The 144,179-nt window shown below is 35.3% G+C and overlaps 1 protein-coding gene and 1 long non-coding RNA gene across 4 annotated transcripts; both read right to left on the bottom strand.

Annotated features, from left to right (window-relative positions):
* Positions 1 to 51,248: 51,248 nt before the first annotated feature.
* LOC143641051 (A-kinase anchor protein 9-like) lies at positions 51,249 to 101,624 on the bottom strand. 2 transcript variants are annotated; one of them, XM_077108485.1, is made up of 24 exons: positions 101,575 to 101,624; positions 101,009 to 101,053; positions 96,718 to 96,915; positions 89,948 to 92,308; positions 82,417 to 82,627; positions 80,548 to 80,710; positions 70,384 to 70,483; positions 69,289 to 69,381; positions 68,177 to 68,533; positions 66,301 to 66,504; positions 63,885 to 64,007; positions 63,678 to 63,786; positions 62,603 to 62,658; positions 62,424 to 62,514; positions 62,114 to 62,252; positions 57,456 to 57,557; positions 56,597 to 56,657; positions 56,447 to 56,482; positions 56,303 to 56,370; positions 56,092 to 56,192; positions 55,771 to 55,908; positions 54,749 to 54,825; positions 52,979 to 53,141; positions 51,249 to 51,964 (listed from the first exon to the last, which is right to left on the bottom strand). In XM_077108485.1, the coding sequence occupies exons 1-24, from the start codon at positions 101,605 to 101,607 to the stop codon at positions 51,651 to 51,653; spliced, it is 5,343 nt and encodes a 1,780-aa protein (XP_076964600.1). In that variant the 5' UTR covers positions 101,608 to 101,624; the 3' UTR covers positions 51,249 to 51,650. The 2 variants fall into 2 exon arrangements, with proteins under 2 accessions (XP_076964600.1, XP_076964601.1); XM_077108486.1 differs by lacking the exons at positions 51,249 to 51,964; positions 52,979 to 53,141; positions 54,749 to 54,825; ... (2 more) ...; positions 56,597 to 56,657; positions 57,456 to 57,557 and having other exon boundaries at positions 56,117 to 56,192.
* A 117-nt stretch (positions 101,625 to 101,741) lies between these two features.
* Positions 101,742 to 123,686, bottom strand: LOC143641052 (uncharacterized). 2 transcript variants are annotated; one of them, XR_013155220.1, is made up of 4 exons: positions 123,386 to 123,686; positions 120,670 to 120,803; positions 115,063 to 115,115; positions 101,742 to 101,820 (listed from the first exon to the last, which is right to left on the bottom strand). It is a non-coding gene; the product is annotated as an uncharacterized LOC143641052 (long non-coding RNA). The 2 variants fall into 2 exon arrangements; XR_013155221.1 differs by lacking the exon at positions 101,742 to 101,820 and adding an exon at positions 114,552 to 114,615.
* Positions 123,687 to 144,179: the final 20,493 nt, after the last annotated feature.

Below are 144,179 nucleotides of genomic sequence, written 5' to 3'. Positions count from 1 at the left end.
AAATAGTTTATTTCATTTTTTATTGCTTTTTGCTTTCCTCAATAGAAAAGCTTTAATAATAACAATTTTATAATACTTCTTTTTGTTAATTACCTGCATGCTACAAATAGCATGAGCAGAGTTCTTACTCCTGCTACTATTCATATTGTTTAATCAGTTTCTTAGCCATCATTTTCTCCAATAGTAGGTACTGGCATTTTCTGAAAAATGCCTTTTTTTTCATATGGCTTTCCTTATTTTTCTTTATAAGATTTCCTGAAATTATCTTCACAACTGCATAAATTTGAAGTTATTGACACCTTCAATTACTGCTTCTCTATAGAATCTTAAATCAAAAATTTTCTCTGTTTGTAGGAAGGTATCTACTACGTTCAAAGCAAACTCTGCTTAATATATTCTCCATTCTGGTTTCTTTATACTAAGAAGAACAAAATGTTCAGCTTAAATCTTTCCCTAGAAATTGTCTTTTTAAAATCCACTTAGAGCTACACATGTCAACATATATTTTTACAAGAGGAAGCTCAACATACATTTTAAATTTGTTTGCTTTGATGAACTTAAGCAAATTTGTAGACTGCACAGATTGACATCTCAATTTTAGCACATTTGTGTACAAAATATAGTTTGTTGTTGTTGTTGTGGTACTAGGGATGGAAGCTGTGGCCTCCTGTGTGCTAGCATTCATCCTACCACTAAGCCACATCCCCAGCCCCAAATATAGTTTTTTCCTATTAGAAGCAGCAGTTCCATCAAAAGATTCTCCCCACAAGTTCAAGTATCCCAAAGTACAAGTATACATTTCAAAATTAGTTTTTTGTATAAAGTTTATGCTCTTTTCATAGAGTACATTGATTTTCTCTTTTTTGGCAGAGATAAATTTCAATTTATTTGTAAGCTCGGTTTTCAGTCATTATAAGACTTTAAAGCTGCTGAAGGTGAATAATCTGATTTTAGAGTGCCAATGATTTTAAATGAAATGCATGAAAATGTAGAGGCTTTGTGTTAGTCCTCCAGTTTAACTAGTAGATCCATGGGTTTACTCACAACAGAGTGCTTTCAGGAGCCTTCCCAGCAGGCTTTCCCACTGGGCCACAGTGTACAAAAGCATTCAGCATACTTGCTTCCTGCTCCGCTGTAGGCAAAACCATCTCTATTTCACATGTTCCAGACAAACCTCACAAGATTTTCCACATGTACCAGTGGGTCTCAGAAGTAGCAGCCCAGTGGGGCTCATGTGTGTGGAGAGTGGCAGCAGCAGTCCACAGCACGCTAGGCGCTAGGCTGACACCCAGAGTCACACAGCATGTGACTGTGACACACAGTGTCAGTGGCCTTCCAAGCTTCTCTGATTAGGACCAAGCCCAGGACTGCTTGGAGGTGCAAATGTACCACCTCCCATATCAAGCCATGTGTACTTACTTATTTTCAGATAGCACCTTGCACAGTATTCTAGTTACTTTGAATCTGCAAAGGTTCAGGAAAAAAGTTCTCACTGGCCATCTTTCAGATTTCCCCACAAATTTAAATTCTGTCCTCTCACACACTATTAAACATGGCAGACGCTGGAACTAAGACAAGGAAGGTCTATCAAACTCGTCCCAGATGATTTTAATGCTAATATTAATAAGAGCCTTATCTACACAAACATGTGCATTCTGTTAGTTATGTTGATTGGTCTTGAGAGAGACCTAGACCATGAAAAGATTTGATTGGCATGATAAGTGTATTGATAGGGATAGCCAGCTGTGTTGCTCTCTTATATACTCTTTTAAAAGAACCCTTATTTAAATTTCACATTTTAAAAAAAATAGGTGCCAGCTTTATTCAGTGCTGTTCTTGAAATCATGTCTTAAAATAGTCTTTACTTATAAAATGTGAAAGAAAAAAGCCTCTCCTTCAAAAAATTAAAAGAACCTCCAAATATGATTCATTTTGCAGAATTACCAGCTAAGCAAGATGAAGACTTGCTAGCGATGATTATCAAGTAGCTGATTACAACGCTTTACCTGTGTTCCTTAGACACCTAAGCTAGTGCAAAAACTCAGTCAAACCCCAAAATTACATCTATAGTACACATGATAACATGAATTCACATTCTTGTCCATTCCTTGTATACAGCAAGGAATTTTAAAAAGGAAATTAGAATCCTAATGTATGTCTATTCACTGGATTCTCAGAACTGATTTTCCCACCTCTTCTACTACAGGTTTCTGTGTAGCTTAAATGACCTCTTAATGCCAGCCGTCTCCCTCAGCCTGTCATCAGGTGCCTCATACTGATAAATGTCACACATGAGTATTCTCTGAACTATATTTGAAGTATCTGAGACTATCAGAAACGGACTTAGTAACAAGTTGCTTTCCTGACTCCCGTGTCATGTGGTCATATATAATAATAACAATAATTGCATATAATTATACTACTTTGAATCTAATGGTAAATGTCATTTGTTAAGGTGACATTCATAATTTTTATTATGTCCACTATGCATTCTCTGATGAGATTTCTGTGAATCAGATAAATTACTCACTTGTTGTGCATAATTTATTATTAACTTGACAAGTTCCCAAGAAAATAAAAAGGATTATTTCTTGTCCTCAGTCTCTGCTCTTCTAAAACCATACCTCCTTCTTTCCTTTTCCCAAGTCTCCATAACTTGTTCAACAGGCATGCCTTAGCACTGTTGACCTTGGGAAGGTCGATCAGATTCATTTGGAAATTATTAAAATGTTCTGGAAAACGCAAAAATAAATTGGAAGGCAGCGTCTGTGGGGTGAGACATTTTCCTAAGGTCACAGAGGCTCCTGGGAGACCATGTTTTCCATCCCACAAAGGTGGCAGGGTACTGTCACATTTCCCTGTGGTGATGGCTCAGATGGGGTCTAGGACCCAACAGCACCAAGAGTGGCATGCAGGGTCTTCAGTTTCTCTGAATGTTTCCTTTCACCTTGTCTGAGTTAGGCTGGACGTTACATGGCCCCCTGGTGTAACGTGTACCTTTTTTACTCCTCAATTTCTTCTAGATTCCCATATTTCTTAACACTCTCAGTTGGCCTAAATTATAATCCTTGCTTTGGGGAGTTAAATTGTCTTTTTTCTTTTTATTTAATTTTGACTAAGCCCTTTCTGAAAAGAAAGAAAGAAAAAAGAAAGAAAGAAAGAAAGAAGCAATCCTTTTGTGTAAGAGAACACATGAAATAATAGTAATAAAAAAGGAGCTATGTTGTACGTTCTTCAGGAAGGAGTATGTCTTTGAATTTACTTTAAGGTGAAGTCATATTTGAATGTTAAGAGCTTCATGGTTTGAGGACAGTATAGGGTCACCACAGGCTGGATATTGCACAACTGCAGGTGACATTATTCAAATAACTGTGATGCAATTCTCAGGGACTAGAGGGCATCAGGTTGGGAACATAGTTAGAGGTTATGTTGAGTATGGGTAACAAAGCCCCCAAACAATGGTTTGATCATGAGGGGGTGTTTCTCTTGGGCAACAAGAAGTTAGGGAGGCCTAGTTTATATGGTGTACTAAGCCATCAGAAACCACCCTGATGTCTCTCTTCTGCCATTCTATGTAGCTCAGCATGGTGGAGCAGAAATAGGCAAGCAGAGAGCCAGAGAAAGCAAGGCTGGGGATTGCCCAGGGAAGTACAGTGGGAGGCCGAGGAACCGGATTGTGGTGCATGCATGTGATTCCCCAAATTGTCCATCCTGAAGTGCATCCTGGGGAAGGAGTGCCAGACAGCCAGGTGGGGCTCTGATAGTGAGATAGGTGGTAGGACAGGTAGCAAGGATCCTTTTGGACTTTCAGATACTGGGGGAAAATTCTACCTGAGAAAGTCAATGATCTCAAAGAGGTAAATGAATATTACTTCTTTTTGGCCTATGCAAGAATGTTTGCCTTTAATTTGAGATTCCTCAAGTAATTCTGCTTTGCTCATTGAAAAATTCTAAACTTTAGGGATTGGGGCTGCAGCTCAGTGGTAGAGCACTTGCCTAGCACATGTAAAGCACTGGGTTTTATCCTCTGCACCTCTTTAATATATATATATATATATATATATATATATATATATATATATATATGTGTGTGTGTGTGTGTGTGTGTGTGTATACACACATATATATGCATATACATATATACACAAATAAAATAAAGTGAAAAATATATAAACTTTAAGGATGAAATTTTTGTGCTAAAACGAACCTATTTCTGTCACAATGATTTTGTTTCTCAAGCTAGAGCCTAGATTTCCACATGTGGGCTCCATTTCTCACATTGGTCTAGGTTAATTTTACCCCAATAGATTTTCTCAGTCCTCTAAGCCAAGGAGAAAAAAACATTCTCAAGAAAAAGGAAAAATCAGATAACAATAAATCAATAAAGAAATCTTAATGATAAGAGCAAAATCTAGTAGAAAAACAGATGGTGATTAGATGACTGAAGAATTTTTTTAAATGTATTTTAATGAAAATGTGTGTGTGTAAATCTAAACTAAATATTTTAGTGTCACATGAAAATTAGGATAGCTCCCTGATTGAAAAGGAAAACCATTTGTCTTAAATGAATACTGACAGTTGTCGGAAGTGACAGCTGAGTTAGAAGCACCATCTTCTACTTAAGTTGGGGCACATTTAGGAATATATGCCCTTATCAGACTGGGGATAGCAAGAGCCATAACAATTCCTCTAGGGGAAGTAGTATTTATTGCATATTTCAATTTCCCCTACTAATAATAGAAGAGATTAAATAAATGAAATCCAGAACTACTATTTATGTAAATATACTTTAAAAAATCGGTAAAACAAGTCAGTCGTTATTCAGATATTATAAATAAGAAAATAAAAATGGACTTACAGACCAGCGTCACAGCCGTAGTGGTGGAAGATAAGACAATGCTCTAGGAACCAGTAACAGAAATTTGATTTTCCATGTGTGGACCTCATTTTATTTAATACTAACTATTAAATTAAATAGTCATTCTTTCTTTCATCATCACTGTGAGTGATCATCGTTTAGCGTAAAGGATACAGATTTATAATTGTTTGAGTCCAGACCTGGTGAACATAAAATGACGCATTTCTCAGAGGGGGAATCCTTCCTCATGAGAACTTTTAAACATCCAACCTGAAGGTTCTGTACACTTGACTAAGGAAGGCCAAGACATTCCACTGACGATGGAACCCTCTGGAATAAAGAAAAACCAGGCCCACAGAGTCGGCAGCAGAAGACCTGTGGGGCCCCTGCAGCAGCCCCACTCTGGTTTGCACTCTGCTGAGGCAGGAGGCTTTTGTGTCTCAAGCTGGAGCCTAGATTTCCACTGGTGGGCTCCATTTCTCATATTGGTCTAGGTGAATTTTACCCCAATAGATTTTCTCATTCCTCTAAGCCAAGGAGAAAAAATATTCTCAAGAAAAAGGAGAAATCCATGACAGTACAATGGAGGAAATATTACCTGCAGAATTGGCTGTCTGTCCCTGAGAAATTGAAGATGGGTTGAAGCCTGCGAGCTCTTACACTGATAAAATGATACTGTAAATTTTAATTCATTTAAAGATAAAAATACACTAAGTATAATTTTTGAATAGGTGAAATTAATTACAAATTTTCAAAGTATAAAAATAATCTTTTCTATTAATATTATTCTCTAATGCATTTTTCTGAAAATGATGAACGTAATATTACCTCCTTTTGACTCACTGAATAGAAAAAGATCATTAAAATGATGGTACAGAATCTCTTCATATACAGCAGTTTGCTAAAGAAGGCTATGGTAAAGTGGAGCTTTTGAAAGAGGACTCATTTTTTGTACCAGCTTTTGGTGGAGGATTAGATTTTTGTACTCTGTAGCTGCACTGAATCCCTTAACCTGAAGCCTAGTGGCTGAAAACAACCCTTATCTATACTTCTTACCATGCTGTGTCCAACTGGTTGCTCTGATGCATATTGGGCTCCCTCATGCAGCTGCCCTGGGCGGGGGGAGGTCGCTGAATGTGTAGTTTAGCAGCTGAGAGACCCTAAAATTCGGTACTGGGTCTTCTTTTCTTTCTGGGGGTCCAGAGTTCCTCAAGAGCTGGGGGCAGTGGGGAAGGAGGTTGTGAAAAGCTCTGAAAGCTGGTGAGGTCTAGAATCTGAAACCCCCCACATAGCTCCCTATCACATCTTATAAAAGTCAAGGCAGTTGACCAGGACAGCTCAGCATCAGAGGTGGGGGCAAATCCCACTGCTATTGGCATAAGGTTCACAAAATTACAGCTATGTTTTTTAAAGACCACAAATGGAAACCTTTGAAAACTTGATATTTCATATAAATTCCCCACCAGAGAAAAACCAAAACCACACATATACCAGTTCTCTGTCCATTATAAAGAAAGCTGATCTTCTGTGTTACCTTAGAATCAGGATGGTCTGATTCAAACAGCTTCCATTTTTATGGATTTAATTCTACATACTGTTTAACACGAATAAACAGGAAAACCACAAGATAAAAACATTTGTCCATCTGTACCTTTTTCAGTGTTAGATTCTGTATTTATTAAAAATTGCATTTTTATTCAATATAACATGATTTTTACAGAAGTTAAGGCTGAGAAACTTGAAATATAGTAGTTCAACAGAAACTTATAACTTTTGGAAAATATTTTGTTTTACCTCAAATGGAACATTATTCATATGAATGAATACATAACAAGATGATAATACTTTTCAAGTTTTATAAAAAGCTTTTTATTTTAATCAATTTGTCATTCTGTCTCTGATTACATTCTTTCAATCTGAGGAGGTTAAAAGCAAATAGTTTTTAATCTTCTGCGATCATGGGTAGAAGGAGCTTCCCTCAAAGAAGAAAGCAGATATTATTTTTGCTTAATTAATGTGCTTTAAAAATATGTTGAAGCATATGAGCATTTGGCAAAAATAATTTAATAATTGCTGTAACTTAATAATTGGCATCAGTTAAATCTTCTCAAGATACATTTCTTATTTGATAGAATTTTTGTAGTGAACTGATTTTATAATCCCTGTTGTTATTTTAATTGGGCTAACTTTAAAGTGAAATCAATGAAGAATATTTTATTACTTTTATTTTTATGTGCATTCATTATTTGCTTCTGGAAGAATTTAGAAATTCCAATTACATAAGTGTCTAGCACTTCAGTCTGTAATTTGTGATGGATAAGAAAAAAGCAGGACTTTTGGATATGTATACAAGTTACATAAAAGAAACCTGGCATTGTTCCTGAACTTCAGGAGAACCAATGTGCTGCCATTGGATGCCACACGGGAACCTGTAGAGAGAAATACATAATCAAAATATGCTCAGATGGGAGCAGGGACCATCATGGTAAAGTTCATGGTAGGGGGTTATATCAGGAGCTCATTTATCACACACAAAAGTAAATGAAATAAAGTCCCAGTTGAAGCAAGGTTATAGAACTAAACCCCACCTTGGGGGTGATTGTCAAGGAGAATCTTTGTTCAACTGTATTTTGCCCTGCTGTTGCTGGCCTTTGAAGATGGAGGGGACCATAAGTAGGGATTGGAGAATGGCTGCAAGGAGCCAAGAGTGGCTGCTGCCCAAATACCCAGGAGGACACAGAAACCTTAGTCTGCAACTGCAAGGAACTGTATTCCGCCAGTCCCAAGAATGGGCCTAGAAGAGGACCTGATGTTCCTGAGGGAAACAGGCCAGCGGGACCTCAGTTGTTCCTGCTGTGACTCCTTGAGCTGGGAACCCAGTTGAGTGCTGCTAGACATCTGGTGTACAGAAACTGGAAGATAACAAGTGGGTCCTTTTTTAAGTTTCTAAGTTTGTGATCATAGGTATGGTAGCAACAGAACACTGATATAAATTCTGGTACCAGCCATGCTACCATAAGAAAACCTCAAATATGTGCAAAGTGTTTTGGAATCTGGTGATAAACCAAGGCTGCTGGAATTTTGAGGAGAATAATAATAATTTTAAAAGCCTAGATTGCTTTAAAGACTGCTATAACTATGGCCCCTAAAAGGACTGCAAGGGAGTGCTCAGAAGAAAGAAAGCCTTATGTTATTGGAACAGCAGGAAGGGAGACCCTTGTTCCACCATGGCCGGAAGCTTAGGAAAATAGTTCCCTGTAGTCCTTTAGGAGGTAGGACCTGTCATTGGTGAGTTTACAAGTTGGGTTGAGGAGATGTCTAAGCAAAGTGTTGAAGTGAAAACTGTTTTCTTCTTTATATTTATAGTAAAATTTGGGGATAGGGAGAGAGAGGGAGAAACTGAGGAAAGAGCTGTCAATGTGGGAAATCCTCATCCTGTACAGATGGCAAAAGGTGCTAAAAATAAGAGATAGCTGCTCTGGAGGTTAGCACAAAAAGCTGAAGGGGTGCAGCAGTACAGCCCTTTGCTGCAATCTCAGAAAGATGGAAAGGTCCCAGCACTCAACACCAGGAGTTCAAGTTATGCCTGCGGGTCTTCTCAGTCCTTTTAGAGAGCCACCAGGGAGCTTCTTGGAATGATCCTTCAGCCACCCCAGAAGAAGCTGAAAATGGAAAAGGAATGACCTCAGCAAGATGAGAGCACATGTTCTGTCTCATGAGGCATCCACAGGGGCCCACAAGGAACTGGGCTGTCTCATCAGCAGGAGAGTGGCCTGTGGGAACTGACAGGGACAGACCTCAGGACAGGGGAGATGCTCAGAACTATCAAGATCTCTGGCAGGAGGGGGCTGGGCCTACTAACACAAGCTCCCTTCCATGCAGAAGCAAGAAGACACAGTGAAGCTCCCAGAGGGCAGAGATAATCTAGGTGGGATCTTCCCAGGCCTAGGGACCTAACGTAGAGGAATTCCCCCATGGGATTCAATTTTCCCCATGTTTAAAAAAGAATGCCAGTAACTGTCAGTTTTCAATCCCCATGTAACAAATTAGCACAATGGTAGTGACTTAAAACAGCACAAATTTTTTTGGAACCTGTTGAGAGTCACAGCTGAGTCAGATTGACCCTGGCATATTGCCAGAGGGAATGATTGAAAAGTGCTGCCAGCAAACCATTGAGATGATGATTTGAGTTAAGCTGTATATAATTGTTGTGGTGCTGGATTGATTGAGTTGTATATGAACCCTATTGGGGACGGGGAAGGGGGGATAGGCTGGCTCTGGGAATCTGCCTCAGGCGCCCAACACTTTGTAGTCATGTTGCAGGGCACTTCTTTTGGAATTGCTTTCAGAGTTTATTGGAAATTTTTGAATGGTGACACGTCTTGTTCTCTAAAGACTAATTAATTAATTTTCAGCAGTAACTAAATTTCCAAAAAGCAAAGTATGGTATATAAATTTGGGCTCAAGATTAGACAAAGGTTATGAAAGGACTAGAAATCAAGTAGACATAATTTCCCATGTGGCTTTTAATTGACTGTAAAGAAAACTCAAGAAGAAAATTTATAATAGTTGAAATCAGTTGTAACTTCCCATATTAACTTTTCTTTTATAATTAGTTTGACATTATCTTAAAATCTAAGTACTTTCATATCATATCAAACATTTTAGCAGATAACACTAACTTGAATCAGTTACTCTTAGTTTCTTTACCTACATTCATTGTATTCATATAATAATAACAATAACAACAACAACAACAATAATAATAATAATAATAATAATAATAATAATAATAATAATAATAAATGTGTTAGGCATCATTCTGCTGTAAAGGTGTTTCAATCAAAATTTGTGTGAAATTACAAAAGGAAAGTAAGCTTTTACCTTGTAGGTTGAGTTCTGTTGACTATTATAATAAGTAATTGCCTATTATAATAAGGTGATTCTGTGAAGAGTTCTGTATTTGCTGTAATTCTAAATTTTTATTTACATTGTCAGAGAAGCTGACAGGTAAGAGGTAAGTTTCATGAGTTACACTTAGACCTAAAGACCTTGAACTTTACTGAATTTTTTTAGTAGCAGTGAATCACAGCCCTTCATCACCTGAGTCCTTTTCCCATAACCAGAACACTGCTGCTGACTGTGTAGATTTCCATATAGGCTACAACCAAGAGCAATTATTAATCTCCTTCTACAAACAGTAACTCTAGAATTAAAATGTTGACTTTCAAGAGAATGTATGTGAGGCCAGAGACCTACTAGGTGACCCGATGATATTTCATTATAGTAATTTATTTCTCACAATCCTGGAGGTTGAGAAATCCAAGATCAAGGTGCCAGCAGATCTGGGGTTGAGGGTTCTCTCTCAGGCTCAAAGATGACACTTGTTTCTCCATCCTCATGAGGCAGAAATGGAGGGTAGCTCCCTTCAACCTCTTTAATAAGCATACCAATCTTGCTCATGAGAGCAGACCCTCATGTCTTACTCACTCCTAGTTCTTAATACCACCACAATGGGTATTAGATTCCCAGTGAATTTTGTAAGGACACATTCAGACCATAACAGAAGGTCAAGAGGAGAGAGTACCCCAAGAGTCTGTCAATCCAAGCCTGGAGCAATAAGCACAGTTAGAAAGAAGCTATGATATCAAGCTAAGCAAAAGGCATTGTGAAAACTGCCAGGGTGAAGTGGCCAGAGTGGAACACAATGAGATGAAGACACAAGGTGTTACAGAATGAGTCATGGGAGGTGATGGAGAAGGAAAAAGGATACAAGACCACTTTGTTCTGAATCTTAGCACATGAAGAATAAGTTGCCCTAACAGAAACCCTGAGGTCAGGGGGAAACTGATTCTAGGGCAGAAATGAAAGTTCAGGGGGATAACTGAGAAAATCACAATGATCAATAAGAAAGACTGAGTGGGTGAAGCTCTGACAAAAATCAGTCCCATGATTTAGTTCACAAAGAAAAGAAGGTTATGAATTAGTAGTCTTCTACATAAAGTTGGTTCTTCAAGGTTGAATCATGGTTAAGATTTCTACAGAAGAGAGGAATGAATAAGAAGAGTCTTAAATAATGCTATTTAAGATGTAAAAGTAAGAAGAAGGATAAGAAAAAGAAGCAACAAAGGAGTTTCTAGCTCTCCAGGTGGATGACACAGGGGAGCCAAACACAGACATTAGTTCGAGTGCAGCAGGGCTTGGCTTTGATGAGATATTGGCCCAATGGAGAAGTAAGAACTGACCTCTGGAGTCAGACAGACCTTGGTTATATCCAGACTTTCATACTGGCCAGTCATGAGATTTGAGACAAGTTAATAATCTATGTCTCCTTTTCTTCAATAAGGAAAAGACCATTTTCTGCTCTTAAGTTGCCAAGAGGTTGAGCAGATAATGCACTTAACTTGATACCTGGTTACGATAACAAGATCATCTGGTCAACACCAGCTACCCCTCCACTGAAGGAGTAAAGGCAGAAACTCATTGATCATCCACACTGAAAGCCAGGCAAGGGAATCACTGAGGAGGACAGGGCTGCACACATGCAGCTGGTGGGATGTGCTGAGTGATTGGGTCTGTCGTGACATAAACACTATAGAAGAACGAACCAAGAAGAAAATATGATCGTGGTGGGGGTTGAGAAAAAAATATGAAGTGACAATTTAATATACACAGTAGGGATCCACAAACTTTTCCTGAAAAGGGCTAGGCAGTGAATACTTTCAGCCTTACAGACAACATATGTTTTTGTTGAAACTACACAACTCCAACCTTGAGTAACATATATAAGTGAACAAACATGGCAGTGTACCAATAAAACTTTTTTTCCAAAAACACACAGTGGTTGGCCTATAGGTCCTAGTGTGATGACCTCCTGAAATAAAAGTAGAATAAGGCAAAACAAGGCTGTTATGGTTTAAATAAAACTCCTTTGTTAATGCAGGAACATTCAGAGGTAAAATTGTTGGATTGTAAGAGTTGCGAACTCATCAGTCCGCCTTAGTTTGAATGAACTGACTGGGTGGTAAATATAGGCAAGAGGGCAAAGCTGAAGGAGGTGAGTCACTGGGGGTGTACCCCAGAGGTTCACATTTTCCTGTGTTCCCTTCCTCTTCCCTCTTCATCTGCTTTCCTGACCCCACCATGAGCTGAGCAGCTTTTCTCCCCTGGACCACCACCATGATGTGCTGCCTCACCTTGGGTCCAGAGCAATGGAGTCAACCTCTAGGGACTGAAACTTGTGAAACCCAATAAACCCAATCAAGCCCCAAATAAACTTCTCCTCCTCAAATTATTTTTGTCATGTACTTGGTTAACAGTGACACAAAAGCAAACTAAAATAAAGGACAATGTTTTAAAACCTCTAACTCTAGAATAGCTGTTAAATTTAGAGAAAAGGGTAATGGATATATATGAGAAATTCACACAAATATTAAAAACCTCAAGCCATAAGACTCCCACGTGTGACAACTGGCTTTTCATGTTTAATGTTTCATTATTTTTGATAGGGAAGAAAGAAAGAAGAAAGACAACAAACAGCTTGGTTGGAAAACATGGAGAATTCTGATGGGAAATATTGAGCAAGTCAGAGAAACATACAAGCAAAAATATTTAAGACAATATTTCTGCATTGCAAATTGAGTGAACTCATCTCTGACTTCTTGCTCAGTTTCCTGTGCTAATCTGGAAAAAACAGGAATCCTCATTTCTTGGTCATAGGGACTTGTATCCAATGTCCATTGGAGGGCTCTCCCATGCCTTGGCTCTACTAATTCCTATGCTTCCCCCTCCCTCACTACACCCCAAAATTGCACTTTAAAATGCCTCCTACTTCCTTTGCTAAAACAACAGAAATTCATTCTTCTCAAGTGGTTTTCCTTCAATCATGTTATGGTTTAGATATTAGGTGTCCCCCAAAAGCTCATGTGTAAGACAAGGCAAGAAGGCTAAATGGTGAAATAATTGAGAGACTTCAGTGAATTATCCACTGATAGGGATTAACTAAGTGGTAACTGAAGGCAGGTAGGGTGTGGCTGGAAGAGATAAGGCATTGGGGGCATGCCTTTGGAGTATATATATTTTGTATCTGGAAAGTGGAGTCTCTGTCTGCTTTCTGATCATTATGGGAGCTGTTTCCTTCTATCATACTCCTCTGCCATGTTGTTCTGCCTCACCTGGAGCCCCAAGAAATGCAGCCAGCTGTCAAGGACTGAAGCAATGAGCCCTCCAAATAAACATTTTCCTTCTCTAAAATTGTTCTTGTCAGGTCTTTAGTCACAGCAGTGAAAAAGCTGACTAAATCAAATCATTAGTTCAGTTACCATTTTAAATATCTCAGAGACATGAAATCTCAGATCACTGTACTGGCTATACTCAGAAATACCAGACCACACATTCAACACTGACAGAATCCTGGAAAATCCTTTCACTGCAGTAGAGGAAAATAAAAAGATGAATGACTCTGGCCTTATCAGCATGTAATTAAAGTCTTTAGCAGGGGAGATAAGATGAGGAAAAAAATAATAAGGCCCAGTAGAAAGAGATAAATGAGGAAACCCAGATACAGATAAAGAGATCCCAGGAGTAAAGGGTGATTACAGTGTTCCTCCCTTATCTGTGGTTTTGCTTTCTATAGTTTCAGTTACCTGTGGTCAACCACAGTCCAAAAACATTAAATGGAGATTTTTGGAAATAAGTTTTAAATTGCACGCTGGTCCAAGTGGCATGATGTGGCCTCACTATTCATTCTGAGTAATGTGATGATTCAATGTCCCACTTCATCCTGCCAGGGATGTAAACCATTCAGTGTATCCATGCTGTATATGATACCCCAGCCATTAGTCACTTAGTAGTACTCTTGGTTATCAGATGGACTGTTAGAGTATTGCTGTACTTATTTTACTTAATAGTGGTGGTCCCAAAGCACAAGAGTAGTGATGCTGGCTTCTCAGATGTGCCAGAGAATGTGTTAACTGCTTCCTTTAAGTGAAAAGGTGAAACTTCTTAGAAAAGAAAAAAAATGTGCCAAGATTGCTAAGAACTATTGTAAGAACTAATCTTCTATCTGTAAAATTGTGAGGAAGGAAAAAGAAATTCATGCTAATTTTGCTGTCACACCTCAAACTGTAAAAGTTACTGCCACCATTTGTGATAAGTTTTTAGTTAAAATGGAAAATGCATTAAATCATAGTGTTCATAACTAGCCTTGATTTAATGTATCCACTGGGGTCTTAGAACATATGTCCTGTGGATATGGGGGGACTGTAGAACTGCTATGTTTGGAGCCACGAGCAAGGAAAGATGAATACTTCAACCACCTTTGAAGGAAAGGCAAGACAGGATAGCAGAGATTAGGAAATGGTACTGCAGTTAGAAAAGACCATATGGGCATGGGCACAAGCTCAAGGCAGCAAGCAGACGCAAACAACAACAACAAAAAGCTCATCTAGGGTTGACATTCAAAACGGAAATAGAATAGCCCTCCACAACCTCCATATTAGAAGGTATACAGCTGCCAGCCTGACCCTTACTCTCCTGCCTTCTATAATTTTTGGCCATCATCCTGGGCAACCTCTATCTCCCTACCTCCATGGAACTCTCCACAAGTCTACAACACAATAACTGAAGTGACAGCACACAGGATACCAGGATCTACCAGGTTCTCATCCAGCACTGAATTTAATGCATAACCTTTTGGGGCTATTACCCACAGCACATCATATCAATGGTTAGAAGTCTGTGCCTTTCTTCCCTGGGCTCATGGTGGCTATGTAGCTAGGCAAAGAAAAATAATAAAAACAAGGCAAGAAATGCCCATATGTGCCAAATCCAAACTTGCTAGTTCAGAAATCCAGAATTTTTCAATATTCTATAAGAAGATCCTGTAAGGTTGTATTTATGTATTATTATTCTTTAGAAAAAAATATAATACATATATGATTTGGTTTAGATATGGTGTCCCCCAAAAGCCAGACAATGCAAGAACATTTAGATGAGAGTCTTAACTTAATCAGTGCATTAATCCAGTTGAATGGATTATCTGGGTGGTAACCAAAGACAGTAGGGTGTGGCTGGAGGAGGTGGGTCCTGGGGTGTGCCTTTGGGGTATAAATTTCCTCTCTCTCTCTTTCTGTTTCTCCATAGACTCCATTCTTCAAGGCCTAAGATGAAGCAGAATAACATGGCAGAGGATATGGCAGAAGAAAGTCGCTCAGGACATGACAATCAGGAAGCCAAGAGAGAGAGAGAGATTAAGCTCAGCTCAAATACCATATACCCCAAAAGCATACCCACATTGACTACCTTCTCCCAACACATCCTACAACCTATAGTTAACCACCCAGTTAATCTATTCAAGTGGATTAATGCACTGATTAGGTCAAGGCTCACATAACCCAACATTTCAATCTCTGAACTTTCTTGTATTATTGCACACATGAGCTTTTGGGGGACACATGATATCTAAATTGTAACATGATTTTAAAAAGTAAAACAAACAGTTTTAAGAAACCTTTCACAAATATCTTATAAATGTTCAAGGGATGTGTAAAAAAAATTTCAACACAAATAGAAACATATCAATATACATACGGTTGTGTTCCTTTAACTTTTTTCAACTTACACATCCTGGAGTTGTTCCATATCAGTAAATATTTATGTCTTGTTGTCATTAATAGCCATAGAATATTCTTTTTTTACATAGTTTTTTTTATTTAAATGAGACAGCAGAATGCATTACAATTCTTACTACACATATAGAGCACAATTTTTCATATCTCTAGGTATATGCATAGTATATTCACACCAGTTCATGTCGTCATACCTGTACTTTGGATAATAATGATCATTATATTCCACTATCATTAATAACCCCATACCCTCTCCCTTCCCCTCCAACCCCTCTGCCCTATCTAGAGTTCATCTATTCCTCCCATGCTCTCGCTCTCTACCCACTATGAATTGATCTCCTTATATCAAAGAAAACATTCAGCATTTAGTTTTGTGGGATTGGCTAACTTCACTTAGCATTATCTTCTCTAACTCCATCCATTCACCTGCAAATGCCATGATCTTATTCTATTTTATTGCTGAGTGATATTCCATTGTGTATATATGCCACATTTTTTTTATCCATTCATCTACTGAAGGGCATCTAGGTTGGTTCCACAGTTTAGCTATTGTGAATTGTGCTGCTTTAAACATTGATGTGGCTGAGCCACAGGATATTCTAGTCATTAAATAACTCTGTCTTTACCCAGTATCCAACTGGTAGACAGAGGTTATTACCCACTTTCACTATAATGAGCTACATGACAGTAAACACTACTGCTTGTCAGTTTCTGCACACACCTCTGCATCAGTCTACAAGATAAATCCTAGTAGAAATGGAATGTTCTAAGAATGTGAGGAAACTAAGGTTTTCACAACAAGTGGGAAAGGCACAAAAAAGAGGTATCTGTGTTAAGGTGAGAAATATGGACAGAACAATAAATCAGATTAAAGGAAGGGAGATGATAGAGAAAGACCACTTGGGAGGCTTGTGCAATGTGCAGGAAAGAGAATCTAAATGAGGGTACAAGAACAATCGAGGGACTCAGGACCCATGCAGGAGAAACAGAAAAAAACTCAGTGAGTTCATGATTAGTGATGTTGGGACAAGGGCAAGGTACCGAGCAAGTTGGTCAGCAGAAAGGAAGGGGGAGAGCCAAAGGCTTATAGCACTTTCACGCCTGATATGGCAGGAAAATGAAGCACTCACCATGGGGGATGCTGGCCTGAACAAAGGAGAGGTCCTGTCGCTTGTGGTGACCTTAGATGTCTACAGAACACCTAGGGGAAGGAATGGGGATGGAAATGGGGATTTAGACACTATCACCACCCCCAACCCCCCACCCCCTGCCCAGAGGGGATGGCTATAGCCTGGGATGGAAACCAGGGAGGGAAGGGTACAGAGCACACATGTCACCTCTCTCAGATCGCTAACATTCAGGGAGCCAGGACTGGGCAAACAGCCAGCCAGGGCAAGTAAAAGAGACAGTAGTGTGTCAACAGAGTGGCATGTAAGAGGCAGAGGTGGCTGGAAGGAAGATGAAAACCCCTTAGAGTGGAAGGAAGGGACATTTAGACAGCCCAGCTACACACTTGTCTTTCAACACAACTTGGTAAGTTCCCAAAGGAAACAAGACGGGGGCTGCATTCAATAGACCTGGCACCAAGCAGAATCATGGGAATAGAAGAGCAGAAATGTCAGAGCGGATTTTTCCATAAGCTGGGACACCTATTTCGAGTGCAGAAACTGAGAAGAAGGCTTATGTAGAGAAGGCAGAGGGCTAAAGAAAAGCCCAAGGATGCAGCTGAGAAAGCAAACTCTCAGGACAACTGGCCCCAAATGCCTCATTATCACAGCTGACAAGAGATGTCCATCATCTGAAGATCAATCCACTGTCATGGTTCAGATACTGCCATGGTCCCTTTTATTGTGATTTCTGTTCTCAACTCCAATTTTCCAGTTTCTAGGAGCTGTTGCTTCCACTGGCGATACCCTGAGCTACAAATCTTAATGGTGTGTTTTCAGGAAGAGGCTTCTCACAAAGGGGCTCACTGAAAAATGTCACCAATGCAAGCTGCTGTCAAAATGTACGGTATCTGCATGATCTTGTCTATGGAGGACTGTTGTCTAGTTATACAACAAATCTGCTAAATCAGAAAGAAAGAGCTAGAAAATGCCACAAAAGAAAGTGGTAATGTAAAAGATGATATCCAGCTCTTCCCAAGGCTCAGGGATTATATACTGTCCAAGCCACTGCTGAAAATGAAATGAAAGGTTTGTTTGTTTTCAGAATAAACCCCATTTCTCCCAAGAGAGATGTTAATGTCTTTCTGGCTCCTTCCTTTATTGTCAGGTCAGTAATAGCATAAAGTAAACAAATTACTTTTTTTTTCTTAAATCAGGGATTAAACCCAGGGACACTTTGCCACTGAGCCACATCCCCAGCCCTTTTTATTTTTTGTTTTGAGACAGGGTTTCACTAAGTTGCTCAGGGCCTCTCTAAGTTGTTGAATCTGGCTTTCAACTTGTGATCCTCCTGCCTCAGTCTCCTGAGCTGCTGGGATTACAAGTATGTGCCACCATGCCTGGCAACAAGTTACTTTTAGATATTAAGTTTTCTTCTATTTACTTCTTTCCCAGACACAATAAGTACTTATAATTCAACTTCCCATTAAAAATCTAGTTTCCACCAGGTGTCATGGAGCAAACCTGTAATTCCAGCTGCTGAGGCAGGAAGATTACAAATTCAAGGACAGCCTTTGCAACTTAGCAAGACTCTGTCTCAAAATTCTAAAGAAAAGAAAAAAGGTTGGGTTTGTAGCTCGGTGGTAGAGAACCTCTGTGTTCAAACCCAGTATTACAACAACAACAACAAGAAAAAAAGGGCTGGGGTTGTGGCTCAGTGGTACAGTGCTCTTCTAGCACGTGCGAGGTGCTGGGTTTTATCCTCAGCACCACATAAATAAATAAATAAATAAAGGCATTGTGTTCAACTACAACTAAAAAAAAATTTTTAAAAAAGACTCTTCTTTAAAAAACAAACAAACAAACAAACAAAACTAGTTTCCCCAGATTATAGTTTATCCAAGATTTTGATTCCCTATACTACCACTTCTATTTATCAGTTACAAAGCACTAATTTTGAAAGTACCAATCCTGCAATCTGTACTTAAAAAGGTTAAAATTCCAGTTAACATGATGTAACATGATATATAAAATCACCTCTGGTTCTAAAATTCTAAATAGTCCCAAGCTGATGAGAGTGCGGGTGGATATGATGATTCATTCTATGAGACCTGTGGGTTAAAGATGGCAGAGATCAAGGAATGGGGTCCCTCAATTACTACAGAACCAAATGATGAAAAAAAAATAAAGCACCCCCCTACAAAAATATACGAAGAAACCTCAAATTAAAAAGAAATGGTCTTTGTAGTATGCCTACCTGCAGAAGACAACAACATATAGAAAGTTCTCACCATCACACTAGAGTTTAGAGATCAGCAAGATGAGAAACTGGATAACAGCCTAGAAAAGTCAAGCAAAGTAGCATTGGTAGAAACGAGTTTCAATCATCTATGCCAGATCTCTAGACCTCAGTGGAGGCCAGAGAAACTGCTAAAGTGTTTTTCCTGGACAGCTCCAGGAGAACTAGGAAAATGCTTCAGGCCCAGGAGTAGCCCCCACCAGATGGGGACAGATGCCCTCCTAACTCTAGGGAAACAAACCCTGGTTTAAGACCTTTATCCAAACCTCAGAAGACAAGACAAAGCTCAGATTATTCCAAACAGGCTGTACCCAGCCTCAGCCAGGCTCCCTTTTCCATACCTCTTTCACTACCATGCACCACTGAAAACTTAAATAAATGCAATATTCAATGTCCTCAAACTGCAACTCAGACAGGAAAGCACACAGGTCTCATTTAAGCCATACAGGATATCACACAAAAATCAGCTGCTCTTTATTAAAACAAAGGATTGATGTAGAGAGCACTGTCCATGCTAAGCCGAGAAACACGACAAACAACAAGTCAACTTACTAATATACTACAAAATAGGAAAAGAAATTTTCATAGCTGCTTAAGAAATAAATGAAGGATGCAATCAGAAATAAAATATAATTAGAAAAACAAAAGGAAATTGCCCCTGAGTGCAAAATTTCAGTCATAACTAAAATTAATATAAGGATAGTGAAGTAAACAATGGCAAAGAATATTAAGTACCAAAATTTCAGTCATAATTAAAATTAATATAAGGATAGTGAAGTAAACAATGGCAAAGAATATTAAGTACCAAAATAGGCCCACATGTATATGGTCAATTGATTTTCAGTGAAGGTGCCAAAGTATTTCAAGGGCAAGAGAAAAATCTTTAAAACAAATATTGGTGGAAGAACTGGATATTCAACTGGAAGGGAAAAGAAAAAGCCCTCACACCATACACAAAAATTACCTTGAAAACATACTGTAGGCATAAGCATAAAAACTAAAACTATAAAACTTCTGTAAGAAAACGTGAGAAAATATCTAACTAAAATGAGAATAGACAATGATTTCTTAAGTACAATACAGAAAACAATACCATTCAAAAATGAAACTTCAAAATTTCTCAGAATAAAAAAGCATTTTGAGAAACAAAATAGCAAGGAACAGACTGGGCAAGTAAGTACGTTCAGCACATACATCTGACAGGAACCACCATTCACAGTGCGTGCACACACACACAGACAGTCAAAACACAATAGTTAAATAAAAACTGGAATATTAAAATATATTCAAATAACTAAAAAAGGGCAGGAAAGGACAAGTAGAAGAACAAAAACATAACAAAATGGCATAGCACATAAGTCATTACATTAGACGTGAATGCACTACACATACTAATTGAAAAACTGAGATATCAAAATTGAATTTCTAAAATAACCCAACTTTGTGCTATCTACAGAAAACTCCCTTCAAATATAGACATATCAATAGGTTAATAATAAAATGCAAAAATAATAAACCATATCAACACAAATCAAAAGAACATTGAAGTGACTAATTTATATCAAACAAACTATACTTCAATGCAAAAATCACTACCAAGCTGATATAGGGACATTACATAACAGTGAATAGTCAATCCAACAAGAAAACATAACATTCTAAATACCTATGCACCTAGTGGGAGAGCTTTAAATTGAACGAAGGACTGAAAAGAGAAATAAATCAATTACCATTATAGGTGGAAATTTCGATGCTACTCTTTGTAATAAAACCAGTAAGAAAATCAGAAAGGAAATAGAATATCTTAACAATACCAATATCCAGCTAGAACTAATTGACATTTCTAGAATAACCCACAACAAGAGAACATGCATCTATTCAAGTGTACATGGAACATTCACCAATCATTCACAGATTCACAGATCATATCCTACCAATGCCAGCCACTTCCAGAAACATAAAACAAATCTTAATGTAAAATAATCAAAATTATATGAAGTATATTATATGACAAGAATTGTATTGAATGAGCAACCAATAATGGAATGATAATAAGAAAACTTCTAAAATTTAGAAATTAAACACCAAAATTCTAAAAAGTGCAAGACTTAGAAGAGGATACCTCAAAAGAAACTGGAAAATATTTTGAAGGAAATAAAAATGAAAACATTTCAAAATTTGTGAGATGCAGACAGAGCAGTGCTTCAAGGGACATTTATATTATTAAATGCTTAGAGAAGAAGATGGGTCTCAAATAAATGACATTACTGTCTACCTTACAAAAATGAAAAGAGATAATTAAAATAAGCAAGGCAAGCAGAAGTAAAAACAAAAACAATAAAGATTAAAAAATGAATGAAATTTGGGCTGGGGTTTCAGCTCAGTGGTAGAACACATGCCTCTCATGTGTGAGGCACTGGGTTCAATTCTCAACAGCATATATAAATAAATAAATAAATGAAGATCCATTGACAACTAAAAATATATTTTAAAAATAATAAAATAAATGAAATTTGAAACATTAAAAAGAAAAGATAAGTCCAACCAAAAGGTGGTTCTTTGAAAAATAAAATGATACATAAACCTTTAGCAAGGTTGACAGAGAGAAAGAGGGAGCAAGAGAGAGAAAGAGAGTGACAGACAGAGAGAGACGGAGACAAGAAGATACGAATTACTACTACAGGCAACAAAAGAGGAGACATCATTACAGAATCCATTACATTAAAAACATTAATAAGTAATATATGTAATTCATTGCTGGGAGCCATCAGCCAAGTAGGTATGACAAATTCCTTGCCAGCTTACTCCCATGCTGTCTAGTGGAAGGACTTCTGAAAGGTGACCTTGCTCAAGGACCAGGGCAGGATCCATGTTTAGGGTGTTCCCCCTTTAGAATAGGGCAGTTTAGCATAATAGGAGATTAGGGTGTTCCCCTTTAGAATAGGGCATATCCTGCTGCTGAGTTCCTCTTGAGTGCTTAGGGTCAGACAGTATATTTTGGGAGACAGAAGCCCATGCGGTGTGGATTTGGGCAGAGAACGTGGATTCCCCCAGAGCGTGTTTGTGACGGCCGGTGTGAGTTCGGGAATAAAGAATTGCTGTTTGAATCTACAAGCTGTGTGGAGACTCGTGATTTGTGCCCAGCCAGAGACTGCGGCATCTGGTGGCTCGTACGCGGAACGCCTGAAGCTTGGGGGTAAGTGAAATTGCTCACCCCTGAGGGAAGGTGAGAGAATGGGTGACCATTTCAAAAAACAATGTGTTCTCCTTTTGATTTATTTTGTTTTTGTTTCAAGCTGCCTATCCCTAGAAATTTCTCAGGCAAACTGGAAAAAATGGTTGACTAAAGGCTTGAAGTTTGTCGGCCCTGAGGAAGAGAAAATTGATACAATGATTTTTTATTCCGTTTTTGCTTCATTCAATTTCAGTTTTGTTTTGTGTTATCTTATTGGGTTGTGTTATCTTTATAGTAGATTAAAACAAACTGAAAAGATGTTAAGTAAATTGTTAGAGGTTCAGAACATGGAGAAAGACATTTTAGATCAAGCAAAAGAGAAGGTCTCTCGAGCTAGTCAGACAGAGGAAGAAAATTTAAAGGAAAAGGGGTTGTTAGGAAAAAGGCCACAACAGGAGGCTGTTACTAACTCCGTTTTATCACAAGAGGGTTTAATTCAACCAACAGCCCCACCGATAGAGACAGCTGAGTGGCCCTCAAACCCCGTAGTTGATAAATGGAATCCTGAGACAGGACCTCAAAGATTAGCATGCCCTGTACTTGAACAAGTAGGAGGGCAGCGAATTCACCGTGCTTTAGATTTTAAAACAGTGAAGCAGTTAAAGGAGGCTGTAACAACCTATGGTCCCCAAGCTCCCTTCACGGTGAGCATGGTCGAGTCCATTACTAACTTGGACATGACGCCAGCAGATTGGGCTAGCATGTGTAAATCTGTGCTAAATGGAGGACAATATTTGTTATGGAAGGTTGCCAATGAGGAATTTTGTGCAGAGACAGCTAGGCGAAATGCAGCAGCCGGTTACCCTCAAAGAAATCTAGAAATGCTGCTAGGGAAAGGACCTTATGAGGGTCAACGGCAACAAATTGAATATGATCCTGCTATATATGCACAAATTGCTGCAGACGCAGTTAGGGCATGGAAGACATTACAAGGACATGGAGATTTACAAGGTCAGCTATCTAAGGTAATACAGAGAGCTAATGAACCTTACGCTGACTTTGTAGATAGGCTAATTCAAACGGCTGCCAAAATATTTGGGGATACGGAACAAGCAATGCCATTAATAAAACAACTGGCTTATGACCAAGCAAATCGTTGCTGCAGAGAGGTTATCAGATCATGGAGACATGAAGATTTAAACACATATATTAAATTATGTAGAGATATTAATGAACAAGGGCAAGTCTTGGCAGCTGCAGTACAACAGGCTTTAGATGCCAGGCCAAAAACATGCTATGATTGTGAACAAACAGGACATTTTAAAAGGAGTTGCCCCATAGGAGGAGGATTTAACAAAACTAGGTATCAAAGAAATAGAATACCGGGTATTTGCCCACGATGCCGTAGAGGGAGACATTGGGCTAATGAATTCCGTTCTCAAACTACCATAGAGGGTACTCCCTTATCAAAAAACGGACAAGGACCAGGTATTTACCCACGATATCGTGGAGAAAGGCATCAGGCTCCATTGCCAAAAAACGGACAGCCGGGCCCAATGCTCCGGGGCCCACAACCACAAATATATGGGGCAGTGGAGGAACCCAGCAACACCATCAGAGTAGTGCCCAGGACACATTGTCCATTAAATCCCTCATCAGACAAACCCGAGGGAGCGCAGGGTTGGACATCTGCGCCTCTGCCAGAGCAGTACTAACTCCAGAGATGGGAGTTCAAATCATTCCCACAGGAATAAAAGGACCTCTTCCCAAAGGAACAGTAGGCTTATTATTGGGACGTAGTTCATCTACATTAAAAGGACTTATGATAAGTTCTGGGGTAATTGATCCCGATTATGTAGGTGAAATAAAAATTATAGCTAGTTCTCCAAGAGGTATATCAGTAATTTCACCTGGAGATAGAATAGCACAGTTGTTAATAATACCCAGCCTACATAATAAATTTCCTAGTCATAGTGTAAAAAGAGGTTCCTGGGGATTAGGCTCCACAGGTGTAGATTGGGCTATGTTGTCTTTAAATTTAGATTCTCGCCCAATGTTAAAACTAAATATTCAAGGACACGACTTTAATGGGCTACTGGACACAGATGCAGACCTTAGCATCATATCTAGTAAGGAATGGACAAAACATTGGCCATTACAACAAGCCACTCAAACGCTTCGAGGCCTAGGAGTGGCTACTAATCCCCATAGAAGTGCAATGATATTAGATTGGAAGGATCCTGAAGGATGTGAGGGAACTATACAGCCCTATGTATTGGATCATCTTCCTATAAATTTATGGGGACGAGATGTCCTAGATCAATTAGGTTTGACATTAACAAATAACATCAATCCTAATGCGCCCACTACTAGGGCTAGACAAGGTTTTAGGAAAGAAAAAAGATTAGGAAAACAAGGACAAGGTATAGCAGCACCAATTCAAATAGATCAAGGAACAGACAGACATGGGTTGGATTTTTAGAAAGGGCCACTGAGACAATCAAAATTACTTGGAAATCAGAAAGACCAGTGTGGGTTCCTCAGTGGCCCCTGACTAAAGAAAAGATACAAGTAGCCCATGATCTGGTCAAACAACAATTAGCGGAAGGACATATACAACCTTCCATATCTCCCCATAATACTCCCATTTTTGTCATTAAAAAGAAATCTGGTAAATGGAGATTATTGCAAGATTTAAGAGCAATTAATAATGAAATGGTTATTATGGGACCTGCTCAATCAGGGATTCCTCAATTGTCTGCTTTGCCAAAAACCTGGCATGTTTTAGCCATAGATATTAAAGATTGTTTTTTTTCAATTCCAATTCATCCCGAGGATAGTCCACGTTTTGCATTTACTATCCCTGCATTAAATCATGAAGGTCCTGATCAGAGATATGAATGGAAAGTACTCCCTCAAGGGATGGCTAACAGTCCAACTATGTGTCAAATATATGTTAATAAAGCAATCCAGCCACTTAGAAATCAAAATCCTGAACTACAAATATTTCACTATATGGATGATGTATTATTGGCACATAAAGATAAAAACATATTGCTGGAATATTATGCCACACTTACAAACTTATTAAAAAATTATAATCTAGAGATAGCAATAGATAAAGTACAATTAAATTTTTCAATTAATTATTTAGGAGTTCTATTATCCTCAACCATGGTCTGTCCACCAAAAATTCAAATACGAGTAGATCAACTCAAGTCACTTAACGACTTTCAAAAGTTATTGGGAGACATAAATTGGATAAGGCCTTATCTAGGCATACCAACAGGAGAGTTGGGACCTTTATTTGATATTCTAAAAGGTCCATCAGATCCAAATTCACCCCGAATGTTAACGCCTGAAGCAAGAAAGGCATTGAAAATTATTGAAACATATATGGAAAATATACATTTGGATAGAATTGATATAAGTTTGCCTTTATTATTTATTGTACTACCAACAAAAAATATTCCTACAGGAGTATTTTGGCAAGAAGGTCCATTATTGTGGATACATTTATCTTATTCTCCTAACACTATTCTTACTAGGTATCCTGAGGCTGTAGGACAATTAATACTCAAAGGAATAAAAGCAGCGAAGGGAGTGTTTGGAATTTCTCCCAATAAAATTATTACTCCATATACTATGGATCAAATTGATGAGTTAGCTAATGAGTTAAATACTTGGGCAATAATCATGTGTAAATCTAATGTTGCATTTGATAATCACTTACCATCTAATCCTTTGTTGTCTTTTTGGTCTAAGCATCCTGTAGTTTTTCCAAAAATGACAAGAAAAACCCCTATCATGAATGCTCCAAATATATTCACTGATGGGTCAAATAATGGTACAGCAGCAGTAGTTACCCCTGATCAAACTTTTACATTTTTAGTACCCAAACAATCAGCTCAAAAGGTAGAGCTTAATGCAGTATTACAAGCCTTTTTAATGTTTAAAGATTCTGTATTTAATTTATTTTCTGATAGTCAGTATGTAGTTAATGCTATAGTATCTCTTGAAGATGCTGGTAGGATTTCCCCTTCTTCTACTGTTTTCTCTTTGTTTTCCACTATACAAAGTCTAATCTGGGACAGAAAAGATCCATTCTTTATAGGACATATTAGAGCACATACAGGATTGCCTGGAGCCCTTAGTTTGGGCAATGATTTAGCAGATAAAACTACACATGACATACATATTTTCTCTACACTAGAAGAAGCTACGAATTTTCATAAAAAATTCCATGTTAATGCTAATACTTTACAAAAGCATTTTAAAATAACTAAGGAACAAGCCAGACATATAATAAAACAATGTCAAAATTGTGTGACCTTTTTACCACAAGTTAATCTTGGAGTCAATCCTAGAGGACTGATACCTAACCATATTTGGCAGATGGACGTCACACACTTGCCAGAATTTGGAAAATTAAAATATTTACATGTTACAGTTGATACCTCTTCTGGATTTTTGATGGGCTCCCTTCATGCTGGAGAAAAAACTAAAGATGTTATAGCTCATTGCTTACAAAATTTTGCCACTGTGGGTGTTCCTAAACAGTTAAAAACCGATAACGGTCCTGGCTATACCTCTACCTCTTTTAAACAATTTTGCTCATCATTTGGTATTACTCATATAACAGGAATTCCATACAATCCACAGGGACAAGGCATAGTTGAAAGAGCTCATCAAACTATTAAAACGTACTTATTAAAGCAAAAAGAGGGAATTGGAAAGGGGTATATATCCCCCAAAGATAAACTTAAAATAACGCTTTTTACTCTAAACTTTTTAAATTTGGATTCATCAGGACTTAGTGCTGCGGAAAGGCATATGTATCCAAAAAAATGTGCATAAGCCTAAAGTTCTTTGGAAAGATATTCTAACAGGACAATGGAAAGGTCCTGACCCAGTAATCGTCTGGAGTCGGGGCTCTGTCTGTGTGTTTCCACAGGGAGAACAGCAACCGATTTGGATTCCAGAAAGACTAACCAAAACGATTTCTACAGATCGAAAAGAAGATGATTTGACTCAAATCCATAACAGCTGATATCCAGAACTCCAGCTTGGCCATTCTTACATCTGCGACTATGATTAACCAGGATGCTTTTTTCAATATCTATTTTATTATTGCATTTTCCACATCATAAGGTTCTATTTTTATTTTTTGAGCTCATACAAACCTAGGTTAATGTTTTTCTGATCAGTTTTATTTTTTGACTATAGAGTTTTTAAACATTGCAATGGAGATTTCACCTAGGTAAAGCTACAAGGCTTTTATTATTATCTTATGTGTTGTACGTTTGTTTGCACATTTGTGTTTTGTGTTATATGTCTGTGTGTGCGTATGTCCATATTTCATATATGAGGAGCGCTCATGAAAAATGGATCCAAATTATTATTATTTTTTTTTTATTCACGTGATTTAAATGGCTTAATTTAAATTAGGTAAACAGCTGTTAAGGATTGTTTTTAAAGGTGGTTAACAGATCTGCTTGTTTACTAATTTAAATCAGGTAAACAGCTGTTAAGGATTGTTTTTTAAGGAGTTTAACAGATCTGTTTGTTTACTTTCACCTTTCCTTTTCATTATATTTAATAATTCTTTTCAGGTTAATGTCTTTTTAGCATCATTGCCAGAATTCCTATCTTCATCCCAATGAATATAACTCAACAAGTATGCTCAATCAAGGAGTCAACTTACTTTGGGAGGAAACGGACTTTGGGAAGAGACGGACAGATTGATAGATTCCTCCCCTTTGAACTGCTTACAGAACTTGCCTGGACTATGTAACTACGTTTAGTGCAGCAAATTGTGGTAATGCTGGCATATCTTTGCTGATGGTGTCACCAGTGATCTTTGCTGATGGTGTCACCAATGATGCAATTTTTCCAAAGGAACTGTCAATTGGCTTGGTGTCGTGGTATTTCTGTATCCTCCTCCCTTCTGCTAGTGATGGTCTAAAATTTGGGGGCCAATGGCTATGCTGGACCGGTAGTCAGTGACGGGTATGATCCAATTGCAGTGGTATCAACATAAGACAGGAGGCTGACGCCTAAAGATCAGTTGCCTAAAGGTCAGTTTTCCGATGACGGGTAAGAACCATATGTTGAATTGGACAACCTACCAGGCACGGTCCTTAAGCCACATTAACCTCACTCCCCCACTGGCACCAAGGCCAAATTTGGGGGCCAACAGAGGTGAGGCAAAGAACCTCACCCCCCCACTGGTGCATAGACCTATCCACAAGTATGGCTGTATGCTGGACCGGTAGTCAGTGACGGGTATGATCCAGTTGCAGTGGTATCAACCTAAGACAGGAGGCTGACGCCTAAAGGTCAGTATTCCAATGACGGGTAAGAGCCATATGTTGAACTGGACAACCTACCAGGCACGGTCCTTAAGCCACACTACTTGTTGTTTAATTAATCAGAAGGGGAGAGATGCTGGGAGCCATCAGCCAAGTAGGTATGACAAATTCCTTGCCAGCTTACTCCCATGCTGTCTAGTGGAAGGACTTCTGAAAGGTGACCTTGCTCAAGGACCAGGGCAGGATCCGTGTTTAGGGTGTTCCCCCTTTAGAATAGGGCAGTTTAGCATAATAGGAGATTAGGGTGTTCCCCCTTTAGAATAGGGCAGTTTAGCATAATAGGAGATTAGGGTGTTCCCCTTTAGAATAGGGCATATCCTGCTGCTGAGTTCCTCTTGAGTGCTTAGGGTTAGACAGTATATTTTGGGAGACAGAAGCCCATGCGGTGTGGATTTGGGCAGAGAACGTGGATTCCCCCAGAGCGTGTTTGTAGACGGCCGGTGTGAGTTCGGGAATAAAGAATTGCTGTTTGAATCTACAAGCTGTGTGGAGACTCGTGATTTGTGCCCAGCCAGAGACTGCGGCAATTCATGTACATAGAACTTTTTGATTCAGATAAAATTGATCAATTCCCCCCAAATCTTAAACTACCAAATGTCACTCAAAATGAAACTAAAAAATGAAAAATGATAAACTGAATACTAATAGATCATAGAAACAGAATTCATAATAATCCTTCTGAAACATAAATCTCCAGTTCCAGAATTTTTTTACTGGAAAATTTTGCCACACGTTTAAAAAAGAAATAATTTCAGTTCCACACAAAACCTTACAGAAAGCAAAGCAAAACAAAACAAAACAAACAAACAAACACAAAAACAAAAAAAGAGGGAACACACTTCAAATTATTTCATGAGATCAACAGTATCCTGATTCACCAAAACCAGTGAAAGTATAAAAAGAGAAAATTGTAATCCAATATTCTTCATGAACATAGATGCAAAATATTCAATATATATTAGTAAAAGGAATCCAGCTCTAAATATAAAAGAATAATATGCCATAAACAAGTGGACAAGTGGAGTTTATTCCAGGAATGGAAAGCTGGTTCAATGTTCAAAAATCAACCAGTATAATCCAACATATTAATGGTGTAAAAAATAAAAACTACACATTTGCATCAAATAACAATTCTCAAAACTCAACATCTATTAATGTTAAAAACTCTTAACAAACTACAAATAAAAGGGGACCTTGCCACTAAAATGGATGTTTGCTGTTGTAACTCTTATTCGACATTATACAAAATTTCAGCTGATGCAGCAAGAAAAAGAAAATAAAAGGCTATATACAGCTTGGAAAGGAAGAAATATAACTGTTCCTATTTGCAGATTATGTAATTGTTTATACAGAAAAATCTCAAGAAATCCACAAAATAATACTAGAATTAGTATGTACAATTATTAATAAGTGTGCAGAATACAAGATCAATACACAAAAATCAACCATGATGCTATACATTAATAAGTATACAGTGAAAAAAAATAAAATCACTTGAAATACTTCTAACAATTAAATACAGGGAAATTTAATAAAATATGTACAACAACAGTGTGCTAAAAACTCTAAAGTGCTGATCAAAAAAGTTGAAGGCCTAAATAAATGACAAGACATACTGTGTTTAGAGACTGAAAGACCAAACATAATAAATCTGTCAGTCCCTGCAAAAAAAATCCATAGACTTAACTCCAATCAAATTCTGGTGGGATTCTTCTAGATATATACAAGTTGATTCTAAAATTTATATAGAAATGTGAAGGAACTAGAATAGCGAAAGCATTTTTGAAAAAGAAAAATAATGTTAAAGATATACACTATTCCATTTGCAGAGGTATTATAAAACTATAGTAATAAAGACATAAGGCAAAAGTGTAGACTTGTGTATCAATGGAACAGAAAAAAAGTCCAGAAATGAAACAACACAAATATGGCCATATGACTTCTTACAAATGTACCAAAACAATTCAGTAATAAAAAGGTGATCTCTTCAACAAATGATGTTACAATAATTGGACATTCATATGCAAAAAGAAGAGCTCTAATCTATACTCACATGTCATACAAAAACTAAAACACACACTAAAAAAGATCATAGATCTAAATGTAAAGCATAAAACAATCAAAGTTTTAGGGAAAAAAAATAGGGGCAATTCTTTAGGACCTGAAGTTGAGCAAAGAGTTCTTAGATATAACACCAAAGACATGCTCCCCAGAAGAAAAAACTAGAAAATTGAATTTATTAAAATTTAAAACATTTTTTTCTGTAAAAGATACTACAAAGAGCATGCAAAAAAGGGTAAAGACTTGGAGGTAATATTTTCAAGCCACATATCTGACAAAGGAGTTGTACCCAGAATATATTTTATAACCTGTCAGAACTCAACTATAAGTAAACAACAATCCAATTTTTAAAATATGGACAAAAGACTTGGAAACCCACTTCACTAAAGAAAATATATAGATGGCAAATAAGCACTTGAAAATGTGCTTTACATCATTCCCTATTCACTAAGAAAATACAAACAAAACTGTGATGTTACTCCACACTTATTAGTATGGCATAAATTAGAAGTACCACTTATATGGAGTACTTCCAAGACTTTAAAGAATTAGAACTCTCACACACTGATGGTAGGAATACAAAATAGTATAACCACCCTGGAAAACAGTTTGACAATTTCTTATGAATTTAAACATATACTTGACATATGACCCAGCTACTCCAAAGTATCTATCCTTGTGTAGGTTTCCATCACTCTACGTGTCCAGGTCAAATCCATCAGCAGCCCAAATTTTCCCAGTGTCCATTCATTTACATATTATTTATGACTGCTTCCTTGTACAACAGCATAATTAAATAGCTGCCAGCAAACCCCAATATATTTACTATGTTTCTGGTTCTTAAATAAAAACTTTGCTCTCAAGAGTCACACCTGCCATCAGGTGAGTTATCCTAGCCAAATAATCCAACTTCTACCTGCCACAATTTTCTCATTCATAAAAGAGAAAGATCCACAATATCCCTCACATTCCCTTCTAGCTCAAATTGAGTTTATGTTATTATTAGTCTACCAGCCCCTTAGTCAAAATACCTGTGAAGTACATTTATTAAAAATTAAGAATAAAGTAATATGAAGGAAACATTGATGCCCAAAGGAAATGAGAAAATGAATACTCTGAGCCTTTTTATGAAATGTAAACCAAAAAACTTAGTTTCTCCCAGTATCCTTCACCTCTCAGGAAGAACTGGAAACTAAGTCACTGGATGTCCTAACAATCTCTAAAATCATTTATAGAAGATTCTTGTTTTAATCATTTTTGTTTTGCTGTCACCAAAAGACCTGACAAGGACAACTTGAAGGAGGGAAAGTTTATTTTGGTTCACACTTTCAGAGGTTCAGTACATGGTCAGCTGACTCCATAGCTCTGGGTCCAAGGTGAGGCAGAACATTTTGGCAGAAAGCTAAAGGATATGGCAATCAGAAAGTAGAGAGATCTCTGCTTGTCACCAGAAATAAAATATAAATGCCAAAGATACCTTTAGTGACCCACCTCCAACAGTCACACTCCACCTGATAAGGTACCACCAGTTAATCCATAGCAATGAATTAATCCACTGATTAGGTTACAACTCTCACCATCCAATCATTTCACCCTGAATATTCCTGCATTGTCTCACTCATGAGCTTTTAGGGACATCTCATATCTAAACCATAACATTTTCCCGTTAGGATAAGGAGTCAGAGTCTAGTAGGTTATGGGTTAGTGTCAGAGATTCAATATTTCAAATGGCAAAATGGAAAATGAGTCTAATATATATGCGAACATGTGGCACATAAAAGTCTTCCACTGTCATCCACCACAATGCCTTGACATTACTATCACCCCCAAATAAGACACAATGAGAGGAGAAGAGGAAAAAAATCTGTGAATACATATCTGGAATTGGAAATTCTGAGGAGCTCACAAACTTGGGTGTGGCAGAAGAGATCCCAAAAGTAGGGGACAGGGTAAACGTTCCCCAAACATGGGAGCTTTGCTGGCCATTAGTGTGATGCTTGTCAGAGTTCTGTTATCTGTAACCCCCCTTTGTGTAACTTTCTGGGCTATAAAGCTGGGCTGTAGGAAAGGTGGGGCTGCTGTCTTGTTCCTGCCATTTTGGGAGGGAGAAGCAGCCCGGCCGGTCAAAATAATAAGCTTGCTTTAATTTGATTTTAATTGGAGTCGGTGGTCTTTTCTTGCGTCCTGGTCTAACAGCCTAGATCTCAGTTTTCAAAGGCTCCTCTAATGCCTGGCCTTGTAAAATCCCAACTCAATTCATGGCAATAGTTTTCTGAGATTCATTCCAGAACTCAGTCTCTAATGGCATCACACCAGAGTTCAAGCTGATGTGGACCCAGTCATCTTTTCCAACCCCCACACAAAAGACCGCTATTCTAACAAAAACACTCCCACATGGCCCTCATCTTCTTCCATACAGACACTCATCATAACATTCTGGCTGGGGGTTTGCATAGGGGGAGCAGTCTAAGATGGTGTGCAAAGTAAGCTCTCATGCCAATCATATGCCAAATGTCTTGGTGGCCTGGACACCCTTCATGAGAAATAGGAGAGATAAAATGGGCCTGTAGTTAAAACTGCTCTGCTTCTCAAATTAGAGGCCTCATGCCTGCCAGGGGTAGATTCTTTATGTGTACTGGACTCATGAAAAAACCCAAATACCTGTGTGCTAGTTACTGGATGACTTGCAACAATTCATTTGACCCAGAGGATCCCTGTTCTTACTTCATACGGGTCAGGAGCCTGACCAGAGGAAGGCAAGAGACTTCATCCAATAGTACACTTCTTTTTCACCCTTTTAAATTAGGATGGACACATGGGATTTTTCTTGAGTTTCCTGAGGTGCTGAGAATGTAATTCACAGCCACACACAGGGCCAAGAGTCTGATTCAGACACAGCTTTTACAAAGCACTTTACCTCAAAGGCACAGATTAGGCCTCTTCATTTCCATTTGAAACTGTTTTCCTGAGGATTCCCCAAGGAATGCCCCAAGGCAAACACCTCCCTGACATTCAGGGGAACAGAACAATAGGGAAGAAAGAAGCCTGGAGAAAAACTTGGCTTTAATTGAACACTGTGGCACTGACAGCTCCTAATCATGCAACTTGGGTTGCCATCTATCCAAGCAGGGATTCTCCAGAGAGATCCTTACCAGTCATGCTAATTTTTGAGTTTTCTGAGATGCTTGGCATTCCCTTCAGCAATCCAGTCCATGGGCATGTCACACAGCTTGAAGGTGGTACATATCTTGGACACAAAACCACGAACCCCTTCAGAGAGTGGCCAAAATTCAGGAAGAAAACAGGAACTTCGGATCTTGGTAGGTGTTGCCCATCTGCAAAGCAAGCAGCAGTCCATTCATAAACTGGCCATGAGAAGTCCTGCAAAGATTTCCACTAGACAGGACACATTCATGGCTGCATTCTTCTCTCTACTCTCTGTAAACACAAACCCAGTGGGATCCACTGACATAGAAAGACTCACTAGTCTACAGTCCATTTCAAACCACCACCAACAACAACAGAAAAACTTTTTTCCTTCATGTTCTCAGAACATGACATAAAATGACAAATTGCAACACACACCCACTAAGACCCACAAACCGCCCCTGTATTTGGTCTGCATCTATCCACTCTGTCCTCTGAGTGGTGGGTGAAAATATGTTCCCCAGCTGTGGCCTGCCCTTTCTTAGCTCTGGTCTCCTTGGCCATCTCTGTGTAGTTGTCAGGAGCCAGCAATGAGCCAACACTTCTTTCTCAGGAAAGGTCCCTGTTCAGACCATTTAAGGCATTTGGCTCTCCACACATCACTAGGTGCCAAGAAAGGATGACGCTGGCCTTGGTACAGACAAACAAATGAGCCCACTGAGACTGGAACTGCCTCTGGGTGCCTTGCCTCCTGGATCCCAAGTTCAGAGAGTTCCATCACCAAGGAAGTGACGTGAGGTCACTTCCTTCAGGGAAGTGAATGAGATCACTGCCTTGGCAACCATTTTGTCCTAACAATTGTTTCCAAGGGTCCCATGAGATGGAGGCTGCCCCACCTTCCTGTGACATTTTCACAAGACATAAAGGTCTATATACCGTAGGAGCCCGGGTTCAGCAATCCACACAGGCCTGATTGTGTTCATCTTCCCTGCATTGAGAAGAGAGAGGCTGATTCAGCAACATCCCTTCATCCTGACTGGGTTATTGGCCATGGAAGATGACTTCAGACCTCACAGGTCCTACCTAGCTGCCTTCATTTGCTCCAGGGATCATTTCTGCATCTACCTTTGAGCTTCTCAGCAGCTGTAGGATTCCCTACATACCTGTATGACAAGATCAACTCAGGACCTGCTGTTATGTGAAAATAGATTGAGGGAACAGAGTATGGTTAAGAGTCATATCATGTTCGATTTGGGTTAGGAGTCATTCTGCTGGATGAATACGGGTATTGGGCAACTGGGATATTTATAAGAATGTAAGGTGAAATGTAAGTATGAAAATAGAAAACTAGGTAAGATCTGAAGCACACAAGGGTGTTGGGCCCTTGATTTGGATACATAGTTTCGAATTATGTTCTGCAGAGATGAATCCTCTAAATCCATATACAATGGCATGAGATCTTGTACCTGGCACTACTGAATGTAAAAGAGAACTTCCAGTGAAATAGAGAGAGTAGGCAGGATTCCAGACTAGGGTAAGAAAGAAGAGTGAGTTTAGGATTTGGACCAAAGGCCCTTTTTGCAATCCAATGAATTTCTATTAGAGTGTAAATAGGAATGTCAGCACACAAGAAGAGTCAGTCACAACAAGGCACTTGGGGAAATAGATATCAATAGGGATGTTAGGAGATCGGGCAAGGTATAAAATGAGTGATAGGGTCAGGGATATTTTCAACAGGGGGATGGTTGAATACACTATTCTAGGAAGAAACAAGTGTATACTCACCATGGGATTGAAATTTGAAAATAGGCAATGCAGACACAGATGATTTTAGTAATCCATGCTCTCTTTAAAATGAGGCTTTGGTAGAAGAATAAGATAAGTGTGAGTTTTGCATTTTGTGTCCAGAAGATGATGTGATGAAAAGAATACATGGAGCAGGTGACATGCGTATTTCTTCCACCATTTCTGGGAGCATGTTTTGAAACCCTATCATTTAGAGTTTGGGGATAAAAATAGGTGTATCCTGGGTCTACGTATATAGAGATGATGCATGAATAGACCATACAGTGAATAAAAAGTAAAATAGTTTACTATTTTAAATAATGGATTGAAATGAGATTTTAAAAAATACATGAAATCTGATATTCACATACATTCAATCCAAGTAGTCATACATCTAGTGGTAATATTAGGGTTACTAATTACAACAAACTGTGTTTGAGTTTTGCTTTGAAAATGATATTAGGACAGTACATGGCACATCACAAATACTCACAAGTGTTAGCTATTTCTTATTTACATAGCAATTCCATGTGGAAGAACATTTCTTCTGATCTTTGCTCTAGATCTGAGAGCAGATGATCTAGCTGGAATAGCACAGTTTACACTGGATTGTGTGTAGTGATTTCTTTCTTATCCTTGTTAGTCTTCAGATTTTATGAATGTACTTGACGTGTTCTCATATTACACTATGAAATTGGATATGTTAATTATTCACTTAGAAATCTTCCTTTTAATGCAATCGCTCAATTTACAACTATCATGGTTTTATCTTTCATTCAAAAACATGCACCCTTTTTCATCTAACCTGGGAGCTATAGATGGTATGGTATTATTTTAGTATTCGATCTTCTTTTATGTTTATTATTTCTTCACTCATTGATATAGATTCTCTAGCCATTTGTTTACTAGAGCATGATAACCTCTAGAACTGGAAATTCAGTCATTCATTCAATAAAATATTTCTTCAACAAAGATCTGTTTATTCCTTGTGCATACTACAAAATGAACCGTTCCCACACCTTTCAGGATGCTTATTGTGTAGTCAGCAAGACAGAGCCAAAAGCACATGATTATGATTAGAGATGTGCACCAATGTCATAGGTTGGAAAAAAGAAGGGCTGAGGGAGTTCAATAAATCTAGCCAGATTTAGGACTCACTGAGTATGTAGGAGTTGACCATGCAGAGAGAGAGAACACATAGATCATTCTGAAACACCTTAAATAGGCATCTTTCTATGTAATCTATGATCTTAATTACAGTCAGCTTCCTTCATCATGGAGCACAATGTTTGACATTCTACCTTGAATTAAACAAGAAATTCAGACTTGCAATCACTGCCTCCATATTAAATTATTCGAAGCATAATGATTACATTAAACCTTACTGTGTAGTCTCAGGCAAAAAGATTGTTGGTAAGGAATGTAGCATCAGCCCTACCATTTCAACTGAAAGATCTAGATGATGACAGGTTATAAAATTGACTCACCCCAAAGTAACAACAAGTTTAATATCAACTTGGAAAAAAATAATCTTAACATCAAAAAGACTTTGAAAGTTGTAAAGCAATCGTCTTTTGACTGTCAAAAAAAGGGTAGTAAAGAGGTAAGACATAAAAAGAGGTAACATTCTTGGGGGTTTTGGGGGGTGGGGTAGGGTGGGTTCTTTTTTTGTCTTTTTTGGAACTAGGCGTCTAATCCAGGATTTTGCAAATGCAAGGCAGACACTTTGCCACTGAGCTACATCCCAACCCAACATTCTTAATATATAAAGAAAAATTTTAATTGTAATAACCAAAGCAGAATATATGAGAGGAACAGACAACATGAGCGAGTGTGCGCACGTGCGCGCACACACACACACACACACACACATACACACACACACACACACACATTTAAAAATACCCGTTAAACATATAAAAAGATACTCAACTTTATTTTTAATGAAAAACATAAATTTAAGCTACTGTTGGTGAGTCTTAGGGGAAATAGGTACTTATTAATCACTGGTGGGAATAGGGGAATAGAAAAATGGTACAGTTCCTTTGGACGGAAATTGAGCATTCTCTAACAATATATAAGTACATATTTTTTCCTTAGCAATCCCATTCCTGAGAATTTACTCTGAAGATGCACCCGCAAAATACAGGAAAAAGAGGGGGAAACACTTGCATATATACCAGATTCTCTGTTGAGGTGTTTTTTATAATGATAAAAAGTTAGAAATAATGTAACTGCTATATGAAGATTGACTGAATAAACTATGATACATAGGATGCTGTAGAAAATAATTCAGAAAATCTCCATGAACTAATGAGTGATTTTTCAAAATATATTATTAGCAGAATTTATCAAGGTAGTTCACATTAGCAGATTAAGGGGAAAGATTTCATAATGTTGTCAACAATGCAGAAAAAGTTCTCAGTTAAGTTTGAAATAGAGCCTTGATTTTAAACAATTCTTGGCAAAGAACAGAAAAACATCCTTAACTTGATAAAACATGGCTACATGACATTTACAGCCCAAAATCATTTAATGATAAATTTGAACAAAACAAGAGTGTCTATTACTTTTTTTCATCAGAATTGTTTTGGAAGCCCTAGCTACTGCACTAGGATAAGAAAAATGAAATATAAAAGGGGGGATGCTCTTTATTTGCATATTTATTAATATATAGAGAATATGCAAAAAAACCTATTCATAACTCATTAATAAGATAATGCGGTTTCTGGATATAAAATTTGTACAGACAAATCAATTCTATCTCAAACAAGTAATAGTTGCTTAGAAAATGAACTATTATAATATTTATAGTAGTATTAAATAATACCAAGGACCTTATTATAAATTCAACAAAAGAAATATAAGAATTTTATGTAGAAAATAAACCTTTGTTGAAAGAAAGAAAAGAATATCAAAAGGAAAAGGAAACTGGAGTAATCTTGAAATTAGGGAAAAAGATGGAAGAGTGACTTAATAATTGTTATGGTTGGTGAGATGTTGAATTGTACGTTCTCTTTTACTTTTTTCATTTCTCTTGATTGAATTGTTTATGAGAATGCATTTTATAAAAACAGTGAAGTCATTATTCTTTTTTTCATTTGTTCATAATAGTTATTCTTGACATTAGATTCATTTGGACTAATTATAAATGCATGGAATATAATTTGCTCCAATTCAGTCCCTTCACCTTCCCCATCCTCCCTCCCACTGTTCCCTTTGATCCACTTTACTGATCTATTTATTTACATTTTTTAAAATTAGCATCTTATAGATATTCAAAATGATGAGTTTCAATATAGTATATTCACATATGTGCATTGGAAAGTTAGTTTGGGTTCATTCCACAGTTTTTCCCTACCCACTCCCCATTCCCTTCTTTTTCTTTTATTGATTTTATTTTTTTTAAATACATGACAATGGAGTGTATTACAATTCTTATTACACATATAGAGCACAATTTTTTATATCTTTGTATAAAGCATATTCACGCCAATTCACGTTATACATGTACTTGGTTTTTTTTTTTGCATTACAATTCTTATTACACATATATACCACAATTTTTCATATCTCTGTTTCTATATAAAGTAGGTTGACAGCCAATTTGTGTCTTCAGACATGTACTTTGGATAATGATGTCCATCACATTCATTCCACATTCATTAGGAGGCTAATCCCCTGCCTCCTCCCTTTCCCTCACTCCCCTCTTCCCTATCTAGAATCCATCTATTCATCCCATGTTCCTCCTCCCTACCCTATTATGAGTCAGCCTTCTTATATCAGAGAAAACATTTGGCATTTGTTTTTTGGGGATTGGCTAACTTCACTTAGCATTATCTTCTCCAATGCCATCCATTTACCTGCAAATGCCATGAGTTTATTCTCTTTTTCAAAAGTTCATTGTGTATATATGCCACATTTTTAAAAATCCATTCATCCACTGAAGGGCATGTAGGTTGGCTCCACAGTTTAGCTATTGTGAATTGTGCTGCTATAAACATTGATGTGGCTGTGTCCCTGTAGTATGTTGTTTTTAAGTCCTTTGAGTATAGTCCAAGGAGAGCAATAGCTCAGTCAAATGGTGGTTCCATTCCCAGATTTCCAAAGAATCTCCATACTGCTTTCCAGATTGGCTACACCAATTTGCAGTCCCACCAGCAATGTATGAGTATGCCTATTTCCCCTCATCCTTGCCAACACTTATTGTTGTTTGTCTTCATAATAGCTGCCATTCTGATTAGAGTTGTATCTTAGTTTTGATTTGCATTTCTCTGATTGCTAGAGATGTTGAAAATTTTTTCATATGTTTGTTGATTGATTGTATATCCTCTTCTGAGAAGTGTTTGTTCAAGTCCTTGGCCCATTTTTTGATTGGGTTACTTGTTTTTTCAGTGATTAGCTTTCTGAGTTCTTTATATACCCTAGAGATTAGTGCTCTATCTGATGTGTGAGGGGTAAAGATTTTCTCCCAGGATGTAGGCTCTCTGTTCACCTCACAGATTGTTTCTTTTGCTGAGAAAAAACTTTTTAGTTTGAATCCATCCCATTTATTGATTCCTGGTTTTAATTCTTGTGCCATAGGAGTATTATTAAGGAAGTTGGGGCCTAACCCATATGATGAAGATTAGGGCCTACCTTTTTCTTCTGTTAGACACAGAGTCTCTGGCTTAATTCCTAGGTCCTTGATCCATTTTAAGTTAAGTTTTGTGCATGGTGAGAGTTATGAGTTTAATTTCATTTTGTTGCATATGGATTTCCAGTTTTCCCAGCACCATTTGTTGAAAATGCTATCTTTTCTCCAGTGCATGTTTTTGGCACCTTTGTCTAAAATAAGATGATTGTAATTTTGTGGGTTAGTCTCTGTGTCCTCTATTCTGTACCATTGGTCTACCAGTCTGTTTTAGTGCCAAAACCATGCTGTTTTTGTTACTATTGCTCTGTAGTATAGTTTAAGGTCTCATATAGCGATACTCCCTGCTTCACTCTTCTTGCTAAGGATTTCTTTAGCTATTCTTGGTCTCTTATTTTTTTAGATGAATTTCATGATTGCTTTTTCTATTTTTATGAGGAATGCCATTGAGATTTTGATTGGAATTGCATTAAATCTATATAGTGCTTTTGGTAGTATGGTCATTTTGATAATATTAATTCTGCCTATCCCAAGAGCAAGGTAGATCTTTCCAGAAATATTAAATGAATTCAGCAAAGAAGCAGGATATAAATCAACACCCATAAATCAAAGGCGTTTCTGTATATCAGTGACAAAGCCTCTGAGAAGGAAATGAGGAAAACTGCCCCATTTACAGTAACCTAAAAAAAAATAAGATACTTGAGAATCAACGAAAGAAATCAAAGATCTATACAATGAAAACTACAGAACCCTAAACAGAGAAATCAAAGAAGATCTTAGAATATGGAAAGATCTACACATTCCCTTTTTAAAAGGAGAAAGGGAGGAGGAGGGAGGGAGAGGGGGAAGGTGGGCAGGGTCAGATCAGAATATGATATCCCAAAGGGTGGGGTTTTGGCCTGCTGAGAACTTCTAACTGAAGGAGATTGGAATCCCGAAAGCAACCTCAGCAGCAAAGCCTCTGCCCTCCTCCTGCCCTCCTGTCCTTCACCCTTCTCTCCCAAAGCCTTCTCTCATAAAACCTAGAAAGTTCTCTCTCTCTCTCTCTCTCTCTCTCTCTCTCTCTCTCTCTCTCTCTCCCTCTCTCTCCCCTACCCTCCCTGCTATTCCCTTCCTGTCCCCTTACCCTCCCTTCCCCCCTCCCTTAAAAACCCTCATTCCAGACAGGACCTGCCTTAGGTCCAGAAGGAAAGAAGGCTATACAAAGAGACCAAGAAGAATCTGATCAGACAGGGCTTGCTAGGACCCCGGCAGGCTTTTACCATTAGCTCACACCCCCTTTCCAGTCATTTCTACATGGCCATTCATTCTTCATGGAACATAAACATAGAAACAGGAGTTTTCCCTGGATCTGTAGGTCTTTATTTCTGAAGGCTTTTAGGTCAAATAAAGTTCTATTAAATAAATGTTATGATTTTTAAAATGTAAAGATATATACTAGTTCATAAATTAGAAGAAGCAATTTATAAAGATAGACTCTTTCTGAAACTCATCTGAATTTTTATTGCAGTTCCTGGACCTTTTATACAGCTACAGAATTAAGATACTGTATTAGTGATAAGAGGATAAACAGTCCGGTAAGACAGAAAACTCAGAAAGTGATTGCCACATGATTTATGATTGAGGTGGGACTGCAGATCAGTGGTGGAAAATGTCAGTCTTTTTAATGAGTAGTGCTGAGACAATTGAGTATTTATGTGAAATTGAATGAAATTAAAGCTCCTACTATGCACCATAGACAATAATTCTGTGTGACATATAGAATTAAGTGTGAATGGCAAAACAATAAAATGCTTTCAAGATAATACCTTTATGATTTTGGAGTGGGGTAAGTTTTCTTAAATATAACATAGAAAGCACTGATTGTGAAGGAAGATATTAAGAAATTTGATATTACTAGTCATAAGTATTTATCATAATCCGAAGACACCATGGCAGACAAAAGTCATTCTTAACATTCAAAACTAATACTTGGTGTTAGAAGTTAGCAACGGTTGCTATCTTTTGAAAGAGTGAATTGAATAGGGTGTGGGGAAGGACACTCCCAGGAGGCTGATCATATCTTTCTTAGATCTGATGCTAGTTATACAGGTGTATTCACTTTGTGAAAGTTCAGCAAACTGTGCTAACAATTTGTACATTTTAAAATGTATATGCTCTACTTCAACAAAAAGTCTTTATAAAAGAAAACTACTAAGAAGCTATTTGTAAAACATTTGTCCAGCAAAATAATAGAGACCTCCTACAGCTCAATAAGATAGACATCTCAATAAAAAATCGAGCAAAATATTTTAACACACTTCAGAAAAGAAGAAATCATTTATTTGATTTATTCGAAAAGGTGCTCAACCTTATTAATCTTCAGAGGAATGCTAATTAAAATGATTGATCTCTTGATACCAAAATTGGCTAACATGAAGAATCTGAGAAAACAGTACCTAGTGAGTATGTGGAGCAATGGGAACACTACTGCACTTGGGCTAGGAATAAAAATTGGCACAACCACCTTGGGAAATGGATTGTCGTTACATAGTAGGTATGGAGGTAATATGCCAGGTGACTTAGTGATTTCTCTGTTTCAGAAATGGGTGCTTATGGGCACCAGAAAATGTTCAGAAGAGTATTTATAATAGCCTTGTTAACTATATCCAAACACTTGAATTAATTCAAATATCTATCAACACAAGAATTTGTACATAAACTGTAGCATATTTATACAGCCATGTACTACATGATAGAATGAACTTTTCTGCAGAAAAATTCATATATGATATACATACATGTGAATATGTATGTATATAAATATAAATGTATATGTATTCACATTTTTCATAAAATTTCAGAGGTGTTTCTTAGCTCTCTTAAGTTCATCCCAGATGTCCAGGTACAAGCCCCTCTTCTAAAAGTACCCTCATTTGTCAATCAAAGAAGATGCATGAAAGGTATTATGTATATATTTAATGATATCAGCCTGAGCCCATTTAGGTTTGTTAATGCAACAGTGGAATGCAGCCTCCAGGCCTTCCCATTCTTGCATTTGTCTGTATTGTCTTCATATTTGTTTAAATTAGAAAGTAATACATTTTTAACAGCATTGTTGAGGTATAATTTGTATATCATAACATTTCCCTCTGTAAGAATAAAATTCATTGATTTTTGACACCTCTATAGAGTTTTGCATCTGTCATCACTATACAAGTCCAGAACATTCCCATCACCTCCCCAAATTTCCTCAATCCACATTTGCCATCAATCAAATGTGTATTTTCAAATATAGTGTGTTAATTGCTTCATGTATTTCAAATAACTCATCATTAAAAGTAGCATAACACATTGATGAATAGAAACTTGAAAAACATCAACCAAAATCTTTTGTTAAATGTATTTTGAGGTTCTGTATACATACTTGATTAAAATCAGCTTATTTGCATCTGTTCTCTATTGGTAGTTTCAAAAAAGGGAACATACTGAACAGTTGATTTCTTCCTTCATATGTTCTTGGTGGGTGAATGTTGTCATGTTGTTCTGGGTGGGTTTTTAGTTTTAAAAATTTTAGTTGGTTTTGGGGGAAATGTTCAGTTATACAAATGGCCCTTTTATATGGCAGTCTGTATAGTACTAATTTCTGAGAATAAATCATACAAAATAGAATGAAGAATAGAAGTTAGACTATAAAGTTAAATTAAAACATAAATATCAAATTGTAAATTATTCTTTATTAGGAGTAACTAAAGGAAAGAATGTATTGATCAACTCTGATATTAAATGTCTCAGACTTTAGAACAGAATAACAAGTATTTTAAAAGCTTTTCTTGTCTTTGTTCTACCACTTCATATTAAGATGCTGAGAATAATATAGAAGTACATATGGAATATAAATATTATGTGAGCATATTATACTATTATGTATAATTGGGCTTCCTCAAGTGATGTTTTTAACAAACTTTTATTATACATACTATACATTATTATTATAGAAATTATTATTTCTGCTTAAAGGTGATTGTATGGTTGGGAAATGCAGATATATTATGTGTAAAATTAAATATTTTTCTAAAAAAGTATAAATCAGATGTTCATGAATTTTGGAAATAAAAATACATAATGCCTAGCTAGTTCTTAAGAGGTAGGCTATATCTTCTGTTTGTCAAAGTATTTACTCTGAATTATTGGTGGAGCTAACTTTTATTGAGGTTTCTCTGTTGCTAGGCACTTTATTACCAAGGTTGCCATCAGAACCGGGAATGACATTACTCACTATCAGAATTGAGAAAATTGGTCTGAAAGACGCTGGACAGTGCATCGATCCCTATATTACAGTTAGTGTAAAGGGTAAATAACTGGCAAATTGCATTATGTTTTTTCTCATATGGGACAAAGTTTTTGACAGGGGATGGTCTTGTATGTGACAACTTACTTTAATGCATTCTATAATGAGGCAAAATCCTAGAAGAGATCATAACAGAACATAGTTATGAAAGACTTACAAAATATATTTCCTACTTGCTTTTGAGTTTGTATAGATTTTTGCTCTTCAGATTCCAGCTAACGTGCGGACTAAACATACACATTGTCCTTAACAGCAGCTACAGCCTTCAGGATGTAGATTAACAATAGCACTCCTCACCTTCCATGGGTGTGTAGTTTTCTACACAAAGCCCCATTTCCTGTTTTCCCATCTCTCCTGCTTCAGCCCCTCTTCTTCCTGTGCTATTGAGGTATCTACATAGGTGAGTCCTACAGAGGCAGATGAAAATCAGGGGACAGGGAAGTAGGGTGCATCCATAACATCCATGCCCTGAAAGCAATCCCATGGGATGATGACGTGATTAAGGAATAAATTATACCATTTTACAGAAATAACTATAGTTAGTACAAATGGCTTATTTTAATCTGTAGTTTTGCACCAAAGGAACAGATTGGTGCTGAAATTAAATGGAGGAACTTTTATCAATTGCAGAAATAAAGTCAGATCCATAGGTTCATTAGTCCTAATTAAAAGAAAAATATGACCACAAAGAAAAAGATTTATTTAAAGAACATAATCCACAGCACTAATACTGGTACAATTTTAAATTCCGATGTTACCAGTTATCAAATATATAGTGTACTGGAAAATATTTACATTGTTTGATAGACCATTTGTAAAACTGCATACTCATTCAGAAAGTATACTTAAAACACAAAAATATTTAATGATGTTGTAAATGTTAAGTTACCTTTGCATATGTTAAACTGAAATATTTTTATGTAAATATTTTTTAATTATTAAATGTACTAAATTGTTTTTGAGCTTTTTGAGACACATAAATGAATAACACATAAACACTGAGGAGTTATTAAATGAGTCCATGTTGAATTTGATTAAACTGAGATTTTAAAACCCAGAAAATTAAAACTATATATAACGTACCATCTGGTTGTTGTAAATTCAGGGTATGTTGTAAACAGTATAACCAGAATTTAGATAATATATATGAAAAATTATTCATTAACAAAAGGGTTTTTGTTGGCTGTTCTCATCCATTTTGGGTTCTTAACAGGGAAATTATGATAAGGTTAGGTTTAAAGACTTTTCTAAATAAGCCATATACTTGATCAAAGTTAGAAATTGGTGGCAGAGCTCCATTGTGACAAATTATATACTCCAGATTTTTTTTTTGCATAGAAAAATATAGTGGGCTATTCCCTAAGGAAAACATGTTTGTTCTTTTTACCACTTCACTATGAAGATCAAGTTTTGTCCACTTGGCCATGTAAAGGCTTCCTTGTCCCCTTCATGAGGTCTCCTATCCAGTCTATATTCATTTCTCTTCACATACCCCATGAACTTCAACAACTCTCACATACTTGGTCACACCAAATAGGAATCTCTTAGCCTGAGAATCTCCTCTCAGCTCTTTCCATGCCTCTTTAGGAACTGTAACCTTTGCAGTTTCTAGATTTTCCGTCTGTATATGTGAATGCTCATAAGCAGAAACTTATTTGTTTCTCCAGATCTGAATGGCATAGATTTAACTCCTGTGCCAGATACTCCTGTGGCTTCAAGAAAAGAAGATACATATGTTCATTTTAATGTGGACATTGAGCTCCAGAAGCATATTGAAAAATTAACCAAAGGTTTGTAATTATCAGTTACTGACTTCTTAAGGACAGTACTTATCTGGGTTTGTGTTGATAGTGTACTTAACACAAGATCTTATGTCACATAGTTATGAATATTGACTTAAAGAAAGTCAAATCAACAATTTTCTTAAAAATATGAGAATTAGCAGTTGCATTATCTAGTTGTGTAATAATGTGGTTAAATATTATTTGACAGGGAAGTTTTTCTCATAATACAGAGTTAAGGAAGCAGGTTCTCTAATAATTACCTTAAGTCCTTTTAGGAACCTAATGATTACTTTCTAACAGTTAAAGAATTATTATTTTTTCTTTCAATAAGATGCATTGGGTAAAAAGGTACTATAACTGGCAGTTAGTTTGTAAGAATATGGAAAGGACAATCTGGGCATGGTGGTTTCAGGAGGGAGAGAAATAAAATATCAAAGGAACTCTTTTAAATTTCTATTCTATCTAATATAGGTGCTTATTGAAACCATTTCTATAGGTACTACTGATACTTAAGTAACTTCTGTTTTTCTTGTGGTATTTAATATTTTATATTCTTTGGTAGTTTATGATTCTACCTGTGTACATAACTTACATTCTTGCTATACAATTTTATTGTACTTTGTAGAATTAAATGATATGGAGAAATGTCACTCAGACATGGTAGAAGAGCTTGGAGTGACAGCCACAGTGAGTTATCAACAGTTGTGTCAGACTGTTTGACACGTTACTTTGTAAAATCATAGGCTTCTGGTGACACATAAGAAATATGTGGTCTCTGGCTTATGTGGTTTGTTTTAATTCCTTAGGTGCAGCTATCTTCTTTGAATTCAAACACTACAAGCCTAAAAAAAGGTTTACCAGCACCAAGTGTTTTGCTTTCATGGAGATGGATGAGATTTAAACCTGGGACAATTGTAATAGAACTGTAAGTGATATACATATAGGATTCATACTGTTCTAATGGTTACTGGTTCATGTTTCTTCTTAGTCCCTCTTATCGAGAATGTAACATTGGAGTAAATCAATCATCAAAGTATTTTAAACAATCATCTTTCTATTGTGGTTACAGATACAAGAAACCCACTGACTTTAAAAGAAAGAAATTGCAGTTATTGACCAAGAAACCACTTTATCTTCATCTACCTCAAACTTTGCACAAGGAATGATTCTGACATGAGTAATGTGGAATTTCTGTGAATTTTACCACTCAGTAGAAACCATCATAGCTCTGGGTAGCATATTCATCCTTCAGGAGGCAGGAAGTGAGCCGTACCTATAGGCCAGTGAGTCCCTTGCAAAGCTGTACCACAGAACTAAAGTCCAGCACCTCATTGTTATGACTCCTTTGGATACAAGGTTTATTGTAGATTTTGAAACATGTTTTTACTTTTGTGCAATTAATAGTCTTTTTCCTAATTTACCACTGTTCCTACCCTGCTTCCTGGAACAATACTGCTGTGGTAGGTATGCTCATCTTCAAACTTTAAAATACAGCAATAAGAATGTGCTAGAGTTTACACATTTGCTCACTTTTGCTCCAATATGGTCTTTTGATTTGAATTAACTTCAAACTTTTGAATTGAAGTGGGTAGGATAGTACCAGATTGCTTTGAAAGGAAATTGGATCAGTTATGGTCTGTCTTATAGGCTGTTCCTTAGAGCTGGCCTAAATTCACCCTCATCTGATAGTTCTACTTAGAAATAGTGTGCCTTGACCAGATCAATATCTTATATGGGAGTGCCCCCCAGATTGTAGCTATGATTTTTTTCCAGATGACCAGATTGTTTTTCTGAAAGTGAGCATATTTTTAGTCATGTTGATTAGTTGTTCTACATCACATTGCTATTGTTTCTAGGGTTAACATTAAAACCATCTCTCTCAGAATAATTACAAATTTTTGGGTGGGTTTAAGTCATGTCATCTAAAAATAATTGAGTCAGATGCTAATGAGATACTGCAGGAACAACTGCTGTTTTTCTGACAACTGATTGTGAAACCTTAAAACCTGCATACCTTGTCTTTATAAAGTGATGAGTATGCAAAATCTGGAAAGATATTCTATTTTTTTAATATAGGTAGATACAACTGCCATTTATTTCCTATTTAGATATATTGACATTCATATGAAAATATGCAGGTCATTAGCCTATTATAATTTCACCATTTACATTACTTTTAACTTAATGATGAGACATAAATAAAACTTTCATAGTACACAAGGTGGATATTTGATACACAGAACATAAAGATTTGTGAGGAGCTTTTTTGTGGGTTACATGTAGAACCCATGTATTTTAATATTCACTATTTTAAAAGAACAATGCATGAAGGGAATGCAATACTTGGCCTATTTTTAAACTAGTGTAAACCCTAATCATACCATGTGTTTGCTTTTTAAAACGAATAACAGTTTTTTAGCCCTTGCACTTCAAGAGATCTAGTCTTTAATTTTTCAGTTGTCCGTTAGGTCAATTTTGTTTACTAGATGAAAGTTAATAAAACTATATGAGCCTGAAAGAATTCTCAACCAAATTTAGTCTTTTCTTTCATCTGGATTGGGTTAATTTCACAAGTGCAAAAATAGTTCAGTCTACAGTAGTTCTAGGAAATGAAGAATTTGCCTTAATAAAATATTCACTCAACTGAAACTCTGAGTAGTCAAAATTTCCAGACTGTAAACTTCTCAAGAGAAGGGCCTCATCTTCTCCATGTCATGTAAACTTTCCAAGGTGCTTGGCAGCACTCTGTACCCTGTGGAGTACTCAGTACCTTTTTGTTTGATGTTACTGATGTTTGAAGTTGCTCCCTTAAAATCTACTATTAAAATGTAGCAAAACTGATACATTGTTCTTTCTGTTTTTTCATAGACTATAAAACATGTATATCAAAGTGATAATTTAAAAAAAAAACAAACCTTTTTTTTTTTTGTTGTAGATGGACACAGTACCTTTATATTCATATGTGGTGCTGAGGATCAAACCCAGTGCCTCACACGCAACCCCAGCCCCTCAAAGTGATAATTTATATGAAGAAACATTTAGCATCCTTCACATAAGAATGCTTTTTTTAACCTCTATTTATTTATGCGATGCTGAGGATTAAACCTAGGGCCTTGCCTGCGCTAGGCAAGTACTCTACCCCTGAGCCACAACCCCAGCTGCCACCAAAGAATGGGGTTATGTGAAAAAAAAGAGGATGCTTTGTATGAATGTCTTTCATTAGCATTAAACAAACTTAAATTGAACATTGTCATCAGCTTAGCTTTAATTCAGACCTGAATGACCAAACCTCCCTCGCCAAAAAAGGTGGTTTTATCTTGAAGCAATTAACACAAAACAATCTGTATCTCACAAATTAGTTGTTTAAATTTACTTTCTAGTGTGGGAGGGGATGAGTCACTGGACAATAATTACAACTATAGCAGTAGTACATTCAGGTTGAAACACTACTGCTTCACAAATGAAATGATTTTAGTAACTAAACTCAAACACAATTTGCTGGAGAGGACTTCTAAAACTTTTGAGATACAAAAGTATAATTGAATCAAGGGACAGTATTCTCTCACAACCAGTATATGGGCAGCTACCTTGGGCTTTGCTACAGAAGTGGTACAATCAGATGGATGTAAGGAGAGGCAACTATGGGTGGGTTCAAAACTGCTCAGATAAACTACGTAGAAATCATTATAGCTTACTAATAGAATAAATACAAAAAAGGCTTTAGAGGGAAAACTACTGTTGCTTTGAATAAAAAAATAAATCTGCCTTCCCTTGAAAATCTATCTTCCTAGCTGACATCACCTTTATTTAAATGCTATTTTAAAATTAGAAGTTATAGTAACTTCAGCATTGCCTTGTGTCCTGTAGAGGTTGAAAGATACATTCAAAATTGGTGTTTGTGACTTAAATTTTATTTTACATGGTTAAAAATGGCATAAGCTATTATATGGTTTTCCTCTTACACACAGCTTCTGCTTCTGATATTAAATGGAGGCTATGTAGATTGAATTCTTCCTAACGGACTCAAATTCCTTTTGATTCTGAGTCATCTTCAGTAGTTTAGAGATTTTGTTTCACAGAGATTTTGTTTCACACTGAAGCTTTTGCCCCTATTTTGAGAATACTTAGGGGACATAAAAAGAACAATGATATGTTCTAGATTTCAACAATCCTATTACTTTCTAGAACTTTAAAGAATGGAAGAATATGGTCTAGCAGTAAACAAAAGTACCAGGCTTTTATAATTTTATTTAAATCTTAAACCTCTTAAAATGTACTGTTAAAATTGCTGTAATTAAAATTACAGCTCTGGAGAGCTAGTTCTTAGAAACATTGTTTTAAAGACAGTAGTTACAGATTCAGGACTTGCTTTAATTGATTTTTAAATAAAATATATTTGAGTATCTGTAAAAAAAAAGAATTTAATTCAGCTCATAGTTGCTGATTAAAGACATTATAAGCCTTAGAGTTTCATTCATTCTTTCTCAGAGGATTATACTTTTCTAATTTTTTTTATCATATTTCTTGAAAATCAGTGGCAAGGTATGGGAAAGAGAAGAGTGTGTGTGTACATTTTTTAAAAGAAATTTCCTTATTTTTTATAGACACAACATACCACCATATATTTTACTGTTATAATGCAATAATGGCAAAAGCAGTAGAACTTCAGGTCAAACAACTCTTGCTACTAATGTAAACTCATTCTCAGAAAACCATTCTCACAGGGACATTGGTTAGAAAAAAGTACATGAATGTGCTACAAAAATAGAGCCACAAGACTTCTCACAAGTAAAAGAAATTCCTCTGTATAAGTCCACAGTTGACCAGGGTCCAGCCTCCTTAACAGTGAGCAACAGGAAATATGCTGCCAAGTCACCATCTTCAGTTCTGAGAGTGAGTTTACATGCTTCCCCAATGGCACAAAGTCTCATGACAATCCAATGAATCAACAGACACTTGGGAAATATTAATAAACAATTTTTTATGAACTATTACAACAAAGAACTTCAGCAAGAAGGAAAATGAAGTTTATGATTTTTGAGTAAACATTTTTAGCGTAACAGTCTCTGTGACCAGATATTTAAAGAGAAAACTCAAGCTTATAAAACACCATTTCTCTGTTATCAACTGGAATACACTAAAAATAGGATACTGGAAATACATGTTCTTAAAGCATTTCCACAGGAAATGTCCATAATTATGACATTCTAAATCATTTAGCAATTGTATATGCTACATTAACTAAAACAAAGGTACTCCTTATTGCACATTTTAAAGTTGGAAGGATACTCTAGTTTAAGTGGGGGATATTTAGGGGGAAAATATTTTGGCTCCAAATGTATACTGCGCCAAGGCAGCTTCATTCTAAAAACATAAACCATTTAAAATAAACTTTTATATTTTGAAGCCAATAATCCTTCAACACAATGAATAGTTCATAGTCCATTTTCTGACTAAGTGTCAGAGGTTAATTTTATGGGCCCTGTTTTAAGGCCAATGAACAGCCCTCACTACTCTGAGAATCGGGTGTAGGTGGAGGTTCATCTTTAAAGCCTGAAGACATTAAGTCTTTTGCAGCAGGTGGTGGCCCATAGTCTTGGGGACCATGAGTTGGAGGTGTTAATGGGGCACCAGGAATGAAGTACTCTCTTGGGTCAAATGAGCCTAAAGGTCTAAATGGTGCAGGTCCTGGAAAAAAATCACGAGGGTCAAAAGGCAAATCCCGTTGTCCAGGTGGAACACCTGGTGCATATTCTCTGAAGCCTATTGGTGGATGCATACCAGGACCTGGAAAATAAAAAGGAAGTTATGTAAATACCCAGAAATTTCTGAACTTGGGTGATTTCAAGTATGTTAACATAGTCTTTAAATTCTCCCAAGCCTAGAACATCAACTGGTGAACATCCTGACTTGCCAGATGAGGCAAACTGAAATGGAACAAGTTTAGGTTATAGCCTGGCCAACCAGCCATGAAGCAACATATTAAGGATTTAAACATGGCTCTACCTAGCTCCAGGCTTATCTTTTTTCTTTCCCTACTATATAACTGCAGAATTATTTCTATCTCACAAGAGCTCCATTTATATTTGGAAGTACTATATTACCATGACAAGATGATAGATTATGAAATAAGAACTTTACTACATCAAAGAAATTTTGATAAAAGGAAATACCACTATTTATTACTGTATCCATTAAAAATTCATGAAATATTTCAGCATGGACTTTACACATGCCATCAGAATCAAGGTGCATGCCCTCCTGGAAAAGGCCTTCCACAGCCACCTAATTAAATCAGCAACATTTATTAGGTCACTGTTAAATCCTCCTCTTTAACACTTCCCTCTGACTTTTCTCAAGGTAAGGAGGGTTTGACTTTTCCTTTTCTATATTCTATAACCTACTGCTTATGCTTCCATTATGGGTGATTACAAACTTTATGCTATAGGATTTTCATATCTGTGACAAAATTTTAAGTTATGCATGTGTCTCATCCACCTTTCCATCTATTGCAATGCATATCATATCAACATATTTTCAACAAACATCTGCAGAAGTAATATTTCTGGCTTTTCTCTATATAGCCCCTAATCCTTCACAATGAGATAGCTATTGCCTATCTCAGTATAAGATTATGTAGTGTCCCATATGTCCCAGAAAACTGGAGGAAAAGTTAAAATGTACTCAGCTGTATCCTTTCATTGTTAAGACCTGAGATAGCAACAAACTGTTTTAGCAAGCAATAGAAATGAAAGATGAATGTGATTTATAAGTCAATCACTACTGTTCAGATCATCATACCAAATTGTGGAGGAATTGGCCGAGGCCCAAAAGGCCCACCGAGCTGAAATGGTGGTCCATACCAAAAGGGAGGTGGTGGAGGCCGTCCCATCGGGGGTCCCATAGGGGGGCCCATGAAGGGTGCCCCTGAGAAAGGAGGGGGCCCTTTCATAGCCATATTAACCTGCAATTTAAGATTTGAAAGCAGTTAAAAGTTTTAAAATTCCTATGTATTAAGACAAAGTACCAACACCGATAAAAGCTAAAACCCAAAACAGGCACCTGTCCAGAGAACACCATCAGTGCAACAAAACTCTACCCACCCCTCCTGTTTATTTCCACTGACAGCTTACAGAAGTTAGAAGGATTCCACAAGAGGGAGCAGTTTGTTACTGATTATATCTGCACAGGAAAGGGAAAGGCAAGAGGACTGGCAGAGGTTATTAACAGAGGTGATTTCTGACCAGTGTGTCATGCTGTATTCACTACAACCTATTTCAAAGGGAGTCCCCCCCCTACCCATCACTTCCCTTTCATCACAATAGCTCATTACTTCCATATTAAGAATGAACAGAATAAAATGAAAAATCCATTCTCTACCCATGTAATAATAGCTACTATTCAGAGTATCTTCAGGAAGTCTTTCATATATTATTCAACCTCTGAGATCTTTAAGTAGACTGTCTTGTTTTAAATAAGAGGGAATAAAAGCAAATGGATTATCATCATTTGTTGAAGGCCACACTGCATATTAAAGGATCTCAATCCCAGGTTTGCCTCCAAGCCATGCTTTTTCCACCTCTACTCCTCTCTAACAACAGATCTTTGCTCTCTTTTAAATCTTCTACTACAAAGGGGTTTGGGGGTCTTATCTAAGCTGCCCTTAGATTGCTCCAGAGATGTATATTCCTGGAATATGTATACACTGGAACTTGAGAAGTATTTTCCAACACAATGCTATATACACAAATTAGGAAGACAAGGCTTTAATATTTACTTTCATTTACTGTACACCATTTGAGATATTGATTTATCATTTCCTATGAGTAGTGGGTTTGAAACTAAACAATTAAAAATTTATTTTATTATAGAGCTGCAGAAGACCTACCAGATATAATAGCAACACAGTTACAAGAGAATGCACTTATGTGAACAAATGAGACCATTGCTTGGGACTGGCTCAAGAGGTCATTTCACATTATCATTGTTGCACTGAAACAGTATTTCACTTTCATAAAATCTGATACCAATCTAATTCAAATAACTCAAAATAGGGTTTGCTCAAATGGAGGAATTCTTAAATAGCATTCTTCCAAACAAAAATAAAAATGATGAATTATATAATTTATAATGAATTTACTTTGCCTTAGAACATTCAACACAAAACACCATATAAAGTTAGAGTGATAACTTTTCACATTCTGTAGTTCATTATAGTTGTACACATTTAAGCCACATTTCCAAGTTAAGGAGAAAAGTAAGCTCAATATTGCATGCAGTTTAAAGCAAACAAGATCAGTGTCATGCTCTGAATATCCTTCCCAGAAATGCACAGAATAAAACCCAATTCAGTTCTCAACCTCTAAGTACTTACTCCAACTGGATGCTCAGTCAAAGAAGTAATGGTAGAAACTGAGGGGGTCTCAGGTTCTTGGGGAAGAGTTTGCTTTTTAAAAAACAAATGGGATAGTACAAATAGAACACAAAGAAGGATAAAGCAAAGAGAAAGTACTGTAGGAAAGTTACATGTTCCTGCGCGACCACGTGATTCACAGTAACTACAGAACTTACCTTGCCCTCATCCGTCACCTTAGCTGGAGAAGAACTTCTGGAGCTGCTCTTCATGTGAGCTGGAACACATCCTGGGTCTGTTAGAGATGAAAGAATGGATTCAGACTTATTCTAACATGAAAAGAATAAAAATCCTGCATCCACAATTACAGATTCTTTGAAATTACTTGGTCTCTTTACCAGAGGCAACGGGTTTCCCAGATGCCTCAGAAGACCATTGAGTACGAGGTAAAGGTCCATCCATTGACCCTTGGGAAAGAAAGATCAGAGCCCTTGCATGTATTTTTCAGAAGAAATAAACCACTGGTGGACAGGTCAGGGTTCAACAATAACTAGAAAGCAACATTAAAAATGGGTTGCCCAGGGGTTGGGGTCGTAGCTCAGTTGTAGAGTCTTTGCCTAGCATGTGTGAGGCACTGGGTTTGATTCTCAGCACCACACCATCTACAATTAAAAATATTTTTTAAAAAAATGGGTTGCCCAATACGAAAATCACAATTTATGAAGAGACTTAAGTAAAATAAAGAACTGCCTTGGGTTGATAGAACAGCAAATTAATATGTACTGGTCCTAAACTTTAAGCTATAGACTTGAAGTATGTGTAGGTTGGCTTTTCTTTAGTCTGTATAACCTGACTTCCAATCTTACCAAGACTACAGTCCTATTTAGAATTGGGAATAAGACTCAGTATTTCATATTGGAAATATGTATGCTACATAAAGTTTAAGGCTACTTTTATAATATTTGGGAAATGAACACCATAGAGATTTAATTTAAAGATAAAGGTTTACACTTCACAGTGTAAAATTTAAAAGGAAAAAACAATACAGGGACCTCCAGGAAAAAAAAATGTTTTCTATTCTAGAACAGATTTTACAGAAAACATTCACTAAGATAAAGTAAGAAATTATCTTCTATATATTTTACAGGCCCAAATTCTATGTTTTCATTAGAATATTCAAAAGGGAAAAAAAACCAAAACCTTGAAGCAGTTTACTATAAAGCAACATGTGAATGCTCACCAAATCCATTTCTAGGCATATCTCTTTGATTAAGAGTAGCAGAAGGAGGTCTCCCAGCTGGCTCTGCTGTCAGTGGAGGGGAACATTCTCCACCACTCACAGGGGATGGACCAAAAGAGCCATTATGGCTCAGTGGACCTAAAGACAACAATGCCGTGTTACTACTTTAAGGCAGCCTTCTCCCTGATACCAACCCCCACACCTCCCGCTTTAGCAAATCATTCAGATTATTTCATAACCATTACACACAGAAATAAAAAGTAATTTACATACATTCTGCACCAAGAAATAAAATAGCTCCTTTTACAAAGTGCCCCCTACCTCTCCGAGGAGGATTTTGTAAATTTGGTCTCCCCGGCATTGGTTTTACAATCACAGGTTCGTCTTGCCGCATTGCCATCTTTTGGGTCATTTCCAGTAGCCTTGAATATTGAGAAAGAATGGGCTGAATTATGAAACAGCAATCATAGATAATATCTAGCATAACCTTAAAACACTATAAAACATACAGTAAGACACAAAAATCACATACTTCTGTCTCAAATTAGCAGATTCCCTTTTCTCTTCAGCTATAGCTCTTTCTGCAGAACAAGCTTTGAGCTATTAAAGAGAAAATATTCAAATTCAGTTGCGGTAGGCTATGCAAAAAATAAAGAAAAGGGGGAAAAAATCTTACCCAATTATCATGAGCTTTCTTCTCATGCATAGCAATCTGAAAAAGACAACACATTAAAAAAATGTTTTTAGGGACTCATTATAATAGCCTATAATTGTCTGTATTAGATATCAAAGAATCCTGCAACTACAGGACAGTATTAATTACTACCTGGTTTTTAAATGAGCGCTTGGTTTTCTGTAATTCTTCTTCCATCTCTTCAATTCTCCGCCTAAGAATTACAACAATTGAATAAAATTTGAAACATTCTGACCATTTTCCGTTTATTCCATCAGCTATACTTTTAAAGACTTTTATCATACATAAGAAAAACATTTCTATAGTTATATGAATCCAGTGTGATCAAAACTAATACTACAGACCACGTGCAATGCCACATGCCAGTAATCCCAATGATTGGGAAGCTGAGGTAGGAGGATCTCAAGTTCGAGGTCAGTCTCAGCAATTAAGTGGGAACCTGTGCAACTGAGACCCTGTCTCAAAGTAAAAAAAAAGGTCTAAGGATGTAGACCTAATACTAATAACTTCTTATTCATTTAATTGCTAGAGATTCTGAATTGATAAATTATAATTTCCTTAACTGTTCATCAGTGTGTTCTCAAGTAATTCTGCTAGAAATATCTTCCTCCTTAAAACTTTTTTTCAAATTATATCCATAGAAGATTTCCAAGGTCTATCAAATGCCACACTTTTGTGGGTCTTGATATAACACACAGCAAACTGATTTCTTAAAGAATTACTACAACATACAAAACCCCCAGAACTGTTTGCATTGACCAAGTTCCCTATGGTCTTGCCCATTGGGTACAAGTAAATTTTTGTTAACATTTTTCATTTGTTAAGTTGAAATTTATTTTTTCTCCTGTGTGAATTGAATGTGTTCATATCCTCTCGTTATTTATACTTCCATGCTATTTTCTTCTATCTACATAATGTAAAAAAAAGATTAAAAAGAAAGCTAACACTAATTCATTAGACATTGACACCCTCCTTTAGAAACTGAACTCACTTGTAATTTTTAACTTCCTGTACAGCGGAAACCACCTTTTCATCTGCAGCTGACAGCTGCTGCTCTTTTTCTAGTCTCTCACATTCTTCTTGACTCCGTTTCCTAAAATAAAGCCAGTTATCAAATCAAAAGTTTCTCTTTGTGAATATCACTTCCCACAATTCTATAAAATGCTTAGGCACATAAAATAGGAATTCAAACCTGCAATTTCATAAATCAAACTCTGGCAAATCACATTTTCTAACTTCTCCTCTTAATTCTCTACTTACCAGTAAATAAAATAAATGTGAAAACAACATGTGTCCCAAGGGCAAGTCTCCTGTGTGTAAGATGATAAAAACTCACTTTACTTCAATGTGGAAGATCAGAACTGATCAACCTAACATAATTAAACATATTAGGATAAAGCAGGGGATAATTCTTTTCTCATTTCTGCCATGGGTAGGACACTAAGTATATCTTTGTCATGGAGGAACTCTTTTCTCAATCCAAGACTGGTACCATAATAAAGATATAGTCAGTCAAAGAAAAAATCTTCTAGAATATGTCTTTTAGCTATGCAATTAACCACAGAACATTTTTCACACTTTAGATATCTATTTCAAAAGAATTGTAAATTAAGCAAAAAGACAAATCTGAGTTTTGATAATGTCTATCAACCAGAAAAAGAAGCCAAACTGACCCACTATCAGAGTATTATCTACTGACAAGTTTTAACTCTGATCATGAAACTCAAGATGTTCATCTACTGACACAAAGGTAGCCACATTTAATGATTTAAAAAATACTATTTTCTGCTATCCTTGTACTACTTTAGCCATAGTTCAATTCAAAAGATAATTAACTTGAAACTTAATTTTCCATAAATCAGAAGAACTACAGTAAAAAAGGATTACTGATACCAAATAGAAAAAGGGGATTATATATTCTTATACAGCTTCTCATTTAATTCTTCAGCAAGTATCTTATGAGTGGCTATAATATACTAGTTACCTTGGTAAGATGCTAAAGAATAAAAGAGCTCACTGTTTCAGGTATAAATGATGCCTAAAGGAATATAATAATTTTCCCCACTGGCTTAAGAAGGAATATGGAGAAAACTGAATCTTGAAGAAAAGAGAGAATTTTGTTTCCAATTATCAAAGAGTTAGTCTGAGAGCACTAAGAACAATCAAAACATCTTTATAAGAATATAAAATTGTGTTTGAAGGGATCCAAGCTAAAAAGTCAGTGAAGATATATGTATGTGGCCAAGATCCATTAGAAAAAGGAATCTCAGAATTACAAGTAAGGCTGGCACTTTAAGGTACTTTTCTCCTATTGAAGATAACACAAAGATATGAGTCTGAACCAAGCCTTCATTAAATTCCTGGACTTAGAGGAAAAAAGAGGCTACCAATAAAGGGACCCTTAATAAAAGCCCTAGCCTTTGAGTTTAGATTAGAAAGTACTGCACACTTAAGTGATGAACAGGCAAAAAATCCAAAAGGAACAATACTGAAACATTGAAAAGACAACTCATTTTTGAATTATCTTAATTGCTGACTAAGTTTAAAGTGACAATCTTACTCAAGTAACCTCAACACTTTTCTATAAGAAGATAACTTCGTCTTAGTCCTCAAATTTCATCTATAATTATCACAACAATGTTGGCCAATCAAAACTGACCAGGCACTCCATAAGACAAAATTCTGTGAGAAAAAATCCCACAGAAAAGGAAACCACCTAATGGGGTTAACTGCACATGTTTTAAAATCATTGTGCATTATATAGTCAAAAAAGTGAAGTCAAGATTATGAATTTCAGGGCTGGGAATATAGTTTAGTTGGTAGAGTGCTGCCTTGCATGCACAAGGCTCTGGGTTCAAACACCAGCACCACAAAAGAGGAAAAAAAAATTACGAATTTTGTCAAAGGATTAGAAACTATAAAACCAAGAAATAGTTGGGTGTGGTGACCTACCTACAGTCGAAGATACTCAGGAGGCAGAGGCAGAATTATGAGATTAAAGATAGCTTGGAAAGCAGTAAGACCCTAGTCCCTTTATGAGAAAGAGCAAGGAGTCTGGGGAGGTAGCTCAATAGTGGAGCACGTGGCTCAAGGTCCTGGGTTTGAGCTGTAGTACTGAAATAGGACTGGAGTTGTGGCTCAGTGGTGAAAAAAGTGGTGAAAAAAGAGAGAAAGAAAATTCTCTTTCTCTCTCTCTTAAAAAAATCCTATAAAAAAATAAAATATTGTGTCCATCTACAACTAAAATAATATTTTAAACCCTGAATTTTTTAAAATCCTAAACTCAATGAATGATTTTAGCAGCAGATTTGGGAAGTAAAATAAATCCTAGCGCTTTTAAGACAGGTCAGAAGAAAATATCCAGAAGAAGTAAATCCAGAATGTAGGAGGCAGGGGAAATCAAATTCTAATATGCATTATTATAATCAGAAGAGAGAATGAGGTAAAATCAACATTTAGAAAAAGACTCGAAAATTCAAGAAGTGTTTAATGGTCCCAAGCAACATAACTGCAAGAGGAAAAGTGGGTGGGGTGGGGAAAACTACACCTAGGCACTTCCCAATACAACTGTTAAAAAAACAGAGAAAGGACTACAGAAACTAGGGGAGGGATAAGACCAAACAACAATGATAATGGACTCCTTAAAGAAAAATTTTAAAACAGATGGTAATTAATTGGATATTTTAAAATTGCTAAAACTAAGTAATAGTCAAAATTCAGTAGCCAAAAGAAAGATCCTTTAAAAATGGAAACTGGTTTTAACTCTAATCATGAAGTTCATGTCAACCTAATACAGATTATAAAGGTAGCAATATTTAGTGGATAAAATTCTATTCTCTGTTTATCCTTGTACTACCTTTGATACACTAATCAAATCTATCATTAAAGGACAATGTTCAAATAGAATGAAAATAATTTCAAATAAGAAACCAACAGTGTAGAATGCAGAACTACAGAAACTTTAAATATGTGTATAAATTGAATGAATGTCTTGTGGAGTTCACAGTATATGAAGTACTAACATACAATGCCACAACAGTTATCTGATTCAGGAGCTACTTAAAGCCCATAAAAAAAATAATAAACCTATTCATCTATGTCAGGTTTTTATTAAATCCAGAATATATACCATGGCCTTTAAATTATGAGAAGATAAATAAAATTATTATTATATCATTATAATTCCATTATAATTTATGATTACATCAAGCTTATACAGGGGATGAGGAAAATAATTAAAAATATTTAAACTATTAAAAAGATACAAGGAAGAAAAAAAGAACAGGTCATCAAATAGAAAGCAAATTCTTCATAAACCACAGGCACATATTCACATGGACAGACTTATATTTTAGAAAGTCCACTCAAGCGGCTATAGAGAAAACTACTAAGAATTTGAAATAAGTTATATACAAATATAAAAAATGGAGAATGAAGACAGATGATCTAGGTTAGAAACAGAAAAGATGACACAGGCATGAACTAACATAGTACCTGGGGATGAGTAAAAAGAGTACAAACCACAGATGATGACTGAATAAATTTTGGAGGAGTTGAGAAAAATAGTGCTACAATTTAATTGCATTACAAAGAAAATTAATTGCCATTTAGGTCATTCAGATTACTAATAGGGACAGAGAAAACAAGTGTTCTTTAAAAAAAAAAAGTGATAAAATAAGAAATGTTTCTTTGAAACAGGCCAGGAATTTAGAACTGGCCTAAACAAAAATTTGAGATTCTAAAAAGGTCGCTTGGAGATCACAGAATTTTAGAAAAGTTAATGGAAAGGTTTCAATATTTAATGCATTAATTAGGCAACAGAAGTCAAAATACCTAAAAATAGTTAGGTCTGTAAAAAGGACTGTCTTTGCTTTACAAGATTATATATTTATATTTATATTTATATAAATATATATATAAATATATATATACTGAAGAGTAAAATCAGGTGTAAACAAATAAAATCTGACACAACCTATTTTTAGAGAATTCAAGTATTTTTGTGGATTAAAATCTTCAAATGAACTTTCAAAAAATAACTAGCTCCACACTAAGAAGATTAATACATAAATATATACTCCAAACAAGTACTTCTGTAATCATAACTCCTAAGGTCCTTTCCACAGTTCCATTTTGTGTGAACATCTGAGATATTCAAGTCCAAAACTTGTACCATCAATAAGTAAATATTATTCCTTTTTGAAGTTCTTATTCTACTAAAACATGTCATTCCAAATCACTCAGTATTTTTAAAGGTCCAGAGTTAGGGATACAAGTTCAAAACATTAGAATTACATAACTGATCACAATGAAAGGTAATTAAATAGAGGGATCATAGAAAGGGTCTAGAACTTTGAGAGGTATTTCCACATCAGTGACTGTTAATACCATTTTACCACTTCCTGCCTTCATATGAATTTGACAATTGATTACGATGTCCTCACAGCCTTAGTTTATGGTTCCAACTACCTCAGGACTATTAAGACTGACGATGGAAAGAAAAATGTAACTTATATGAAACAAAACACAAAGGAAAAAAGACAAATCTCTACTTATTACAACTAGAAAAATTGTAAATAATCTTAAGAAAAGATAAAATTATCTATTAGTTCACACAGTGATAATAATAACAAACAATGAAAATCTTACTTTTGTAGTGCCATCTCATTTTTCTGGTAGAGTTCATTTAAAATCTCCACTTTCTGCCTTAGAGTTTTGCATTCCTCTTCCAGTCCAACTTTAGAAGACTGTAGTGAATTGCAGTCACCTTCTAATTTCTTTATTTGGTCTGTAAAGGATAAAACAGCTTATCTCTATATGTGTACAAGGACTTAAGAACTTGTTTGAGGGAGTAGTGCCAAGAAAAGTAAAAAGCATGAAAGCAAGAAGCCATTCTTTATCTTTCCAATAAAATTTTAAGTCTTTCCAACATGGCAATTTCTTCTCAAGAAGAACCCACCTTCTAGATTACATTTTGTGGACATCGAGGCTCTTAGCTTAAGTTGTAAGAGTTTTAGATCCTCTTCAACTACTGATATTGTAGTTTGTGTCTAAAAATTGCAGAAAAGAGAGGTATTCTTAAAAGTGAGGCACAGGAAGAATTGACAGGCACGATGCGACTCTTACAAAGAACTATACCCGAGAGATATCCATCATCTGCTTAATTTGATCTTTGATCTTCTCATTCCGGTCACCTAAAAAACAAAAGACTTTAGCTTTTTCTTTCCTTACTTTTAACTCTATATTCTCCTAACTTCCCCCAAACTAAATAATGATTGTGTTCAAACACCAGAAGAAAAAAATCAATTAAATAACTAAACTGATTAGACTAATGACTTTTAAGAGAATTGCAAGCTTAGATTTAAAAAAAAAAAAAGAGAGAGGTGAATTTCAGGCTGGGATTGTGGCTCAGTGGTAGAGTGCTCACCTAGCATGTGTGAGGCACTGAGTTTGATCCTCAGCATCAAAATAAATAAAAGTACTGTGTCTGTCTTAAAAACAAAACCAAAAAAAGGTGAATTTCTAGTTTGCACAACTAAAATGTTATCTATGCTATTCTTGTAAGATAAAAGCTTTTCTTCTCTCTCAGATCTATCTTCACTTGGGCAAGTAAGTGTCTTATTTAGAAAGATTCAATCCTCTATTTTCTCCCTGAATCTACTACCAGGTGTGGTTTGAAATACTTGCTATGTAAGCAATATCCAACTTGGGAAAAAACATCTGGAAATATTTTCCTCATCAGTAAACACTGTTACACTCCCTCTCTCTAGCTTTCTGATAGTCTCTAGCCTCTGTTCTCACAGCCTTAGTTTATGGTTCCAACTACCTCCGGACTCTTAAGACTGACTGTGGACCTTAAAACCACAGAGCCATAGAGATGATGAGTATCAAAATCAACTATCATCTGCATAAGTTAAGAAATAAATTTCTCTTACTGTACAATGTATAGGATGTGACTATTGTAGCTGCAGTGTACTTACTAGTTTTCAATGGGATAGAAAAAGTCAGTGTTCTTCACATGCCTATTGCTACATTATACCCCAGCAACCCACCTCTGCCAATGCAACAGACATATCTATAGATCCAGTGATGTGTCTACAACCCTGAAGCTTAAGAAGAAAATCAGCCAGCTGAAAAGTGGCATCTGTATAAATACTTAATTAAAGACAGGAAAGCAAAAAAAAGGATTCAACTTCCCTGAGACTGATCTTACCTGCTACCTCTCCGTTGGTTAATTCAACTGACTTATCTTCTCTATTTTGATCCTCAGATTCAGATTCACACTGTAACCGATTCAACTGTGTGATATAATTAGTCAAAGCCTAGAAAAGAAGCAAAAGGTTGGAAGACTCTCGATTTTAATTCAGAAGATTTCAGGAGAATTCATGAGATGAAACATGTATTTGGAGTATAAACTTACATTAATAGTATCATCTTTGTGATTAAGAGCTACAAGTAAATCTTTCTGGAACTTCTCAAATGATTTGATTTGTTCACTGAGCTCAGCGTGTGATGCACTCCAGTCTTTGACTTCCTGCTGCAACTGAAAAGTCAAAACACATGAATTCCTATGGGTAAGGGAGGGGTTTCTGCACTGGATACATCAGGACTACAAGACTTAGACAAATAAATAGAGAACCATACTCCTCCGTGGCCTGCATCAATCGAGGGGGTTGAGACCTTGGTTAAGGAAGAGGGCAGAGTGGCCCCAACTCTCACAGCTGCAGTAAGAACATCAGAGCTCTCAGGAAGTTGACCCTGTTTATTGCATTCCCCAGAAAATTGCTGCCAATTCAAATAATTTACCTCCAGCAGGAATGGCTGGGCACATATGACTCTCTCCTAAATTTAGACTCCTTATCATGTAATCTGCCCTTGGCCGGTGAATCAGTAACTACTCAAAAGAGGATCATAAAATACTTAATTTTCTGGTTTAAAAAGTTTCTTTGAGGCTATGCAAGTTAATAACTGATTGACATTTTAAGAAAATACACATGTACAAGATAAAAATCAGGATGAATAAAGTTTACTACATTTGAACAACCATTTTAATTGACTTTGCACTGAAAAAATACACATTTTGTATACACATTTTGTATACCTTTCACTGGACAGACTATCAGGAGGTACATCTTCAGGTTTTCTGTCCATTTCCTTTTCTTTCAATGTCTGTTCCTCAATTTCCCTTTGGTTTTCATTTTCATTCTGTTTAAGTTTGTGCAACGGCAGAGAGGACAAGACAGAAAGAAAACCTGTCATCTTAAAAACAGCATATCATTCTTCTGTACTGGTATGATGTGAACCAGAAAGTGCTTGAAATAATATTTAACTACAATTTATCAAGAGATCCGCAGTATCAAGAAAAGGATAAAACATTCAAGTGTAGAGATGAAAAATGTTTTAATGGCTTCAAACTAATATACTCTATATAGTGTGGCAATAAGGGTTGTCAATAAAGGTTGCTCCTTGGTAGAACAGCAGTTTCTCCTACAGCAATACCAGATTCAAATTATCTTAAACAGAAAGCAAGACATTTTGACTCCACCTACCTTACATCTAAGTGATCACCAATATGTTAAGCTCAGTACCAACAATAAAGACAAACAAATCCTACTGCATTGTTGATCTACTGTTCCTAAATGCACCAAAGTCAATACTACCTGTGTTTGCGAACTGCTGCTGCGCAGCTCACAACACAGCTTCTCTCTTCCAGCTAAAGACAGCTTCTTTAGTGCTTCCAACTCCTCTAAAAGCACCCTTTCTCTTTCTGAAACCAGGTTTTCGTTATTTAATGAGGATCTCTAAATAAAAAAAGAGGTCATGGAAGAATATTGATTGCGATAGAGGTAAAAAGCAGAAACATCAAGCAGATTTCTTTTAACCCCTTGGGACCAAGAGACCTTGGTTCTACCTTATGATTCATATTTCATTATTAGGGATTAAAAGGCACATATGAAGTTCAATGCAAAATTTGCAACTTTAGAAAAAAAGTTATTTAAACTTAAATATTCAGGAATTTGTATAGTTCGAGTAATATTTTCTCTGTCAATTTTTGCATTGAAATTTTAGAAGAATAAATTCACAAAATGCAATGAAGAAAAGCAAAACTGATTTTTCAAATGATATATTTTATTCTCAAATATCAATTTCCTTATTATTTTATATTTAAAAAATACACATTTTAGTTTTCAAAATTAAATTCAATAATTTTGTTTTCATAAGAACTTTCATGTAAATATTTCTTGCTTTTCTGCAATAATTTTGTGAGTATATTTTATATAGCAGTTGATAAGAATATAGCTCCCAAATACCATGAGAATTTAAATTTAGAAAGAATGTAATATAAATTTGAATTTCTCTAATCAACAAGAGATGTGTCCTTGGAGAGAGTTCTAGAAACAGATTACTTCAGAAGATTTCCATTCATGATTAAAAAGATGGATTAAAGATAGATAAAGATAAACCTTGGAGGTGGTAATTGGTAGACTCACAGAACTATAAATGAACATTGAAAAAGTGAATGACAGCAACTGTATACTCAAGTACCTCAGTATAATATTTCCAAAACTCTCAAAGTGCTTTAGCTAGAATTTTTAAATTTATATTGTAGTCACATTTCCAGTGCCTGAAAGGCAGTTAAATAAAATGAAAATGCACATTATATCAGTTGAGTTAGGTGTGCCTAACAAGGTGTAAAGTTGATCCCAGGAACTTCCTGATGTTAAGTATTTGTAATTTATTTGTATCTAGGAAAAATAATTTTGACTTAAAAAAAAAGCCACATAAAAAATACCATTATTTCAATTGAGGAGAAAAGAGACTCTAAAGTTCCATACCTGGGCTAACTGTCTATTAAGTCTCTTAATCTCTTCTTGTAGCTGCTCCATGTGTCTCATGTGTGCCTGCCTCAACAGTTCTGTGGCCTGTTGATGTTCTTCATACTGTCGTACAAGTTCTTGCCTCATATCTTCTAACTGTTCTTCGTTTGACATCATTTGTCTGGAAGCATCCATGCTTGATGTCAACATCTTACCATGAATCTTTGACAGGAAAAAACACAAGCAAAAAACTCAATCATAACATATTTTGTGGCAATTAGTCAGCATTGATACTTTAACTGAATATGAAAACAATTCTATTAACAACATAAAGCATCTGAGTTTTAGTTTTATTATTAAACAAAAGCATAAATCACTTTTTAAAAAAATTATTTTTTAGTTGTAGATGAACATAATACCTTTTTTCATTTATTTTATGTGGTGCTGAGGATCGAACCTAGTGCCTCACCCATGCAAGGCAAGCACTCTACCACTGAGCCACAACCCCAGCCCATAAATCACTTTTTTTAAAAAAGTATTTTTCTTATTTATAATTCCAAAACAACATGAAGTTAATTTATTACCACCATATATGTTATTTTCCAAAAGGAAACAGCTACTTACAAGATAGAATTAGATTTTAGCTAAACTAACAGAGAAAAACAAAATACTCAAGATTCTTTATCCACCCCCTCCAACCCCCACCCCATCCACTTTTTTTTCCGCCCATACAAGAGATTGATCCCAGGGCCTCACACATGCTGGGCAAGTGCTCTACCACCAAGCTACATCTCCAGCCCCTTCTCTTAGTGAAGTTATAACTCCTTTATATCTCTTGATATTTTATAATAGGGAAATAATATAAACAACAACAACAAATATACACACACACATGCAAAGTTTATAGGGCCAGGGTTGTGCCTCAGTAGTAGAGCGCTTGCCTAGCATGCATGAGGCACTGGGTTCAATCCTGGGAACCACATAAAAATAAACAAATAAAATAAAGGTATTATGTCCATATACAACTAGAAAAATATTTTTAAAAATTAAGTTCACAAAATATAAGCAATTTTGTCTATTTAATTTTTATTCATTGGCCATCACCGTATTATAGAAAACTGCTTATTCAAAGAAAAATTATAATAAATTTTATTTGGAAATAAATGCTTTACATTTATGAGTTTCTCACACTCATGACAAGTCAATAGGTTCTATGAATACTTCAATCCCTTAAGATACTAATTAAAATCATTCTGCCTTGAACAGCTACAGCTAAATTAGTTTTCATAAACATTTCACAAGTTTTGCATTACATAAAAAACTGACAGTTTTATTTGAATACTCCTCTGAACAAGATACATCTATCGTGAACACATAAAATAAATTTGAAATTCAGATAATCTTAAAAGAAGTAGAACTTATTGTTTTCTAATAAAGGCTGCAATTCGTTGGGGTAACAGATCCTCAACTAACAAGAAAAAAGAATTAGTATATAGATAATAAGATACTTTGAATTGTCTTCTTGAATTCGTAGCAATTTCCTTTTATGTTCTTACATTTTAATTGAGCAAATCATTTGGCCACAGGTATTACCTAGTTATAATACAATTAATCTTCAATTAGTTTAAATAAAATTAACACAGGTATAATTTACAATGAGAACTTAACATGTATTATGTCCATAAGACAACCAAGAATACTATGACCTGACTTATTTTATACTTCACACCAATATTGTTTCACTTAATCAAATACCTTATAATTAATAAAATACATTAAAGTCAAGACTGGACTTCATACTTTCATTCTCTATTAATCAGCATTATTGCTACTGTTTTAAACTGAAGATATTATTATAAGTTTTTCTTTTTTATATTCAAAGAAGCATACTTACAGATTCGCTAACTATAAATGTTTTGTCTTTGGAGAACATTTCTTCTGAAATAGTTAGTTGGTGGACCTCTGATTCTATTATATCATCAAGATGATCACTGTTTGGTAATAGAACTTCTCCATCTTCTCCTAACTCTTTACTAAGTGGCTTAAATTCTTCTTTAAATTTCATGTCCAATGCATCAGAGGTCTGAAGATCAATTTGATCCTGAGATAATTTCATTTCATTAAAATAATGTTTTTCATTTTGCTGACAGAAAGCAAGTGCTTGTTTTGATGACATAGTATTTTCTTTTCCCTTTGATAGTCTAGATAGTTCAGTTTGTTGAGCAAATGCAACGCTCATTGACACAATGACCTAAAGAAATCAATCAAACAAACAAAAAAGGATTAGATTTATAAATACCAGCTGGATTTAAAAAGTGGGTAATTACTCAAAATTATATGAATTAGAAAAAAGCCTGGCCTCATAGTTTTAAAAACAAAAATAAATCCTCTGATAAAGTGATACAGAGATAGGCTATTTTTCAATAAATTTAACAACAAAGTGTTTTACTGCCTGCCTTTTACAATAAAACAAGCAAAACTTTTCTAACTATAACATCAATAAATGCTCAGTACAAAAATAAAAAAAAAATAAAAGTCTTTATATTTCTTCCTTCCAAGAAAATTCACTTGGCCATGAGTGATAATGTTCTGTGACAATCCTCCATCAGTATCTATAGTTATTATCTAACATTACAATAATTTATCAGGGTAATACAACTACTTTTTCTCTTCATAACTTTTGCCTCATTTTTAGAATGCCAAACTCCTTCACAAGGTAACTATTTACAATGTAACACATATATAAAAACTTGTGGCATTCTGAAAAATTGTAATTACTATTCTATATCAAGAAAAAATGTTCTTTTCAATGAAAAGCACCGCAAAACATTCTATGAAGCAGCAATTATAGTTGATGCTGTTACACAACTGTTTGATGGACTATATATGAAACTTACAAATAAAAACAAAGTACACACCATCAATAAAATCCATGCTTTTTTGACAGTTCAAAGATCAAGAAAATCTATAAACCAAGAAAACCTTGCAGATAAACTATAAACTTACCTTAGCTATTTCTTCTTCTAATCTTTCTTGGTATTGTTTTTCCAAAACTTTAACCATATTTGTTTCTTGTTTCATTCCACATTCCTTAGAAAACTAAATTGAAGGGTGAAATATGACAATTTACACTGATTTTATACCATTAATTTTAAGGATGTAGTCAATATTCCAAAAATATCACTATTTTTGGACACTTTCAAATAAAAATAAATTTCAGTTATCTTTTAACTAAAAACATTTAATCTAATAATCCTACGAAATAATTACACTTACTATAAACTTAAAGATGCAAAGAGAGAAATATATTTACATAACTGTAATTATTAACATAAATTCTAGGGTGGGTTAAGGATACTTAAATATAATGTAGATAACTGTCAACATGAAAGTATTTGTTTATTTACCGATTATTTGAATTTCATCCAACAGACATTTAATAAGGGATGAGTGTGGCTCATATCTCTTCTTAATATCCAGAATGAGAATGGGCAATAGTCAGTGATTTTAATTTTTACTAGAATTTAGAATTATTTAGTGAAGATGAAGATGCAGTTGGGGGTTTGAAAAAAGTTTTGAATAATACAATGTTGAGGACAGGCAGAGAGTGGTTCAGTGGCAAGCACGGTAAAAAAAGCGTTTTTCTATCATTACTTCTGTTGGAAGATGGCCTGATCCATTACTCCAGCCCTAGCACCTTGGATTTTAGGGAATCCTATACACCGTTCTGAAGATACCCTCTGCATCCATAAGGGGAAGAAAAGACTATGTTGGCCATGGTACTGAAGCTGATTTGTTACACAGTTCATAAAGAAATGTTATAAAGAAAAAATTTAAACTGTAACAGGGGAGGAAAATTCTCAAATTTAACTTTCTCTGTGTTTTTCCTATGCTATGAAAAATATTTCTATAGACATTCTGGATCTTTTACATAAGGTATTATCCTCATGATTTATGCTTAATCTTAGCCAAATATTTACTACATAATTATCTTAGCCAAATATTTACTACATAATTACAAAACTGAAGATGTAAAATTGATAGTAAGAAAAAGTATCAGTGTACATAACTGTTTAAAAATGAAGATTAAAAATAACATACCTCTATTGCATGATCAATATTCTTTTTTAGACAACTTCCAGGATGTACTACTGATTTCTGTACATCAGATTCTTTAATTACCACTGAATCAACAGAGAAGCTAAATATAAATAAAAAAGTATAAAAAAATTAGTGTTGTGTGTTTTATCAAAAGTTTTTTACCATGCATAACGTGTACTGAGGCAGTGGGGAGACAAAAATGATAGTTCCCCAGGGTTACAAGTATTGTAACTTAAAACATTTTTGACTAAGTTTTCCATTTAAAAGTAACAATGAATATTATGTCATTTAATGAATTTCAGTATAAATGTATGATAAAAAGTTTATTATGTAAAAAAACATTTTTATAAGTTTTTTAAAAATAACAGGTACAGTGGTGTGTGCTTGCAACTCCAGAAATTTGGGAGGTTGAGGCAGGAGGATCAAAAATTCAGGATGAGCCTTAGCAATTTATGAGACTCTCTTTCAAAAAAAAAAAAAGGGTTGGAAATGCAGGAAGATGGCTGAATAAAGTATTTGCGTCCCTGACAGATCTGTGGAGTGAACCAAGAAAAGCAAAAAGGTCACTTTTTTCAACAAGATGGGTGAATGGTCCAGAACTAGGAAGGACTTAACTGGAATTTAATACTGGATACTCAAAACAGATCATGGACTCAAGAGATCTTGTATAATAAAATAAGGGGGAAAGATCCCCAGCTCCAGAGCAGTAAAATAGCTGGAAGTACAAACCAGAATAATCCCTATGTGAATGTTTTCCATTCCTAGGAAAACAGAGGTGTTTTGCGGTATGGAGAGCTTAAGAGCTCAGAGATACTGCTCAAAAAACATCAAACAAACAACAACAACAACAACAAAAACCAGTAAGCTGTGCTGCACAGCATCTGTGTACAGGAGGGAAGCCACCAGCTTTCTTGGCGGCATGCATGGAGGAAAGCAGAAAGAACCCTTGTAAAGCAGAAAGAACCCTTGTGAAGCAGTGGCTGGGGGGCCTGCAGCTAGGTGAGTCAATTATTGGCAGATCGAAGTCTGGCCCCAAAAATGTGCAAGGCAAACCCATGCTGTGTGATAGAGAGTGTTCCAAAGTGACCAGGAGAAAATCAAGCATGGAGGGACATTTACACAGGAGAATACTGATCAAGGAAACCCACCTGGCTTTCCCCTCCCCATCCAATCAGCTGCTTGCAGTACTGGCTGGAAGAGAAGTGCCTGACTGTGAATATGAAAGGACAGGCAAAGGAAGAGATCAAGTTTGGAGAGCAAATGACGACCAGGGTTCATGGGGTCTGCAGGCAAAGTAGTGGGCTAAGAACAGATTCCTACATCACATGTGTAGAACCTAAAGGAGATTCCCGAGGTATGGTCTTCCAATGTGGACAGACAATTGCTGAGCCTTGGAGGTGTGATGACTTAAAATCTTCAGACCAATAGGCACGCAGTGAAGAGATTGGAAAGTAGCTAAGCCTACACCTTGGCTCTAGTAGTTCCGCTTCCAGGACTAACACTCTCACCCTAGCAACCCTAACTAACCTGAGGGTAGAGCTAGCATCAAATTCCAGACAACATACCTAACTGCTCAGAAGAGAAGCTGAGAAACTTGAACTGCAATGGAAAAAAGTGTTCAATTTTTCATCCAGATTCCTTTTTTTTCTTCTCTCACATGTCTACCATTTTTAAAACCAAGTATTTTTCATGGATCATTTTATTGAGGACTGGGATATCTGAATAGTACATTACAGTTTTGTTGTTTACTATTTTCTTTGAAAAAATTATATATTCCCCTCTCATTTATCTGTTTCCTTGTATTCTCTTTCTCACCTTTCTCTTGCTAACACCCAACCTCAATTAAGTCCTCCCTTCATTCTTCCTATAATTTTTTAACTTCTATCTTTTCTGATCCTTCCTCATAAACATCACACCCTACATGACTTTTGTTCTCTCTTTGTCCACCAATGGAAACTGTAAACTTTTTTGCAAACTTACTGTTTATATTGTAGACAATAATTGAACACATCATTTCAGTTTAATGGAACAAAACTGTGGATGCCTTAATAGGAGCTATTTGGTTTAAGGCTGTATATTGTTTGTATTGGGTGCAGTTATTATTTGTGTCTTCCTTAAAGGTGAGGTACTAGAAATCTTCAGGGACACTATGAATCTACAGGGTAGACACTGTACTGCTTGAAATCCACACTGCTAGAAGGACAGACTTAAGAACAACATGAGAAAACAATGGAACAAAGTGGCCCAAACAAACCAAGATGATCCAATAATTAAACCCATAGACAACACAGTAAAAGAAATGTAGAAAAGGAATTTAGAAAGTACATATTAGACTGACCTGGTACATAAAGAATGATATAGGGAATAAAATCAGAGATAAATTTGAGGAGGTGAAAGATCATTGCAGAGGCAGAGATTCTCAGAAAATGACAACAACAACAAACAACAACCACCCCAGAAATCCTCAAAATGAAACAATCAATAAACCAATTAAAAATTCAATGGAAATTATTATCAATAGACTGGACCATTTGGAAGATAGAACCTCAGGCAATGAAGACAAAATATATAATTTTGAAAATAAAGTTGACTACACAGGGAAGATTGTAAGAAACCATGAACAGAACTTCCAAGAATGATGAAATAACAAGAAAAGACCAAATTAAGATTTATCAGAATAGGTGAAGGCTTAGAGATATAAACCAAAGGAATGCTCAGTTTTTCAATGAAATAATATGAAAAAATTTCCAAAATCTGAAGAATGAAATGGAAAATCAAATACAAGAGGACCTCAAATGTACAAGATCACAACAGACCCACATCAAGACACATCATAAAAAAAAAAAGGTCAAATATAGAAAATAAGGATTGAATTTTAAAGGCTATGAGAGAAAAAATATCAGATTATATATAGAGGGAAACTAATTAGGATCTCACGTGATTTTTCAACCCAGACCCTCAAAGCCAGGAGGTCCTGGAATAATATATACCTAGTTCTGAAGAAGATGGATGCCAACCAAGAATTTTATATCTAACAAAATAAAACTTCAGATTTAAAGATGAAATAAAAACCTTCCATAATACCCAAAAGTTAAAAGAATTCATAACTAGAAAATCTGTGCTATAAAACATTATCAACAAAATATTCCATGAAGATGGAAAAAAAAGTCAAAATCAACAAAGGGAGGAGCCATACAAAAGGAATAATCAATCAAAGGAGAAATTAATTCAAAGTAAAAAGTAGATATAACCTAAAATGACTGGGAACACAAATCATATCTCAAAAATAATGTTAATGGTCTAAACTAATAAACCCAAAAGACATAGATTGGCAGATTGGATTAAAAAAACAAAACCCAAAGATCTGTTGTCTCCAAGAGACTCACCTCATAAGCAAAGACATCCACAGAGTGAAAATGAAAGGACGGGAAAAAACATATCACTCACATGGACTGAGTAAACAAACAGGGGTTTCTATCCCCATGTCAGATAAAGTGTACTTCAAGCCAAAAGTTAATCAGAAGGGACAAAGAAGACATTTCATACTGCTTAAGGGAATTATACATCAACAAGACATAATACGTTAAATATTTATGCCCCAAACAACGGAGCATCTACATATATCAAACATAATTCGATTTCAAGAATTAAATAGACCATAATACAATAATACTGAGTGACTTTAACAAACCTTTCACACTACTGGATAGATCATCAAACAAAAACTAAACAAAACAACTATAGAACTTAATAATATAATCAATAATTTATACTTAACAGACATATGAAGAGTATTATATCCATCAACGAATACATGTTCTTCTCAGCAGCACACAGACTCTTCTCTAAAATATGCCACAAAGCAACAATTATGAAATAACAAAAGAGATTATACCCTGCATTCTATCAGATCATAATGGAATGAAATTAGAAATCATTGATACAATAAAAAATAAAAACTCCAACACCTAGAGACTAAATAATATGCTATTGACTAACCAATGGATATGAGAAGAAGTCAGGGATGAAATTTTTAAAATACTTACCAGAGATAAATGAGAACTGATACAACTTGTCAAAATCTCTGGGGCACTATTAAGCTAAATTCATTAAAAGAATGGAAAGTCAATGAGTAAATGACCTAACATAAGATCTCAAAGCCCTAGAAAAATAAAAACAAATCAACATCAAAAGCAGTAGAAGACAGAATAATTAAAATCAGAGCTGAAATAAATGAAATTGAAATAATCGAAACAATTAAAAAATTAACAAAACAAAAAGTTGTGTCTTTGAAAAAATAAATAAAATTGGTAAACTCAATCGTGCTAATGAAGACAGAAAACTCAAATCACTAAAATTCATAATCACAAAAAATATTACAACAGATACTGTTGAAATACAGTAGAGAATCAGAAGCTATTTTGAAAATTTATACTCCAATAAAAATGAAAAATTTAAAGACATCAACAAATTTCTAGAGACAAATGAGCTACCCAAATGGAATTAGGAGGACATACACAATTTAAACAGATCAATTTCAAGCAATAAAATAGAAGAAGTCATCAAAAGCCAACCATTTAAGTAACGCCCAGGACGAAACAGATTCTTACCCAGTACTACAAGACCTTTGATGAATTAATACCAATAAGCCTCAAACTATTTCATGAAACAGAAAAGGAGGGAACTCATTCTATGAAGCTAGTATCACCTGATATCAAAATCAGACAAAGACACATCAAGGAAAGATAACTTCAGACCAATATCCCTAATGAACACAGATGCAAAACTTCTGTATACAATTCTGGCAACTCACATATAAAAACATTAAAAATATAGTTGTTATGGTTTGGTTGTGAAGTATCCCCCAAAAGTTCACATAAGACAATGCAAGAAGATTCAGAAGAGAAATGACTAACCTAATCAGTGAATTAATCCCCGATAGGAATTAAATGAAGTGGCAGGGTATGGGTGGAGGAGATGGGAATTGGGGGGATGGCTATGGAGTACACATTTTTTTAATCTGGAGAGTGGAGTCTCTATATGGGGTATATATTTTGTATCTGGAGAGTGAAGTCGCTGTCTCTGTTTCCTGATCACTATGTGAACTCCTTCCCTCTGTCACACTCTTCTTCCAGATGTTCTGCCTTACCTCAAAGCCCAAGGGATGGAGCTGGCCTTCTATGGACTAAGACGTCTAAACACCATGAGCCCTCAAATAACACCATGAGTCCTTTTCCTCTCTTAAAATTGTTCTGGTCAGATCTTTTAGTAACAGAAATAAAAAAGCTGACTAAAACAATAGTGCATCATATTCAAGTGGGATTCAAGGTTGGTTCAACATACAGAAATAAATAAATGTAATTCATCACATCAATAGACTTCAAGAAGAATCATATGATCATTTCAATTGGAGCACAAAAAGCATTTGACAAAATAAAGCACCCTTTAATGTTTAAAACACTAGAAAAACTAGGGATAGTAGAAACAAATCTCAACACTGAAAAAGCTATACATGCTAAACCCAAGACCAAAATCATTCTAAATGGAGAAAAACTGAAGGCATTCCATCTACGAACTGTAGTAAGACAAGAATATCCTTTTTTTTTTAACCACTTTTATTAGATATAATCCTGGAAACTAGCCAGGGCAAGGAGACAGAAGAAAGAAATTAAAGGGATACGAATAGAAAAAGAACGCAAATTATTACTATTTGCTGACAATACGATTCTATATTTAGAAGACCTAAAAAATCCACCAGAAAACTTCTAGAATTAATGAATGAAATTCAGCAAAGTAGCAGGATATAAAATTAACAACCATACATCAAATGCATTCCTATATATCAGTAATAAAGCCACTGAAAAAGAAATTAAGAAAACTACCCCATTCACAACAGCGTCAAAAAATAAAATAGAATATTTGGAATCAATCTAACAAAAGAGGTGAAAGACCTCTACAGGGAAAACTACAGAAAACTAAAGAAAAAAATTGAAGACCTTAGAAGATGGAAATATCTCCCATGTTCTTGGATAGGCAGAATTAACATTGTCAAAATGGCCATACTACCAAAAGCATTATATAGATTTAATGCAATTCCTATTAAAATTCCAATGACATTCTTTGTAAAACTAGAAAAAGCAATCATGAAATTCATTTGGAAAAAAGAGACCCAGAATAGCCAAAGCAATCCTTAGGAAGAAAAGTGAAGCAAGAGGCATCATAATACCAGAAATTAAATTATACTACAGAGCCATAACAGCAACAACAAAAAACAATGGGATGACACTGGCACCAAAACAGACACATAGACCAATGATACAGAATAGAAGACATAGAGACAAACCCATATAAATACAGTTATCTCATACTAGACAAAGGTGACAAAAATACTCACTGGAGAAAAGATAGCCTATTCAACAAATGGTGCTGGGAAAACTGAAAATCCACATGAAGCAAAATGAAATTAAACCTCTATCTCTAATCTTGCACAAAACTCAATTCAAAGTGGATCAAAGATTTAGGCACTAGAACAGAGACCACGCATTTAACAGAAGAAAAAGTAGGTCCAAACTCTACCATCTCAGCTTAGGAACTGATCTCCTTAACAAGATTTCTAGAGCACAAGAACTATAAGCAAGAATAAATAAAAAGATTCAAACTAAAATGGTTCTTCACATCAAACAATCAATAACATGAAGAGTGCCTACCGAATGGGAGAAAACATTTACCACATATACACCTCAGAGCATTAATCCCCAGGATATATAAAAAACTCAAGAAACTTAACACCAGGGGCTGGGGTTGTGGCTCAGTGGTAGAGTGCTTGCCTGGCATGTGTGAGGGACCTAGGGTTTGATTCTCAGCACCACATATAAATAAATTTAAAAAATAAAGATTCATCAACAACTAAAAAAAAATTAAAAAAAATAAAAACACCAGAAAAACAAACCAATCAATAAATGGGCTAAGGAACTGAACAGACACTTCACAGAAGACATACAATCGATCAACAAATATGTGAAAATACATTCAACATCTCTAGCAATTAGAGAAATGCAAATCAAAACTCCAATGAGATTCTATCTCACTCCAGTTAGAATGGCAACTATCAAGAATACGAGCAACAGGCCTAGGGACATAGCTCACTTGGTAGACTGCTTGCCTCACATGACCAAGGCCCTAGTTGAATACTAAGCACCACAAAAAAAGAAAAAGAAAAAATATGCAACAATAAATGTTGGCAAGCATATGGGGGTAAAGGTACACTCATACATTGCTGGTGGGACTGCAAATTGATGCAACTACTATAGAAAGCAGCATGGAGATTCCTAAGAAAACGTGGAATGGAACCACCATTTGACCCAGTTATCCCACTCCTAGGTTTATACTCAAAGGGCTTTAAATCAGCATAATACAGTGATGCAGCCACATCATGTTTATAGCAGCTAAATTCACAATAGCTAAACTACGGAACCAACCCAGGTGTCCTTCAACAGATGAATGGATAAAGAAAGTGTGATATATATCTTCCCAATGGAGTATTACTCAGCCTTAAAGAAGAATGAAATTATGGCATTTGGTGGCAAATGGATGGACCTGGAGAATATCATGTTAAGCTAAATAAGCCAATCCCAAAGAACCAAAGACTGAATATTTTGTCTGATATGCAGATACAAATTCACAATGGGTTGGGGGGGTAGGGAAGAATAAACATATTTTGGATTAGACAAAGGGCAATGAGGGGAGGGGAGGGTTATGAGGGAAGAAAGGATAGTAGAATGAATCAGATATTATTATCCCAGGTACATATATGATTACATCACATATTCTACATCATGCACAAGAAAGAATGAGAAGTTATACTTCATTTATGTATGATATGTCAAACTGCATCCTACTGTCTTAGATAACTAGTTAGAAGAAAAAAAATCGTTAGGACTAAAAAAAAATAATTAGTTATTGAAACTATATATATATAGAAATAATAGTTCATTAAATTTGATTTGTCTAACATTACCCAACTGGTATGTGGAAGATCTGAACATGAGTTATTTTAAATAAAAACAGTAGTTTCTGAAAAAAAAGAAGAGGGGTGAGGATGTGGCTTGGTGGAAAAGAGCCCCTGAATTCAATCCCTGATACAAAAAAAATTATATATATATATATAAATGTATACAAACATATATATAAATACATGTGTGTGCATGTATGTATGTATGTATGTATATAAAGATATATCTAAGATGTATTACTGAGTTAAAAATGCTTGTAAATGCTCACTTGCATTAAAAGCCTGTTTTAACATATATGTCTATATAAATAGGAAAATGTCTGAAAGAATACATATCAAAAGTAACAATGATTGCTTATATTGGAAATGAAGTGTGGCAACAGGAAAGAGAAGGTTCTTAACTTACAGTTAGTTTAATTTTAACTTACAATCAGTTTAATTTTAATTTTATCTACCCACATATCTTTTGGTATGTATGTCTGAATTCTGTATCGTTATATAAGCATTCACTACTTTGTAACAATGTTTTCTTAAAATGTCTAATCTTATAACAATAAGGTAAGATTAGTATTTAGAAATCACGTGGATTTAGAATGCATCAGTCACTTAAATAGACAAAGATAAGCTTAAATTCCTAGGCTGGGGTTGGGGCTCAGTGGTAAAGTACTTGCCTAGTGTGTATGAGGCACTGGGTTCAATTCTTAGCACTGCATGTAAATAAATAAATAAATAAAATAACAACTAATAAAAATGTTTTCTAAAAAGGCTTAAATTCCTTAATTGAACACAAACAAAATGAAACAATACTTCCTCTAAATTTATATATATTTGGATACATAAATTACATACATACATTATTTATATACACATATACATGCACACACACAATGATTATAATGTATGCGTACATATAAAACAAATAATTTTAAGAAAAAATGAAGTAGAAAAGTAAGACAGACTCTTTGGGGACGATTTTAATTTATGTAAGAACATGACATCTAAGTAAAGATCCAAAGGAGATGAGGGTGTGGGTATACAAATACCTGGAGAATAATCATTCTAGGTAGAAGAAAAGGCCAATGAATCCCTAAAGCAGAAGCGTACTGATATGTGATATATTTGAGGATCACAGTGGGGATGTATGAGGGTTTTTTTTTAATCTTTTAAAATTGTTTTTAGTTGTCAATGGACCTTTACTTTATTTATTTATATGTGGTGCTGAGAATCAAACCCAGGACCTCACACAAGCCAGGCGAGCGCTTTACCGCTGAGCTCCAACCCCAACCCCATGGGATTATATGGTTTGAGAACAGTAAGTGATAAGAAAGTCAGTAGGAAATGAAAGTCAAAGATATCATGGTCCTCAGGACTAGTGAGACTGTAAAGAGCAGAAGAGGATTAGAGTAACATGATGTAACTGAAATTATAAAAGCAAAGGTTCTGGCACTTGTGTTGACTATATAGAGAATAGACTGTAAACAAAAGTTGAGTAATCCAGGTGAAACACAAAACAATGGCAGGGACCAGTAGAGCAGTAAGGAGTGGCACAGTTTTGATGTACTTTGAAGGTTAAAAAAAAAAAAAAACAAGATTTTTTCATAGAATGGCAGAGAGTTATGACAGAAAGGAGTCATGATGGATGAAGATGGCTACAGAAGGAGCGAATTTTAGAAGATCCTGATCCAAGAAAACATACATAGTGGTAATTGAAAATCATTTCTTCTCTCCTCATAGATCAGGGTTCTATTTGGGACATGATGAATTTGAGCATTAGACAATCAAATGGAGTATATTCAAGTCATAGTGGAATGATCATACTTAGACTATTTAAGTATTCACCACATCAACATATCAAAGCCGAGGCATAGAATAAACAAGTAAATGTCTACTACCTGACCTATTTTAATTCAGAAAATAGATTAATAATAACATCTTTATAAAAGTATAAGTAAAATTCCTATAATAAAATGTCTTTGGTTTATACCAACATTTATTTCACACATTTCAAAGATACAGAATTATCTCCTGCTCTTATTTCTTAAAAATGTTACATCCTATCTCTTTGTTAAAGTTATATTTTATTCTTAAAATAATCATTCCAGATGATACTATCATTGTTACTAAGCTGCAAATACTGCTGAATGAAGTTATACCTTGGGTCCACCGTGGTCTCACTAATGGCTTGAAGCTTCTCCTGTAGAGAATAAATTTCTGCCATATGATTTTCTTCAGTTTCTTTCAACTGTTTGTGCAAAAAGCATATGAAGTTTTCTAATTCTTGAATTTGTTCTTCAAGTTGTTTAATTTTTTTGGTATCTTTCAGAGAAGATAACAGGAAGAGAAGACAATACACATTTCAATACAAACTTCTCAGTGAAATAACCATTTTATTTCAATGTATAAAAATATTTATTCTTTGAAAAATGTTTTGAGTGAAACTCAGGTTTTAATTTGACTCATTCTGACTGATGAAAACAAGAAAACAGTGTGATTCAAGATCATTTCTCCTATCCTTATGGTATAGTATCTCTAAATTCAACAATTTTATATCTTTAAAACAATTCAGAAACATGAAACAAAAGAAGTTTTGAAAAGGGACCACAGGAGAGTAGTTAACACCTTTTACTTTCCTCTTTTATTTTTATTTCTTAAAAATGCTGATAATTAATCACTAAACTAACTTTTTTGCCAATTAAATGAGCCATTAGTTAACATGCAATTTGGGAAATAGTGGACAGACTACCTCAAGAAGATATCAATTTAAAAAAAATACAAACTTAAAATATTACTATATTCAAAGAACCCCTGAAGTGAAAAAGCATGGTATTATCTGATATGCTTGAAATTCTATTCTGTTCACCAAAGCAATTCCAATAATAAAACTCCATTCCTAAAAGCAAAAGTGAAGGCCTAGAGATACCTTGAACACAAGAAGTCTAGTTAACTGGCCAAATAATCATGAAAGAAAAACATTAACTGTGACTAATTGTTTATGGTTCATTGTATGGTCCCTTAACATTGTTACTTCCTATTATGCCATCTTGGTCTTTTAACTCACTCTCTAGTTTCCCCTGATAACTCATTCTTGTCCTTGACATTCATACTGATTATAAATCTTTACCTCATAATTAAATTTTTCTCCCAGGTTTCAGACTTCTATTTTCAACTAACTCCTATATATTTTTTTTCAAAGTCAGTAAGTATTCTATTCTTAACTCAATATATTTAAAACTGAATTATTATTTTTTTTCACAAATTGGTTCCTTTCTATGACTAGAACCATACTCTAGTTTCTTATGCTAGAAACTTGGGTATCATTCTTAATTTCTGCTAACATTAACGACAAACTAGAACCTAACTCTAAGTGTTGAACTTAACTTTCTATCATACTCAATTCATCCTGCTGGTCTTCCCATCAATAATTTCATCCCTTCCAACTGATCCTAATGGTATCAACTTAAAATAAAAATCTTATTATTACTCCCACTATTTAAAATCCTGCTGTAGGTCTTATCACCAATAGCATAAAACATAAACATGTTTCATTAGAGTACATAAAACCTTTCCTGATCAAGCTCCTTCCAATCTCTCCAGTTTTATCTAGCTAACACAACTTGAACTCCCAGTTCTCCCAAATGGATGCAATCTTAGATAGAGCTCAATGCTTAAGACTCCATAGCCTTCCCCAAATTTCCAACCCAGTTACTCCTATCCATACCCTCATCCTACTCATCTCCCCAGGAAAGACAAAACTCTTTTATTTCCCTCCATTCTTTACATTTCAGAAAATTTCAGTGTATTTTATATATGCTTTCCCAATGGATTATAATTTCCTATGGGAAAATGACTCGGTAATTTTAGTTTTCTCTAGCACTTGAATGAATATCCAATGATTATATGAACAAATAAGACTAGGGCTTAGATACACAAGTCACCTTCCCCTGTGAGTTCTAAGGACAGAATTATGAAATGGTGGACTCAAAGTGATGCTTCATGGTAATTATAAGTCAGAAACTATTTACCTGTTTGTGTTTTTACATTCTGTAGTTCTAACTGGTATATTTTCTGAAGTTCCTTGATCTTTTCCTCTTGAGTAGAAATAAGCTCCTCTTTAAGATTGCAAAGAGCTTTATCTTTTTCATTTTCCATATATTCACGAACCTGATCCACGTGAGCTGAATAAACCAGTGAAAGGCATATGCATTGAGCTTCCATCTGTAGCCTTAAATCATTCTGAAAGTGAATATAAATTAGAAAAATTTAAAATAATTTACTATAAAATAATTTGCTTTTTGCATATACTAAAACAAGAGGAGAAATAAATTATAGTTTAAAACTTCATAAGAGAACCAATGACATTTTTTCTTCATTCTTCATTCAATTATACTTAGCTACTTCTTTTTTCAAGGAGAGTAGTATCATTACCTCAATTTTAGAGCAAATTCTGATATTTGGTATAGCTTATGATTTGTCCATATTGGAGAGTCTTTATTCTGACTGTCCGGGAATGCTCCCTACAGGAACAAGTTGTCTCTGCAGGAAACAGCCTAGAGCCTCAACATTTTAGGATATTTAAAGGCAAAAACCACATCCAGATTGACTTGGCAAGAAAGAAGTAGTAGAAGCTGAATAAATCCATTAGCAAAACAATGCAATGTCTTAATCAAATTTTCATCTCATTCATTTCTCCTGGGATTTTTTCATAATCATAATCAAAAGAGAAATGGATCAAAGTGACCCTAGTTGAATACAAATTAAAGAATGGCCACTAACATCTAATCAGTTATTCCCCAGAAAGGTACACTGCCCAAGGAAAGTGGGAACCAAAGAGAACAATTTTACATTGTGTAAGAATTGCTATTCTGTATTGCAAGTAGGCTATGCTAGGCAATTAGTAATGTGGTACAGTCATGGGACTTTCCTATGGGAGAAGCTCTTCTATGGAGTCTCAGGGTAAAATGAAGTCTGTTTGGTCATTGCTTATATAGCCTGGCCTATAACTTTCCCCACTGGTTTTATGGAACTAATCAAATCATTAATTAATCATCATTGGTTTACAGCTACTGTAGTGAGTATGGAGGACCATCAGTTTTACAGAATGTATTTTTTTTGTTTTATATATCTTATTAAATAAACAGTTAAAGATGCAGGGTCCAATTAAAAACCCTAAGAGGACTAACAGCAATGGATCGGCTACAGCTGTGTAAGAGTAGTTAGCCAAGGAGACCAGGAGAACAAATTTTCATACCAATTTCTCTCATGTTGCCTTGGCTCTTCCTTATCTTTCTTTTTATTTTCAAATAATATTTTATTTTCATGGCACTGGGAATTGAACCCAGGGGTGCTCTCTACCTGTGAGCTACATTTCCAGCCCCTTTTTTTCAATATTTTCATATTTATGTGGTACTGAGGATTGAACCCAGTGCTTCACATATGTGAGACAAACGCTCTGCCACTGACCCACAATCCCAACCCCAGCCCTTTTTGAGGCAAGGTCTCAACAAGTTGCCAAGGTTGGTCTTGAACTTAGAACCCTCCTCTGCCTTAGCCTCCCAAATAGCTGGAATTACAGGCATGCACCACCATGCCTGGATTTAAAATACTATTTTAAATATAGAAAAATGCAAGCAATAAACTCAAAACCCAAATTAACAAGTACTATAACATTTTCTCAATTTTTTCATTCCCTGTACTCCCCATAAACTTCTATGTTCTCATCACTCCTTTCTCACAGGCAACCATAATCATAGTTTGGTACAAATCCAGTCCAATTCTTACATTATCACTTCTCATTACAATACATTTTGCATTCTCAATGCACTGTATATTTTGTTTTTTTATGGACTTACACAAACAGGTTACTTTAGGAACCTAACCCCATCCCCACAGTTTCTGATCCAGGAGAGGTCAAAGAGCTTTGAATTCTAACCCGTTACCAAGTAATGCTGTGCTTCTGGTCAGGAACCCCACTTTGAGAACTACTTAGAAATATAACTGCTAGGTCACAGATAGTGCATTTTTAACTGTGTTAGATTTGATCAAATTATTTTTATATTACAGTACTAATTTATAATGCTACCAGAAGGTTGAGTACTTATATACTCACATCCTCACCATTCTTTATATCAGACTAACTTCACCAATCTAATGGGTATAAAATGTTATTTTATTTTTACACTGAATAGTAAGGTTGAAAGAATATTTTCATGTTTGTTAGATACTTTGATTTCCTATTCAGGCACATGTCTTTCACATCTTTTGCCCATTATTATTTTGTTTTTGGACCTCTTGTTACATTAATTGTTCTTACTATATTCTTGATAGCTTTTGTTTGCAACTTACATTCATGGCAAATATCTAGTCCCAGTCTTCAAATCTGTTTTACATTATTGTTTTTAAAAGATAGAATAAAAATTTTAAATCTTTTCCCATGCTTTGTCTTTATTAAAAGTTTTCCCTATCTTAAGATTCTATTTTCTTCTTATGTGTACATTTTTAACCAACCTGATTTTTTTCCCTAAAGCGACAATGATCTAGTTCCCTAACTTCTAACCTCTAGTATCAAAAATCAATTGTGCTCAAAAAAATTTTGTTTTTTATCCTCCCAAACAATTTTGAATACTCTAAGCTTCTTCTGCTATTTTGGTTTATTTTTTGATTTCCTCTGTCTCTGCTCAAATATCATCTCACCAAAGTAGTCTTCCTTGACCTACCCTATGCAAAAAAAGCCCTACACTTAGGGAGATCTTATGCTTCTTATCATACTGTAATTTTATTCATAGCACTTAAGACCACCAGAAATACTAGTCTGTATTTTCTAATGTTCATTTAAACCCTAAAAAGTAAACTTTATTCTTCCTTGACCATTTTTATTCACTGTTAAATTATGAATGACTTGAACAGTGCCTGGAATGTAGTAGAGATTCACTAAGTGATTCATTGATTTGTAGGGCCTTCTTGCTAAATTTTTACAAGATACAGATCTGTTCTGGGCTTTTCATTATATTCTACTGATCTACTTAACCATCCTGGCATTAAACCATATTGTTTATAATGATTCTGTAATAAGTTCTGATAACAAATACATACTTTTTAAGATTGTCTTGAGTATTCTTGGCTATTTACTCTTCTATATCAATTTTAGAATCAGTATTCCACATTCATTAAGAAACCTTATTGTAATTTTGACTAGAATGATTAGGAGAGAACTGATATTTTTCTTTGTATCTTTCCATTATGGATATGATATGCATTAGCACACAGTCAGGTCTTTGTGTCCTTCAATATTTTATAATTTTCTTAACAAAAACTCAAAACATCTTATTATCTTGGGTTTAAAATTTTGCCTGATCTGTTCATATTTTTTCTCATTTCCTATTCTTGTCATATTACAAGAACTGGAGAAGCATTCACTAAGAACTACAAAACCATGTTGCAATAGTAATGTTGACAATGGGTATGTATCCTAGTCCTATACTTGATTCTAATGGAAATGCTTCTAAATTTCACCATCAGAAATATAATCTGTCAACATTTTGATGAAAATCAGCATCATGACTAGAAAATTTCCCTGCTAATCCTGATTTCCTAAAGCTTTTTTTTTTAACTTATAAATGGGTTGTCAAATTTTTTATGTATTTTTTTCTGATATGCAATAAAATAATCATGGATTTTGTCTTGCTACATAAAAATGTAGAGATTACAGTCACAGATTTTTTTTTCAAATGTTTAACTATTTGTCCACTCTTGGTATAACTTGCTAATATTTTATTTGGAATTTCTGCAACTACACTTACAAGTTAGATTACTCTACAATTTTATTTTCTTTACAATTCCTATCAGGACTTCATATTAATATTGACCTTCTAAGGTGAACTGGGTGGTTTTTCTTTCTTCCGTTTTTCTTCTTTCCTTTCTTTTTCCATTCTCTCTTTAATCCTACTTTAGTGAACAATTACACTTTTGTTCTTGGAGAGTTAATAAGAATTACTTGTAAAATGGTCTTAAGTCTAGCATTTTGGTTTGAGATGAGGCAAAAGGGAAAACTTCTGACCACTACTTCAACTCTTTAATGATTACTGACTTATTCATTTCTATTTAATGGTTATTTGAACTTATTCATTTCTATTTGCATTAGTTCTGGTAGTTTATATTCTTCCAGAACACCATCTAGAGTTTGCTTATATTTTCAAATCTATTGGCAGAGATTATTTGTAGCATTGTTTATGACTTTTAAAATTTCTTGTGGTACCTGTACTTATGTCCTTATTTCATTCTTGATTTTGCTTATGTGTTTTTCCCCCCTTGGTCATATTTTCGGAGATCTAATACCTGTAAATAATCTTTTCAAATAATAAACCTCCAAAGTTCTTGAAAAATTTTCCCACTTGTTTATTACAAGTTCTCTTATTTTTGCTCTTTATTTCCTTCCTTCTACTTCCTTTGAATGTAGATATTCTTGACACTTTTCTATGCTGTTGAATACTTAACTCATTTCAATATCTCATTTATTAAATTGATAATATTTAAACCTAAAAATTATTTTTTACATATCATGTTACATACGTTCTACTTTTTTTAAAAAAAATATTCATGTCTCTCCTTGTGCATTTACTCTTCCAGATGAACTATAAACCAATTAAGTCAAATTTCTGTAACTTTTTAAGTTGGATAAATCTAGAGATAACTGACATTCTATAATATAAAAAATTGCCCACTCAGAAATGAGACTTTTCCTTTATTCAAATATTTTTCATTAAAGTATTCTAATTTTATTTATATTGGTCTTACATATTTTTGGCTAATTTTGACATTTATTTTACATTAGGTTTTTTGGTTTATTTGCTTAGATTATTTTTCTCAATTTCTTAATTACACCTGTGAATTATCTACTTCTATTTATGCCATGTATCTTTTTATCTTTGGAATGGTTAGGGCTTATAGAACAATGCTAAATAGCAAGTGACAAAAGCTATTCTGATTTTCATTCTAACATGAAGGCCTATCCTGATTCACAGCTGATTCTTGATAAAGCGGCTTTGTTTATTTCCCCTATTCACCCCTCATTCATCCATTCGTAAAACATTATTAACTGCTGATCATGTGCAAAACATTATTCTAGGTACTAGGGATATAGTAGCTGTCTATTTAGCCTATATAGTAGTGTCTCTTCACTCACAGAACTGATATTATGGTTTCTCTTGAGGTTTCTAAGCTCCAGTAGATGTTTCTAAGCTCAGTATCTCTTCCAATACCAATAATTACCTCCAATTTTAAACACACACACTTGAATTTATGGCTTCTCTCAGCATCAATAACTAGCCAATATCTATAATGTTCCTGCCACTCGTTATTCCTTGCACCCCAATGTTGAAAAGACTCTTTGATAATCTGGAATTATACTCCAAAACTATTCATTTCTTTCTTTTCAGTTTAAAAAATATTTTTTTTTCTTTTTCTTTTTTCTTTTTTGGTACTGGGGATTGAACTCAGGGCACTCGACCACTGAACCACATCTCATCCTTATTTTGTGTTTTATTTAGAGAGAGGGTCTCACTGAGTTGCTTACTGCCGCACTGTTGCTGAGGATGGCTTTGAACTCACTAGCCTCCTGCCTCAGCCTCCCTCAGCTGGGATTATAGGCGTTTGCCACTGCAGCTGGCCAGTTAAAAATTCTTAACAGCCACATTTATTTTGGTTTCAGTGAGATATATCTGCTCTAATTACTAAGTTTAATACTGAGAGTAGGAGTATTTTGTTGCCTCTGCAGTATTTCAGACAAGTAAACAGTATCACTATGTAAGTCACCGCTCAATTTCTTCTGTGAGCTTCCCTCCACCTGCATACATACCTTACTCCCCCCTCTGTATCAATGATGGGGTTTATTTTAGTAATGATAAATGGGAGCAATTTACAGACTTGCTTTTCTTCACTTTGTTTACTTAATTTAAAGGAGAGAGTATCTAAATACCATTGCAAGTATCTTCAATACAGATACAAAATTCCTATTAAGAAAATTTCACCAATTTGACAATTGTGCTTCAAATTCAGGTCTTCTTCGAATAATGCTTTTTAATAAAATTTAAATTATGTCTGACATTTTTTAGGAGTAATTACCACCATTTATAGTTTTAAAAACAATTTGCAATATTTAACATAGCAATAGTAGTTAAGCAATTTGAATTTCTTGGGTCTATTCAAGTTATTAAAAACGTAAAGTATGACCACATTTGATAAGATCATCAACATGAACCTGTCATTAGAAATAAAAACAGAAAACTTTCCGATTACTTCCTATTGTACTTAGGGATAAAAATCTAAACTTACAAAGTCTATAAGGCTCCCTATGATTGAGTTTCTTCCTTCTTCAAACTCTTCTCAAACTCAACTACATAGGCCTTTAATTCGGTTCCTCAAATTTACTCATGGTACAACTGCTCTAATTTCCATAATGCAGCCTCTTCCCTCTCATTCGAATCTCAGTTCAAGTGTTAATTCCTCCAAGCTCCAGACCACCACCCACCTCCACCCATCATTCTCAATTTCTTTTGTGAGCTTCCCTGTTTTATTTTATCACAATACCATGTTTTATTTCTTCATAGACTGTTAACAATATTTCTGTCTTATTTTCTCATTTATTACCTGTCTTCCTCACTGAAATATATACTCCTTAACTTCTTCTCTCTTTCAACACTAAACTCTTATATCTGCAAAAGATATTTATTACCTAAGTTTTAGAAGCACATAAGTTTATTTAGCAGGCTACAGTTGTGGCTCAGTGGTAGAGAGCTTGACTAGCATGTGTGAAGCACTGGGTTAAATTCTCAGCACCATATTATAAATAAATAAAATAAAGGTAAAATGTCCATCTACAGCTAAAAGATGTTTTTAATTATAAAAAGTTTATTTAGCATTATCATACTGAAGATACACATCAGACTTTTCTGTTATTTCTAATATGAATAGCTGACATAAAAGGAAATAACCTATTATTTTATGTGTTTTATTTCTTTAGCTGTACAGAGAATTAATAATATTAATAGAATTAATACTATTTTTTTCCTCCTCAGGTATAAGACTCAAAAAACTCTAGGGCTTAAGTGTTTTTCTTGCAAAAAGGAAAAAGAATTTATAACTATTGAACAATTGCATAAGGTTCTAAAACACTCAAGAGTTTGTTTACAATTGTGGAACCTTGAAAAAGACCAGTATGAAATAAAAACTCTAAAAGTCTTTGAAATTGCAACAAAATACTAAGTTATAAAATCAATAACTTTTGTAAAGTTGAGATTCTAAACAATATTATTTAAATTATTGTCTTTACAAAGAAAATATTGCTTTATTTCCTGAGCAGAATATATAGTAGATTAGCTAAAAGAAAAGCAGTTTAAGAAAAAAATAGGAAAATTAAATGATAAATGATAGATCCAAATGAGAATTACATGATTCACTTTCATTTTCTTTTATAAATTTGTTTTAAGAAGGTGAAAACTCTTTTTAGCATGAAATATACATTTTCACTGTGCTATACCAAATGTAAATAAGTAAACATACCTGTTCTGATTTAAGTACATAAAGTTCCTGATGGAGTTTATCGTTTTCACTTGATTGATCTGTCCCAGGTGAGGACTCATTTGTTACTGATGGTGAAAATAACTGTTCTTGCTTGCTTTCTCTTCTAACAGCCACATTTTCAAAAGAAATTTTCTCTTCCACTACTGTTTTTGATTCTTCTCCAAAATCTTCATCTACATTAGATAATGATCCTTGAGAATCCTTGTTTATAATAGTTACTATTCCGTCTTGTAAAGAACTTAAATGAACATCACACATGTTTATATTTTCTGCTCTATGATGGTTAATTAGGAGTTCTAGCTCTTGAAACCTCAATAGAATTTTCTCTTTTTCTTGCTTTAAAGATTTGACTTCTTCACTGAGAAAATTAACCTCACCATGTTTCTGTTTTAATTGTTCAGAGAGATCAGACAGTTTCTCTGACAATTCTAGCTTTTCTCGCTTGGTTACCTCAAGTTTTTCCATAAGTTCTGTTGTATCTTTCTCAACAACTTCACAGATTTCTAATGTCTCTGCAACAAAAGCTTTGTCAGTATCAAGCATGGCACTTTTCACTTTGATTGTAGCTGGATTTATTCTTTGTAAATGAAGCTCTCCGTTAAGTGCTTTAAGTTTACTTTTATACTCTAATTCTTGTTTGTTTTTACTGTCTTCTAAATCATCTTTTACCTTGAGAAGGCAAGTATACTCCTCCTGTAACTCTTGATAGTTAGCTTCAAATTTTTTTTCAGCAAATGAAAATGTACTTCTTTGCTTTTCAATTTCTTTATTTAGCTGAATACACTGTTGCTTGAGGGCCTCATTCTCTTTTGTAAGCATTTCCATTTCTTTTTGCCAGCTGCAATCTTTGGATATGGACTTGCTGGAGTCAATGAAAATCAATTTTTCTTCTTGTTCAGCAGGAACATAAATTTTCAACATGTCCTCAAAAGCTTTTTTCTCATTATTAAGAATGTTATTTTCTGCTTCAAGTTGTGAAAATTTTTCTTTAAGGTCATCCTCTTTTTCCTTTATTTGTTTCTCCAATAATTCAATTTTAAGTTGTAATTCCTGAACTTCTTGTTCAAGCGTACCTTTTTCTTTTTTTTCTTGTCTTAATATTTCAATTTCCTTTTGGAGTTCATGCACCTGAAGGGTCATTTCTTCTGATTTTGAATCCATGATGAACTTCTGTAAATCTTTTAGTTTTGAAATTTCCAAAACCAACTGATTCTGCTTAGTTATCAAATTATCTTTTTCAAATTGCATTGTTTCCATCTTTTGACTCATTTCATTTTGTAAGCCATCTATCTTCTGTTTATAGTGAATGCCTAAGCTATCTTTAAGTTTTTCAATATTTATTCGATGTTCAACTTCTAAATCATCTTTTAGTTTCGAAAGTTCTTCTTCATGACTAAATAGGAGCTGTGTTCTCAGCCTCTCTAATTCAGCTTCTTGTGATTCAGCCATTCTGTCTAATGCAGCATTTTTTCCTTTTTCCAACATTTCAAGTTTTATCTTGTAATCTGTAACTTCTGCTTCATGTTTTAACTCTAGTTCTTTCCTAGATTCAGATGCCAGAACTATCTCAGCTTTTAAAGCTTCCACTGTACTAAGGGACTTATGTGCTTCATTCAGTTGACTTTCTTGTTCAGCTATTATCATTCTAGCTCTCTGAATTTGGTCCCTTAAAAAGTTCAATTCTTCAAAAAGGTCATCAAGTTGTCTCTGCAGAGTAGATTTTTCTCCTGAAATTATTCCTAGTTCTTCTTGGAGTTTTTCCTTTTGCGCATTAGCATCTTGTAATTTCATATTCAGTTCATTTATTGCCACGTTCATTAACTTTATTTGATCTTCATTAATTGTAATATTTAAATGTGATTTTAAGACACTCTCAATTTCTTCCTTATGTTGTGCTTTAAGTTCCTCTATCTGTGACATGTGTTGCTTTATTAACTCTTGTGTCATCTGTACTATCTGCTGCCCATACATTTCATCCATCTCTGCTCGGAGTTGTTCTAATCTTTTCTGCATTTCTTGTTCCACCATTTTCTGTACCACATCAGATTCAAACTGGCTATCTGTGTAATGACGTCTTTTCTGAAGGTCTTCAACTGTACCCATTAATTGTTTTATTTCTTCAGAACATTGTCTTTCTTTTTGCTTAGAATTAGCCAGCTCTAATTTCATACTTGCAATTTGTTCTTGTAATTCTCTCATTAATTTTTCAGTGGCTGTGACTTGATCCTTTAGCTCAAGATTCTTTTTTTCTTCTTCTATTATTCTTATATTTAATGCCTGGATGATCGCCTCCTTTTCTTGTAATTCTTTTTTATTTGACTTTTCTACTTCATCTTGTTCCTTTAGAAAGAAAAGAAAATGAAAATATAAGAATGACATTTTTAGCTTCTGGCAACTTCTTATGGGTGTCTCCTTTTTATAAAATTCTATAAAAAACAACTGTTGGGCCTGCCCCCCCCAATTTTTCCCAGTACAAGAAGACCTAGGACTTATCTACCTGACAGTACATATGAGCAAACAATATAACAGTTTTACCCTTCTTGGGAAGAAATTTATCTTACATTGTGCTGTGATTAAATATTTAAATTTAAAAATGCAATCTAATTTGCCTAGCATGTGTGAGGCCTTGGGTTTGATCTCTAGCACCACCAAAAAAGCAAAACAAAACAAAATCCAGTCTGATTAAAATATCTATATAAACTATCACATTTTCATTTTTCTTATTAACTGGTCAATATTCTAAATATAAGTATTTCTGATGGCTAGTTATAGTACTACATACTATCTAGACACTCTCAGAAGACACAAAAATATAAAAACCGGTCCTCCCCTGGATTCTCATAAGAAACAAAAAATAAATAAATACCGGTCCTCCCCTGGATTCTAGTGATTTGAAGGTATTTCATGGACAAGTGCTATAAAATGAGAACAACAACAAGAACTAAAGTGGATTCCTTTAAGTCTTCCTTAACTTCATTCCTGGGGTTTTAAGTGAATCAGAAATTTAGGGATATGCAATGCTTAAGTGACTGAACATCAAGTGACACCTAAGACCACTACTGTATATTTACAGCATACCAACTTGGGCTTAGACCCACAGTTCAAACAGAAAGATAAAAGACCATCAGATAATTTTCCCCAGTTCCTATCTTTGGAACTGGAGATTAGGCTAAGACAAGACATATTAACGCATATTCATTAAACAGTTAAGAGCTATAGTCCCAAAGCCAAGGAAATAAGTGAAATCCATATAACTGATGAAAATATAGGTAAGGAAGTAAAGTTATGTTAAGGAGACACGAGTCCTTGCCAAACAAGGACTTCTGGGTGCCTTGAATGAATGTACAAAGAAAATGTAGGCATTGATCAATTGAGTATAGTTCTTGGAAGAAGACCAACACACCATCAACCTTTGAGAAGTCTGATCCCTCTCGAAAAACCATACTGAATGCAGAAAACAATATTGGGAGTTACAGCAAGGAGCATTTAAGAAGTTTAGTCTACAGACATGAACATTACTACTCTGAGATGGATGTAACAAGTTATCTCAACCTCATGCCACTGAACATCTGATTCCTCCAACACCCTTTCATCTAATACTTAATAAACAACTTTTTAAATTATTACCTGGCTTTTAAAATTCATCTGTCCATAGAAAGAATATAAAATCCAATGAGCTTAAAATCTGAAGTTTGTGATAATTATTTCTCATTGTAAATTCACAGTCTTATATTTAGACTTAAACATTAACCTCTTGAACTAATTAACCTCTGATATAGCTCAAGAAAAAAAATATGACTTCTGAGCCTAACAAATAAAGGCCAAATTTTGCACTACATAAACCAAGGTTATCTTGTGCAGCCTCTTGAGTGAGACTATGAGCTGTTGTCTGAGTGTCACATATTCCTTTTCCAATTACATCATATGCTATTATCAAGTGCTGAGCCTTCTTAATTTCTACACTAGAATGCAACATTAGTAAATTAGTGTAATCTATTAATCCTGGTATTTCTATCTGTACAATAAAGATAAATTTCCTCTATCTCCCAGAATGTGTTTGAGGTTAAAATAAAATAATTAAGGTATTTTATTTTTACTGAGCTTTATACAAATATATTCATATACTAGAAAGAAATTTATAAATCATTTGGAACCTATATAAAATGTAAAATCAGGACTGAGGCTGGGTCTCAGAGGTAGATTGTTTGCCTCACACACATGAGGCACTGGGTTCAATTCTCAGCACCACATAAAAATAAATGAATACATAAAGATATCTTGTCCATCTACAACTAACAAATTTTTTAAAAAAGTAAAATCAGTTCATGATGGTCAATTTTAGCTAAACTGTTAAATAATAACTAGTTTTGAAAAATGTTAACATTGATATAAAAATCTGTTATAATTTTATTTCCTGATTTTCTATAAGATGAAAGGAACACTCTTCATAAAAGAAAATAACTTAATTCAATACTGTCCAACACCTAATATGATAACCATAATTCTTCATTCAACTATTAAACACCACAAATTCACAGTTTTCTTTGTTTAGCTTTTTTCAAATTACATGGTTTTAAATCACTTGTTCTATGTTACAAAACTGAGAGCCCTTCAGTCAAGGAAACCTCTATTTTTAGAACTACACCTGAAAGAGTGGGGAATAATATACTTCCTGTTTGTCACTACTATAACACAGGAGGTTTGGAGGATTAGGATAATGATCCTTTGACTATCAATATAGTTACTTCAGCTGCTCTGACAGAACTACTTCTCAAAGGGATTAAATTTTTTGAAAACTGAGAAATTAAAATATAATAATAAGAACAATAAAAGTATTAATGCTAACATTCAAATAAACAGTTTATTTTCATTACTAAAATGAATTACAGAAATTTTAGATTATCTGAAATTATACTGCCTAGTGACAATAAGAAATAATAAAATCCTAGATCCGGGCACTTTCAACTTAGGCCTCGATTGTCTTTCTACTCTTACCCTCCAGAAAGACACTTCCAAAGCCTATTGCTTTCTAAGTAAATTACTTTTTGCTCCCTATACATTTTCAACATTTCAGCCTGGGTCTTTATGCCCACTCCACACCCCACAAAGAATATCCTGCCTATCTCTATTTGTCATGAATTCATAAACAATTCTCTTGATTACCAAATAGGTATTGAATAGCTGTTCCATATATTATGTTCCATATATTATGCCAATTTATGGGTAAACAAAATATAAATAACACATTATTCCAATTTATAGATCTATCTCAAATATTACCTCCCTGCTGATGTCTACCCTGAATCTTTTCCTCATAAATCAGACCTCGTCAAAACATTCATAACACTTGTTACCTGCACTTACTTTTTATTTTGTGGTAACTTGTGTACATGCCACACCTCTCCATGGGTTCAGTGAAGAAAGGGGACATCTTAAGGTCCGTCATATATCTTTTGCAAGGGTTACTACAGAATAGGTATTCTGTAAACACTTGCATAATCTTTAAATTACCTTAGTTGAAAAGCATGCCCTTCTCATAATTTTAATTTGTACATTTCCTATTTTTCAAAGAGGAGTCTCTGGAGTCAGATAACTGAGCTTTGAAATTTGGCTCTATCAATACATCACTTCTGCACCTGGATTAGTTCCTTCATCTTGCATTGTCTTGGTACCATCATTTGTAAATGATAAAAGTACCCTTATCTCATGGGGTTGTAGTGATGATTCAATGCATTAATATGTGTAAGAGGCTTTGAATACTGCCTGTTATAGAGTAAGTACTTAATAAGTGCTAGTTAATGCTTTTGTTATCCAAACAATATTCTTGTCTTGGTAATTTCTCAACTTCCTGTAGAATCTGCTAAATTTATAAAATATGCTGTATTATATGTATTCTCCATCTTCATTATTCCCAGATTCTGTATTTGCCTACTTGCTCAAATTTATTTGAAACCCACAAATCCATACCAATGGTGCTTTCATAGACATTTGTAGACACACACAGAGTGATGGCAAGAAATTTGAGTTACTGTAAAATCATGTTCAGCTACATTCAAACACGGTGATCACACTGCCTTGTTTCAGCTCTCACAGAGCAAAAAAGAGGACAGAGATGGCAAGGATCAGAGTGCAATGTAGTGCAAGGAGCTCAGAATTTCAACTCTGGCACCTGTTAATGGGGCAACTTCAGGATAATCACATCTAAACTTTAACTTCTCAAAAAAACAAACAAAAAAAATGGAATCTGCTAGCATGAATTGCTTTTAAGATTAAAGATTACAATCCATGTGATACATTTCCTACCAGGAGCACTTATTGACTAAATAATTCCCCCAAACTGGAATATAACTCAAGTGAATAAAAAGAATCAACCACATTTTTTTCTAATTTAAATTTACAAAATTTCTTGTTCAGAATTTTATAATCATGGCTAAAATAAGAAGAAATACATTTAGTTGGAGGAAAAAGGATAAAGATCCTAGTTATAAAAATAGATTCTCCTGAGACTTTAGTTTAGCATAGGCAGATCACTTTTAAGGAGCAGAGTAATGAGTAGTATCATCTTTAAAACTATTACTATGAAATTCTCAATGTTTTTGAAATATATTATTTTATATACTCAAAGAGTTTGTCTGAATTATGAAATTTTGGGTGCATATGCATAAAAAAAGATAAACACCTTCATTAAAAACTTTAAAGTTAATTACAAAGCTGCTACAAGTAGGTTGACTTCCTTAAGATACACATACCATTTCATATACTTTAATTTTCTCCTGTAAGAAATTAATTTGCATTTTGAAGTCTTCTTTCTTTTTTTGATAATCTTCTAATAGATGGTCTTGTTCTTCAACCTGTTGTTGATGAGTGAGAATCTGTTGTTTGGCTTGCAGTAAATCTGCAGCTGTGTTACTGTGAGTGCTGTTTCGTAGAGTTTCACTAGCCTGTAACTTGAAAATAGAAAGAAAATATTTAAAATATTAAATTTTGAAGTGACACTTTATTGTACCCTCAGCCCACAGGGGTTCTCTGGAAACTATGCTCACTTCATAGGCTTACAATCTCAGTCAACATGTTTCCATGCTGTCAACATGCTGATAGGTCATGTGCACTTTTGGTAATGAGCCAAAGAATTTACCTTTCACATTATAAAGCTGAGAAAATAGGAGAAATAAGACAGGCAGACAGGCAGAGAAAAATGTGGACTGAAAGTTCTTCCTGGATTCTTGATGACTTTTCAAACTCTAGTTTCAATTTCTCTCAGAGTTCTGATTCTATTTCTGCCCTTAAGTTCTATAAACAAGCCTGTATTCATACCTTAAATTCCTCCCTTTTGTTTAATGCAATTAGATTATAGTTCCAACTAAAGATAAATGGAATGTATCCAGTTGTCAGTCTAGTTATAATTGAGAATCTAATTAACATAAAACCATACCAGGGTTAAAAAAAGTAGGGTGTAACTGCAGGTTAAATTTCTGCAAAAATACACATGATAAGACTTTGTAGAATTTTTAAATAGACACAGGGAAGAAGTACAAAGAAAACTGTACCATTAATAAATTGGTAGGCTTTCCTGTTTTCACCACATTACAGCAATCATTTACCTGTATAAAAACAATTTCCTGATATATTATGATAGACCAAATTTTATTTACCTAACAATAATATTTCTACTAACTGTGTATCTTTTACATCTAGGAAAAATGCCTTAATAGCAAAACAAATATGGTAATTATATTTAACTGAAGTATCTAAGAGGCATATCAAATGTCAATCATTCCTCAAACATCTAAGTTCTTACAATGCAAAAGACACTTTCACTTAAGTTAACTGAAGTTCTAAGTGCAGTTCCTATTTAGTCTTTAGAAAGATAACTAAAAGCTTCAAGTTACTAGATCTTCTTTTACAAAATGCTTCCTTAAAATTACCTAAAAATATTTTTTAAATTAAGCCTTATTTATTTTCAAATAAAACCATTTACTGGTATAAATTTAATTAAAGGCTAGTAAGCAAGCAAAGGGAAATAAAGAGGTAAAGAACACTCCCCTAAGAACTTTCCTCTGGGGATAGTACTACTGCTAGTCATGCCAATCCAGACAGATGTGGGGGCTTTCTTTAACATATCACCACTTGTCTGTAGAACAGATATTTTGTAGTAAGAGAAAGGAGGATGATAGAATATGTACATAGGGTTTAAGGAGTGGGAAATTAATTTCTTATCAATTAATCATTTAGTTGCCTTTTTACCACTAAGAGTACAAAAACCAACTTCATTCCTGCCCACATTCCTGCCCATATCTTAAGCCTTCACAATTCTATGTTAATAGAACCCAGGAGAATGAAATTGTTAACATTGAAATATGTAGGACAGACTAGTCAGAATGTCTAGTCAGAATGTTAGGATTAAGTCTGTATGATTCATGACACATTAAAAAGTAAAAATCCTAGGACTGAAGATGTAGCCCAGTTGTAGAGCATCTGCCTAGCATGTGCAAGGCCCAATACCCACAACTGCCAAATAAAAAAAAGGGGGGGGAGGGTCCTAACTAAGAGACTTTTAAAAAATCAGTTTGATTGCTCTACTTTTATTCTAAGAATAATCTCTGAGAAATAAAGCTAAATGGAAGGCAAAAAAACAACTTTTGTTAACACATTATTGTAATTGGTGAAAAACCACAAGATTGTAGGAATACTAATTCTAGATATAAAGTCACTTGTGATAATTTTCAAATTATAATACTTCTAAATTTCAATTACTTTTTCATGACTCAGAAATGACACATTCTGATTGTAGTACACACTAAAATTTCTATTTTGAAGTAACAGTGTAATAAAATGAATATTTGTAAATATCATCAAAGATCATGTCAAATATCATGTTATCAGTATTACATAAATTATTTATCCAGTATAATAGTTATATCTAATACCTCTATAGCAAATATTCAGTTAGTTCTCCTCTAATTCAGTTTAAACATATTTATAATGCCCCACAATGAGTTGGTTAGGATCTATCTCCAAGTACTTTCTGGCCATCATGTTGCCGATTGTAGTTGTCTTGAAGTGCCTGGACTGTTATGATCTGCTCTGAGTTCGCTGTTCAGCCCTGAGTGCTAGTCACAATGCAGCAGGTTGAAGACAGCCTACTGGAGGATTGTCAAAACCTTCATAACTAAGATTCTCAACTTCTTATCTAAGATTTTTTTCATAAGTTTGCAGAAGAGTTCTCAAACTTCACCTCACTCTCCTCCATTTCATTCTTCTCATCCTCATCTTTAGTTAGTTGCAGGCCTTCCCACCAAATTCCCCAAGCTACAGCATACAATACTCATCAATATACAACCTGAAAGCCCTGTTTCTCCACTCCACAAAAGCAGAGTTGATATCTGATCTTTGCTCTCATCAGTGATGAGACCTGAGTCTCCTTCAGGCAAAAGACATTTTTGACAGAAAAGTGATCTTACCTCCAGACTGGGAGGTATGATAGTCAAACAGCTCAGAAAGGCATCAGTAGTTATTGGGAGTCCTCAGAGCTTCCAGGTTTTAGAGATTTTAAGAGAACGCCTCTGACTTTTTTCCCTGTAGTTTTCTTTATTTTGTGCCAGCTCAGAAAAAAGCTCAAGGCAAATTTTAAAAATGTCTTTGTGAATGACTTTCAAGATTTTGCTCTGCTGGAGCATTTTCTTGGCAGATGTTCAGAGGCAGGTCCTCAGAGAACCACACCATGGATAAAGTTGAGATAATTCTGGTTTGCAAGTACAAGGCTAGCCTGAGCAACTTAGCAAGTCAGTTTCAAATAAAAACAGCTGGGAATGTAGCTCAGTGGTAGAGCGCCCCTGGGTTCAATCCCCAGTAACAAACACACACCCACACTCAAACAACAAAAATAAAAACTGTAATATGTTAATTTAAGAACATAGTTTTTCGAGCTGGGATTGTGGCTCAGCGGTAGAGTGCTTGCCTAGCATGGGTAGGACCTGGGTTTGATTTTCAGCACCACATTAAAAAATAATAATAAAATAAAGGCATCATGTTGTGTCCATCTACAAAAAAAAATCATATTCATTCTCTCTCTCTCTCTCTCTCTCTCTTAAAAAAAGGACATAGTTTTTCTATTAGAAGCCTACAATAAATTCAGACTTATGAAATATACTAAGTTGCTTAAACATTCAGAGTAAAGAATAATTTTCCATGTACTCTAAATCTGGGAGCAAAGAAATGACAATCATATCTAAAAAGAATAAGATAACAAAGTGATACTTATTGCAAACATATAAAGAAGGCAGGTATTTCTTAAGAGACCAATGCCTATTTTATAGTTTATCACCTAAAATAAAAATCATCATTGTCAGGCATGGTGATGCACACCATTAATCCCATCTTCTCAGGAAGCTGAGACAGGAGGATCACAAGTTCAAAGACAGCCTGGGCAACTTAGTGAGAATCTATCTTAAAAAAAACTTAAAAATGGCTGGGAATGTAGCTTGGTGACAAAGTGCTTTCCTAGCATATACAAGGCCCTGAGTTCAATGCCCAGTAACACACATGCACACACACACACACGCACAACACTACAGCAACATTAATTCCAATAAACATTTATATATATAAATGTATGTGTGTGTGTGTATACACACACACACACACACACACACACACACACTAGTATTCAAACATTTGTAAAAAGCATTACTATAAAAATCATACAAATTATAAAATTTTTACTGTGCTAAATGGCTATCTTAAAATGGTCATGGATCCTAGAAATTCAGACTCACTTTCCTAAAAACCAAATTAGGGCTGCTATATAATTAAGGATTAAGCAATTCAAACAGTTAAGACTTTAGCTAACCACTGGAAAAAGATACAGCAGTAAAATATAATTTTCAGTTTTTCAATCTATTTATATTATGTTACCTTAAATTATATTAAATATATACAGAAGCATATAAATTTATAAGAAATAAAGCACAAACAATCAATAATTTCAAAAAAATATCAATTTTATTTATGACATTTTTAATTGGGATATGTTAGTCTTACCTCCGAAGTGCAATCATCTGCTGTGGTTGAAATCTCACTTTCTGTCTACAACAAAAGTAAAACATGATTACAATTATGACATTTTTCCCCTGCTAAATATCATACTTTACAAAAAAATAAAATCTGCTTTACTAAGACATTGCTGTTAGTAACAATGATAGAAAATTCACAAAAATACTATTAAAAAACGAGTAAAAATTATCCAAATCTTTAAAAATTTCATTTCATTATGAATTATAATGACTTATAATAATGCATATAAAATTTATCACAAGGCATTGTTATAAATACAAAAGTACCAAGAACTTTTACATATATAGTAGATGTCATCTGTAAGCCAAAAGCATCAAAGACACCATTCCTCTAATTGATGTAACTCTTTTAAATAAAAGTAAATCCTTAACATGCCATCAGAAAAGTTCAAGTTCTTTAAAAGAATCATCAGTTCTTGATGCTAAAAAGTCAATGACTTTGTCAAGCTTCCCTCAGGTGGATGTTAATGACTTTTCACTGCCACTACTTTCTAGTTAGAGGTAGAATGTTTTAAAATCTGGATGAATACTTACATCAACACAAAAGACCTGCTCATGCTTAAGCATTTCTTCATTGTTTAGAGTTCTCATTATTGTGGATTCAGGCATTGCGGCTGATCCAACACCCTGAGAACTATTTATGAACATCTCCTCACTCTTTGATTGATCAATATCCAAGCCATGAACATCATTTTTACTGCTTGAGGTTTTCTTCTTTTTTGGCTTCTTATGAGGGTTTTGTCCATCCAATCGAGCTCTTCTTTGTCGAAACTGGGCAAGCTACAGGAAAAAAGTATCATTAACATCAATGATAATTTTTCTTTGGGATCACTTTCTTTAAAAAATTAAACTATCACCAAAGTAAAACGATGATAATAATATAGATGACTTCACAGTTTCAGAATAACTATTGGATTGAATATTCAGGTTGTAAAGATTGTAAAACTAGGTACTTTGTGAATGAACTTATTAAATATTGAGGGGTAAGAAATGAACATGTCAAGTCTAAAGAAGAGGAAATTAGCTGAGTTAGGGGAATAACTATTCTATAACTAGAATAGGGGAATAGAGGATTCACAGTATAATCTCTAGATTTAAGATTATATGAAAATACACACAAAAACAAGGAGCTCCAAACATACTTGTTCTGTTCTACTACTTTATACAAAAGATATTGTCTAAAATTATCTTTTATACAAAAAAGATAATTAGCCTATTAGCTATACAAATGCTCACTGCAACCATATTTATAGTGGGAAAAACTTACAAGTAACTTAAAATTTTAAACAGCAGTGTTTTCTACCTTTTATCATTTGTCTGTCATCATCAGAATTTGTACCAAACCCTAGTCAACGATACATTATCATTTACTTAACATATTTTAAACAGTGTATTTTCTTTAAATTTATTTTAAAAGGAGATGTAATCTCTGGCATTAATTGAAAGTTAATATCACTTGTTATTTCTTTTAAGAGATAAGTTGAAAATAAAAGAAATGATAAATCTATTATTGAAATTTTAGTAAGAGGTTGCTGAAGGCTATGAAAAAAAATGGACAAAGTAAAAGACTGTTAAAGAGAGACAAGCATCAAACAGATTTTCATTATCATAAGTAGAAAGAAAACTGAAAAAGGTAAAAACTTTCTTACTATACTATCCAAAGTTTTTTAAGCCCTAAAATATTTTCTTACCACCTAAAATCAGAAGTACACATTATATACCAGGTAACACTAGAACTAATTATGGTGAACTTATATTAAAAATGCCAATGCAAGCATTTGCTATTAAAGACTTTGTGATATAATAGCAAGTATAAAGTAGTATTGTAGCATATCTATTTCTTTTCATGAAAGGAAAATTACACTTCATTTTTTAAAAGATAAGGCAAGTCTCACCTCTAGGCATTAATTATAGGCATTATTTCTCAGAACTTCAGAACTCCTACATAGTTTCTTTAATCAAAAACAAACAAACAAACAAAAAAAAACCCTAAGATGATATATTCAGGTCCATGGCTACACATGGCTATAATTACTTAATGCAATGTAATGTTATGCAGCTGTCAAAAAATATTTTCAAAAAATTCTAATGTGGGAAAATGTTCTCAGTATAAAGCTGGGTAAAATAAGAGCACAAAACTGCATAAAATGAATCAAGTGGAGTTTTTAAATATATTTGTGCATATAAACAAACTATTAAAAATTAAAACAAATTATTAAAAATAATTACTTGTAGATTATGAGACTACAGGTAATTTTTTTCTTCTTTGAAAGATCTTTACTGCCTTCTACCCCTACATATCTTTAAGGAATATTCACTGATAATATTATCATGGCTCCATATGTTACTATAACTATTTTTTATGGTGCCTATGTTTTCCATTTACATCTGCTTATTTTATACATATAGATGCATGTAAGTATATATGCATGCAGAGAGAGATCTCTGTATCTAATATGCACATATAAACATATACAACAAAAAACTTAGGTCATGAAACAATCTTTTTAGTTTCTTCCATGAATCAATACAATGATATTAGCACTAGAATACCAAGACAGAGTGAGGAACAAAGTGATAAATGCTAAAGCAGTGGCTACAGTTTCATATTGGAGTCTCATTTCATTTTACTATCACATTGGTTCCTATGTTTATGATGAAAACCAAGAGTGTTTTCTTTTTAGCCTGAAGTCAACTGAATCCAGTACTCCTGGCTCTAGAGCAATCCAAATCAATGTGAGAGTTTCATTTCAGATGCTTGATAGAAAATGTCTAGCAAGAATATCATTTACAATTGCTGCTTGGGATAGTGTACTCAGTCTTTGTATGCTTATGTCTCAGGCTGTCTTCTCCCGCCACTGCCATTCCACCACCAATAATAACTATTTTCTAAAAGAATAATAAAACTATATACCTACTAAAAATCACATCCAAAAGAATAATAAAATAACCTGCATGACAGTGAAATGAAGCAGAGGTAGGTGGTATCAGATACCACCTACTGTCACTGTCATGCAGGTTATTTTATTATTTATTAATTTTTAAGTCTAGGTTATAAGTGATTCCTTCTGGTAAGCATATAGTTTTGGCAGGAAATATCAACTCAAAATTACAAGAACTGGGCTGGGGTTGGCTCAGTGGTAGAGCACTTGCCTTGCACGTTGTGAGGCACTGGGTTTAATCCTCAGCACCACAGGAAATAAATAAAGATATTATGTTCATCTACAACTAAAAAAAATAGAAAAAAAATAAAGGAACTGCTACCTCTGTTCAGTTCAGTGATCCATGTTAATGGTCAATGGGTATCCAGTGTTCATCAATAGTTCCCAGGGATGTCTGTTTGATGATTTAAATAATGAAACCATGTAGATAATATTAACAAATACAAGTTTTGCTATTTTCATTTTTTTTATTTTTTAGTTGTAGATAAACAATTCCCATTTTATTAAGTTATTTTTATAAACCCAGTGCCTCATACCTGCTAGCCAACTGCTGTACTAATGAGCTACAACCCCAGCCTCACCAGGTTGCTTTTGATTTCACTCCCTCTTTCTACCTCATTTTCAAAGACACTCTCTAGTACTCAAGGACTAAGGGAACACAGGATTCATGATTTCTATCCAACTCTAAACCCTGGGCACTTGCAGACAAAACCTAACACAGTAGAAGTATTTGTAACAGTAACAAAACTGGAAATGACCTAAATGCTCACTGATGAGAATGGACACTGAGATAAATTTCTATAAGGGAATACTATCACAGGAGTGAAAATGCTCTAATGATATTGAACAAAAGGAAAATCACTGAAGACTTCACATAATGACACCACTAAGTTCAAAAACAGAAAACTAAGTATAGTTTATGTACACATATGTGGTATAAAAAGCAAGGTGATGATAAATTCAGAACTATAGTTAGCTCAGGTGCTAGGGGTGGAATTAGATAAAGATTTTAATGCATCGGTACATGAATGTTTTTAATCTAAGTGATAGGTGTAGAGGTCTTTTTTTCACTTGTTTTAATATTATATATATATATTTACCATGCATTCTTCTGTAGGTGAAATACTGAAGTACTTTTAAAGTATGTAGAACTTCCTTCTGAGGGAACTGGTCAGTACTTACAACTTCTACCATCCATGACATCTGTTTTCACCCTCTTTTGATAAGAGGAGTGAATCAATTAGATTCTTCTCTTGAAAGTAGGGAACAAGGAAGTAGCAGAGCTGTCCAGAAAGGTTATAGAGAAGAGATATCTTGTATGAAGGATTCTAAAATTAGTGCATAATTTGATCCTCATGTAATTACAGCCACACCACTAAAATGACCTCTAAATTACAGTACACATGATCATCCTACAAGATAAATTGCAGCCCAAGACACTTTTCTCTATATCCAATACAGCCAGTTTTCCTTCTGGCATTAAATAATCCTTATAGAAGCACACCAAGTAAAGTACCTGGCTTATAAGAAATGATAATATATAATCACTCAAGTATTGCAAAATCATGCAAAGTGGCTCTATCAATGGGTTTTAAACTTTTCTGCTCTTTGAAAATCTTTTTAAAATAGTGAAACTTTCTGATTTTGGCATGGGGTGTGTTCTGAACAGTAAAAAGAACTTTTAAAAAGCTTACCAGGAGCTTCAAGTGTACAGCAAAATTTGGGAACCACCGGATAGTGGTTTATTTTATGAGATTTGCTTCCACTGTTTATATATTAGGTTTTTTTTTGCCTTTTAAAAAAATTTTAAAAAATGTATTTAATGGGAAACCATTCCACTATATAGCATAGGTTTGAAAATTCATCCTATAATTTTTGTTCATACACAAACTGATGTGTAAATAAAGGAAGTTAATATACAAAACTATGGAAATGAGATTGGAAATGAGATAAGAAATGGTGGAAAGAATGGCATCAATTTCCCATGGCTTTTCAGATTCTCTGAGGCCCTACTACACTTCTCTGTCCTTCCTCTGAAATCTCTGCATTTTTACAACAACCCTCTCTTACCTCATCTTAACTAATCTTAGTTTTTGTTTTGAAACAAAGAAGTCCTACCATAATTAGACTGTTTATATTCAGCAATCTTAATCAAATCAATACTTCATTTAAAAGAAATGATAGTTTTATTGCTTCATTTGTACAACAGTAACACATACCTACCTAAAAATAATAAATTATTTGGAAAGAACCCTTTCAGAGGTTAAGATATATCACACTTAAAAAAAAAAGTTTTCTGCTATATTTAGGTTAAAATTCATACTACTTTTAAGTGATACATACAGCCCCTCATTATCTGATCCCAGCATATTTCTCTACTCTAGTTTTCTGCTATATAGCTTTAATCTTCTAAATTCCAACATGACAATGATTTTAAGAATGGCTAATTATTCTTTAAGACTTTTTACAGCCTGACAAAATTCTAAAGTATTTTATACTAAAAGGCTAAATCTTCACATCAACCCCAGTACCAACATTTACAGATGAGTTACTGAGTTACAATCTGAGTTAGCCACTATAGGTTATACTTTTCTCCACAAAATTTTTGAAAAATTCCACTCAGATGTCTCATAAGGAACTTCTAATACAAAATATCCCAAACTGATTTCCCAATCTTGCCTGAAGTCAACAACTGAGACTGTTCTTCTTTTTCTCTTAGTGATAACACCAACCTTCTATCCATGTTCTCTCTTTTACCAACCAATCACATTCTGATTTTATCCTCTCTATATTTCTTGATTATCCCCACACTTTCACTATTTCACTGTCTCAATTGTAGTTCAACAGCCTCTAAATAGTTTTACCGTCAAGTCTATCCTCGATACAGCTGCAAAATGGATCAATCTGAAACTCAATCTTTTTAAGTATCAGTTCAAAATAATTTTTTAAATGCAAAAATTTAAATGAATGAATGTATATGTAACCATATTACTCATTGTCTTAAAACCCATCAACATATCCCACAACTTTCAGGATAAAAATCTCCTTAACATGAAATTCAAGACCCTCAGGATAGAGCCCAGACCTACCTTCTTTAGCTTCATCTCTTGCCCTATCTTGCTTATACCTTTATACTCCAATAATACCAAGCTCTTGTACAACTTCCCCCAAGGAAGTCAAACTGTTCCACACCTCAGTGCTTTAAAGGAGAGTTAGGCCTGATTTTTTTAGGGTGTGAGATAGGAATAGAATGAAGCAGATTTTGAATTTAAAAAAAAAAATTAGGTTTGGGATTTGGCTATGAGTATAAAAAAATAATCCCATAATGTTCAAAGGATTTTTCAACCAAGATGCATCCCGAAATAAATACTACTGTGCATAGAAAATATGATGGTGTGTGAGACAGAGAAAACTAAAACATTAAAACAATTTAAGTTCATATCCTAGGAAAAAAATAAGTATAGACTCTTCTTTCATAAAATTAAAATCTTGAGGCCTATATAAAATATTATTTCATCCTTTTAATTTACAAAAAAATAAATATCATATACAAAAATAAATCTCAAATTAAACTTTTTCTGTCAAACTTTATTTTAAAAATTGGTATTGGTTGTTTGAAGCAGAAAAATGAAAGTCATTAGAAATACTCAGACATGTAGTTCACTAAAAAGGAATTTATGCAAGTCAAAAGTAAACATTAGTTTGACAAATATAAAAGATTTCACACCAAAAATATTTATCTATTAGTAGAAAATAGAATTTCTGTGACTTTTAGCTAAAAACCCATTATTTCATTTAAAAAATGTCCTCCTAGTGCACATTTGTTAATGCAGTTTTTACAACTTTTCTAATACCTTGATCTTCAGAGCATCTACTAATTTATTCAACTTTCAAGGAATCAACATATACACATGCACTCAATAAAATATCAATGATGCGGGAAGTTAACTGAGATCATTGACCACACCTATGGCAACAACCACCACATCTCCCTCACACACTTTTCACACATTAAATTTGATTCTTGAACTAGTATTTTATTTATAATTGGTTCCTTTTTCTATCTTCCCTGGGGAAAACAACTAGTAAAGAAAGACCGACTTGAATAAAACTGAGACCTCTGAGGAATAAATAAAACCTAATTACTGAGCCCCCACAATGAACAATCCTTAGAAAACAACAAGGAATTTTATAGTATATGCAATATCAAGAAATAGAAGACCTAGCATGCATGAGCCTCTGGGCTCAATCCCAGGGTTGCTGAGGGGCTAGGGAGTGGCTAGAGAAAGAAACTGTAGATCTTGTTAGTTTTTCAGAAATCTCTAAGTCAGAAAATCTAATCAATCAATACAATTTATAAAGTCAAATTTTTAAATAGGACTTTGTATAATATATAGAGTAGTTCTAAATCATCAAAATAACTTGAGGCTCTAAAAAATGATCTCTAAAAGGGGAAACACATCAACACACACAAAAAAATCTTATAATTACACAAAAAAAATTTAGATTACATAAAAATCAGAGCAAACAGTAACCCGAAAGAGGAAAGCAACTGCAAACAAGCATTACATTGTTCGTGTAAGATAAAGGAATTTTACATAGAACAAAAGAATATAGATTTAAATAAACAACCTAGGAAAAACTACCCCTGGAACAATGCTAAATTTATGAACAGTCTTAACGTTTAGCACTTTTGAACAGTGTAAAACCCATGAACAAATTAACCAAGCTTTAGGAGGTGTACCTAAATGGGCATTAAATATCCTAAGTTCTATTTTGGTGAAAACTACCACAAAAAGTAAAAGGGAAGTCAATATGACAATAAAAATCCTTTCTACTAGGTAGAATACATACACATGTCTATTGTGTTCACACAGAAAAATGACACGGCTTTTTGTTATGGAAGACTAAGTCATTTTTCCCCCAAAACTGATATGTATTGGTAATGATCAAGCCAAAAGGCCAACAGGTGCCCATTTGACCAGCTGGTCAAAGAATGGAATGACTCACTGCACCACAAAAAAACTCAAACTTCACCATCACGCTGTAATCAACTCACCAACAGCTTATTCAAAGGAAGTTCCAGTTTAAATTTTGGTGAGCCAAACAAGCTTTAAAAAAAAAAAAAAAAAAAAAAAAAAACAAGATGGAAGATATCCCACTGGAAATGTGTATTGCTGTCTCCTCCTCTCTTGTACATGATCATACATGCTGTCTTGCTTGATGCATATATATATATATATATATATATATATATATATATATATATTAATAATAATATGTAAAACAAATTCCTAACAACCAAATTACAAGATAGGTAAAGGACTTGAATAGTCTGAAGATCTACAAATGGCCAAAAAGCATACAAAAAAGACACTCAGTGTCATTAGTCATCAAGAAAACAAGAATTAAAACCACAGTGGGAAATCCCTTTTTGCACACTAGAATGGCTATGATTTTTAAAAAAGACAACAAATTTGTTGAGATACAGAGAAACTAGAATTATCATGCATTATCAGTGGGTATGTAAAATGAAATGGTACAGTAAAATGGTAAAGCCACTATGGTAAGCAATTTGGAGATTCTTCAAAATGTTAAATGGAATTACTATAGGACCCAGAATTCTTAATCCTAAATATATGCCCAAGAGAAATGAAAACAGGTATTCAAATGCTTGTATACAAATGTTCAAAGCAGCACTATTCACAATAGACAATACATAGAAACAATCTAAATGCCGATCAATGGATTAAAGTGTGAACACATTGCTGTATATACACACACTGGAATATTATTCAGTCATAAAAGGGAATGAGGCATGGACACATGCTACACCATGGCTGAACCTCAAAACATTACACTAAGTGAAAACAGCCAAACATGTAAACACCACTGCACGTGGCCCTTTTTATTTATTATTTTGAGACAGGGTCTCACTACCTGGCCTAGGGTCTCACTAAATTGCTGAGATTGGCCTAGAACTTGTGATCTTCCTTCCGCAGTCTCCTGAATCACTGGATTACAGGCATGCATCACCATGCCTGGCTCCCAATTAAACGGATGCTAACCAATTAAATAGAATGCCTAATTTTAATTTTATAAAAATCTTACTAAGAAATAAAAATAATGTCCCTTATCACTAATGTTTCACAATTTACCAGAACTTTTTTCTATTTGTCATATTAGAAGAAATTAATTCACATTTCAATCATCAGCAGCCTAAATTAAATGTTTAATAGTCATAGAAAGTTTAAAAGAAATCAGAGAGGGAGAATAGCTTTCTTTACTGTGGAACAGAATATCTGAAAATGCAAGGAACAATTTTATACCATAACTAGCTTGCCTATCAGAGCAGCACAGTAATTGAAAAATCCTATCAATCACCTAATAAGAGAGCTTACACAGAACATTGTACACAACACTGGCATTACTCTACAACCTAAAAATGCTTGTTAAACAACAACAACAACAACAAAACTCATATAATTCCAAGTTACTGAATGTAGTAAAAATTTTAATTATTCAATAAATAATGACAATTATATAAAATGCTATAGAAGTATAATACTTTGGTTTTGCTGAATTCTAATACATTTGAAGAACTTTTTAAAAATATAGCAAAAGTGATTTATAGGACTAATTTCATTCTAAATACACAACTGTCCTTTAATTTTGTTCACTAATAATTAACTACTTTATTTATATAATCATAAATAATTTTACTTGGAAAAAATGAAGTCATTTAAAATGGAGTTGAAATAGTTTGGTTGATTCACTATAAGGATAGCCTATGTGGGACCATCTCTGTCAGGAACTTGTAAATGAGGTCAAGCCCAGCTCTGAAAATATTTAATAATGTAGTTAACATCTCCAAGTATTGGGCTTCTTGCAACATCAATACTGAGGAGATAGTTGAGGACCCAACAGCAAACCAAAGAACTACCTAGCATCAGAAAAACTGAATTGCTGCGAAATCCTTTCTACTAAGTTCCATTAGCCCTTCATTCTTACAAATCATTCCATTAACCTCAGTTTCTGGGTTCTTTTGTTACAACAAATCTAAAGCAGCAAGTTAGGGAAAAAGGCAAATGAGAAAATACAAAGCTGGACAAGCAAGTTCATAGGAAAAAACAAAAAACTGACAGCAAGGAAAATGGATAAGAATGACAAAAACAAAAAGGCGATCCATAAATGTCCAATAATATAGAATTCTGACTACATAATACAAGTGGTACTGGAGTAAGAATTACAGTTACAATTTCCATACATATACACACGCACACACACATAAAATCAGAACTTCACTACACACACACACACACACACGTAAAACAAATTATTTAAAGCAGAAATTCTAAAGCTTTGTTCTGTGGAATCTTTCTGTCTTCAGAACGTCCAATCCACAGGATACAAAACCAACTGCCATGACAAAGTCCTCCTAATGTAGGAGACCTAGTTATTTTGCATTTCATATTCTTGTTCTGTATGAGAGTCATACAACATTAACCTGTTTATCATACTGCATGTAATATCTTTTTCTTAAAAATGATACCTGGGGCTGGGATGCAGCTCAGTGGCAAAGCGTCTGCCTTGCATTTGCAAAGCCCTGGGTTCGACCCCCAGTTCCAAAAAAGACAAAAAAAAAAAAAAAAAAAGAACCCCACCAAATAAAAAAAGAAAAAAGAAAAAAAAATGATACCTGAACATTGTGCCTGATCATAAAAGAATAATGTTGTAGAGAATTTGTAAAATAAAGTATAAAAAAATTAAAATACCTATAACCCACTACCCAGAGATAACCACAACTGACATCTTGGTGCATGTTTTTTCAGATGTCTTCATATATAAATACTTACACGTACCTTTTTTTTTTAACCTGACATTTTCTGTGGGCATTTTCCCAACTTGAAAAGTGTTTGTAGAATTATTTTAATGTCTACATAAAATAACTCATTCTCCTATTACTGCAGATTTGGGTTAATATAAAATACTTTACAAAGTACACTTCTATACTGTAGGGGTTGGGGTTGTGGCTCAATGGTGGAGCACTTGTCTAGCAACATGTGCAGCTCTGGTTTCAATCCTCAGCACCACATAAAATAAATAAATAAAATAAAGGTACTGTGTCCATTTACAACTAAAAAATGTCAGGGACTGCCCTGTGCATGAGCTAAGCCCCTCCAAAAGCCTTGAGTAAAGGGGATATTGGACTGGCAACATACGCCAAGCCATGTGTTATACCAAGCAAGTGGCCTTTACCCCCACTCATCAAGGAAGAGCCTCAGCTCTGGGCTTGAGCAGTACCCAACAGGATTGGGCAACCCCTGCTGAAACACTATCCCCTGCCTTATTGGGGTGGAACATTCTATCAAATGTCTTTTCCCTAATAAACAGATGGGTTCCAAGTGCACTTGCTCTCTTGCCCTCTTGCCTTCCAGCGTGGAAGAGGACCCTTGAGGTGGCAGAGCAGGCCCACCCTCCACCTGAGAAACTGGTGTCCATGGGTTGCATGATTCTTAGCTGTTTCCTTACTTTAACATTGCAGCCAGCTCTTTTGACCAGCTCATCTTGCCAGCATGCACAGCTGGAGAGAAGCAAACACTTATTGAATACCTGCTATTTGAAAAGCACTATGCTAGGTTGCATTTAATTGATATTGAGAGTTTTCCTTATAAAATATTCTAGAAAATGAGTCAGTAGCATTTTAACTATTTTAACAAAATGTTGTGTGGGGGGGTAAGATCCAAAATCCAACCTCTCACTGTACTTATTACCCAGGAGCATCTGTCTCTCCTACTTTGGAAAGCAGAGACTGTTGCCATTTCTCTATTTCCACCTCTTGATCTAAGTTTGCTGATTATGTGTCTGTTCAAAGTCAACTATGTTTAGTAGAACTGCTTTATAAATTTTGTTTGGTGTTGGGGACTAAACCTAGGAACTTTTGCTCTACCATTGAGCTATATCCTAGCCCAAGAATAACTATATTTATAATAGTTTTTCAATCCCATTCTAAAAGCACATGTTTATACAAATGAAATAATGTACATACTTTGTTTAGTTTTGTTCTTGCAGTAGTGGAGATAAAGGGCAGTAGTGCTCTACCTTTGAGCTATAATGTAAGCTCCCCTCTTTTTTTTCCCCTCAGACAGGATCTTGCCTCAGCCTCCTGAGTAGCTGGGATTACAGGTGTATACCACAGCAACATCTAAACTATTTCTGATAATTTTGTTTTCACTCTATTTACCATGTCCCTCTCAGCCTTAATTCTTTTAATGATTGTATAATATTCCATTGCACTTACATGGCGGAGGAATCATGACCTCAGTAAAGTATTTTATACCAGATAGCTAATGTTACAGCAAACATATGTTGCCTTAAAGGCCGCAAGGATCTCTTACTGGAAACTGGGTTCATTTCTAGGGGAAAATAAACTACAATAAAAACTAACTTAAAAAATTTTTACCCCATAGGTAGACAGATAAAGAAACATATACATAAAGAAATCAAAATTCTACTTTGCCAAATCTACTTTGAGCAAGCAATTTAATTATTATGAAATGTGACTGTTCAAAGTTAACTATGTTTAGTAGAACTGCTTTACATACATTTAAGAAAGATACATTTGGCAGAAGGCAGTAAACATTCTTAGATAACAAATAAGATATCTAACCAGAACTTCCATGCTTTTGAAAAGGTACACAAAATTACTTTCAATTCCTTAGATGCAGAGTGTTTGCTTAGTCCCTTGGGTTGCACAACTGTAAGCAATTTTGGGCTTCTAAAAATGCCAATGTTCCTTCATTTATATATACTAGAGTAAAAAACAAAATCTACCTGTTTACATACAAGCATTTAAGTCTTAACATTAAAAGGGGGAGATTATAAAAAAGTCAATTATATTTTAGAAATGCAAAGCTGGTTAACCTACACATTCCTTTAACACACTTCTGATGAACATCTACTACTGCATCTCTGCAGTAAGGCCTTTCTTTCATTGATTACTGAAATTATTGACCTGGTTTCCTTTGTTTATGTGGAAGAATGAAGAAAGAAAGTAAGAGAGGAAAAATAGTTAATTGTGTTTCAAGTATGATTGTTATCCATTAGCTCTAAAAAGAATATCACCTATAAAAAGTAACTCATTGTAGGGAGGAAGGGGGCCTTTCAGGCAAGCCTAAAGAGCTGCTCAAATATGTATTTTAAAAAAAATTCTATTCAATTTATAGTTTGTCTACGTTAAATTTTTCATGATGCCCCAAGAAGGATATCTATGCATAATACAATTTTCAAATGTTTGCGTTACAATTTCCATACATATACACACGCACACATACATAAAATCAGAACTTCACTACACACACACACACACACACACACACGTAAAACAAATTATTTAAAGCAGGAATTCTAAAGCTTTGTTCTGTGGAATCTTTCCGTCTTCAGAACGTCCAATCCACAGGATACAAAACCAACTGTCATGACAAAGATCTCCAAACAGGAACCTACAAAGACACGCTTTTAAAAATGTCCCTAAAGCCAAGTTCACAGCTGTCACTTGTGGCACACTCAGGCCACTGCTGAGGCAGCTGTCACAGGCCAATCTCACACACGTCCTCGAGTGCCAGCGTGCCACCTAAAGAAGACAAGCTGATGATCAGCGCACAAATTCCCCACTGAATAAAAGGAAAGCTCTAAATCCCTGCCCTGGAAAACACAATGCCTGCACCACCCATAAAACTCCCTTTAAAAGTGAAGGGCTGAAGGTTTAAAGGCTATTAATTACCACCTAATTATCAATACGGTTTAAAGAAAAGAGAAAGAGAGGTGTTTTATTGGGGCAGTCGTGAGAAAAGAGCCACACCATTCAGTCACCATCGAAGTCTCATCTGCTAGGTAGCAGCACCGGGCTTTACACGTCCTAGGAAAAGGGACAGGAGGGAGGGGAGGAAACCCAGACCCTGCAGTACCTCCTTCCAAGGGCAGCGCACTCAGCTGCCGCAAACTCGTTCCCCAGGCCTCCTCCCACCCTTTCCCAGCCACCGCCTCCCACCTCTGGCCCAGCGGTCCCCGGCTCTCCTACCTTCGCTTTACCAGCTTCTATCTTTCTCCTTCTTTCTTCGTCCTCCATGGCTTCTGCGGGGTAGGCAGGGAAAGAACACGGAGGGGGTCAGGGGTAGAAAGGAAAAATCGGTTCAGACCGAGGTGGGACGGCTAGCTCCGCGACCCAGGCCGCAGGGCCCAGCCGGGAGCTGCCTGCCCACCCTAACAAAACCAGTCAGACGCTGCAATCACTGGCGAATCGTCCTCGTCCACACGAGTACAGCGCTCGCTACTGCCATCTTCCTCTCCAGGTAAACACAGAATGAGGCGGGAGTCAAGACACCTCACAGCGCGCAGGCGCCTCGAACTCCGCGTTGCCTGGCAACTCCATGTTGCCTGGCAGGTGCGCCCAGGCCCCGCCCCGCCGGCACTGCTGTGGGGGTGGGGATGGCCCTAGCCTGGCGCCAAGTGCAGCCTGCCCAGCGCCGCCCCTTGGAGCCGCGGGCCCCACCATGCAGCCCCCAGCCGCCTGCGGAGGAGGGGGCGGAGACCCCCACGCAGGCACTCCCGGGCGCACCCGCAGAGCTCGGGAAGCCGGCCGCGCGCCGCCCCCGCCCCCGGCCACGGGAGGGCGCAGAAGGGCCTGGCGCGAGCCAGCGCTCCCAGGCAGAGCGGGGCGCAGGGCGGAGCTGTGGAGTCCGCCGCACACCCGCTCCAGAGCTGGTAGCGCCAAGGGCCCGTCCTCCTTCCCGTGCTGGGAGCTCAGGCCCACAGCCTGCGCCCCTAGTCTGATTATGAAAGGGAAAGTGAAGCTTTCACTAGGCACCTCTGAGGCCGGGAGCTTTTGTTTGGGAAGGAATGCAAAAGGCTTTATTCACTCCCCCATGTCCTGGGCCTAAAGAGATGAGAGTGAGGGTTAAAAACTTCCTTTTTAATGAACTTGGTAACATCTTGCACCACATGGAGATGTTAGTTTACAGGTCTAGGGCAGGAAAATAGTAATCTGAAATTCCTTGCTAGCCACAGTGGAACATACTCTCAAGGTAAATGGTCCCAGAAGTTTTATTTATGGACTCAGGAATTCAATATCATCTACTGCTTCTCATTCAACACATACTTCTACACCTCTTCCTGTCTTTCTTTAGGAAATAATATCCAGGTTGAGAATATCTTATTGATTTTGACATGTAAGCAAGCACTTAGGATGAATACCATCTTGGTGGTATTTAGTTGTAGCTACAAAAAGTAAATAAAAACACAAGACGTATTTTAAAATGAATCAGTTTAGATCCTAAATGGCCAAAGAAATTCTCTTCACTATTAGTGAAGGCATGGAAGTATAACAAAATGAATTTCAAATTTCAGTATATATAGGCATCATTCAGGGATACTTGTTTAAAAAGCAAAATCCTATCCTAAACCAAGTGAAGTGAATTTCCTGAGAGTACACTCTCAGGATGACTTCTCAGGATACAGTTAATGGAAATATTACTAGCACAGAAGTTGGGTTACAGTCCAGCTGAAAGTCAATTAGTTGTGGAAAATGGCAAGGCATTTAATCATAAATACATTTCTTCTTCAATAAAGCAAAGGTGCTAGACAGAGATAATCTTTTAGGTATCTTCAAATTTCAAGAATCTCAGAAATAAAATAATATCCCGGTGTACCAACTTAAATTATTATGTGATGCTATTCCTTAGGCTTTTATAACATACGTTCAAAAAGCTATCATATTTCAGTGGTAATTTAAATCAGTCAATAGGATACTGGATACTGGAATAGGATACTGGAATCTGAGGTTACAAAACTAAGCAGCATCTGTACTTTCTGTGTGCCAGTCTGTTCTAAGCACTTGATAAATGATATTCAGTCATTGAGAGGAAAACAAGACATCAAAAGGTAGTCTGAAACCACTAAAATATGTAAAAGGGAATAATGTTGAATACTAAATTGTAATTACTATTAAAACTCTGGCAATACTTAACATTAAACCATAATCATAAAATGATAAAACGATCAATGGAAAAGAACCTTACTAGGTACAAATTAATGACTCTGCCTCCTAGATTGTGAATAATTTTCAATTCAGTAAAGAAATATCAGTTGAAATTATCAAGAAATCAGCAGCACTTAACCCTTCATGTATGTTGTTTGAGAATATAAGCAAACATAAATCTTGATATCTAATTCCTTTACAAACTATGATTTTTAAAGCATTTATATTCTAAAGTAAGGGCTTACAACACATGTCAAATAGGTTAAGGAAGGAATAAGAAATTAATTAATAGTTATGACAGAAATCAGCTAGACCAGAGAAAACAGTAGCTTGCTTCTTTAAATCCTTGGTAGTTCCACTCTGGACAGAGATTCCCATTGTTTTTACAATTAATTATGTTAAAAGCAGGTTACAAAATGGGAAGACCCTCCCTCTCATAAGAATATAATGAATTATTTACATTTACTAGAAAACTGCAACAAATTCATCACTGTTCTAGTTTTTCAAGACAATAACAAAGCATAAGATACATGTATGTGTTCTGTTTTACATTTGAGACAGAATAAGTAGATGAAGCAATAACTGGCTAACACATAGACTAGGCATGTGCCAGACATACTGAACTAAATAATATTAAACAAAGGACACTCCACCCTCAACTACAATCATAAGCTCAATTAACTTTTGCAAATGTAAACAGATTCTAGAAGAGTAAGGCTAAGAAGATGAACAGAGAAAAGGAAATTAAGCTCTACAGACTTTATGTCAAAAAGCTGGTTGAGAAAAGACAGAACTGGAACCCTCGCTCCAAACTTACAGCTTAGTAACTAGAAGTTTCACCACAAAAATATTTTTTAAAAAGAACAGGAATAGAAGAAATCTGCTTGCTTTCTTTTTTCATCCATGTATATACAAGTATTTTGTGGGTCAGGAACTCACATGCTACTACTGCAATTAAGTGGCCCACTGCCTGTCCATTTTAAAAAAAAAAAAAACTAAGTAGATTCGACATTTTAAGTGACTGGAAAAAAATTCAGAAGAAAACTCTTCCATGACATTTAAACATTGTAAGAACAGAGTCTCACTGCAGCATCCACAAATAAGGTTTTACTGAAGCATAGTCAGGCTCATTCATTTATATACTGTGATGGCTCCTTTTGTAAAAGCAATGGTGACTAGTGATGATGTCGACTGAATGTCCTATTTACTTTCTGCCCTTAACAAAGAAGGACTACAGACCTCTGCTCTTTTCTGACTCAGTGAAAACTACATAATAAATATAAGAGTTTCATCAGAAAAGATAGAAAATAAGACAATGTAAAAATTAAAGTTTGTATCCAAACTTTATCCTTCAATTCATAGCTAATAGGGAAAGTGTGGCAGAGTGACAGGGAGTGAGGCAATGACAAGGAGTGAGGCAGATTTCACATTACTGTAACAATGCTGATGGAACAAAAAAACTGCAGCATTTAGACTTGAAAATCCTATTGGCATTTGCTTTCTCCAGCTACACCAAGTGGAAGCAGACACAAAGCATAAGGGAAAGAAAGATCTCTTAGCAAGAAACAAATAAGAGGATTCCAAGGCTCCTTAACATGTGTCCAACAATGACAGAGCCCAGGGTAAAGAGTTAGGGAGGAAATGTGCCTTGTTATGTAAATTCTAGGTTAGAAATCAAACCCCAAATTCTCCTTCCAGCTGGGTCTGACTTTGAACTAGTCAGATGACTCTCCTAGGGTCTACTCTTTTATCTCTAATGTAGCATGCTAACCTACCAGAGGAATTCTCTCTCATCTTCTAAACTAGAGGAAAAACCAAAAGAGGAAAGGGACTGGGAGAGAAAGGACTTTAAAAGAAGAAGAATGTCTTAAGAACTTTTTAAAAGTTCCTTTGTTTTAAAAGTTATCAGTTTTAAAACATAAAGTTTCTTCTTTAAAGTAGACAATACACACTTAGGAAAGAGCTGTCCCTCATCTGAGAGCAGTGGCTTTATAGCCAAGCATCAGATGGCGCTAGATGACACTAACCACTACATCAGGATGGAGAACTAAGAAACAGAGGCATTTGAATTTGAGGATGTGAGTTTGTTCCTTCCCATTCTGAGGGGTTTCAGTAACAAAAGACATATGTACCCATGCTGGGTGTGTTCTTTTTTTTCCCGGGAGCAAAAGCAACATTTATCTGAAAAATGCCTGCTATACAAGTAGCCACCCAGGCATTAGTCATGAATATTATCTGGAACAATTAGGGGCCAGTTAGAACAGTCAGCACCCTCCTATCACTGTACTCCAATAAAATTAGGCTTATTTATCAGGTTATACAAATGAAAGTTTGGATAGTACAGTTCTGTTTACTTACTGGGGTAACTTTAAAGAAACAAAACTCAAGTTAGCTCCCTGAAGAGCAAAAACAGCGCACTGTTAAGTCTAGCAGAGGAATACTAACTTTCCAAGGGGCAGTATAATTTAGCCCAATAACTTGGTTTACAACTTTCTATAGGTTTTTCTTTGACCGGCATGGAATCTTAAAAGTAAAGAGTACTATTTTCCCCTAACAAATTTAAGATCTCATTTTAAAAGTTAGTAGCCTTAAACCAGAGAAAAATTATCTCAAGATTTTGAAGGAAAAGTGTTTTTAAAAATCTAATGAATATTACGTATAGAATCACTATATGACCTAGCAATTCCACGATTAGGTACATGAAAACATATGTCCACATAAATTTGTACTAAAAATATTCACAGTGACATTTCTAATAGCCAGAAAGTGGAAACAATTCAAATACACAATAAAATGTGGTAATTCATACAACAGACTGACAATTAAAAAGAACTGAAATAATGATTGATGCTGCAACATGGATGAACCTTGAGAATACCACACTGAATGAACAAAGTAAGTCACAAAAGACCACATATTGGGTAATTCTTTTATATGAAGTTCCAGAATGGGTATATCTGTAGAAACAGAAAGTGGGTAAGTGACTGCCAGAAGATGATGGGAGGGAAGAGCAGCAAGGGTGGACTGCTAACGGGCATGGACTTTCTTTATGGAGTGAGGATAATATTGTCAAGTTAGAACATTAGTGGTGGCAGCTGCATAAGTCTATATTAAAAGCTACTTAACTGTGCAGTTTATTTGAATATGCCCTTTATTTGACTGTGTGGGTTTTTATGGTTTCTCAATAAAAGTGTTATGGAAAAAAAAACTACACTTTTTCTTTGCTAAAAATGATAACACTTCATATTTTAGACAGCTATAAAACAAAACCCTCACTTTTGCTGCTACTAAAAGAGGAGTCAGGTTTAAGACAGCTTTACAGATTCCCCTTTTGTGGTAATTCTTATTGTCTGACCACTTTAAGCGTTATGACAAAAGTTAGTCTTGTGTTCATGGAGGAAATGTATTTCACTGTACTCTCCAAGATATTCATGTAGGCAGGCCCATCTCAACCTTTGTTGTGTGGTACACAGTTTTTATGAAAGCTTAGCTGCAACAACAACCACATTTCTATATCAGAATTAGAGAAAAAGGGGGCAGGGATACTGTTGTGCCCCTATGCCCCAAACAAAAACCACAGCCATAAATCAGACACAGAAGACCAAACTAATAAACATATGCTGTGCTTATACACTTACTGATGCCACTTACCACCTGGGTCTTTGGGCCTTGTTTCATCCTAGGTGTGGTAGCTCCATTCCCTACAGCCACCTCTTCAGACACTGAACTAGCTCTGTTCTTACTTAGAAAATCCACTTCATCTTCAGCTTTCCTGTCTGGCATTTCTGAAGAGAAAAGGAGGGTTACAAAGTGAGTGCATTTGAAAAAATTCATTCTTGGGACTTACTATTTACACAACAAGCTCCAGGTTTCATGTTTTGTTTGTTTTGCCTTAAATGGAAAAGTATTCTTTTGCTGTCAGGAGCTGGTGTCACTCTGACCTCATGCTGAGTGAGCTACTCTTATCACATGGTTGTGTGGTTTTCTCTAGCCTTTGTATGGGTTTGGAGCTAAGGCAAGAGCTGGTTCAGTGTCTACTGAATGTCCATTTCACCCCTGACTTTTCATGACAAATCTGTGAGTATGGTGCTGACTTCCATGTGGAAAAGTCAATTCATAAACAGTAAGGGAACAGATTAACAGCTATAAATAGTTCATTCTGACCATACCAAAAATATATTTTTTAAAATAGTCAGAGGGATTTGTACTGAGAATGAGACAAACCCTCTGGAACAAGTCTGACTTATTCTAAACCTGTACTACACACACTCCCGATCCACCCTATCACTGTAATAACTAAAACTGAACTAATCCAGAAAATTACTTTTAATTTTAACTCTTTATTTTAAAGACCAGCAATTCATTTTATTAAGAAAAAACCTTTATACATGTTTTCTCTAGTATTATGTAGTTGTCTTCTTGCTGGTCACACCAACAGACTGAACAGTGATGCTTTTGTTACTTGGCCAAACAAATACAGGAAGGAAGTGATAAAAATGATGCTGGAGGTAAATCTGGGCTTCTGACACTTGTATAAAGGGAAAAATGACTGAACAAATTTGTCTCAGTATTCTAAATGCAAACAGAACTGTCATCTCATTTTCACGTGAAAAATGTGCTGTGGTCTTCATTGATCTCATGATACCACTACTCTGACAAATAAAAATGCTCCCTACAAATACCAAAAAACACAAAGCTTGTTTCTTTTGCCAAAGAATAAATTATACTAATTAGGATTTTATTCTAGAAGTACATGCAACATGTCCAAAGTTCTCTTTTGATTTGGGAAGGTTAGATTCCTATAAATCAACATTTATAAATCTCCTTTTTTCTGTCCTTGCCTTTATAATTATATAATCTTACTACCAACTTAAAAATGGATTAAGAAGTTTCTTTGCCCAGAGTATCAAAATCTAAGTTTTATAAACTATAAAGTTAAAAAAAAATCTCACTGAGCAATGCCTTTAGAAATACCCCTTTATCAAAATATTTCTAAGTGAGAGTAATTGGAGGAATAGGTGTTGATTTTTTTTTTATTCATCTGGGGATGGTATTCTTGGCACAACCTTACTTTCCTATACCCCAAAACAGAAAATATGTATCTTGGCACATAGCAACCAGTTCCAATGGTAAACAGTGATTACAGAGATGTGAGGGGTATTGGTAACTCTGTGGGACTGGCATGGTTCAGTCATGCATCACCAACTTCCTAAGCACTGCAATCAATGCTTTTGATGGGTGAGAGATCACATCCCCTTTTTCCTATCTGGCTCTTTCCAAATCGGCAGCTAAACCTATGTTTCCTCTCTGGTAAAACTACATAGTTAAATTTACAAGTGAAATGAAAATTTCCTAGGAAATACCCTTTGGCTCTGAGATCAGACTCAGGTGATTTTTATTAGGGTATTGTGACCAGGGACTTTTCCCAGCCCTAGTTTCTGAAGAAGTCACTGATTTCTTTATCACTGGATACTTTTCCCTGTAGTTTGAGATCATGAGAACAGTAAACCTATGAAGACACCTTTTGGAAACAGGACAAATAATTCACCTTTTGGAAACAGGACAAATAATTCACATACATAAAATACACCAACCCCAAGACCACATACACTGTTGAAATTTCCTATTTTCTTTCCTTTTTAATTTCCTTTTATTTATTTATTAAATTTTGATTTGTGCTTTCTTCCTTCTTAAAGAGTTTACAATCTTAAAACACTTCCTAGTGTATTCACTACACTTATGTACTATTAAAGTTTGAAATTCTCCATTTTCACCTTTTCTCGTAGAGCACTACAGACACAAACCCTACATAGTACAAAGTTGTTCAGGTTAAATTCTGACCATGGAGTCAGAAGAAGAAATAATTCCACCCATGTGGCCAAGGACACAGCACCCAAATTAAATGAACATAGCCAGGCATCAACTTACAGCCACTCCCATTCTTCTGAAATGCCAACCTGCCAGGAGCCCCAAAATAGACTTCTTGTTGTGCCTTATTTAAAACAGTAGAGACCTTCTCATTTAAATTCTGAGACAGCAATCAACAAATTTCTATCACTAATAATTTAAAGCATTAATAAATCTAAAAACCTTTAGTCACCAAAAATTCTACTTCTGATTACTTAAATCCCCCAGCTGGGACAGGGTGGAGGGTGCAAAATGGCTAAAAGTTCTTTACCAGGGAAATTAACAATTGTGTTTAAATTGCACTTCTTCTTAAGCAACTGTTTTTGTTGCTCCGTTTCTCACCACACCACACCCCATACTCCTAACACGAACTATACTATAAAAGCTTGTCAAAATTGAAAAAGGGGAAAAAACAGAACAAAAACAATCAAATAATAAGGATAAACAAGCTATCTCTTACCTACAAAAGCATAGGGGCAGGCATGGAGATAGGTCTTCTGTCTATCGATGGTAGCAGATGGTAGTATAAGAATGTGCATCCAACTGACCTTTAAAGACTTCAGAAGTCAAGACCAAGACAGATTCCAGTTTCAGCTTCAGTCTCAACCCCCAATAAGAAGTTTTAATCAGATAGTTTATTTCCACTGAGCAACAGTGGTTTCTCTTTGCTGTCTCTGGACGTGGTTACCCATAGATGGAATAGGCTGCTGTATGAGCAATCTGCTCGGTGCAGCTGCTTCACCAAGATAAGCAGACACAAGGTCTGCCTGGTGACAGAAGCTCAGCCGACTGGCTTGGGCGGAAATCCTGCATCCTATCCTCTGCGCTGTACAGGGTCCTGAATTCTCAGACTCTGCTCAGAAGTAATAAGCAATGGAACTGGAGTTTTGCTCCTCAGGCAGGAAAAGGGGGGAGTCTCCTCAGTCAAACCACTGACCTCATACCACCATTTTGGGTGCTGGGTTTAAAATGATACTTATTTACAGCTGTTCATAAAAATACCCTGACTCTAAATTTTCTCAGAATACAGACAGAATGATAAAGAGGAAGAGTTTCAGGCTTGTAAATAAAACACATCCTTTATAGCACTGTTTTCTATGGTTCCAAAGAAAAGAACTAGGCCGTGTGAATAAAAACATCTGCTAAATTCCTTCATCTTTTTACAGTACTTGTGATCTAGGCACCATCTTCCAGTTTGGAAAGTTGCAACTGCTCCAGTGTGACAGAGCACTTACAGGCTTAAGTAATCAAGCTGTGAGTCTATAATACAGGAAGCAAAATCTGTCCAACCCCAAGACGACATGTGTCTCTTGATGGTGGTGTCTATTCACTTGGCAATCTACTCAATGAGCAAGAAAGACCTTCAAACAGCATGTCCAAGAGACTCTAAGGAAATCTGCTTCTTGAAATATTAATTTTGTATTTTGCTTTGCTTACCTGTTGCCAGCTCGGGCTGACCAATCTCTGGCTCCTCCCTTCCAGCAAAACATCCTGCAGGGTTCCCAGTCAGCTGTTCTGTCCTAGGGCCCAGATCAGGACCAGATGGTGATAACTGACTGATTTCCCCCTCAGGAATCAGCACTCCTGAGGCTTTGACTCCTTCAATGACAGCTTCCACTATAAGGCAGGCAGTTGCCTCTAGCAAGTCTGCTCCCTCAGGGACATGTGCAGCTTCAACAGAGACCATGCGATCACTCCTTTCCCTGCCTGGAGCCAAGATTTGTGTGACTTCTCTCATGCCAGTGGGAGCCTTGTCATCGAGATCTGAGAGCCCTGTCTGTGTGGGGAGCTCCTTAGCAATAAGCTGCAGTGCTCCATCATCCATTTGTGACTCTTTGGAGTCACCCATAGAATAGCCATGGTCTGGTCTCTCCTGCTTCCCTGTCTTCCAATCAGGAGGTACCATTCCCAGGTTTGTAGCTCCCTGTAGTCCAGTCATACCTTTGTTTGGTAAATCTCCTGGCAAACTCTGGATCACATTCTTCTCCTGGCTCAATAAAACTTCTGAAATTGGGATGTTTTGCATGTTGGGTGATCTGTCCTTTCTTCTGGGCCCAGCAGTACCTCGGAGAGCATTAACCATTGCAACATCCACCATCACATTTCCACTCAACTCATGAACACTGGTTTTTCCCTGGGATTCAGTATTATCAACTCCCACATCCAGAGCAAAAGGTGGAGTGCAGTCAAGAGCCTCAGATTCATCTGGCAGAAAACCAGACAAATAAAATTGACAAGGGTACAGGCATATAACAAAGCATTTCTGGCACGGGCCTCAAAGCATGAAGTCTCTATATAGTTCCACTATTAAAAGTCAGTTGTTTGGATCAAGGCAAGTGAATTTGTTTTGTAAGGGCAACAGTACCTCTAATTCTACCCTTGCTTCTATAAGACACACTCATAAGGCTTGCATGAAATACAAACCAAAATGTCCATTGTGTTTTTCACAGCAGAAGAAGGAATTTCAGGGCACAAGATAAACCAGCAATGAAAGCAGACAATGGTACACCATACAACCTCATATTCCCAATTACAGTATTTTGGCACACATTTCAAGTGTTAAGCAGCCTTTTCGATGTTCAACAGAAGTATAAAAATTTCTAAAGTTCTGATCCTTGGTGTCACTGTACATTTTTGTTAGTTTGATATAAGGTGTAATGACAGAGTTGGAGATTTCTGTATTCAAACTTCAGGGTTGTTATTTCCTAGCTACAGGATGTTATACAAGTCTCTTAATTTCTTTGGGCCTTCATTACATAATGCACACAAAGGGATTTTCAAGAATTAGAATACAAAGAACTATGACTTTACTATTTGGCATGGAGAAATAAAAAAATGATGTTGCCTATTACTCCTCCTGCTTTCATCCATTTAAAAATAGTTCCTAGTATGCCTTCCTTCCTTGTTCATCTTGTTTTCTGTATTTATCAGAAAATCCTGTTTCTTCTTAAAGCTTTAAAAATACTGAAAACAGTTCTCAAACATCATTTTGAGTAGATACCTAGTAGCTCAAATATTAGGTACAACAATAAGATTATGCTATTAATCCTTCCCTCCTTATCTGAAATGTTCTTTATTTTTTCTTTTCTTATAACACTGGTGTTTTGAGGTTCCTCATATTTCACCTAAGCAAACAGTACACACTGGTAAAGTATCTTAAGAGATTATAGGGGAAAAGAAAGGTTATATTTGACATCAATGTCATGTTTTGAAATGAAAGAAATTAAAAATTCAAGACAGAGACACAAGTAATTCAATTGTCTCTCCAGAAACTATTTTACCTCATAAATCATACCTGTCATTAATAACTCAACTTGAGAACAAGTGAAATTTTAAGTGTGGTGGAGTGAAATGCCTTTTTAAAAAGTATAAAAGCATGCCCTTCAGGGTAACAATGAAGGCTATTGCAAAGAACACTACTGCAATTTCCATACTTTAGAATGACTGCCTAAACCAGGTGCAGTGGCACATGCCTGTAATTCCAGCAGATCTGGAGGCTGAGGCAGAAGAAGAGTGAGAGTTCATAGCCAGCCTCAGCAATTTAGCAGAGTCCTATGCAACATAGGAGACCCTGTCTCTAAATAAAACATAAGAAAGGGCTGCGAATGTACCACAGTGGTAAAGCACCCCTGCGCCTAGTTCTCCCATCTCCCAAAACAGGGTACCTAATAGTTGCTTAAAATAAGACTGGCATATACTGTGCTGAATGTTTTATGTATTTATTTATGTATTTTATATATTTATGAATTTGTCAAGCTACTCTACTTCGGGTAAAATGACCTCTAATAAAAAGTACCTACCTATAAGTTAGATCCTTAAAAGTTCAATGGAATGGCTCAAAAAATAAATAAATAAATAAATAAATAAATGAATAAATAAATAAATAAATAAATCAGCTACACCAAATGAGAAAGAGACAATTTCTCTGTAAACTCAATTAAGCTGAGTTGTTTCATGGTCTTTTAGGCCACTAAAAGACCATGAAACAGATGTCATCCAATTGTTAGCCTAATATTTTCCTGTCAGATGAACTTAACAATCTGAAGGAGAACTTAAATCACTGTAAGTTAAACATGCCATAAATCTGAAGTTTGTTTGGTCTATTAAAGGCTTATTTAAAAAAAAAAAAAAACCCACTGTGGGTTAACAGAAGAGTAGAGAACTGAGGGTTTGATGGATAACTCTTCATTGAAGAGTAACTGGAAGAATTACTACTGATCAAGAACAAACTTTCTCAACCTAATGTTACACAAGGTTGACGGGCTACTGTCTCATACTGATATTTTCTATTAGGCTCAAGAGGATCTAAAGATTAGTTTTTAATTTGTATAAACTTTTGGATAAAGCATATAGGGAAAGAAATCAGAATTTTTGACATTAAAAGTTTTATAATGTAAACCTAAGAAAACTAAAGTCACTACATAAGCATACATAAAACTTTTTACTACTGTAAATTAGCTCTAGAGGCATGACTATTTATTGGTGACTATTAGTCTTATGGCTGCCTTTTTACATGATGAATACAGGGTATTAACAATCTCTACAGCTACACTATAAAGACATCCAAAGGAAAACTCATATCTAATTTGATATAATAAATACAATTTAACTTCTTTTATAAAAACACTAAAGAAGAGTAGCAAGATTTTTGCTAGTTCCATGGTGTTTTTCCTTCCACTCGATTTCCTGTTAATAAGGAAAAAAAAAAACACAGTACTTTTTTTTTAAAGAAAGTTTGGAAATTTTTATTGAACTCATGAAGGAAGTAGCCCTAAAGGAATTAAGAGAGATGACGAAGAAAGATAAATTGTTAAAGACCCAAACATTAATGATCATAATTTAAATTTGATGGACCACCTGCTAACAAATTCTGCCAAAACAGCAGTAAGAGATGAGCATACATGTACTACTAAGCACACACACACATTCAATCCCCAGACCACCTAATATTTTCATCTTTTAAAATCCTTTCTAAATTTATCCTACTATCAAGCCTGTTCACAGATTTCTGAGGTAGAAGAGACCTGTTCCCAGATGAGTGAACTGAAAGGGATCCTGAAGAATACTGATTATTGACTGAAGAGTCAAACAATATTAGGTTTGAACCCCAAACTGGTTTGGTTATCATGAGAAAGCTGTTCAACCCTGAAGCCTGTTCCTTTATACCTAAAATGAGAATACCACCAACCCAAGGATTGTTACAAATATGAAAAGCAGCCATGCACAAAGCACTGGATATAAAGCAGGCATCTAAAACTGGTGTTACTATTAGCTATTAAAATGTTCCTGTTCGGGTAACTCAAGAAAAACGGATCCCTAAAACTTTAAGAAGAGCTTCTCAATCACCGTGGCCCAACAAAGCTTTGGAGCCAATTGATGCCTTTGGCACAACAGTAAAACTGAAAAAATAAAGGAAAGGAGAAAAATAAACAAAAATACAAGAAGCACGTAGGTGAGGAGCAGCAATGTAAAGCAAAGGTCCTCTTAGAAAAATTTAATCCACTTCTTTTCTAAATTCCTAAGTCAGAGGTGTGTGTTCAGGAGAGAGCTTTCCTGCAGGCTTCTTATCACTATAAGGAGCATCTGCATCCATGGAAACAAAACACTGCTACAGATACACAAAACTAAAGCACGGCCCAAGAATTACTTCATTTCCTATTAAGCTAAAAGTGGAACATATCCCATCCGGGCCGTCTCTTTTCAGAATGAAACAATTGGGACTTTGTTTTACCAGTTATCCAAAGAAGAACCCTGAAAGTGTTTGCTCGGCCAGACAAGCCCAGTCTCACACAGATGTCATCTTCTAAGAAATTAGTAGTCAGAGGTGGAAAATATAAAATAATGTCTTTACTACTCAGTTTGGCATCAAAGTATTTAAAAATCTAGTCTTTTCTATCTTTCAAGTAGATATAACAGAGTTAAAGAAAATGTTTATTCTTCAGAGCCACACTCTTTCAGAAACTGGGATTGCATGAAAAAGTATGTACCCACTGCTAGTTTTTGGTGTTCTATTTGCAGATGTACAAATTTGGTATATTTTCAAAACATCTCTGTATGCACAGGAGTATTTGAGCAGGGAGTGGGGGGCTGGGGGAAGCAAGCATGGGAAGGAATTGCATCATGTGCATTTTGGAAAAGGAAGGAGCTAATTAATGGTAAAAATGTGATCTTCTATATTCCATCCTTCATACCTCTAAGGCAGACTTCTCAACCATTTTTTTTTCATTATTATCCCTCCAAGTAGCCTTTTTAGACATTTTTCTCTACTTCACACCTCATGAAATTTTAATACCATTGATATACACATATTTGTATATACACATATCTTTATTTTATATGTAAAGAGTAAGATTATATTTTTGTAGCCCCAAGATTCAATTTATACTCCCTGGGGGATATCAATCCTGTTGTAATGCATGCCCCAATATTCCAGTTCCATGTTCACAGTTCCAAAGTGATAAAATGTATAACTTCTTCATAACATTATAACTAGGACAGTAGAAAACATATCTTTCCTGAGTAGTTCTCAGGTTTGTTTGTTGTTGTTTTTGCAGTACAAGCACTACATGTATTGACAAACTTAAAGATAACAATTTAAGTATTTTAAAATATAAACTCAGAGCTGTCTAGTAGCCTTACAGTAGTAGTTCAGAATAGGGAGACTCTTATAAAATGTCCAGTAAAAAATAAATGATTGCTTTGATAGTGGAGAAGAAATCAGAATTCTCTGATTGGGCCAATTAAAAACTTACAACTTATTTTTAAATATGTTATCTAATTTGGTTATCTCTGCACATCCGCTGCTAGAAAAAGAATCTTGGTTCACATGAAATAAAAGACACATCATGCTATAACTAACTATAGGTCCAGTTGTTGAGATCTAGGCTGCAATTTTTCATTAAATCCAGAAGACTTCTGATTGTGATAAATGTTTTGTTTTTCCTTTTCATGACAAATTTCTTTGTATAGTACCTTCCCTTTTGAAAGAGAAAGAAAAATATGGAAGTGCTGAGTCTAATTTTGGGGTCAACGAAGGTTTGAAGTTTTTCTGTCAAACAAGAATGCTTGCTGTGAATTCTAAAAGTAATTGACAAGGTGAAAAAAGATTTCATTTTATAAAACAGTCTATACCAGCATGTTTGACAAAACAGTGTGGAGAATCAACTAAAAATCCTGCTCCATTTTGCATTTGAAATCAATGCTTTGTCTAAATTCAGTTTCATGGATAAAAGTGAATATAATAAAATAGTACTCTATATTCCCCCTAAGAATTACCTTCTAAGGATACTCAGATTTCTTTACACTATTTACCAATCCTATACTGGCTTAAAAAAAAACTACCTTAGCTTCATCTCGAGAGGAAAATCATTAATTAAATAAAGTGTGATTTAAGGTTGGATCCGTTTACTATTCAGAGACAATAACGGGTGTTTTATGTTTTCTTTAATTACAAAATTAACGTCTTTTATTATTAGAAATGTTTTTCCATTTTAAGCTGTATTTCATAGCAAATTATATTCTTGAACCAGCCATCTCACAAGTATTTTGGATATAATATTTTATTATAAAATTCGGTCTGTGACTAGTGTTAATTAATGCAATGAAGCATTTATTTTCAAAAAAAGAGTATTCTTTTCAGTGTTCAAAATTTATTAAAAATCACTATATATTATATAAGTAGTATGCTTCAATTCAAACAATTCAAATGCAAAAAAAGTAGGAAGTTCATGTCTCTACTCACCTGTCCCTAAATATGTTACTACTTTTACCATACTTTTTTAGCGGGGGGCAGGGACTGAATCACATCTAGAGCCATCTATGGTAGGCAAGCAAGAAAGGGTTACTTTAAAAATGCTTTTACTGGGGTTGGGGCTGTAGCTCAGTGGCAGAGTGTCTGCCTAGCATGTTTGAGGCACTGGGCTTGATCATTAGCACCACATAAAAATAAACAAAATGAAGACATTCTGTCCATCTACAACTATAAAAAAAAAATTAAGAATTACAAAAAAAAAATCTTTACCACTTCTCTACAGTCTCTATTCAAATGGAAAGTTCTTATTAGAAAACATAAAAAAGTTAGAAAACATACATTGGGGATACAATTGTAATATCTGGATTCGAAGTTTTGTTTTAGAAGAAAACTTAGAATGTCTAGTATTTCAACCTATTTTCAGACAATATTTGATAAAAGTTTACAGATGAACATCAAGAAGTAGCTGTCTTTTGAAGGTCAATCAATCACTGGGTTTTAGAAACTAAAACATTTCAAAACACTAACAGTAAACACTTCAGTAAAACATACCAGAGAACTAAAAAACAAAAAAGAAAACAGAAAACATATACATGATGACTAGAGCAGAAAGATCCAGTTGGCAATCTCCTTTGCTTAAATAGTTGGCTTCTAGTGCACCAACTAGGGGTCTCGCTGATATCCTTACAAATCAAATATCAAATATTAATCAGCAGAGGCTCACATGCTAAAGAGTTACTTAGATGTTCCCTGGCCTTCCACAAGTAGAGTCTTCAAGGACTCTAATCTTTTCTTCACATCTGTTGTGATTAAGCTACCTGACTGAATGTGGGTAGGTAGCAGAATATTCAGGGGAATGGGGGGCATGGCTGGCAAGCATGATAGAGAATGTGGGAAGGGGATAAGAAGAATGCTGATAAGTAGAAAATGAAAGAGATGGCATTACTACAGGCCTGAAGAAGTGAATGGGTCAGGAATAATTTCTGTTGATTCAGACAAAAACTCTATTCTGCAGAGGAGAGTACACAATAGTAATTTTGATTGGCTTGGGATGGCAGTGCAGGGCACCCACAGTCAGCAGGTACAAATGGACACTCAAAAGGAGTGTGGTTTGGAAAGGGGGGTACTGAGACATATAAAGAGGTATCAGAACCAAAGTCAAGGGAAGAAATGGAAACTAAAGTTCAGAAAGTTATCCTGGAAAAAATGTTACAAGGATCTAGAATAAATTTAGAACCCCAGCTGTCATTGTAAGTTCAGTTGGTTTATGTTTCCAAGAAAAGTAATCGCCTGCTACCTTCCTAATTTAAGGATCCTTCTAAGGAAGATTCCAAGCACATCCCTCTCCATCAAAGTACTGGACTCTGCTGAAGTTTATTATTATCATGGCTAAAACCCAGGATTGTATCCCTGTCCTACTTGCCCTTCCCTAACTACTCATATTATTCTACTATCTAATTAAGATGCTCCTTTCTAGGTACATACGTATACATATATACATACAAAGACACACACCTTTAACTTTAAAGTTTTTCTAATTCAGAAATAATTAGTTAATAAAAATTACCTCCATTCCTTTCTAAGAGCCCAGTCACAGACTGATTCTACCCAGTTTCTCCCTATCACCAACATATAATACATTTTTAGCAATGATAATGAATGGTACCTGCTAGACAGCAGACCTCAAGTTCCAGATATACCTTTTCCAATATAATGCACATCGCAGCAAACAAGATGACTGGCAGTCTAAATTATAAAAAATACCTAATACTCCTGGGGGGCGGGGAATCAGTATCTATGCTGACCACTATTTTTTTATTTCTTATCCCTAACAGTTTGGGAGAAATCTTCCTGTCTCAAATCTTATATCCCATATTTTTCAAAATAACTTTTGCAATGCAAGAAGGTAAATAAAACTTTCAGTAGTCATAATCTTAGTTCTTAATTGTGGCATAATTTTCAGAATTTGGTAGGTATCAGACATAAAGATAATTTATATGAAATGTCACTGGAATGAAAATGGGCAACCTGATCCAATACTGGCAAAAAACAGATATTCAAAGTGCTTCACAAACAAATTAACCTTACAACACCTACACCAACAAAGTGGAACTCATAAAAAAGATTGACAGTCTAATCATTCTCTAGATGGTAATAGTTAAGCTGTTGGTATTTTTAGAGGTTCCCTCTAACTATACACTCTTCTGAATTCTGATGAAAACTGGTTTATTGTTAACTTTAAAGCAAGGTCAACTGAGGATAGAAGCTCATCTCCAAATACAAATCAATATATCTTCAAAGGCTAGAATAGGCCAAGAGATAAGCATTACCGGATCACCCCTTTCTGTTAGAAGTAGCATTGTCCTCATAACTTCATAAAAATTTTTATTAAGTAAACATCTTTTAATTCTATTAAATTTAAAAATACAATAGTGATTAAGCTTTCATTCCACAATGAACCATAACTTATGAATTTGGGGCAAATTTGGCTTCATAAAAAGTTTTGCAGGTTTTTTCATCCTAGATATGAGAAATGCATAACTGCTTGTGTTTTATTTTTTAGTTTTACCACCATGAAATTCAGAATAAAATCTGTATGCCCATGAGAATTCATATCTTCTACCACGTTTTAGTATTTCCAAAATTTCAACATTACAATAAATTAATATTTTTGCTGATCCTGATTTTTATTTTTCAAAAGTAACACTTTTATTTCATTTATTTCTAATTAGGTTCACACTTCTTTGGAACAAACAAATTAACAAAATAGAGCACCTATGTATTTAAAAATCTGAATCACTCTGGTTCACTCTTAATATTACTCTATAGTAAAGAACATAGAACAAAAATATTCAAGAACTAGTAAAGGCTAAAAAAGATTCCAAATACTTACCAGGAGCAATGGTCTCCAAAGTATCAGAACTGACCTTCTGGGTACTTGTACAGTGATGGAGGGTAGAACCCGAAAATACCAGGTAAAAAACTACATCATCTTCAACTTTGTCCTCTTCAGCAAGCAGTACTGTAACAACACAATCACCCTAGGAAAGGAAAAGATATAGCAAATTTGCGTTAGCAAAGCTCCTCTTGGAAGCCTATCTTCATAAAATATTGTAGTTAAGGAAAATTACATATATCATCTCAACTGTGAAACTATACCCCAATTCTGGTAGGTTATAACAACAAACACATACTAAGCACTTACCTGCCAGGCAATATTTAGGCATTGGAATACAAAATGAGCCTGAAAATAAGATCTCTAACTTCTTTGAGCTTACATTTTGGTGGAGGTGATTAGATAAACATGTAAATTATTAGCAGTGTATTTACTTGGTATGTAGGTTCGAAATGAGATTTAAAAAAATTAGACAAAGAAGATGGAGTGGTATATTAAATAGTTATACCCTCACAGAATACTTTTGGCCCATTTTCTAGTTTCAGCAATAATTCTCTAAACTCTACACCTCAAGAATCATCACCAGGTCCACACATTCTCCAACGAATAATGAACCCAACTGGAAATACCAGCATACAAAGAGCATGTGCCTAGACTCCAGGTAAATCTGCACTGAAGTCCCACCTACAAAGACTTTAATTAGCTCCACTAAACTCACTTCCCTTAAAAACTACACAGAGATGATCCTTCTCTCCTTATAGCTCATGTATGAAAACTTTTGGAAGAGATTCAGCTCTCACCTTAGATTAATCTAACAGAATAAAAGGTCACTTTTCTAACTATTTTGTGTCTCCTGACCATTGACCATCTGGCATCCAAGCTCTTTTTCATTCATCCCTCCATGAAGACTCTGTAATCAGATAAAAATCTTATGCCAATAATTTATGCCCATGCCTTCACAACTAAAAGGCAAGATACTTTCGTTATATTCTTTTAGCAGTTTTTATAGACTGATTTTTAAACCTGGGGTCAATGGCTAAATCCAATATATTCTATAAAAAACAGTTCTAATCACTATTCTCTCAATTATAAACATTACATAATTTGTGTTGTAACCACAAGGTAAGGAGATTTTAAAGCATCAAGGTTTAAGGCACTGTAATTTAATATTATGCAAATCTACATAATGAACTACAGGGGGAAAAAAACAATTTAGAGAAAACCCGGTCATTTAAACACCAAAATTAGAGGAAAGACTTTTCATTAATTAAAACCCCTTTCCTTCCCATTTTAACAATGAAGTTTGTAAGAGAAACATGCCACCCTGTGGTCAGATCTCATTAAGCCTCAGAAAAATCTATAAAGTCAAACATAGGACCCAGTCTATTAATAGATGTGCTCCTGTAGGTCAATTCAGAAAACAGAGTTCAAACTATTTCCCAAAGTACTGGGATCTCTTAAGAGTTCAAATTTGTAAAAACACAACATGTAAGAAGTCAGAATAAACCACAGTCATAAATAAGCTGTAACTTATGATGCCTCAAATTTAGTTGACATGATTACTAAAGAGTTCCCAAAGTATCCTAATACAAGGAGTATAGTAAAACAGAATTATCACTAACTTAGATCAGTTGACAGAATTATACTCTCTTACATGTAAGTTCTCCTCTTGGAAACAGTTGTGAAAAGCTCAAGCTTGTAAAATGTTTAATATCATTTGCATGACACAACAAATTAAAATGTTTACAGCACAAAAGAAGAATCAATTTCTCAAGGCATTGAAATATCATTATATCCTGAAAAAATGCAAACCAAAGTTCAAAAGTTTCATTCCTTTTCCACACAAGTTGGAAAAAAATGATCCATGGGCCATATATTGCCTCCCACTTGTTTTTGTAGGGCTCACAAGGAAGGTTTTCACATTTTAAATGGTCCACAAAAAACAAAAATCAAATGAAACCTTTAATATAAAAATTATATAAATTTGAATTTCAGTGTTCATAGTTTTGTTTATATGCCAATTTTATTAAATTTTATTTATTAAGTGCTTATTCATTTGCACATGGCTACTTTCGCACTATAATGGGCCACAGCAATTGAGTGTATTTAACCAACTGGATCTTTAAAGGGGAGGGATTACTTAAATTTCTAATTGTAATTTTTTTTAACTTAGATTTCTCACCTTGAATTCTAAGACTTTATATTCCTTTTCTAATTGGAGGATTTCCTTTTCACATCTTTCTGAGAGACTTTCTGTGACCTTACTGGTGATGTCTGGGACCTGCCTTTTTCTGATAATAGAAGAGACAGCTAACACAGGCAGTGAAAAATTCTTTTAACAAAGCTTTTGATATCAACCTTTCTTTCTCTCCTAAGACAAAGTAAATAAGTTTTAAATTGTCTTCATACCTTTAAAACCTTATGCCCAACATATTAAGAAGAAAGAAACAAAGAAGCTTCATTCACTTTGAGGCCACTTGAAATTTAAATTCCAAAGGCACTTGGAAGTTTTCCTTGAAGGAGAATTCTCTGCATTCTGATATAGTCACTGAGATCAAAAGGCAAACTTCCCATTTCAACTACATGACCCTGTTACACTTCAGCAAGTAGTACCAGGTACCTAGCATTACTTGAGATGACCTGGAAAGATTAAGCAAGTAGAATGGTGACAAAATATAAAAACGTAAAACATCTCAATAAGATTTTCTGTCAAAGTGGCTGCTTAACCTCTATCCTCCTTGAGGAATGTCCTGATGAATTACTCTGCTACGTCAAGGAAAGGACCAACCTATAGAATAAACAGACCAAATCAGTCTGGTTGCAGAGTTAACAAGTCTGTTATGTAACAAAGTACAAGAGATGAAGTTATTATTAACAAGGGCAATTTTCAAGAAAGTCTCAATTACAATTTTAGTTTTACCCAACCACAGAAAGAGAGCCCATCTATGTCACCAATTTTCCAATACACTAAACTCAAGAAACAAAGAGTATGGCTCCTACAAAGATATTTTCCATATTTCTTCATTGATGAGAAATGTATCTTGGAGTATGACAATTTTTCTTGTTAGTTTTCCTGATAGATGATGCAAGAACTAATGGAAAAAATACCCTATACTGTGCATTATTTTGTAAGTGCAGGTGATTTCCCAAATATAAATGCATTGGGATTCAACATGTCACCAAACTGATCATTCTGTTGGCTATAAAAACTGCTTTTTAGGCAGTTCAAGTTTAAGAACCACTGCTCAGAGAGGAGGGAAGATGGCAGAGTAAAGGAGGTTTGCTTTCCAAGCTGCTCCACGGTGTGAGACCAAAGAAGCAGATATGTAGCCTCTCAATGAGGTGGTTTAAAGAGGGAGTTCACTGGGATTTGATACCAGACACTCAGAGCAGCTTGGGGATTCAGAAGGTTGGATACAATAAAATAAAGAAGAACAAACCCCACCGTTGCCAGTTGCCAGAGTCAACCCACCATGGGCAAAGCAAGGGAGGGGGACTAGAGGAAGTAGCATTTCAGGCAGTGCCATAGCTTATCTAGGTGTGGAGAAATCTGAGATTAAAAACACTGTCTGACTGATCCAGAGGCTGACTACACAATAGATTGGTATAGATTCCCACCTCTGAAGTCTGGCTGGCTCGAGGACCAGCTGGGGTGGGGTGGGTGTAAAGGATGTGACTGTACTCCAGGACTAAGCCTGGGAAGCCAGGAAAGGCTGGATCCTTGAGAAGCAGCTGCCCCCTCACAAGTAGAATCTTGGGGAGACTCTTGGGTTTAGTCTCTCAGCACAGATTGGCAGCTGCTGGGCCCTGGAGGCACCATGATTTAGTATCTCCAGGCCAGTCACCACTCAGTGAAGATCCTGGGGCCTGACTAGAACCTAAACAACATCTTCGGAAACAACATCTATAGAAACTCCTCTCACAAAACCTTGCAGCGACTCCACCCTGGGATGAAGCTGACAGTACTTCCCATCCCACTCTACCTCATACTGCCCAGAAGGGAAGCTGAGAATTTATGAACTCCAACTGGCAACGTGGTGAGCAACACAAAAAAGAAAGGACTTGACAGCCCATGCCACTACTCTTGTGCTCAGTACATACCTCAAGAAGAAATGGAAAAAAAAGTCATTTTGACACAGATAGTGACCATATATTCTCAGAGAGGACTTTGACCACACAATGAAAACAATTCCTTATTATTTCACCAAGAATCAATCTCTCTCTCTCTCTCTCTCTCTGGTATGTATGCTGAATGGTTCATAGGCATTTATACATGTTTCTTTTTTCTCCTATCTATCATTTCTTGAAGGTAGCCATTTTCCTTGCTCTGTCTTTTGAGGGTTAGGGGTTTTGATTAGTATATTTTGGTTTCATTTTGTATTATTTTTCACTTGTCTGTTTCCCTTGTTTCTACTGCTCTTGCAAATAGCCAAATTTGATCATGCTCTTTCACTTTTCCTTTAAGGTTTTACTTCTATTTTCTCTCCTCCTCCCTCATAACCATCACATCCTATATCTCTTTTGCATTTTCCCTGTTCACCTTTTGAAACTTCAAATTCTTTTATACCTACCTAAAATTCTTCCCTCGCACTGAACTCTATTCTTAACATCTTTTAGCACTAATTGGTTCATATAATGCCTGCCCCCATCACTAATGATGTAGCAATTATTAATGCTACGGAAGTCATAGTCATAGTCACTTCTTTGGTTTTTATGCCACACATAATACATAACTTGCTGTTCTTCCTGGTGGCAACTGCTAACCATACTATTTGTTTCTTGTGCTAATTAGCATTGTAGAAGTCACAGTAGAAACTAAGTATTTAGTTTAATGCTGTATGTTGTTTGCATAGGTTGTTGACATTATTTTCCTTCCCCTAATCTGTGAGGTACTGAAAACCTAGAGAGACACTGTAAATTCATGGGGTAGAAAACTCTGCCACTTCAGATTCATACTGATAAATGGGTAGACACACAAAAAAAATATAAAAAAGGGAACAAACAATCCCAAACAACCCAAAATGCTTCAAGAACAGTCTCCATTAACAGCACAGCAGAGGAAATGTCAGAGAGAGAGATTTTCTTCATCCATTCATCTATTGAAGGGCACCTAGGTTGGCCCCATAGTTTAGCTATTGTGAATTGTACTTCTATACATAAACATTGATGTGGCTGCATCACTATAGAATGCTGATTTTAAATTCTTTGGATATATACTGAGGAGTGGGATATCTGGATCAAAAGATGATTCCATTCTGTGTTTTGAGGAATCTCTATACTGTTTACCACAATGGTTGCACCAATTTCTGTCCCACCAGCAATGTCTGAGTGAGTGTACCCTTTTCCCAACTTCCTCGCCAATGTTTATTTTTGCTTATATTCTTGATAATTTCAGCATTGCTTTAATTTGCAGTTCTCTAATTCAACACCTGCTAGAAATGTTGAACACTTTTATGATACATTTGTTGACTGTTCATATTCTTTTTGGAAGTGTCTTTTTAGTTTCCTTGCCGATTTATTGATGGGTAGTTTTGTGTTTTGTTGTAGTTGCTGTTTTTGGTGTTAAGTTTTTTATGAATAGTTTGTTTAGAAATTAACACCCCAGGGGGACCCAACATGGCTGCCGGCAAGGAGGCAGCACTTTCAATGCCTCCGCAGTAACGGGAGCAGAGAGGCCCATTAATTCACCTGCATGCGGCCTCCTGAGGGACTTCTAGCAAAATTCCGCTGAAAGGAGACCTGCCGGGAATTAGTAAGTCTATTAGAGGGGTCACTTTGTCCCAGACGAGTGAATCTCAGCCAGTGAATCTCAGCAGCGAGGATCCCGCCGGCCAACGCCGAACTCATGGCCAACGCCGAACTCCCGCTGCCCACACTTTGCAGCGTATTTACAAACGGCCACAGCCTGCTTGGGCCCCAGCCAGCCTAGCGCAGAGGCGGTTTGGCGCTGCAAACGACCACCCCCTCCCCCCCCGCCTGCTGGGCGCTGTGAACAAGCGTGGCCCGGTGGGCACAGCTCCACCTACTGGAAGAACAGTGAATCGAACTCTAAGACTGCATGTATTAAAAATTTTTTCTTTTTTTTTATTGGTTTTGTTTTGTTTTTGTTGTTGTTGTTGTTTTCCCCAAATTTTTTTTAATTCATTTTATTTTATTTTTTAATACTAATTTTCATTTTTATTATTGCGATTATGATTTCTTTTTAATTCTTTTAATTTTCTGTTTCCTTTCTCTCTCTCTTCTTTTCTTCTGTCTTTGCATTTCTTTTCAATTCTCATATTCCCCCTTCCTTGAATTCTGCCTGCTTACTCTCATTCTCTTTGGTGACTTATTCCCTCCCCCTATAGTACCTTTCCTCCCAAGCAGCAAATAAATTTATAGGAGTAATCAGCAACTCAGTAGTCAAACAGAACAAGAAGCAATATGAAAAAGCAAGGAAGGAAAGGAGTACAAACAATGCAGGAAGGCCTAAATATCCAGGAGGATATAGATTCATCAGAAAAATGGTCATACAAAGAACTCAAGGAATAACTTAGACAGATGGAATGGAACCTTAAAGAGGATATGAGACAGCAAATTCAAGCAGCGAAAGAACACATTGAGAACGAATTACAAAAACAGATAAAAGAAGAAGTTAAGCATCTTTATCAGGAGATAGAGATTATAAAAAAGAATCAGACAATAATCTTAGAAATGAAGGAACTTATAAGCCAAATTAGAAACTCAAACGAGAGCATCACTAATAAAGTGGAGCAAGTAGAAGCCAGAACATCAGATAATGATGACAAAATATATCATCTTGAAAAGAGTCTAGCCAACTCTGATAGGCTGGTTAAAAATCACGAGAGAAGCATTTAAGGGATATGTGATAACATTAAAAAACCAAATTTAAGAGTCATCGGGATAGAGGAAGGCAAAGAGATTCAAACCAAGGGAATGTGTAATCTACTATATGAAATAATTACAGAAAACTTTCCAGAAATAAAAAAGGAAACAGATATACAAATTGTAGATGCATACAGAACACCGAGCATACAAAATCAAAGTAGACCAATGCCAAGACACATTGTTATGAAGATATCCAATATACAGAACAAAGAGAAAATATTAAAAGCTACAAGAGAAAGGAGGCAGATTACATTTAGGGGTAAACCAATAAGGTTAACAGCGGATTTTTCATCAAAGACACTGAAAGCGAGAAGATCCTGGAACAACGTATTTCAAACACTGAAAGACAATGAATGCCAACCAAGAATTCTGTATCCAGCAAAATTAAGCTTCAGGTACGACAACGAAATACAAATCTTTCATGATAAACAAAAGTTAAAAGAATTTGCAGCCAGAAAACCAGCATTGCAAAGCATCTTGAGCAAAACACTACATGAGGAAGAAATGAGAAACAATAACCAAAGCCAAAAGTGGGAAGTGCCCCAGTAAAGACTGACGGAGGGGGGAAAGCTAATCATGGAGAAATAAACTAAATTAAAAAAAAAAAAAAAGAGAGAGACAAATAATCAAACATGGATGGAAGTACAAACCATATAGCAATAGTAACTCTAAACATTAATGGTTTAAACTCTCCAATAAAGCGACATAGACTGGTAACATGGATTAAAAAAAACAAATCCAACAATATGCTGCCTCCAGGAGACACATCTGACTGGAGAAGACATACACAGGCTGAAGGTGAAAGGTTGGGGAAAAAATATACCACGCACACAGTCCTGGCAAACAAGCAGGTGTGGCCATCCTCATATTCAACAAAATCGACTTCAAGACTAAGTTAATCCAAAGGGATAAGGAAGGGCATTATATACTGTTAAAAGGAACCATTCACCAACAAGACATAACAATTATCAATATTTATGCACCAAATAATGGTGCTGCGACGTTCATAAAACAAATTCTCCTCAAGTTCAAGAATCAAATAGACCACAACACAATAATTATGGGTGACTTCAATACACCTCTCTCACCATTGGACAGATCCTCCAAACAAAAGTTGAATAAAGAAACTATAGATCTAAATAACACAATCAATAACCTAGACTTAACTGACATATATAGAATATATCAACCATCATCAAGTGGATATACTTTTTTCTCAGCAGCACATGGATCCTTCTCAAAAATAGACCATATATTATGCCATAGGGCAAACCTCAGTAAATATAAAGGGGTGGAGATAATACCAGGCATTTTATCTGATCATAATGGAATGAAACTGGAAATCAATGATAAAAGAAGGATGGGAAAATCCTATATCACATGGAAAATGAACAATGTTACTGAATGATCAAGGGATCACAGAAGACATAAAGGAGGAAATCAAAAAATCCTTAGAGATAAATGAAAATACAGACACAACTTATCGGAATCTATGGGACACAATGAAAGCAGTTTTAAGAGGGAAATTCATCGCCTGGAGGTCATTCCTCAAAAAAAAAGAAAAACCAACAAATAAATGAGCTCACACTTCATCTCAAAGCCCTAGAAAAGGAAGAACAAAACAACAGCAAATGCAGCAGAAGGCAAGAAATTGAAACAAAAGAAACTATTGAAAAAAATCAACAAAACTAGAAGTTGGTTCTTCGAAAAAATAAACAAGATTGACAGACCCTTAGCCATGCTAACAAAGAGAAGAGAGAGAACTCAAATTACTAACATATGGGATGAAAAAGGCAATATCACAACAGATGCTACAGAAATACAGAAGACAATTAGAAATTATTTTGAAAACCTATATTCCAATAAAATAGAAGATAGTGAAGACATCGATGATAAATTTCTTAAGACATATGATTTGCCCAGACTGAGTCAGGAGGATACACACAATTTGAACAGACCAATATCAATGGTTGAAATTGAAGAAGCAATCAAGAGACTACCCACCAAGAAAAGCCCAGGACCGGATGGGTATACAGCAGAGTTTTACAAAACTTTTAAAGAAGAATTAATACCAATACTTTTCAAGTTATTTCAGGAAATAGAAAAAGAGGGAGCTCTTCCAAATTCATTCTATGAGGCCAACATCACGTTGATTCCGAAACCAGACAAAGACACCTCAAAGAAAGAAAACTACAGACCAATATCCCTGGTGAACCTAGATGCAAAAATCCTCAATAAAATTCTGGCGAATCGGATACAAAGGCACATCAAAAAAATTGTGCACCATGATCAAGTAGGATTCATCCCTGGGATGCAAGGATGGTTCAATATACAGAAATCAATAAATGTTATTCACCACATCAATAAACTTAAAGATAAGAACCATATGATCATCTCAATAGACGCAGAAAAAGCATTCGACAAAGTACAGCATCCCTTTATGTTCATATATATTACATATAAGAGGTTGTAAGTGGAATGGGAAAATAAACAAGGTGAGAAATGAATTACAGTAGAAGGGGTAGAGAGAGAAGATGGGAGGGGAGGGGAGGGGGGATAGTAGAGGATAGGAAAGGTAGCAGAATACAACAGTTACTGTTATGGTATTATGTAAAAATGTGGATGTGATTCTGCATGTGATTCTGCAATCTGTACTTGGGGTAAAAAAGGGAGTTCATAACTCACTTGAAGCTAATGTATGAAATATGATATGTCAAGAGCTTTGTAGGGTTTTGAACAACCAATAAAAATAAATAAATAAATAAAAAATAAAATAAAAATAAAAAGAAATAAAAAAAAGAAATTAACACCCTAGCTAAGGTACAGATGGCAGAGATTTTTTTTTTCTCATTCTGTAGGCTCTCTGTTCATGCTCTTGATTCTTTCCTTTGCTGTGAAGAGGCTGTTTATTTTTGATGCCATCCCATTTATTGATTTTTAATTTTATTTTTTGTTTGTTAGGAGTCTATTAAAGAATTCACAAACTGACACTGACATGTTGGAGTCTTGGGCCTATGTTTTCTTCTAGTAGTTGTAGAGTTTCTGGTCTAATGCCTAGGTGTTTGATCTACTTTGAATTGAGTTTTGTGCAAGGTGAGAGATAGGGTTCAGTTTCATTCTACTACATATGTATTTCCAGTTTTCCCAGCACCATTTGTTGAAGAGGCTATCTTTTCTCCAACATATGTTGCCTTTGTCTATTTGAGATAACTGTATTTATATGGGTTTGACTCTGTGTCTTTTTCTTCTGTTCCATTGGTCTTCCTGCCTGTTTTTATGCCAATACCATGCCATTTTTGTTAGTGTAACTCTGTAGTATTGTGATGCCTCCTGCTTCACTTTCTCACTAAAGACTGCCTTGGTTATTCTGGACCTCTTATTTTTCCAAATGAATTGTATAATTGCCTTTTCTATTTTTGTGAAAGATGTCATTGAAATTTTAATAGGAATTACATTAAATCTGTACAGGGCATTTTGTCAATATTAATTCTGCCAATCCAAGAACATGGGAGATGTTGCCATCTTGTATGGTCTTCTTTTAATTCTTTTATTATTCTGTGGTTTTCATTGTAGAAGCCCTACACCTTTTTCATATTCTCTCTCTCTCTCTCTCTCTCTCTCTCTCTCATACACACACACACACACACACACACACACACACACACTGGAATGTTACTCAGCCATAAAGAAGAATGACTTTATTATATTTGCTGATAAATG

Source organism: Callospermophilus lateralis, unplaced genomic scaffold (genome assembly GCF_048772815.1).
Source record: "Callospermophilus lateralis isolate mCalLat2 unplaced genomic scaffold, mCalLat2.hap1 Scaffold_83, whole genome shotgun sequence".
Classification (NCBI taxonomy): Eukaryota; Metazoa; Chordata; class Mammalia; order Rodentia; family Sciuridae; genus Callospermophilus; species Callospermophilus lateralis.
The sequence above is the reverse complement of the archived record's forward strand: the minus strand, read 5'-3'. Positions and strand labels throughout refer to the sequence as shown.

Bases quoted from the DNA above. Each gene is read 5' to 3' on its own strand.
- LOC143641051 (XM_077108485.1), bottom strand. From the start codon at position 101,607: ATGCTTAAGCATGAGCAGGTCTTTTGTGTTGAT. The intron at 80,711-82,416 runs GTAAATAGTTTC...CTTCTCTGAAAG, and splicing joins GAATGTAAAAACACAAACAG to ATACCAAAAAAATTAAACAA. The intron at 51,965-52,978 runs GTATGATGATCT...TTTATTTTCCAG, and splicing joins GCCAATTCCTCCACAATTTG to GTCCTGGTATGCATCCACCA.